General features: G+C 35.7%; 2 protein-coding genes and 2 long non-coding RNA genes across 6 annotated transcripts; 2 read left to right on the top strand and 2 right to left on the bottom strand.

Moving 5' to 3' along the window:
- Positions 1-4,361: 4,361 nt before the first annotated feature.
- LOC119002488 (ovostatin homolog 2-like) lies at positions 4,362-44,771 on the bottom strand. Its single transcript, XM_037068435.1, has 36 exons — positions 44,630-44,771; positions 44,129-44,312; positions 43,301-43,457; positions 42,004-42,056; positions 41,581-41,601; positions 40,996-41,164; positions 40,404-40,488; positions 36,390-36,507; positions 32,695-32,806; positions 32,128-32,237; positions 31,650-31,808; positions 30,756-30,983; positions 29,692-29,746; positions 29,050-29,195; positions 28,563-28,712; positions 26,397-26,567; positions 25,470-25,608; positions 22,684-22,777; positions 22,034-22,262; positions 21,540-21,669; positions 18,014-18,132; positions 17,300-17,351; positions 16,458-16,541; positions 15,323-15,499; positions 14,490-14,571; positions 13,719-13,875; positions 12,057-12,131; positions 11,012-11,177; positions 10,037-10,248; positions 8,915-9,124; positions 8,354-8,478; positions 7,199-7,289; positions 6,762-6,830; positions 5,947-6,049; positions 4,910-4,985; positions 4,362-4,480 (listed from the first exon to the last, which is right to left on the bottom strand). The coding sequence occupies exons 1-35, from the start codon at positions 44,692-44,694 to the stop codon at positions 4,933-4,935; spliced, it is 4,350 nt and encodes a 1,449-aa protein (XP_036924330.1). The 5' UTR covers positions 44,695-44,771; the 3' UTR covers positions 4,362-4,480; positions 4,910-4,932.
- A 9,799-nt stretch (positions 44,772-54,570) lies between these two features.
- On the bottom strand, positions 54,571-71,253 carry LOC119002356 (uncharacterized). The gene is made up of 3 exons (XR_005069728.1): positions 71,244-71,253; positions 67,578-67,586; positions 54,571-54,756 (listed from the first exon to the last, which is right to left on the bottom strand). It is a non-coding gene; the product is annotated as an uncharacterized LOC119002356 (long non-coding RNA).
- On the top strand, positions 59,305-64,917 carry LOC119002355 (uncharacterized). Its single transcript, XR_005069727.1, has 3 exons — positions 59,305-60,028; positions 63,600-63,765; positions 64,316-64,917. It is a non-coding gene; the product is annotated as an uncharacterized LOC119002355 (long non-coding RNA).
- A 2,820-nt stretch (positions 71,254-74,073) lies between the features above and the next one.
- LOC119002450 (killer cell lectin-like receptor subfamily F member 1) lies at positions 74,074-106,161 on the top strand. 3 transcript variants are annotated; one of them, XM_037068367.1, is made up of 8 exons: positions 74,074-74,281; positions 89,110-89,201; positions 90,087-90,185; positions 95,031-95,162; positions 99,319-99,473; positions 100,127-100,239; positions 102,519-102,694; positions 105,079-106,161. In XM_037068367.1, exons 1-7 carry the CDS (start codon positions 74,277-74,279, stop codon positions 102,682-102,684), a joined length of 762 nt encoding a protein of 253 aa, XP_036924262.1. In that variant the 5' UTR covers positions 74,074-74,276; the 3' UTR covers positions 102,685-102,694; positions 105,079-106,161. The 3 variants fall into 3 exon arrangements, with proteins under 3 accessions (XP_036924262.1, XP_036924260.1, XP_036924261.1); XM_037068365.1 differs by lacking the exon at positions 74,074-74,281 and having other exon boundaries at positions 89,047-89,201; XM_037068366.1 differs by lacking the exon at positions 74,074-74,281 and having other exon boundaries at positions 89,047-89,201; positions 102,552-102,694; positions 105,079-106,160.
- Positions 106,162-109,895: the final 3,734 nt, after the last annotated feature.

Raw genomic sequence — 109,895 nt, 5'->3', positions numbered from 1 at the left:
AAACCCACCAAAGTGTCCTGAATTTCATTTTCCAGAATCATTCACGGGGCATTTATTTAAACCCACATGAAGGAGGAGCTATCTTCTGTGAGAGTTTGCTTTTCACAACATTGTCCCTCTCTTCAGAATTTGTGGTTATTATTGTTTTAGCTGTTGTTTTTAGAATTCTTAATATTTGAGTTCTGACTTTTTCAACATTTTTCTATTCTGGTTAAGGAAAAAGTTAAGAATCAAAGTGAAGACAAGTGTGTATCTTTTGATTTTAAGAGTTTTCAGACAACTTTAATTGAACAATAAATATAAATAAATAAATAAATAAATAAATAAAGAGATTTTAGCCACGTGTGAATTTAAACCCTTGCTGCATTTGTTTCATTCTAAGACCTGGATTGCTGTGCCTTTCATCTCTCTCAGGTTGTGCCCGGCAATCTTTCTCTTTCTCTTTTAAAAAGTGTAATTGTTTGTTGGTTCTTCTTCCTCTTTTTGTTTTACTCCTTTGTTCCCCATTCCACCCCACTGGTACCATAGCTCTAATTCATCACGGGGAGGGGGAATTATTGCACGTTGAGTAAGAGATATATTCTTTGGTGAAATATACTTATTTAGAAGTCTCCAGTTTTCAGCAATTTTTTTCCCTCTTGCCAGGAAAATTTGTCCTTGCCTGTTAATTTTTGGAAAAGTTTTTACCAAACCATGAAATTCAAGAAGATAGTCAAATGTTACTGGGGATGGCAGCAAATGGAGGCAAAGAAACGGCAGGAGTGACTGATGTTCCTGAAGCTATTTCACCCAGTTTAGCTCTCTCTACAAGAGGTTTTGAAGGACATTTGGGCTGGGGTAAAAGGGTCTAGATGGAATGTGAGAGACAATGCATTTTGTTCTGGGCTTCTGGTTTTTATCTGAATCCATTTCAGGTTTCTAGCCTCTATCAATTAAGTCGGTCATGTGTATATATATTCCTGCATGCATCGGTCTTGATCTCTAATATCACTGACTAAGGAAAAAAATGACATTTGAGATTTTCCCCTTAGGGCTTTTTGTTCATGAAGAGTCACACTTGAGGTGACCAAGAGGTGAAAAAGAAATTTTTGCATTCTGAGAGTGACCAAGATGGAGTGAATGAGCCAAGAACAGAGAAGATAGTAAGGAAAACCCACCACGGTTCTAGAAAAGAGGCAAGGCCAACAGCAATTTGTGAGCCAGAGTCATCTCTGAAAATCTACATCTATTTTTGTCAGAAGAGGTGTCCTTGAAACAATTTTTCTCAACTTAGTAACACTGAAGAAGTAAAAGATAGTTAGTTGTAATACCTGAAATTTCCCAAAGTTCTGCTAACCAGAGAGTACACAAACATGACAATTTTTCAGTGATTTAAAAACAAACATTAAAGTAATACAATTTTCTAACTCTTAAAATAATAGGATTATTAGTAAATAAAATTAAAGGTATCTAATGAATATGCCCCTGCTCCATGAAAAAAGGGAAAGATATCTGAAAACGCTGCATGAAATAATTTTAAAAAATGAGGAGCTATGTGAATACTGTTTCCCTATCTGCCCCGTAGTCACGGAATCATTCTCACTTCCCAATACCCTTTTGTGTCTCTTTGCAATGTTTATGTGGCTTGATGAGCAACTGTGAGCTTAGGTTCAAACAAACATTGAACAACAGGAGCCACAAAGGATTCACCCTGCCCAAATTTGCTTTTTTTCTTCGTTATTCAGGTTTAAGTTTATTATTTTTTATGTTCCAATTTTTATTGTTTATTCTATTACAGTTGTCCCATTTTTTTCCCTTTTGCCCTGCTCCACCCAGCCCACCCTTCTCTCTCACAGTTAATCCCTTTCATGGGCCATTCCGTGGACCATTCATACACGTTCTTTGACTGATCCCTTCTCCTTCCTTCCACCGTTCCCTGCTTCTCACCTCCCCTCTGTAGCTGTTAGTCTGTCCTATGTTTCCACGTCTCTGGTTCTATTTTTCTCATTAGCTTATTTTGTTCGTTAGATTCTATTTGTAAGTGAGATCATATGGTATTTGTCATTTGCCCACTGTCTTCTTTCACTTAGCATAATAGCCTGCAGTTCCATTCATGCTGTCATGAAGGTGAGGAGCTCCTTCTTTCTTTCTGTTGTGTAGCATTCTGTTGTGTAAATGTACCACAGTTTTTTAATCCGCTTATCTGATAGACACTTGGGCTGTTTCTATCACTTGGTTATTATAAGTGATAAACTTATAGGAAAAGTTTCCTTTCTTTAGGAAAATATGCAAGACAAGTAAAACAACATTTTCAGGAACAATGCAGCAGAGGTCTCCCAGAATGTTTGGGAAAAAATTGGAACCAAAAATATTAACAAGTTTACAGAAAGTGAGAAGCAAAATATGTATATTATGGGAAAGAGAGAAAAGTCTTTAAGTGACGATGGAAGAAAAAATAAAAGAAAAGAAACAGACCAAATAAAAGAGAAAGAAGACAAAATTGATGAAATTAAATGAGGAGGTTAGAGAATGGGATTTTTAGAAGACAGTAAAAGGAATGCTAAGTATTTCAGATATTAATTAAACATGTATAAATTATTTCAAAATGGAAAACAGTGTGATTACTATGTAAGAACATGACAGATGGAGTGAATTTCCATTGTCCAAAGTACTTTTATGTGAAGAAGAAGAGGAACAAGTACCAGATGATGCTTTGATAACACAAGCTTCTTCCAAATCAGAACTATAAATACTCCATGAAATATTACATGGTGGTCTAATTTGCTAAAGACTTCTTCTTAAGTGCGCACACACACAATCATATCAAAGCTTGGTATTTTCTATGCAGTACTTCTAAACTGGAATGTACTTTATGACCAATTTTCTGTTAAAATTTGCACCAGGGCAATGACTGTTTTCTTTTGTCCAAAATACAGTGGAGAGAAATTTCAATGAAAAGGTTAAGTAAAAGAGCTGTATTATTCATCCACAGTCTTCAATTATTTGAAAGATATTTTGATCTTAGTTCCTTTTATCTCCAATATTCATTGTGGCATCATGAAATTTTGCAAATATAAACATTAAGTCCTTTCTCTGTGTCTTGAGGTATAGCAAGTAGTTGACTCTGCATACCCTCCTTGCTTGCTTATAATTTGAGGACAAATTTTATTATCTGAGCAGACTTACACTGAACACACGTCAGGTAAAACAAGAGCTAAGAACTAATTACTTACTTTGGCAAAAGAAAAGCTTCCTACTACGAGAGATTATTTATCACAAAGTAAATTTCCTTCATTGTTCTTGACCGTTTAGCAAAAATTGTACTAGAAGAGTCACATTTTCCTTGAGTTAAATACTTGAATAGATACAGAGATGGGGTGTTTTTCAAAAATATGAATACTGGTATCTTATCTACACATGTGATGCACCATATTTGGGTAAAATAAGAGAGTTAAGATGGCATGAGGATATTCTTAACACAGCAAAATAAACATTTGTAGCACCAGATGTAGACTTGAGCTTCACAGTTCATCTGTGATAAACCAGTGAATAAAGATTTATTAAGGGCCAATTGTAATTTAGGTATTATTTAAAGCATACACTGGCAAAGAGGTTACAAAAATAAATGTCTAACCATCTCTGAAGACACTATCTTTTAAATTTGTTGAATATTGATAGAGTCTAGGACACTCTTTTTCTAAATTTTTTTCACTCTAAAACCGGAAAATTTACTTTTGTTTTTTCCTGGTCTGTAGCAGTATCTCAGCAGAGTCAGAAGCTTGCATTAAAGTTAGTAGAGACACTGTTTTCATTTCCATAACTACTTCTTCCCAGTTTCTTCCTGTCTCCCTCTTCTCGATATTAATTCATTGCTGTAATAGTAGTGCCAAGCTAAACCGGAGGTAGACTTTGAGCATGGCTTTTCAGTAATAAGTGATAAGCTCAGAAAAATAAAATAATTTAAAAAAAGATAAAATGCCCTTGGATTAAATTCTCACTCATAAACATAAATCCAATAAATTTATCAGTTAATTTGTGATTCTGTAAGCAATCCCCTCCCATTCTCTGATAATCTTTTCCTGAAAAGACTCTGTGTTTTTGTTATTTTATGTTTTTTATTTTATTTTTCTGAGCTCACATGAAGTCTTGTTCAATTTAGTTTCTTTTTCTCCTCCTCCTCAACCCTGACTTTCTCTCTCTCTTTTTTTGGATATTGGGGCATTCCATGTATTCTGTATGTCGTAATGCCTAAAAACTTGAATTCAGAATTTATAACAATGAAGCAAATTATTTGCTATTGAATGAATTCCTATGTTTTCTAGGATGAAAGTTATGAGCTACTGGAAGAAAAGAAAGTCATAGACTCTGATGTGAAATCACAGCATTTAATGGATAATAAAGAAAATTTGAGAAGAAGTCACAGCAGGTTGTAGACTCTGCATGGTTTTCTTTCAGGTTTGATTCAGAAGAATATGTTTCTTCAAAGCAAATACCTTTCTACCTAGGATTTAAAACATCCATCCATTATTTATTTAAACGATAAATAAAAGTGGGAATGTATACATAAATATATAGGTATACAAACATATCTATATACACACATACACATTTAACATGTACATGAATATGTATAAATATATATATACATACATACATAATGACCTATCTACCAACTTATGAAACAAAAATGAGAGATTTTTAAAATGAGAGATTTTTAAAATGAACTAAGTATTGGCACATTCTTTGATGCTATTTTAAAGAAATTAATAAAATCTTAATGACTATCAGAATGCTCATCTTGTGCACATAGCCATATAAATCTCCTTAAATACCAGAGACTTCTCTGTGTTGTAGTCAATATTTCATCTTTAGGTTTAATTGTCTTACCAGATGTGTTTTCAATGGTCTATGATGTATGCAATTTCCTTACCTTTTTCTGGGTTTTGTCTTATCTCACAGGGAAACTGAAACACTGCTGATATTATAAGAAATAATGGCATACTCATCTGGAAAATAAAGAGAAAATTCATCCGAATTAGAGCTCCAACTTCTATAATCAGACAATTGTAGATATGTGAAGCTTATTCTTTTCAGTAATTTTGCAAGATAGTCAATTACTTCAGTTTTTTAAATAAAAAAATATGTTATTAAAATTTAAGTCACTTGATAAGGTAATATATTATAATAAATGACAGAGCCAGAATTAAAATACTTCTTGAAAAACTTTGTAGGACATTCAATAAGGAACTAATAGCATTAATAATCCAGGAAAATTTTTTATAGTATCTACAATATCTTAGTAATTGGTCTGGAACCTAATATGTTAACATTTCCTATAACATTTCAGAATAGCCCTTTTCAAGTTGAAGTTCATAAAGGTAGCATGAAATGGTAAGTCTTGCCATTAGCAACAACAAAAGGACCTGACACAGCATAGTTTGCATTTCGAGTTAAAGGGAAGCTCTTGNAGCCAGAATTAAAATACTTCTTGAAAAACTTTGTAGGACATTCAATAAGGAACTAATAGCATTAATAATCCAGGAAAATTTTTTATAGTATCTACAATATCTTAGTAATTGGTCTGGAACCTAATATGTTAACATTTCCTATAACATTTCAGAATAGCCCTTTTCAAGTTGAAGTTCATAAGGGTAGCATGAAATGGTAAGTCTTGCCATTAGCAACAACAAAAGGACCTGACACAGCATAGTTTGCATTTCGAGTTAAAGGGAAGTTCTTGCACATTATATCAGAAGGATTCTAGGTGTTGAAAAACTCTGATAACTGGAAACTGGCCCAGTCAAAAGACATATCATGAAGGAGCAAAAATTCAATATACAAAGTGGAACCATTTATTGTATAGTCTTTGTGGACTGAAGGCAATTTTGGAAAATTTTGTAGCTCAGGGAATCTTAGATATAGATAATCATGTTCAACAGCTTTAGGGCATGGTTGCGGCTTGCCTACCTTTTTCATAATAATTGTACACCATGACTGGAGCTGGCTGAATGTTGGATACAAGGTTGCTTTGCTCAACAGAGAAAGTGAAATTGTTTGCTGTTCCAGAAACCTATAAAGACACAAATTAGTAATACATCAGAGAAGATCTGGAAAAAAATCTCTGAGAAAATTATCTCCAGAACTTCATGATCTGTCCAACTAAATAGATTGAAACTAACAATATTGTACATCTTACATAAGGACTTAATCTTAAAAAATTAATCAGGTAAAATGAAACTGTACAAAAATTTTAGTTCTATTGCTTATATTGAGGTGCAAGAAATTTATCTGAAAGCAGTAATGTAGGCACTTAGGTGAGTGGCAATAATGTACACATAGAAAGGATGACTAGGAGGGGGGGTAGCTAGGCAGGGAGTGATGGGGGAAAATGGAGTCAACTGTACTCGAACAACAACAAATAAATAAATGAAAATGATGACGAAAACTCATGCTACCTTCATCAGAGTTCAAGTCAAACTACAAAAGATTTATAGAGCTACTCTGTGACCAAACTATGTGAGATGCAATGAGTAATGAAACACAGGGAAATTATGTCTCTAAACTTAAGAATTATCTAGTCAGACAGTCAAGGCATACATGAAATAACATTAGAGTTAGCCAGGAGAAGATAATCATGAGGATAGAAGACCACTGATAATCTTTAATGTCCAATATTGTTTGAGAAACCATGTCATGTGTATCTCTAAGGAATAGATTCATTCAGTTATCCTCAGAAGAAATAAAAAAAATCATGAAAGAAAAAACATTGTTGCTCAACTTACATTTTCCAAGTAGAAAAGAACATGGTCATTCTTGACTTCAGTCTTCATCACTTGGCCATTGTCTTCAAGCTTTGAAGGAATTGGCAGGGAAGGATAGGCAATTATATCAAAGAGTACTATTTCAGTACTGAATACTTTATAATTTTTATTTAACCAGTTGCCAGGAATCTAACTTATGGAATGTTTCCTTGTGCCACAATGTGTTCATAAGCACGAACAGGAACTTAAGAAACAGTTTACAGACTATGGGAAATAATGCCTGCTAATTGCCATAAGTTAAGGACACCATCCTTCAATGTTACAGTAAAAATGAAAACGTAAACTCTTGCATAAGTTAGCTTAAATGATGAATTCCATAATTTGGTTTTGCTAACCAGTTATTGCATCTACACACTATTGCTTTTTCTGTGCTGAAAGACCGGGTTTCTGTTATTTACCTTCTCAATGGATGGCGTTACTGGAGTAAATCCTGAAAGCATTTTTACATCAACAAGGACCATATTGGGGTTATTGCGCATCCCAGCATATCTGAAATTTAAAAACAAAACACTAGTTTAGACATCAGTTTAGAAAAGTGACTTACGGCAAGTACGGTGGGTACACATATGTTAATTAGCTGTACATCTGGAGGAAAGGCACAGCTGAAGAGAAAACACCTTTCTCAAATATCTCAGAATATGCACAATTGGAATGATAAAGGACAAGATGAAATAAAGTAACATAAGTTGGAGTAAATAATGAATGATCTGAACTTAATAATTTCTCCAAAACCTGCTTTTCAGATGACCTGAAGTCTCAAAGTCTGAACTTACAAACAAACCTTGTGCATGAGTGTTACACGTATCTCTGGCAGGTGGATTAAAATGTGCACAAAACCTAGAGGAAATCTTTGTTTAAAAAGCCAGATGTTGGTAGAGGTGTAGAGGAGACATGTCCTTAAGAGATATGCTAGGTTGTGTCCCTAACACTGGACAGGATAGTTGGGATGTGAAGTTAATTTAGTTCTTATTTTAGTTTTTGTGTCCATGAGACTATCATTTGGAAATCCTTAGAAAATCCTTCAAACTAATTTTTCTTAGTGTTTCTTCACATATTAACTAAGGTTAAAGCCCTTTGGCCTGTATATTTTATATTTTAACTTAAAAGAATCATTTTGCTTTTCTACCTGAAAAATAAAAATTTAAATTTTACTCTGTACAGTTATAGAATAAGCATTTGCAGATATTCTCCTCGAGACCGACCTGTGCATGTTTTTAGGTGGAAAAACAGTATCTCAACTAATATACTTCCATAAAAAAATGGAAACATTGCTGGGATATCAGTGTGGCAGAAGCTTGCAAATTATATTTGCATGTAGTACAAATTATACTTGTATAATTCCAGCTCTGATTTAGTTTAAGTACTAAATTGTGATTACTATGCAGAAAGCTATAAAGTGACTGTGCTATAGAAATTATACACTAACAGGTAAACTCACATCATAGGTACCATCATTCACATTTTGTTATTTTGCTATGGTTTAAAATAATTCTTTTTTAATATATATTACCTTTTCTCTAATGAGGAAGTTGATATTAAAATGGGATACTTACTTGATGGTTACTGTCAGGTCAAAAGTACTCTGAAATATATCTGTAGAGTTTTTCTTTACCATTTCCAAAGAAAGGAAAAATCCAGATTCCTTTTTAGGTAGTACCACATTATACCTAAGGGTAGCCTAGAAAAGATAGCAAGCCATTAAAAAAATCCATTCATTTATTGTGTAGTAAAAACTAAAGGACTTGTTGTTTCTCTTATTTTCATTATTAATGTACAGTATCTTACATTTCTCCTCATCAAGGAATAAGGCTAAATTTAATTGTTTAGTTTTCAAAATACACAAGAATCTTTAATAGCATCATTTAATAATAATATCAGAATACTTTCTAACAGTGACATTCCTCAAGAAACTTCTCAGTTACCTACTTATCCTTAAGAGTAAATACTTCTGCATAAAATAACTTGCATTTTCAGCCAATGAGTAGAACATATCAATGGAAGAATAATCATGGAATTATGAAAAATGGTAGCATAACACTTTACATATGATTGAACAGATAGTCTGATTTTTTAATGGCAAATATTGATCTCCCTCTCAGGTAGGTATCTATTACCTGGATAAATGCACAGCCATGCCCTTCCACATCTACTGTGTATTGTCCATATGCTTTTGTTAGCTCTGAACGTTGGACCAGTAAGCGGTTGTCATTATTAACTTGGAAAATCTCACTGGATTCTTCACTGCTAAAGGTGACAGTGTTTTGACCATTAGAGGATGTTAACTTCATATAGCGGGTTAAGGCCGAAAGACAGACAGCAGTGCCCTGCACAGAATGGGAGAGGCAACGAGATGAGCTGTTATGCTGCAGTATTTAAATCAGTCTGCAGAAATATTCCTAAACAGGTCAACAGAACACCAAGAAGTAATATCTTAAAGAATGGGAAAATATATGATTGTGCTGGTTGTTGCCATTTAAATTTATTTTCTTTTACTGATCTTAATCAGATTTTATTGTTCTAAAGGTTTATATAAAGTATAATCTGCTCTTGAAAGCAGTGCCAAATATTTTCTGATTTGATGTCTTATAACTAGCTGCCTTGGACAATGCTTATTTATACCCAACTGTCTTTGAAGATGGGAAGTCAGACTCTGAAGTGGCTGTTGGGAGAGTCACTAAGAAGGTTTTACTCTGAAATGAAGACAGTAAAAAGAAAGCAAATAAGGAAGTGAGGATTTTCTTCATGGGAGTAAAACTGCATTTCCTTGCATTTAAATGTTTTTTTTCCTGGTTAGAAATACATACATCATTGTTTCTTATACCTACTTCTTCTGTTATAAATTCATTTCATTTGCTTTTCCTAATGTGCAAACCACAAAAATATTTCTTGTTGACCATACTATCTAACTTATTATCAAGATTCTGGTGTTTATGACAACTTCTTCTAGACTTACATTCTATTTTTACTGTGTAAATGGAGGTATAAATCAAGGCATAAATTCCTTGAAAAGGGTCCTTATTTTATTCATCTGCAAATAGTGAATTCTAAATAGAGCTCCTGATATACAGAAACTGACCCATAAATAAATGTTAACTAAGTATAATAGGACTTATAACAGCAAATATCCTTTATCTCTGCAGGCATTTTCTATGGTTGTCTTTGCTGTCTAGAATGTTGTAGAATAGTCTCTTTTGCATTAAACCTATTGTTGTTAATATCAGACCCACACCAATCACCTGGGTGGAAGAGAAGCCTCCGTGGGAATTCATCTGTTGGGCAAGCCACTGCACAATCTTACTAGCGTAGGTGAGGTCAGGAGTTTTTTGGGAAATGATGGCCAACAGTACATAGCAAGTCTTCTCAGTCTCAGCAGAAGGTGCCCAAGGAATAAAGGATGGGGATGCTTCTGTCTGGGGTTTCTTAGCACTTTCCCAATATATCACATTATCTGAGAAAAAAATTCACACAGTCCCTATGAAGAGAACGGATTACACAGAAGAATAATGCAAACTTCATTCTTGACCTCTGTTATGGTCTGAAGGGCGTCTCTCAAAATTCATATGTTCAAGCTGTACTCCCCCAAATACAGCATTGACAGTTTTTGGAGATAGGGCCTTTGAAAGGGGGATTAAGTTAATAGAGGCCAATAGGGGCCTAATCCATTATGATCGATGAAATTTGGACACATGTGAGAGACACCAGGGACATGCACACACACATGCAATGTGACTATGGAGGGAGTGGATGGCCATCTACCAGGCCAGAATAAGGTCTCTGCAGAATCCACACCCGCTGATACCTTGATCTTGGAATTCTGTCTTCAAAAATCATGAAAAAATAAAAATGAACTTTGTTGTTTAAGCCATCTAGTCTGTGGCTTTTGTATGGCAACCTTAAACAAATACAGCTTTAAATAGCAACTTCCTAAAGCCAAAGTGGTATGTGGTTAAATTTTACAAGCAGTTTTCATTTTCTATAGTATGGTCACTAAACTTGATTTCTTTTAATTCGCTCACCTAAGGAGAAACTAGAGAAAAGAGAAAGCAGAAAACAGAAAATAGATAATGCTCTTAAAAGATAAAGGGCCATTCAGAAATTCCATCAGACAAGCAGAAATACACCAGTGAAGGGAGAGTTCCTATATGATGCTAAGTTTCATCATTTTATTCTCAAGGTCATCTCCGTTACCAAAAGTAAATAAGAATGCTTACTTATTTTTGTAGCAGATTGGTCCAGAATTTGGAGTAAGGATTTCACTTGCTTCTCTTTTCCAGCTAATGCAAAAGCATAAGCTAGCATTGCGTGATCATAGCCATTGCTAACACCATTTTCCAATGCATCCTCTAGGCAAAAAAGCCCATGCCGTACGGCAGGAAACTTGTCATGCAGAAAAACAACATATTTTAAAACGATACCTGAACACTTTATAAGCTTGCTGAATATTTAAACTAATCATTCTTTTACCATATATAATATGTCTTTGAAGTATACTTTACATACAAACCTACTCACATATATATATAAACATATGTATTATGCTTTATAAATATCAATAAAATTAATTTCAAATGGATTACTGGTATTTGAGAAATAAAATTTAAATAGTCTGAAAAATGCCAGTTTCTATTTCTGATCCGTCATATTTTAGTTAATAACAAACATTTCTTATATGTGGCAAAGAATACAAACTTATTTTTAGACTTAAGATACTTTATTCTAATACTAAAATATAAGCTTCCTAAAGATGATTTTTGAGATTTTTCTGAAGGTGATTTTTGAGATACGCAATGACTGCGAAATGTCCGAGTATCTTCTTTCAGGAACAGATTATGCAATCAGATAATCTGACCTCTGGATTGGGAGGCAGCCAAGAAGAACAACACGGAGGCTGAAATGTTTACACATTAAATTGGTTAGTGAAACATAATACTAGGTTTACGGTTAGACTTAGAGATAAGAGGCTTAATCTGAAATTCATAGCTGAACTTCAGAAGATCTGTAAATACCTGAAACGGTATGAAAAACTTCTGTATGTGCGCATGTGTGTGTATTTTCCCTAGGGAACACCCCCACAGTGTCCATCAAAGGTTTCTATGAATGAAGAATAGCTTGAGTAACATCAGCTTAAAGAGAGGTAATAAATGAAATGTTCTTCTGATGTTTCGCCCAGTGTGAGCATTTCAAATAACTCCTATTTTACATTCTATTTAATATGCATTCAAGTGACTGAAACCAAAAGATGGTGAGAACCCTTACTGTGAAACTCAGCCCAGCTTCCAGGAATGCTCCCACAACATATGCAGTGAGTGAAATGTCCTCTTCATCTTCTCCCTAACACACATGCACAAACACGATGAGTCACACAGGAGAGCAGTGCGCAAGAGAACAGCTGTTCTTCTCCAGCGAAAATGAAGTGTAAAAAGAAACACTGAAAGAATTACCATTACTCCTTAAAAACCACCTGAGTGTGCAATTTTAAAATTTAATTGTTAATAACCATACTATCTGAGCAAAAATCCATCAGAATTCAATGTAATAATGAAAAATGGCATAGAATTAATCTTAAGTATACTTAATGACATATAATTGTATTTATGTTGCCTGATGTTAAGTATGAATTCTAAGCAATTCATACAAAGAGTCATATTTTACTTTATTTGGTATTAATGTGAAAAAGCAAACAAAGACTTTCTCATGGGGTGGACCAGGAAGTTGTGAATATCCCTCAAAATCGCTGGGAAATTATCCTGGGAAGCAACAATGATCAGGGGTCTCGGATTCTTGTGGTGTAAGACTAGAAAAGCCTGTTACGTGGTTTGCAAACTGTGCATAGAAACATCATGGGGAACTTGAACATTAAACGAACCAGTATGCACATAAGAGATTCTGATTCAAAAAGTCAGGAATAAGAAATGAATTTTATAAGGAAATGAATGTTAATGACTCTGGCAAAACTGATGCAAATAATATTCTGACAGCATCTGCGATCTGCTGCCGTAGCATAAGCTTCTTCAGAAAAAAACATTTCTGAGGAGCTCAGTTATCAAGGTGTAAATAACTGCAGATTTGGGGTACTAAAATAAGATGTGGGACCAGCGCAAGTTTTTACTTTTTTCTTGCTTCTCCCACTCAATTTCAAATATGCACACACACACACAGGTATGGAAAAAGATTGGGTAAGATCAGACAAACTGACATAGTGACCAGTAATGAATCCAATAAAAAGAAATGTGGACGTGTTTTAAAAGCGGACATGAAAAATTCTGATTCTTCACATAACAACAGGTGCTATCAGGGGCTTCCTGCTATGAGAAATAGGTTTGAAATAATTTAAACACATTTTCCCACACTAGTAATGATGGAATGCCGAAAGTAAAATGGGAGGGAGGATGCCTAGTGAGTTAGCTACGTATGGACAGGGAAAAGGAAGGAGTGATTATTTCATCTGACCTGTGAGGTCTTCATGCTTTGACTTGAGAAGGTACTGGAAGAGAGCTTCATTGAAACGATGCAAATTACTAGATACTCTCCCTGAACTTTCCTGTCACCCATGAATAGGAATGATTACCTACTCAAGGCCCCCTCCATTAACATATCTTTTGGCTCCAAACTTACGAATGTTCTCTCTCAAAGCTCCTTGTCTCTCCCCATTCTCCTATTGCTAGTTTGTATCCTGAAGTAGATTGATTCTAAGAAAGGGCTAAAGACAGTAAGGCAAATAATAGATTCATGAGGAGTTATTTTTATCTAGCTGCAATGCTGTTGATTAACACACTGTAGGCCTGTAACTGCCACAAACACAGAAGGGGTAACATGCACACACACAAAAAATTTCAAGTTGCAGGTTAGTTAGGCCAGAAGTAGGGAGGGTAGGCAATACAAAAGTACAGGGAAAGGCTATTTCTGTTCATCTCTCACCTCCCAGGTATTGTTGAAAAGCTTGCCATTACTTCTAAAGCAGCCATTGCTTTCCTGTTTGCTTGAAAGCCAGATCAAGGTCTGTTGTTGAACTTGTTCATCAATGAAAACATATTTCTTCATTGCCTCGAATGTCTTAAAAGTAAGGGCACTGAGCCTGTAATGCATACCACCAGTTAGGCAAAAGTTAGATAAGAAAGAAATGACAATGTCTTAAAAGACATTATGGAGCTCTTAAAAGAGCTCCTCAAAAGATTCATCATCATTGTTTTAATTTGGCCAATGTTGACTATAGTTAATATTGATAGTGGCTCTTTCCTTTGGGTCAATAAAAGGTTTTGCACAGCAATATGTAAAAATTAGAGTAGGTAATTTTTAGACTGTTTATAAACAAAGTTTGCACTATGTAGTCCATTAGATTATCCACATGTGGCAAGAGATTGGGTGTAATTAGATGCTTTGGGTACTTCTAGTTTTACTCCCTGAATCTGCATGGGGTCTAAGAAATGCGGATTAAGTTGTGGCGTTTTCCATAGAGTCAAGAAGGCGTGGGAGTAGAGAGGGTATCATTTAATTTGCCATGAGACACTAGGTGTATTGTATTAGAACTGGAATAATCAAATATTTTAGTATTATCTGATTCACCTCTGTCAATTCACTTTGAAACCCACTTTTCTTTAAAATCCCCATTGAACTCAACTTCTCTCATTCTCCCATAAGCCCCCCTCCGATCAGCTCTACATTATTTCAAATAAAATGTTCATGCCTTACCATATGCTTCCTTCCTGATTTCTCTGCCAAAACATACTATATGAGCCATCCACATTTTTGAAAGACAACTGTTTTTGATAGCCTAAAATACAGCATTGTAGAAAATTGTTTTTTAATCAAAGAAAGAAGAAAAAGAATGGTGTAGCCTAAGCCTCGTGTTTTGGTGTTAGACAGATACGAATCACTAGATGACTATTTCAATGTATTTCTTAACCTGAGGTTCTCTATCTGCACTGAGAATAAAAATAATTTCGACATCATAGAGTTTTAATGACAAATAAGATATTACAATGTGACTGAGCCTAGTTTAATAACTGGCATGTACAATATTTCATTAAGGTTCTTTTGTTTCAGTGTTATCTTTCTGAAAAGAAAACCTAAAGAAATCATACCCCTGGACTTCTCCTTAACATCATATTTTACAAGGTTTATACATCTTTTTCCTACGTACAAATCCAATCACTTCATTGCAATGAAGCACAATTGAAAGATAAATACAGAAGTTGATAAATAAACCATTTCTAGCTACTGTGAACAGCAAGAACAAATAAGGTAGCTTGGCAAAATATTAGGCACTAAAAATCCTGAATTCATTATTGGAAATGTCACAGTTTTATATTGTGGCACTAAATGACTACACAGGTATTGAAGTCTAAAAAATTCTGAAAATACTAAAACCAAAAGCCAAATACGTAGTTCAAATGCAGAGCACCTCAGGGCAGATCTGCTTTTTGCCCAGGAGACTGCTTCATAATATCAAAGTTTTTGACATCTTGGGATTAGTAACAACTGGTTTTATCTACCATGGGCAGAAATTACTTAAACCTTCTTACCCATAGATAACAAAACGAGAGCCTTAGCTTTAACTTCCTCTGTCAATTGTTTAGTAGATTTCAGGTAGTCAAGGATATAGGTATCAGATGCTAGTAGAGCAATATTCTGCTCTTCATATCCACAGGGCATTTGGAGAAGATTCTCCAGATTCTGAATTGCAAGTCCTAGAATATCCCCTAAAAATAAGAAAAGCAGAAAGCTACTGTTACTTAAAGTTAGTATCTGAGTTGGCATTAATAACCGTAGTCTAAAGAGGCGTAGTAGAAGTAGAAAATATTTAAAATTGAGTCTAAAAGGTGGAAACAAAGAAAATTTTCTTGAAGGAATTTTAGAGGAGACAGACATGAAGGGTGGAATTAAAAGAGTTTCTGGTATGGGCCCTGGCTGGCATAGCTCAGTGGATTGAGCGCGAGCCTGCGAACCAGACGATCACGGTTCGATTCCCAGTCAGGGCACATGCCTGGGTTGCAGGCCGGTTCCTTGCAGGCTAACTACCAGCAGGGGACGCACAAAAGGCAACCATACATTGGTGTTTCTCTCCCTTGCTCCTTCCCCTCTAAAAATAAATAAGTAAATAAAATCTTTAAAAAATATATTTAAAAAAAAAAAGAGTTTCTGGTATGAAAAGTATTTCTGAAAAATCTCATGACCAGAGAAATGAAAGTTAAAAAAATGTGTTTGTTTCCTTTTTTGTTTCTTGAGAACCTGACCCTATGAATTACAAGCTGTATTCTATCCCTTTCCCCAAAAGTGTTGATGTTAATGATAGAGACATTTAAATTTTGAAAAACAAGTTTCTCCTATTACTGAGGAAATTTCCAGCATTTGTAACAAGCAAAGATTATTTTGACTCTCCAAAGGGGAATTTAATATTTCACAGTAGGACGATAATAGGACTCTTTGTTTTTCTAAACACCAGTTATCACCCAGGAGAACAAACGTTTCCCAGGGACACAGATTTGAAAACAGTGCTGTAACTCTTTAGATTCCTACATGGAAACAAGCTTAGAGAATAATCCTCAACAACAAGAAGTATAGAAAAATCTCTCCATCGTGTTATTTTAAGGAATGTTTAAAGACAACCTCAATCAAGGTTTTCCAATCAATGTGAAATGCGAAGTTTAATCAACTTACCCACAACAGTGAAAAAGGCCCCGGCTGATCCTTTTACCACGTTGCCTGGCAAATCCAAATCCACGGGCATGGAGGCTTTGGTGTCTGGAAAGAAAATAGCAATAACATAAATAATGTGGTGGCTTCTTTTTATAAGCAATAGCAGAAGACTTGTGGAACAAACGTACTACAAAATATATTTCATTATTTCATTTTACAAGTTGCTTGTTAGAAGAGGTAAATTGTGATTTTGATTAGTTTAGAATAATAACAATACATTTAGAAATGATATATGCATCTGTGTGTTAGATAATGGCTACTATTCTCCATTAGTTTAGTGCTTATACTACTGATGTATAAAAATGTCAGAAGCTATTGACTATGATGTATAAAAAGCACACACAATACATAAATCTTGGAGACATTTTTAGGCATTAAAATTATATTATCAGCTAGATAAAACAATACTGTGATGGCCACTTAGCAGGCAATTGAAGGGCAGTGATTATTTCATCCCAAGATACAAAAGCAAAGGTAACATTATCTGTAATTCAGGCATAGTCCCAATTTCCCACTCTCCAACAGTTTGTCATAATCACACAACAAAAGAACTAAAAAATGACAAGATAGGAAAAATAGGTTAAGGCAGACCAATGAGGGGGGTGAACTAAAAAAAGTGATAAAAGCCTGTAAGTACTATAGTTTTACTTGTTGTACTTTATGGCTAAAATTATACCATAATAGGGCATAAAATAAAGTAATCCTCCATTAGGTATTTTGAATAAATAGCTGAGGTACTCAGTATGACAAGCGTTGATAAATTTTCTTTAGGACTAAGTTGACCACCTATAAGATCCTCTTACCTTTTGTACAAATAAGAAAACTTTGAGTCATTTCTTTTTTAATACCTTCAGGCTGTCAAAGAGTAAACAAAAACAAATACAAAAATAATGAGTCTGGATCATCTTTCCATGAAAGAAAGGTAACAAGCATCATCTTACATAAGTATGACTGGGCATGTTTGTCCTGGGGAGAAGATCCATTCATTGTCTCCTTCTTTATATATCGGGAAGTTACCATACACCAACAACATCCATTGAAGGCCCCATGCTCCCATTGTTTGGACAAAGATAACATCAATGTCATCTCGGGACACTTTCAACTCCTCCAATACTGCCTAGTATCTCCAATATACGAAGTGTTCTGCAGAGTGGAACATGCCAACAGCTGAGGGTGACGGGAGCTACATAGGACTGTAGGACAGGTAAGTTTGTCTTGGATTTGAGTCACTTGAAAAGGGGGGAAAAAAGAAGAAGCAGACATAAAATATCATGAGTCAGAAGCAAACAAAAAGTCACCAAACCTGTTTTAAGTGATGTTTCACCATCCTGGGTCAGGTATTAGTTAAGAAAAGGATGAATTTTATTACTGTTTGAAATAATTTTAGATGCCCTGTCTTATATCAAAAGTAACTACGGTCAATTAAGTACTTGAAAGAGAATGCCTTTTAATGTTTAACCCATTCGATACGGTCTCTTTCTTACCTGGAGGAGCTTGATAGGTGTGTGGGTACATACCTCCACCAACAAACTTTTGACCACAGCATCTTCCCAGTTTAGATTCTGCTGCTCCATTGCTCCGTTTGGGCACTCACTAGTCTGTTTGGACTCAGCAACTACGGTGATATTCACTTTACCTGGGAAACATTTCCGAACATAAGTTAAAGTGATTATTGGCCAGTTCTGTAATGGGAAATAATAAATAGCCTGTAAACCACATTCTGAATTGGATGCACTGAATTTTATCATATTTATACTTAGACCAAAATATTTCCCTCATTCATCTGACTGGAAATAATTTGGTATATTCTGTTTTCACCTGTTTCAAGATTCCTCATGTTAAACAAATGACTCATTTACTTAATTAGAACATAAAAAATCTTAAAGAAAAATAATAGTTCTGTGATGCCAAGTGAGAGGATTACTTGATATTGCTTACAAGGTATGTATGACAATATAGGCACATAACATCAGATAACCCGGGCTTCTAACTTATCCCAAATAAAATAAACAAAAATAGTAAAATATGACAGTGTGGAAAGGGTACTGAATTTAAATCAAGTGCTAAAAAGGAATCTATTTTTTTATTCCCTGTGATATCATCATACATAAAATAAAACGAATCTTTCAATACTATGCTGAATAGAAATAGTTTTACAAGGAGAACATACAGACGGCTCAGAGACATATACAAGGATGCTCAGCATCTCTAGCAATCAGAGAGATGCAAACTAAAACCACCATGAGATACCACTTCACACTGGTGAAAATGGCCGTGATAAACAAATCATCAAACAACAAGTGTTGGAGAGGATGTGGAGAAAAGGGAACCCTAGTGGACTGCTGGTGGGAATGCAGACTGGTGCAGCCACTGTGGAAAACAGTATAAAATTTCCTAAGAAAACTGAAAATGGAACTGCCTTTGACCCAGTGATCCTAATGCTGAGATTATATCCTAAGAACTCTGAAACACCAATTCAAAGAACCTATGCACCCCAATGTCCACAGCAGCACAATTTACGATAGCCAAGAGTTGGAAGCAACCTAGGTGTCCATCAGTAAACGAATGGATCAAAAACTATGGTACATATACACAATGGAATTCTATGCAGCAGAAAGAAAGAAGGAGCTCCTACCCTTTGCAGCAGCATGGATGCTGCCTATATTTTCTTCTAGGATTTTTATGGTTTGGGGTCTAACATTTAAGTCTTTGATCCATTTTGAACTTATTCTTGCGTGTGATATAAGAAGGTGGTCTAGTTTCATCTCTCTGCACATATCTATCCAATTTTCCTATCACCATTTATTGATTAAACTGTCTTTAGCCTATTGTATGTGCTTGCTTTGTCTGTCAAATATTGACTATAACGGTATAGGTTTATTTCTGGGCTCTCTATTCTGTCCCATTGATCTATGTGTCTGTTTTTATGCTAGTACCAGGTTGTTTTGATTACTATGGACTTATTGTGTAGTTTGATACTAGGTAGCATGATTCACCAACTTTGTTCTTTCTCAAGAATGCTATTGTTATATGGGACAGAAAACTTTGTTGTTCCAAAAATTTTTTTGAAATATTTGTTCTAGTTAGATGAAATACATCATTGGAATCTTGAAGTGTTTTTTCTGCATCTATTGATATGATCCTGTGATTTTTATCTTTTATTCCTGGAACAAATCCTACCTGATCATGGTATATGATTTTTTAAAATGTATTGCTGTATTCAGTATACTACTATTTTGTTGAGGATTTTAGCATCTATGTTCATCAGAGACACTGGCTAATAATTTTCTTTTGACTTTAAAGTGTCTTTATCTGGTTCTTGAATTAGGATAATGCGGACCTTGTAAAATGAGCTTGGGACCCTTCCCTCCCCTTGAATTTTTTTGAAATAGTTTGAGAAGGAGAGGTGTTAGTCCTTCTCAGACTGTTTGGTAAAATTCATTTGTGAAGCCACCAGGTTCAGGACTTTTGTGTGTTGGGGGTTTTGATTACTGATTCAGTTTCACTAGGTGTAATCTGTCTATTCAGATTCTCTGCTTCTTCCTGATTTAGTTCTGAAATATTGTATGTTTCCAGGAATTTATCCATTTTGTCCAGGTTGTCAGTTTTTTGTCACATAGTTGTTCATTATATACTTTTTACAATCCTTTGTATTTCTTTGGTATCAGTTGTTATTTCTCTTCTTTCATATCTGATTTTATTTATTTGGGTCCTCTCTCTTTTTTTCTTGGTGAGTCTGGTTAAAGGTTTGCCAATCTTGTTTATCTTTTCAAAGAACAAGCTCTTGGATTCCTTGATCTTTTGTGTCATTTTTTAAGATTCTATTTGATTTATTTCTGCTCCGATTTTTATTATTTCCTTACTGCTCATTTTGGGCTTTGTTTGTTGTTCTTTTCAAGTTCCTTTAAGTGTAAAGTTATATTGTTTATTTGAGCTGCTGCTGCTTCTTCTTCTTCTTTTCCTTCTTCTTGGAGAATGGCCTATAATGCTATGGATTTCCCTCTTCAAATTGCTTTCACTATGTTTCATAAATTTTGGGTTATTGTATCCTCATTTTTATGTGTTTCAAGGTATCTTTTGATTTTTTCCTTGATTCTCATTATTAACTCATTCATTGCTTAATAATTAATTTCTGAAGACCTTGTGTAGTTAGAATAATGAGAAACTTAAAAATCTAATAGGAAAAGTAGTCTTAGACAGATAAATATTATGGTTGAACTAAAATGATCTCATAAAAATACTCTGTTGGTGATGGAAGGAGATTTGACTTTAGTGGTGAACACACAACACAATATATAGATGATATATTATAAAGTTGTATATCTGAAACCTATACACTTTTAGCCAATGTCACCCAATAAATTAAAAAAACAAAAATACAATAAATATGGGATATGAAATAAAGACAATTTTAATGACACTTCATTTTTTAATTTAGTGATAGTGACTATCATGCATGGAGCACGCCCATTTTTGTATTTTAGACTCTTTTTAACTTTTTCCCTTCCCTTATATTTTCAAGAAGTATGTATAAATATATATTTTTATATTGCAGGTAATATCTGCACTGAGATATGTTTCTCAATGTTTGATCTCCATCTAAGTGTTTTTTGGTATCTCATGATACATTTAATAAATTTGCAAATCCTGGCAAATTTATTGTGATTAAAAAGTAATTTTTGTATGGGTGAAACAGGTTCATTTTGATAGGTGAAGGAACAAGTGAGAATTAAATTGGTCAGCATTAATGAAAATAGGGCCTTCATTTGGGGTAATATATACAGTCTCGATAGTTCATACAAATTAGCATTTATGTTGTATTTTGATCACATTATGTTTTTATATAAATGAAGAATGGTTTTGCTTACACAAGCATTACTAACCAGAAGTTAGATTATAAAAATAATATTTTAATGAGAATTTTTTAAAAAGTAGAGTTAAGAATGTGATGAGGAAAATTGCATAGAGAATTTAAGGAAAATAGAGGCAATAAAAATGGGCTGGTTTTCCATGAGGGATTGGCATAGATAGATAGCTGCTTACCTAATTTCTTAGGTATAAGAGTCCAGACGTATGTTTTCCTCTCTCCAGCTTGAATAACATCACTGCCATTGTTTTTAGGGGTGCGGACATTTGCCTCAAAATTCTGAGATTCCTCCAATTGAACAGAAATCTAAAAAGAAAGTCATGGTAATGAGGGTGGCACTCCACATACTGTGCCGTTACTATTCCTCCTCCAATCTTGAGAAGAATCTGCTCTACCTAATATAAGTTAGCAGACATAAAAGATACCAAATGACTCCTCTCATGTAAAGATAAATATGGTAGAATGCATGTCATAAACTGATCTTCTCAGAGCAGCATTTAAATCATTGCTGTGAGTTAAAGCAATTGTTTTTGTTTGAGGATTATGGCAACAAGTCATTACTTTATAGTACAATTTCACATTTGAGAATGAAAATATGTCAATCTTCAAGGAAAATATTAAGGACTTTTTTTGCCCTTATTAGATTTTGTCACCAAAGGCAACAACTTACCTCTGCACACGTATTCAGGTAGCTGAAGACACTGACAATCACATCAGATTGTTCCTTTTGGACAACTGAAAAGGGGAGGGTCACTTCAACAAAGAAAGACTGCGAGGCTTTCAGAGTGGTTGTTGATGAAATGCCAAATCCAGAATCACCATTCACACAGAAGCCATTTATCTCCCATTCAGTTATAGTGTCAGGGATGATGAGTGAAAGATTTGCTGAACCTGAGGAACTACAAAGTCAGATTACTGGTAAAATCAATTTTTTTTTGTTTAAACCAGCAAACTAAATTCAGTCCAGAGCAAGCAGAAAAAAAATATTAACTGAAAGTTAAAAATGAGTTATATTGTTTAGATGGGCATTCGATAAAAGCCTTGAAATTTAACCTTAAAAAGACCACATTCGTTTACACACATTATTTTTTTTTAAAGTAAGGTACGTTAGTTACATCTGTCTGCATGAAATTAATGAGAAACAATGCCGGAGAAAAATTAAAATAAAACATGTGGTCAGCACACACAAATGAGTGTTATATTGCATATTTTTACAAATATGGTACTGCTTTATACACCCAGAAATAAAGTTTAAATAAACAATAACAAATATAAAATAGAAATAAAGACACATTGGATAGAAAACTATTGAAAGCTCACTTGACACTGATGAGATCCCATATCCATGTCTCTGGAAAGTTTGTTCTTATTGTTTCTGTTACAGCCCGTTCTACAAAGTCAGACTCCTCCATGACTTCACCAGGTAAAAGAAAAAAGAGATGCTTTACTTTGGAAGAATAGAAATACCTGTTTCAATGACACAGACCTATAAGCTATGCCTCTAAATACATACGCTTAGTGTGAAGCACTATAAGAAATTGCTCCTAGTGCTCATTGCCAATAAATGTATATCTCAACCTAGGCATCAGCATTTTGATGCTCAAATCTCTCCCAACGAACAAATAGTCAGCTTGCATTGTTCCTCCACAGCTAAGTTTAGAAAAAGTGATGTCTATTCACTGAATTGAGTTTCTCATTTAATATCCTGGTGTCAGCCAGAAACCAGTCTGGTGCCTGCTGAGTCCATTATGCTAACAGGACCTTCACTAAAGCTTTTAACGACATTAATATTGCTGATTCTAAAGAACACCTTTTTCTTGCTTGGCCTCTAGGCTATCTGACATTCTTAATCACTATATCCTTTCCAAGAGTCGCTATTATTAACTTCTAAAATACCAGCTCCTTCTAGTTGTCTTCTCACCTCTTTGCCATTCTCTTTTGAGGACATAATCTCCTCATCCTTGACTTGTTCCTGAGAGCTCTGTTTCAGGTCCTCTTTTTCGTACTGTGCTCTGTTTCTGCATTCATATCCTTGGACATGGCTTTATTACAATACTTATGCTGAGGTTTCCTAATCAGTGTCTCCCATCTGGACCTCTCTTCTGAGCTCCATGCTGTACATACAGTACCCTTGTGCAATTTTTTGGATGCTTTACAGGCATTTAAAATTAATTGTTCAAAAAGTTAACTAATTATATCTTTTCCTGCTGGTCTCCATATTTTCCATCTCCATGATAGGTACCAGAATCTACCCACTTACCCAAATTGGAAAATTAAAAATTGCTCCTGACTTCCCTATCCACATCCTGCATTTCATATCATAACCAAATGAAAATAGATTTTTTATTAGTAGTCCAAGCATCATTGTTTCTCAAGTCAATTGCTAGCTTTTATAACATTTCATACAGTCTTAGACGGTACAAGTCCTAATCCCTTTTTCCAAAGAGCAGCGATATCTTTTGAAAACATATATTAGATCATCTACTTAAAACTTGTCAGTAGCGAATTACTGCATTAGAATAAATTCTGAATTCTCTAAATGTCTCACAAGGTCTTCATGAGCTGTCCATTTATCTTTTTTGCTTTAGCTCTCTTTACTCTTGCCTTTGAACTAGACCTTCTGCCATTCTGAAATGCTTTAACTCTCTACCTTATTTTCCATAGTACCTTTCCCTCTCGAAATGCCCTTCTATCACTTTCTGTTGTGTATTACCATTCACATTTCAGGTCTAAGTATAAATACAACTTTTTCCAGAAGAACATAATAAGCCCTTGAGAAATTTAGGTCTTTTCTATCGATCTTATTTCCATGTAATGTACTCTCGTCAGCTTTCTGAAATTATGTTTCACTGTAAGGCTTCCCTGATAAACTAAACATTCCAGGAGAGCAGAGATTAAGCCATTGCATTTACACTACACAACTAAATCCCTGACCTCAATAAATTTTCCTTGAGTGAATAAATAAATGAATAACTGAAGAAAATGAAGGACTTTGGGTTTCAGTGCATTTTAATTAAAGATATTAAAAAGTTTAGATGTGTCTGACAAGCTCAAAATATGGTTTGATCTAGTAGCAGGAAAGTTGATAGTGTCAACTTCTTGACCAGGATTTCAAAGTGGTTTCAACTTCTGGACCCTTGAACTCATGGAATCCACCCTTGCAGAAAGTTGTGAGGCCTTTCTTTTTTCTCAAATGGTGTTTCTTTTTTTTTTTTAAATATTTTTATTTATTTATCTTTAGAGAGGAAGGGAAGGAGAGAAGGAGAGAAATATCAATGTATGGTTGCCTCTCGTGAGTCCCCTACTGGGAACTGGCCTGCAACCCAGGCATGTGCCCTGACTGGGAATCGAACCGCGATCGTGTGGTTCACAGGCCTGCGCTCAATCCACTGAGCTACACCAGCCAGGGCTTCTCAAATGGTGTTTCTGATACCCATCTTCAGGATCAGACCCACTTAAGTTGCTAGACGAATCTCAATGGTAGGTCAGAAGAATTTAAGGGGTGTTATTCAAGTGTATTCAGATTTGAAATATAGTTTTGATTTGGGTTAAATTCTAATGACCTGTTTCATTTTGCTTCCATGATGAAATTTCTGTATTGGAAATCTACCTAATTACTTTACTCATTGAAGACTGAATGCGTTTTGCGCTTACAGTTCTTCCAGTAGGAAATAGTTCTTCCTATCTGAATACACTGCTCTGGTGCCAGCTGTGTGGCTGTCTGGAAATCAACATATTCTCTGCCTTGAGCTCTGTGAACTATGGTCTATACATAATAAGGGCATAAGGGTCACCTAAAGACACCGTATTCTCCTGTATTATACTCACTTAGAATGACTGTCCTTCCATATCACAATATATAACCTGCTCATATATACTTCTGATTTAGGTTCTACAAATCAAAATAAACTTCCTTTTCTATCTGAAGCCAATTCTTCCTTTTAGCCCAAACCATTCCCATTCTGCTTTATTCTGCTTTACTCTGCAGGATGTTTAGTTGTAACTAAAAACATGGCATAATTTACATGTAAAATTCCTATTTTTTATAGTTTTATCTCAACTACACCTTCGGCCATTTCCCAAACACAAAATTCTAGATGACTCACATGCACTTTCACTTGGGTCACTGTACATTGGCGAATATCCTCTCTCTGGATACAATGGCCTAGGGAATGGTCCCCACTCCATTGAACATATTTCTGGTTTCCGATAGTGGAGATTGGTAAAGACTTTCAGACCCATGGCCTTCAAAGAAACAAACAACAAAAGAAAAGTTGTGCATTCCTTTCATGCAAGACCTAAAGAAGGTCTATTATCTACATTATAATGATAAATATACACGTTTCCTCTGCTAACAAAGGTCTGGGATTTTAGAAGTCTAACCACCTGTATTTGATGTATTGAAAAATTTTAATTTGGAGGAAAAATAATAATTAGTCTGATTTATCTAGCACTCATTATGTCCTAACATTTTGCAAAATATTTTATGTCATTGTCCATTTAAATCTAAGGAAAAATACTATTGAAAAGGGCACTATAACTATCCTAATTAACATCAAACACACATATAATCTCTCACACATACACAATGTACAGTTTGCAGTTTGGAGAGCTGGAACTGAAATAAAAATCTATGTAATTCCATGCCCCTTTTCTTCCATACCCATGACTTCAACTATAAGGAACTTTCATGGAGGTCTCAGCATATCTAATTGACAGCCCTGGTTTGGATGGAGCCCTGACTATATCACAGCTTCTTGATTCAACTCCTTCTGTATAAGATTTATTACAATAAATTGAAGACTGTCTCATTACTTTAAACATGGGGCTTTATAATTTCAGCCACCACTTAATTTATTTTCAACAAATATTAATATCTCCTAAGACAATTTCTGAGTGCTCTTTAAGCAAATTACTGATACCTATCTCAAATAATAGGAAAACTATATAAATAATAAAATATAGACATACATTATGAGTACTAAAATTAAAATTGAGATAAGATAAATTTAAAAAAATTTAACGGCTCTTACCCTGACAATATCATAGGTGTCTCCATCCCCACTGGTGCTCATAGGTGTATAATACAAACCATTGTAAAACATATCCTTCTGAGGAATGCAAGGGTCTGGCTTGCCATCATCAAGGTTGAGACCATGATAGAAATAACCATGAAGTTCTATATTTGGAAGCAGGTTGTACACCTATGAGAAAAATCACATGGCTCTCAATGATGTTAAGCACTCCCTTTATTTTTACAAAATTGGTGAATTTGTGCTGTAATCATTTATTGTTTTTTTTTTTTAAGTAAAGCTATAACACTGAATCCGACATTTTGTATCAACTCATTCTTCCAGAAGAGGAAAACTTTGGTTTAGGTGGTCAATAATATGTTTAAATTTTTTTCAGCTTTGGTGCGGGTGCAGATATCACATAAGAAAGAGAGGCCTGAAGATCCATGGCTTAAGCCAAGGCCTCGTGCACAGATAATTCATTGCAATTTTGATGCTAGAACTCCCAAATCTTGAGAAAAATTGTAGCTGCCTGATTCTAAATCTTCTTGCACATCACTTTAAAGAAAACATGATAACAAAGAGAAGAAGTAGTAAAATTCATGACTTGTGTTTTTGACATTACTAGGGTAGAGATAATACCGTGACCTTCTAATTACTTGATTGTAGAGAAATAACACCAAATTCTAACAGAGCTTCTACTGTTGCTAAAGAGTCGAGGGCACAGGAAGCTGGAGAGGAAGGCTTAAGAGACGACCTGAAAAAGAGTAGCCTAGAGAAATTAGAGGAAATAAACACAAAACCAAATTCAGATAAGAGAATGTACATTAAACATCAAAAAATGAGTCATAATCCTCAGACTCAACAGGAAACAGGAAAAGGCCCTGAAATGAATGGGCCTGAAAGTGGCAATTCCGAAAAACGTGGCTGATGGGAAATCATCAGATCATTCAAGGAGGTATGGTGACTCTTGGGAACAGGGCGCTTTTTCTACAACACATGGATGCTATAGACATCATGTGGTTGCCTTCTCAAAATTCCTATGTCAAAATCCTAATGCCCAGTGTGATGGTATTAGGTGGTGGGACCTTAAGGAGATGATTATGTTATGAGGGCAGAACCCTCAAGAATGAGATTAATGCCCTTATAAAACATGCCTGAGAAAGTTCCCTGTTTCTTCCACCAGGGCAGAAGCCTGCAATCAGGAGATACTCTGATTGTGCAGGCATGCTGATCTCGGGCTTTTGGCCTCCAGAACTGGGAGAAATAAATTTCTGTTATTTATAAGCTACGCAGTACCTGGTAGCCCAAATGTTACAGAGGGCAAATGGATTAAGACAATAGGTATAATTTTAATAATAAAATTTAAAATTTATTAAATTATTCGACAAAATTATTAGTTTTAAATATGATCATAAATTTCAAAAACAATCAAAACTAAAATGGACTGATAGTTACAGAGAACAAACTGATATTTGCCAGAGGGAAGGGGTGTTGGGGTACTGGGTGGAAAAGGTAAAGGGACTAAAAAGGGATTGGTAGCTGTAAAATGGTCATTGGTGTGTAAAGTACAGCTTAAGAAATGCAGTCAATAATACTGTAGTAACTATGCATGGTGCCAGGTGGGTACTGGAAATAAGAGAGGTCCACTTTGTAAAGCATGTGGTCATGTGAGCACTGTGTTGTACACCTGACACTAAAACTAAATAATATTCAATGTAAAGTGCAATTGAAAAATAAACTTAAAAAATTTCCATATTTACGTGTACTTGTATTAAAAGAAAGGGAAGTATTCAACTGTTACTAACTGGAAAAAACTTGGTGTGAAATTCTAGGATTGCAGGTTTGAAGATGAATTCATAGATAATAACTTCAGACTGTATCTAAGCATATCTTTCAACACAGAGATTTAACTCTAGGTTTCCACACACATATAATTATATCTATGGTGTTTTTCAAAATCACATTGTTGTATGATCCCTAATCTGCTATAATTATCTACAGAATTCTGCATTGTTATGAGTGCTGGGTCAGCCAAGAGAGATAAGTATATAATCCATGAAAGAACAAAGGAAGAGAATATTCGATATTTTCACCATGTTCCATCTCAAAAATATCATCTAACGGGTTTGATTTGTAGGAGTCCAGGTAAAAATGGGGGGGGGATATAGAAATCAGAGAGCTTACACTTTCAGCTGATAGCTCTTGCTCTGGTTTTAGTAGAAGAATACTTTTATCCACAGCCCGGAGTGCGCAGAAGGAGTCAGGGGCAGCTTGAAGATACAGGCTAGTTCTGGAGCCAGGGAGTCCCTGCTCCTCAGAGAACTTTATGCTAACCTGAAGGAGAGGAGGAGAAGGAATGAGAGTCCGATAACTTCATATAAATGCTCAATCTCTTCCAAATAAATATTTATAGATTTCTGTACTCATCTCTCTCTCCTGGCTACTGTCACCCTTAACTCTCTTTGCAGGGCCATTCTCCCATCATCTCAGGACTGGCATTGTGGTCAAAAGTTATTCATTCTGTTTGCTGGTTTTAATGATTAGTTACAAAACACTTATTATGAGAAGTGTTTATTATGAATACCATGTGAAGTTTATGGTACTGAGATGACAGGGAGAAAACTGCTCACCCCTTTCACTAGGGACCAGCAAGAAGCAGAAGAAACATCACCTTGTTCTTAAAGCACTTGTCGACCTGGAATTTGACAGTGTCGGCCACAATTTCCCCGCTGGGGTGAAGGGTGTAGACAAGCATGACAGCTCTGGGAGCCAGATCCGCGCTGATGTTGATAGGGAAGGAGAAGTTTCCATTCCAGGCTGTGTAAACAGGAGATGTCATCAACAGATGCAACGCCAAAAGTTTCCTGGCTCGCTGGGTCCACTTAGATAAAAGAGAATGGCGTATGATAGAAAAAGCAAATTGGGCTTCATTTTAAATGCAAATGAATCAACTAATGGTAACTATATATATGGTAATTAACTAATATAATAATTAACTAATGGTAACTATATATGTTCATATATATAAATAGGAACATTGCATAATTTAGGCAATAACAATATTTGGGTTTGGGGCATCATTTTTCTATCATGTATTGACGAGCTGGCAATAATAGAAACAGGTTGAAATCTCCTTCATCCAAATATTTAGTAAGTTACCTAGGGCCACGCTAAATATTGCCTTCCATTCACAAATCATAATGTTAAGGGCTCTTCTAACCTAACCTCTTGACTCTATTCCTATGACATTTTCTTAAAAATAAGGAAAAATGAAGGTAGACTACATATTAAAAAATAAATGCATTGCATAAACCTTTGTTTCTGATTTCCTTTTGTCCGCTGAGGAGGATAGCTCCTTTTGCCATCATCTGTGCAGACAAAAGAAAACACGTATGTGAAACTGTATTATTTAAAATATCGTATCATTATTAAATAATTAAAACGTAGTGATAATTCTATTCTGCCAGATAGGATATTTTCCATGAACAAATATTAAAAACGGACTCTGCACAACTGGAAAAGAACAGAGAAAGTTACTACAATCGATCGTGACTCTATTCGGTGCTGGACACTTGTTGAAAAGTAGTACGCAATACCCTGTGTAAGGGGGTGCACAAAACTCTGAAATTGCTTAGGCTGCCTGGCTTTGAGGTAAGCCGAGTCATTTCACTCCCTTGCCTCTGTTCTCATATTTGCAAAATGGAGCCATCCAGAATGTGGGAGAATGAGTTCATTCATGTAAAGCCCTCATAACACTGCCTGACGCAGAATACCTTGGAGATGTCTTACTATTTTTAATTAGTATTAAATCAGTAAGCTCAGGAAATATACAGCTCAGGAAACTAAGGCTTAGAGAGTTTAAACAATCTGTCCAATATCAACTAGATTGCATGAAAACAAGCAGAGGGTGGAGGATTTTAATCAGAAGTCTCAATTTCCAAGTCTGTAACTCTCCACCTTTCAATATGCCTTTTACAGACAAAGTGAATAAATATGGGGCAGAACCAAAACGGTTAATTTCTTTTCTTGTTTATCAAAATCAGCCTTCTACTTTAGTCTCTGGGATCTGTGTAATATTTTACTCTCACAAAGGGATGTAAGTATTTACTTTACGTGAGCTATAATTAAATACTTAAAATAGCAGACTCTGAAGAGTAAGTTTTCTGACCTTTGGGAAACTGAAATTGCCTTGGATCTTTTATGTGTTTGTTTGTTTGTTTATCTGTTTCTATGTTCGTTTTCAATGGTTCCAACAGCATTCACCAGCAAAGCGAGACTAGCCTACCTGGACAGGCATGCAGGAGTGATGCGGAAGCTCTAAACTGTGCTGTGCTAAATAGGCAGACAAGATCCAAGGATCCACCAGCTGAGACTTACCAAATAAAAGAAGTTTATGTTTGAATTGTCCCCATAGGCGTCACTGTTCAGGGAGTAATGCACACTAACGACCTTTTGTTGATTGCATCTAAGCGGCCTTGGTTCGGGAACAATCTTCAGGAAGCTGTTGGTTCGGGAGTAGAAGCGTGGGACTGAGATGCGGGCGTCCATGTACTCAGGCATCAACCAGCCAGGACCATAGCAGTTCTTGGGGTGAATATGTGTGGCCTGATAAGATAAAAGAAAATAAAGGATCTTAGAGATAAAAAGACCTTTCAAGGACGGTAATTATTACAGAATGGAAGGCTTCTTATGCATTCAAAGGAGGTAGAAAACTTAGCTTCTGGCTTCCAGCTAAACATTATCGGAAGTTAAAATGTTAAAGCAGTCTCCTCTTTTTGTGTACAAAACATGACCATAATTGTCTGTCTATTCCATTAAGCCTACAATGAATTGTTTATTTTTACTTTGTAATTGATGTCACAGAATAGCTTTAGGTCTTGTTTCCTTTCAGCTACATCTAAACACTGATAAGTCATTCAATTGTAAAATTCTGTTTAAGAATCAGAAAAAGAGAAATGATAGTATCAAAACTCCTAATCTATGCATAAAATGAGCAAGGAAGTCAAAGCATTTTAATGAGCTATTTCTAGTTTCACAGACGAAAATAGATTGTTAGAGAATTTATAACAACGATAATAGGCTGTTATTACCTCATCCTCTTAAATAAGTATTCTCACGTATTATCTGATGAACAAGCAATTATATAAAACACTCTAATTTTAAAACTGCTGAAATGCATTCTCAATAAAAGTTATCTTGTAAGACATTCCTAACGTTCAGAATTCCTAACGTTTGACTCCTCCGTGGGACTGCATCTCTTTAATGGCTTACTTTCAGGTAGAACTCGGGCTCAAAGATATCTGAAGTGTCGATGAATAGCTGAGCTTCCCCATTCTCGTCTGTGGTGTAATCTCCTATCCATTTGTCATTGAGCTCCAATTGCAATAACTTGTTCACCATTGGGACATTATTGGGACCAGAAAATTTAAGCTGTATAGAAAAAAAAGCATTGAATTTCAAAATTTGAAATGTCACATTTCTACTGAGAAGGAATTATCTGTTCACAAATGTAGTAATTTATTTGTAAGTTTCTTAAATTCTAACACACAGATCTTCTATAAATAAACAGATACAATAGAAATAATTTTATATTTCACTTTCTTTTAGCCTAGGACTTTTTCTAGTATAACAGATGCAGTCATGTCACAAATGTATTATGACAGTAGGAAAAATGTCCAGAAAATTTTGAAGGGCAATCTATCATCCAAGAAAATGAAATGAGAACATATACTTTTCTACTCAAACCTACTGTGCCAAAGTAAGGAATTCCTCTCCTATAGAAAGGGTCCATGTTCTCAAAGTTCACACTCCCAAGAAATTCAGTGATAGGAATAGAAGCCTTTTCACTGATCTGCACACCTGTAAGGAATGAAAACCAGTGTCAAAGAAGGTGCATCATTTGATGTCCAATCTTGTAAATTTCTCACTATAACTCTGACACTTGGAAATGTTCCTAGTTGTATTAAACCAGAGGTTGACAAACATCTCCAAAGGATCTGATAGTTACTACTCTAAGCTTTTGAACCACATGGTCTCTCTCACAACTTCTCAACTTTGTTGTTTTCTTAAGCAAGGTAAACTAATGCAGTCCTGTTCCAAGTTGAGTGCGGCATTTACGTGACAATTTTATTTTAAATATTATTAGCAAAATCTTATTCAAAAGCAATCCTCAAACTGATCTATTAGCAAATGTACTTCACTTTACTATATTGAGCACTGATTGATCTGTAGTTGGTGAGTATCACTAAACTATGAATTTCTCCCCACTCAGCTGCATGTGTATCTCCTCGGGTTGCCCATAAAACATGACCATTACCTGTCCCAATTTCTGTAGCAGTTACGGTGATATGAAATAACATGAAAAATCCAGAATGGTAGAGTTGAAAGACTCTTGTATTTACAATTTGAGAAACACAACCATTTGTCAACTGAAAAATAAAGAGAAGGTCCAATGAAAAAGTTAGGGATTCAAGAGTCTTTAAAGATTATGTTTTTTTGGCACAGGTATATATCTCCCTTCACACCCCATGGCTCAATCTCACACACTTGTTGAAACAACCACAGAATTACAGAAGATTGAGGGAAGAGAGTTCTCATCAGAAAATAAAGTAAAGAGACATTGTATATTTTACAGACTTCAAGGATATTCTCCTAGAAACACTGTAGGTGAAAACAAATTAAAATATAAACATAGAACTGAGTGATATTTTAAAAGTAAATTAAAATCATCCTGAGAGGCACTAATAACAGATGGAATAGAATCAATTCTCAAATGTATAACACCAAAACACAGTTTAATGTCAAGTAGGCATTACAAACAAGGAAAAAATGTATAGATAATCTTTCCTTGGTGACATCAGTAATTAGAGAAATATAGATTTAGTTATGTTTAAAATAAAAATATTTATTAACTTCAAATTTAAACTATTAGAAGGCTATAGCAATCTCTTTGATTCTGAAAACTTCCCCATGAGCTAGATATTGTGGTCACCTCCGGTAAGTATATGCGTAAATAAACTGAAGCATGGGTAGGTTATAAAATCTGCCCCAGGTCACCCAGAAGGTTTTAGAACCAGTCAATCATTCCAATTGCAGAGTATGTCCTCCTCTGAACCATCAACTATCATATCAACAACAACAGAAAAGGCAATTTTACTATTTATCTAATGACAATTATCTGATAATAGAATCAAATTAAAAAGAAATGATAAAAATACTCAAAAGGAACTTACCTGTTTTGAAATTAAGAAAAGAATAGTTTCCACTAATACCAAGTCAAACAGAAAATGTAAGGTAAATCAGCATGAATGTAGTGTCAAGGAAAAAGTGCTTCGTATCAAAATTGACCGTGTTTAGTTATGGATGAGGACAACGTAGAGCACTACATTTTCAACAAAAAGAACCAACTGACATTTTTAAAACCCAGCAAGATAAACTAAACTTTTATGAAAAAGAATTAATAAAAACCTGAAATAAATTATTTGGGAACACAAAAGTAATATTAGAAAGAAAATAATAGAAGGTCAGAGTAAGACCAATAAAATAGATACACGTTTTAGGAGCATGATTTAAAATAAAGAGAACAAAATTAAATAAGATTAGGCACTAACACAAATTATTCATCTGGAAAAAAGCTAAATTTCTTATTTCAGAGCACAATAAAAAACTATGTTGATTAGTGAAAATTTTAAAATATTAAGAGTATACTTAGCTATATACATAGCATAGTGGTAGATGAAACCATTTTCTGAAGCTGAGAACCCAGAAACATTAAGAACTTTGGTATTTCAAAGACACCATAATCAAAGTCAGTATTTAAAGAACAGACTAGAAAAACAGTTTGCTTAGAGGGTAAAGGACAATATTTAAAATGGAAGTTTATTTTTCACAGAAATAAGAAAAGCAAGAATAATTGAGTTCTCAAAAACAAATACAAACTGATAAAAATATAAAAATATGCTCAAACTCACTATCAATGCATATTTTAAAAAATAAACATGTCTATAAAAATGACAAAAATTTAAGCAATATATATATATATATATATATATATATATACATATATATATATATATAAATGGAGACATTTTTAACTGGATAAACGATTCAATTAGAAATGGACAGGGTCTATTTTTGTCTTCCTCGTGTTGAGTCATTTGTGTTCCTTATACATTTAGGAGATCAACCCCCCCGTCCAGAGGTATCATTGGCAAATATATTTTCCCATATGGTTGGTTCCCTTTCCATTTTGCTGATGTCCTCCCTAGCTGTGCAGAAGCTTTTTAATTTGATGCAGTCCCTTCTGCTCATTCCTTCCTCTATATCCCCTGCCTGAGGACATATCACAGTGAAAAATATTGCTTCTTCAAGGAACACATAGAGAGAGCCCAGAGACATGTGATAGAATGCTCAACATCACTGGCTGTCAGAGAGATGGAAATTGGAACTACAATGAGATACCACTTCATACAAGTCAGAATGGCCATTGTGAACAAATCAGCAAACAACAAGTACTGGTGAGGATGTGGGGATAAGGGAACCTTATGTAGATTGTTATGGCCACTGTGGAAAGCAGTATGGAATTTCCTCAAAGAACTAGAGATGGACATGCCTTTTGATCCAGTGATTCCACTATTGGGTGTATAACCTAAGAACCCCGAAACACCAATTCAAAAGAACCTCTGTACCCCAATGTTCACGGCAGCGCTGTTTGTAGTGGCCAGGTGCTGGACCCAGCCTAAGTGCCCATCAGTACATGAGTGGATTAAAAAACTGTGGTACATTTACACAATGGAATACTATGCAGCAGAAAGTAAGAAGGAGCTCCTACACTTCGAGACAGCATGGATGGAACTGGAGAGCATTATGTTAAGTGAAATAAGCCAGGCAGCAAAAGACAAGTACCGTATGATCTCACTTATAAGTGAAACCTCCTAATCAACAAAACAAACAAGCAAGCAAAATATAATCAGATATGTTGAAATTAAGAACAAACCGACAGTGACCAGAGGGGAAGGATGCTGAGGGATGGGGGAGGGGGATAACAGGAGGAAAGAAGGGGAAGGTTCTAGTCAAGAAACATGTATAAAATGCCCATGGACAGCAAGGTAGGGATTGACTGTGGGAGCAGGGAAGGGTGTGGGGCAGGAATAGAGCAACAGGGGAAAAATTGGGACAGATGAATTGTACCACAATAAAAAAAGATAAGTTTTTGTCCATCTTTACCAAATATTGATATTTACTTAAAGGTTGTGCATCAAATTTGGTGAGTAACTTCAGGACAATCAGATTTATAACATAAACTGTGCAGTATATAAGAATTTCACTTTTGGAGTCCAAAGATGATCTTCAGAGAGATGGGCAGGGTTTTTCACCTAAGGTTACAATGCTACAGACTGAGAAAGCTAATGGTGGCTTCCAAAGTAAGCTTTATCGGATTGACTCAGACAATGATTTGTCAACTTTTGGAAAGGAAAAGAGAAAAATGAGTTAAGTTCCTGTGACTGAGTTAAACTTCATGATAATAGATTTTCCTTACTTGTATTAATAATAAATGTTGTAGTCCAAAAAAGTGAACTTTAAACCTAAAGTAATAAATGTAGATACTCGGAATGCAGAGAAGTTTGCAAATGACCTTTTTTTTTATAAGGATAATTCTAGATTCCATGGGGAATGTGATAAGAGATACATTTATGTAAAGGGTAACTAATGATTCCCCAAAGAAAGATCGGGAAGGCCACCTAGACAGGATACAAAACAGGGGAGCCAATAAGAGCTTTCAACTCTAAAAATTTATTCATCTATAGGTGGGCAACAATTGACATAGCCCAGGGATAAGAGACTATTGTTACACATTGTATTTTCCTCCTCATTATTTACCTTATCTAACTGCAACCTCCATCATAGACAAAATTTAAATAGTGTTATATCCCTTTTATAAGTGAAATCAAAGAAGAAGAAGAATAAAAATGAACAAGACCTTTTTTAAAAAATAAAGATTATGATCTGTACCTGTACAATAAATTGCTCACATATTTCATTGTTGTCTTTCTCACAATTCCAAGAAGAAAAATATTTTCTGCACACCCGGATTTGGGCTCTCCCTTGCACAGGCTGGCCAAAGGTGTACCTGGCAAGAGAAGGTGCATTGGTAATTATAGATGAACAGAATCATGGTAATATTTTATGGCCTTCTTCAGAATTTGTATGTGAAATCTCTAACCTATAAGTACCCCAATGATTCCATTAGGAATCCTTACCTGCTGGTGATATCGTCCCCACAGAATGAACAGATTTGGTATTTGATCAGTTAGCAGAATTCAATTGCTTTTTGAAAATCAAATTCAAGGTAACGTAGACTCTAAAATTTCAGTGACTATGGTTTAACGGTTGAATTGAGCTGTTAAAATTGTATTTTAATCTCATAAAAAATAAAATTTTTTGCAACACTTTTTACTTTAGCAAAAATATATGTGTAAAATAAATATGCTTTGATCAAAAGTACAGTGACTTTATGAGGTGGGGTTAAATAAATATTTCATTTTTTCTAACATACAAAAATACAAGTTTTTAAAAATTTTAATCAAAGGCAAATACAATTGATTCGAGGAATTTTTGTTGTTGTTAGTTGAGGATTTGGTCCACTAAGATTCAGGAAAACAGATAACAGATGTGAAATTAGTATATAGCAAAACTTGATATAATTAAATTATCAATTATACTTTCTTCTAATTGACGGACACTGGTATATATCAACGAAACAAATAAGCAAGCAAAATATAATCAGAATCATTGAAATTAAGAACAAACTAACAGTGACCAGAGGGGAAGAACAGTGAGGAATGGGGGAGGGGATAACAGGGGGAAAGAAGGGGAAGGTTCTGGTCAAGAAACATGTATATAACGCCCCTGGACATGGACAGCAGGGTAGAGATTGACTGTGGGAGCAGGGGAGGGGGTGAGGCAGGGGTAGAGCAACAGTGTTTACGTACATTATTGTATTTATTTTTCTTGGTGACTCTGAGATGTGGGTAGGTAGTTATATTATTCCATTTTACAGGTTAGTAAATGGAAGTCAAGTAACTCATTTCTCCACATTGTAATTGATGGAATTAGAATTTAAACTTAGATCTTCCTCACTCCAAGTCCATGTTCTTTCCATTCCACTAATTCATTTCTCTCTATATATAAAAATTCTTAATATTTCTAAGATTTTGATTCAACCCAAATCATTCAACTCCTCTGTCAGCTCTAAATATCAATTACACATGAAAGAGACATAAGACTAAGTTATACCTGAAATACCTTATTTCATCTTACTGTCTTTTATACATAAAATAAAAATTTTATTGTAGTATTATCTATAGGTTAACACATGCCTGTGAAATATGTAGCTTAAATTTTCACGTAGGTCAAAATAACCATTCTCTTTTTGTTTTTGACTTAAAAACTTTTGTTAAGCTTTATTTAGTTCAGTTAAATTCAGTTAATTAATATGTCTACCTGTCAGCAAGTTTTCTTCTTTCTTAAAAGTGTAAGTCATCTCTGAAGTTGTTTGCTAAAATAATCTAATTTGTCGTTAGATTAGATTAGAGCAGATCCCTGCTCCAAGATAAGTCCCGGGGAACACTGAACAAACAGGGCACAGGCACAGTGTCATACAACTTGAAGTAGGCAACTGATTGATTCACTGGTGTAATTCCTATACATACCATTTCTGTCCGTCATATTTTCTCTTTTTTTAATGTGTTTTTTTTAAGATTTTATTTATTGATTTCTACACAGAGTGGAAGGGAGGGAGAAAGACAGGGAGAGAAACATCAATGTGTGGTTGCCTCTTGCACTCTCCACACTGGGGAACCTGGCCTGCAACCCAGGCATGTGCCCTGCCTGGGAATCGAACCAGCGACCCTCTGCTTCGCAGTCTGGGTCGCTCAATCCACTGAGCCACACAAGCCAGGGCTGCCCATCATATTCTCATAGCCTGCCCAGAAATAACCTCGTAGCACACACAGCTCCTGTCTCAATCGCCTCATCCTATTGCAGGATATTATTGATACGTGTTGATATATATTGCTGATATGGAAACACTATTTAATATCAAATTGAAATAGAATATAACATTAAAGGAGTTTCAATAAGTCCCAATTCCATATCAGTATTTAGCTTAACAAGTCTTTTATGAAGGTGGTGCTTCCTAAATATTTTGGTTTTTCCGATATGTGTTTTTAGCATACCATTGGGCAGATAAAATATAGATGTTAATCCCATGGACAATCCTGGCTTTATGTATGATTTTCAAGTGAAGCCAGCTTAGGATCTTGGATTTCTTCAAACTTATCTTGGTTATCCTATTATTTTTTTAAAACAGATAATCTACAATCTCTCAGATATTACATTTATTAAATTCTGACATATGTTCAGCTACTCTTCTTGAAACTCAAAAAAATATTATGATTATTTTCCTACAGTCCAAAGAACATTTTAAATACTATAAAAAAGCTATAAGTGTTTTTCAATACTCGTTGTGGCATTTGTGAGCACTACCCCATCTGTTCATCAGATAGCCCTTTACCCAGTGTACTGTGTCTTTGATATACTACTGAAAATATCAAAGGCAATTAATTTGTATTAATCAATTAAACAGTGTTTAAAAATGGGGCAAATATTAGTATTTCTAATGGCTTACATAAGTTACAACAGAGGTTTTGATTAGGAGAGTAGTTCTGGAGTCAAATAGTATAGATCTAAATCCAAATTCTGTCATCAAATAGTTATTGTTAAGTTATTTTAACTCTATGTGTCTTATTAATGTTAAGTATTGTTAAGTTATTTTAATACTCTGTGTCTTATTATCTGTCTCTATAAAATGAAAGTGATAATAGCTATCTCATAGCATTGTGGTGAGAATATAATAAATGCACACTTAGCACAGTATTTGGCACTCAATAAATATTTGCTATTTTAAATTATTTTCTAGAAAGTTGAATGGGAGGGAGGCAGGGAGCACGGGGCTCCCTGCCTCCCTCCCATTCAAGATCATTGATTAAGAATATACAATTGGATCAAGATTGTATATTGGATCAATCTTAATCAAGATCATTGATTAAGAATATACAATTGGAAATTACAAACTATTGAAAAATAAAACAGAGAAAGTGATAAAAAAAAGTTGAGAAAAGGTGTCACACTTTTTAAGAAGGTGAATTGCATTAGAAATCATTTCCCAAAAAGAAAATAAATATTTCTCAAGTCATATAAGAATTTTTTTACATTAAGAGTATCCAAATGAATTCAGCTAAATTGATAAAATGCCTTCTTTTTCCCAAGACATTTGCAAAAATTTCTTTTCTTTTCTCTTTTGATAATGAAAACACCCAAGACGATGAAGGTTCATAGGCAGATAGTTCAGCACCAGCCCCTGGAGTTGTACCTTGCAGGAACATGCTTGGTGAGCAACGTGACAATCAAAAGACTAAAAGAATATTACACATTTTGTTTGGGTAATTCCAATTCTGGAAATCTTTCTTAAGTAATTTTTAAATCAAAAACTACTTCTTACAGACTTACACACAAAGTCACATACTATATTATTATTTATTACCAGAAAAACAAAATGGAACAGCTTACATGTTGTAGAATAAAAGAATGGTTAAGTAAATTTGGAGTGCATATAGAGACATTTGTGTAGGAAGGAACTGGAATTCATGGAAAGACTGGTATACTATAGGGATATGTTTTCTTAATTATAGTGGGTAGAAAATTATGATTGCAATCGTGGAAACTTCATAAAAGTTTAGAGAAAAATAAATCCCAGTATTAATCATGTCAGTAGAATTAATATATAGGTAATTTCTTACGTTTCTCTTTGTATTTTGAAAATATCTTACAATGACAACTCATTTCTTGTCTAATAATTTTAACTTAAGCATATAAATAACTAAAGTTGCATTGTTAATTTCATTTCTCATTCTCTCTGAACCTTGTATTGACCTGTGGAGTGAAATCTCTTGAATAAGTACTTACTTAGCACATGCATCCACTGGGAATTCTTCATCGGAAATAGCTACTGTTTGTGGTACACTGACCTTTACTTCAAATTTAGGCAACACTGGAAATAAAGGGAAAGATAGTTCAAACCCCACAATCACTGGAGAGCAAAACATCACAATTATGAAACTAAGTATGCTTCTGTGCACAATATTTTCCTCCATATACACCTGTATAAACCACCCTTCAGTTGCCTCAAATTCTGTGCAGCACTGGTAAGCGATGGTGTCTCATTAATGACTATTCCCCTTTCCTTTCTCTTCTTTATTCCATAACTTTTATTCATAACTTTCCATTTTACTTGTTGTAATCCTTTAGATTTTTCCTGGAAGATTGTGTGGATTCTATAAAATGAGATATTTCTTAGGAAGAACGGACAGGGGCCAGAAACAGGATGCTGGCGAGAAGTGAGCAGCAAGAAAGATGACAAAGCAGGAAAGGCCAAGAAAGGAAGGAGGCAGAACACTAAATCCAGCTTCGCCGACGATTCCTAACTCTAACATAAAAGTTACTCTGTTGGGTCCTTTGAAATCTTTGTGTACGTAGAACAACTATAAGTATGGGATACCATATCTATCCACAGTAAATTGGTGCATCAGCGTCTTTCCTGATGTCCTTTTCACAACAATGGAATAATCGCCAAACATTGGTTCCGAAATCAGTTGAAATGAGAGTTGGGTAATATTTTGAAAAGACGTCACATTTTTCCATTGAAAAATCCCATTGTTTTGAGGATCCTAGAAAACAAAGAAGATTATAAAAACAGAAGCCATACGAGAGTATTATCGTTTTCTTCATGTGGGTACTTTGTGTGGTTAAGTGAAGTAAAGAAAGTTCTAACATTCTATTGAACTGAAACCTCGAATTGTAAAAACAACACCATTTCCTTAGATGCTCAGATTCAATCTTATAGTGTACCCCTCTTAAGTCCAAAAGAGAGAAAAAGCATAATTCTAATTCTAAAACCTGTTACTGCATTTGTCACAAAGCTTTGACTAAAAGTGACAGTCCTCTATGTAGATCTTCATCTAAGGTGTTGCATTGTGTATGTAAAGATTTATCTGAATTTATTACTATGAATAATGAAAATTAGACACAAATCACTATTTATCTGAGTATTTAAACTGATGGGAGTGAAAAACCAATCTCTTACCTGAAGTGTGATTAAAGGATACTGAAAGAGAGAAAAATGCAAGTTAATATTGTAACAGTGCATTGCTTTTTGGCCACATATTTGCATTTATAAAAACTATTTGAAGTAATTTAAGTATTGAGACTTAGCTCTCACTTTCCCAGAGGGCAGAGTTTCTACTGCTACAGGTAAACCCAGGTTTTACCATTAACATGCAACCCATGCATTCCCTATGTCATGAAAAGTCTTAAAGAAGTATAAATTAAGTCATGATGAAGAAAAATTTTAAGTGTGAGATCTACCCATCAAACTACACCTGTATAGTTCTCCATGTTACATCTATTTTCATGCTTATGGAAAGCTTCCTGACAACACTTTATATTGCAATAAATTTATTTAATTTGATTACATTTTAATTATGCCATTAGAAATGATTGAACTCACCAAATCCTCAACAGGTTTAAAATTAGTATTCAGTGTCACAATGCGAACTTGAACTAAAAGAAAACAGAGAGGGGGACCATTTTTTTCTTATTATTTCTCTCCCAAGTATTCTCGCTTACAAATAGACGTGGAAATTAACTGCTTTGCTATGACAGAATACTGTCCTCCTTCCTCCCCTAGCTCTGATTTGATCCTTTGAGATTGGAATTTCGTCTGGAAAGATGTCTTATTGCATATTTGTGATTCCTCATGTTGAGGATGCTGGTTGTCACCAAAGCTGATGCTGGCTGCCGCCACCACTGGGACTGGTGGCAGAGTTACTCACAGAAGGACAGAGGTAAAATATTCACAGCCGGAGCTCGACATAATTTTTCTGGAAAAATGGACTGATGCTGGTAAACATTACAGCATACTACTTTTAGCAGAATTCTAGAAAACCATTCTAGCTATTTTTGTGCACATACCTGTCATCATAGACCTTTAATAAGTCCAGAGAGAGAATATAATACAGTAAAAATCTCACCATATAATTCTGTTTTAATCAATTAATTTTGTTTCAATAAATCAAAACATATATAACATTAAAATACAATGTATAGATGCTCTCATTTAACCCTCTACAAATGAGAAAACTAAAAATCTCTTACTTCAGAATTTGATTGACAGAAGCCAATCATTTATTAAAAGAGGCAAGACAATAAAACACCTTTCTGAACTCTTGTTTGGTGTTTGTTTCTGCTACCTTCTGTCTAAAAAATAAAGAAAATCGTAGGGTTCTGCTTTGGTTTTCAGATTTGTGATTACTTCTACTGATACGAAGAATAATAATAGTAATAAATTGTCATTTATGGAGTCTTTATTATGTGCTAGGTACTGTTTTACACTGACTATTCTCACAATATTCGTATAAGGGAGATACTTCAATTGTCTTCATTTACAGATAAAAACACTGCATCTACATAGAGATTTAACTAGCTTACCCAACTAGCAAATTATGGAGCAATAATTCAAGCCAAATAATTTTGCTCCACATCCCGTGGTATGTAAACCCATCACTAAAATTTGTACAAAATAATAGCGGCCTGCAAAATTTTAAGAAGCAGAGCATTCAAGTTACTGGATTTGGAGGGAATTATTTTATAATTGACTCAGTCAACCAGTAAAAAGTCTAGAAATATATAATCCCATAACATTAAGAATAAATGTAAGACTAAAATTCCTGTGTTTGGATTGCTCTAAATTTGAAGACTGTGTTCCCAAAGTCAATGGTACAAAGAAAACATGAATATTGACTCACCCTTCTCTCCAGGTTTGTAGATGGGTTTGTCTGTCTGCACAAAGGTAACCGTCTCTTCCAAAATGAGTGCTACAGACCTCCTCTCAAAGATTTTAACAGTGTCTCCCTCAGCCAGCAATGTCACAAAGGCTAACTGTTTAGAGGACTTTTGAGAAACCTGTTTATGTCAGAGAATAGAGATCAGGACAACTATTTTTAGGTATTAAGAATGTGAGCAGTGAATGCCTTTGTTTAGTTTCTCAGCCGGAGGGAGCCTTATAAGCCCCCAAGGCTCATCTCTCTGTGAGAGCCTCGGCGATTACTTGTTACAATTTCTTTATCTGGCATGAGGAAAGTTTCTAATAAAGTTTTTGTGTCTTCTTCCTATTTTTCTGTTGAACTAAGTTCCAATTATGCTGCGCTACATTCTGTTTTCTCATATTTTTAAACAGTTCTCTCAAAAAAGCAGTAATTATGTCCTATAATTGCCCCTATAATAGAAAAATGATAATACTTCACACTTTATGCCTATGTTAATTTTCGTTTAATTTTTTGCCTCTCAGAAATTCTAATTTTATTCCCTAACTTCCATAATTCATTTGAAATCAAAGTTGGTTATTCTTTTTTTGAAAAAAAATTATTTTAATTGTTGTTCAAGTACAGTTTTCTGTCTTTTACTCCCATCTCAGCTCCCCTCAGAGCTCCCCACCTCCCTTCCATTTCCACCCCCTAGTTTTTGTCCCCTTGTCCTTTATCCTTGTTCCTCTAAAAGTTTGTTGTTCTAATAATTTTAAATAATAATTTCATCTTCCCGCCTAAAGTTCTGAAATAGTCAATTCAGTACCTCACCTTGAAATCTGCACAGGCATAGAAGTTCTCCTCATCTACATACTGGTCAAAAAGAGTGGTATTGACTTCATCATACTCTAAGATAATACTCAAGGATACAGACTCATTAAGATTTAAAAGGTGGAGACAGGCCTTTTCTGTAGAGTGACTCTGAATCACGGAGGAGACCCATAGAATATATTGCCTATGCAAAGAAAGCAACCAACATTCTGAACAAGTACAAGAGAAATACAAAATATGCATAAAAAGTAATGTTAGCTTATTAAAATAGTCCTGAAACATATACACAGTTCTCATTATGTTACACTCTGAGTATGCAGAGAAAGAGATATATCTTAAGAAAAATATTTCAATTCCCTTCATACACTTGTTTAAAATTTATAAAGCAAACCAGCACTCAGTCTCAGAAGTGGTAAAATACCAAATTTTAACACAGAACATAATTAATAGGGTCACTTTGCTAGTACTTTAATATGAATAAAGAGCATAATATCCCCTTACGGTTCTGAAGCCACAGCAACAGTAAACTGAAGCCAAAAGGTGCTCAGAAAAATGATGGGCAACATTTTATCCCAATGCCTGAACAATAAAGAACTCAAAATAAATATTCTTTCTGTCTCTTTGTCTCTTATTAGAAGTCAGCTGGCTCAACTCTCCACTGTCTTTCTGTCCTACTCTGCGTCTGTCTGTATGGTGTTGCTTTTATAGCCACATAATGAGAGACCAATCACTTTCTTGGGGCAAACATGAGAACCATCAATCACACTTAAATCACCTTTCCCATTATTGCTCCAGTGTTGTTACTTGCTACAGGACTTCCTTCCTAAATTAACTGATGCTGCTCTGTTTTTGGAATTAACATCACAGGTGGACAGGAAGAAAGAGAAACAAAGAAAACAGTGTGTGACGCTTAGGAGCTCATTAATTTAATTTAGTACCTCACTCACAGGGCTGCCACATTTTTTTTTTAGGAATCAGCACTTGAAAGAAAACTGCCCCTCCGAAGAGCTATGGCCATTCCAGTGCCAAAAAGGTCAATTTTCCAGGCTTCTGAGATAAGTGCCATATCTGATGTTGCTAGAATCCAGATGCAAACAAGTATCTCAATACTGGCTCATTTTACAAATAATTAAAATTGATAAGTAATTTCATAATATAGAATACAACATTTAAAATGTTGATACGCATTCAACATTTACTATAATTTTTTTTTCATTTCCAGGGCCTTTGTCCTTTTTTAAATTGATGTTTAAGTACAGTTGTCTCCATTTTCCCCCCGGACTCCCCCCAACCCCAGTCATCCTCACCTCCCACCCTTGATCCTACCCCCTTTTGGCTTTGTCCATGTCTTTTATACATGTTCCTTGATAACCTAGTATAATTTTCTTATAAGGTTTTTCTTTAAAAAAAAACAATATTCAGTATCCTTTTATACTTTAAGTATAAGAAGAAAGGAAAGAAAATGTGATTAAGTATGTGTGCATACATACACAGATACTAGTCACTCTTGGAAAAAGCAATTTATCATAATTTTGATCGCAAAACATTTCTATAACGTAAATGAGCCGTACCAAAGAAAATGGCAACCTCTTGACAGTCTCCAGTGTGACAATTCTCCCATTTACTGTGCTTTGTTTAACATTCTTTCTATTTCAAATGGAGATAGAGTTAATGCCTCTGGCTTGAGAAATATTACATTGGGTAACAAAAGACATAAATTTGTGCCAGTTTTAGAAAGAGGATTGCAACACTGGGTCGGCAAATGCAAAGGAAAAGAGCAACGCAGCTAATTCTAACAGAGGAAGGAGGTAATGGAAAGTGAAACAGAGGCAACTCTGAGATCTGGGGAATGGGACAAGGGTTCCTTGTTGGCCACATTTCACATTTCAAGGCAGAACTGTGTTCGTGACCACTCTGACCATATTTTCCTTTCAGCTGAATTAAAATATTGCCCCTTTCCTGTACCTGTTTAGGGGTCTTGTGTTTTCAACTGCCGACCGGCCCTACCAGTTTTAAAATTTACTTTCTTTCCATTTCATCATTGAACTGTTAGTCTCTCTTTTTGACCATGACCTTTCTGTAAGTCCCTTAACCTTGTCGTTAGAACCACTCTCCACACTCCGCTATCCCTGCTCATAAGATAAATTAAATCACTAGCCTCCAAAACAATCAAAGCTCACAACTTTCATTCATCAGCATTCAAGACAAGCAGCACTACAGCGCAGATTGTTTGTAAATCGAGGCAACCGATTCTTTCCTCCCAATGCTGACAAATCTAAAGCAATAAAACTTCTTTAAAATAGTTATATTTTTACAAATGTGATTTTTTTCTGAGTAAATGACTCAATTTACCTAATCTGATTAACATGGTCCTGAGGTGAATGGGCTCATATTTCAGAAAATTCAGATATGAATCCAACAAGATATATTGAATACTTGCTATTTATTAGCAATAGTGGTAGCTTCTAAAGACAACACGATGAATAAGACACAGTTTCATCTGGGAGAGAAGGGAAGAAAAGAAGAGGGACAGGGAAGGAGGAAGACTGGGAAGTGGGGAAGAGAGGGAGAATGGCCATAAAGCAAGGGGAAGCTGTTAAGAGAGAGGGTGTTTGTTGAGTGCTTAATAAACACCAGGCAATGTGCTAGACACTCATATCGACAGTATCTCATTTCATCTTCAGAAAATACAATTTTAAATTCATTATTTATTCAAATTTTATAGATAAGAAAAATACAGTATCAGAAAAAGTGATTAATTTTCATAGAGTTCCCCAGATGATAAGTGATTGGGAAGACTATCTTTTAACAATTATAAATTAAGTGAGATTGAAGGATATGTTCACAAGTAATAATACAATGGGACATGGATTAATGTACTATGGTCCTAAATGCTCAGTATGTTTCTACTGAACAAAGGGATATATAGTAGAAAACAGATGTTACATCATCATCACTTACCAGACTCAATACTTTTTAGGTTTTTGGTGTTTCCTGCTATGGAAATACTTTTCTTTAACACATTCATATAGTACCTATTTATTGATTACTTACTATCTGCTGGAATTATTGTAGATATTTGTAGTGAAGAGGTGAATGTAAGTTTTTGGAGTTATTCTATCAATAAAAATAGAAACTTAAAACAGATTGCACAATTAATTATTTCACTCCAGTTAAGGCAAAGATTACAGAGGAAAATGAACCATAGGGCATCATGAGAATGTTCACTGGGGAGGATTTAACATTGGACCGGGTTGTGATGGTAAACAGATGAGTAAGACCACTTATTTTCTTAGATTAGTTCACTGTCCACTCAGCAAAATAGGTAAACATAAATTGCAGTGCCATGTGGTACAAAGACTATTCTACTGAAACTATGAGCAATGCTGAATGGAATCACATTAAAAAGACATATGGGGAAATTAGAAAAGAATTTAATAAGGGGATTATGAGTTGGAACTACTAACTTGATTATGATTTTTTCAGATAGAGTGGAAACTAAGAAAAATTTACTGCAGTTACAGCTTTTAAAGAAAATTATGATTATAAGTAAATAAAATCATATTTTTAAATGTTTTTAAAGTAGTAGGTTTAGTTTTGGTGAAGAAAAGAGTGTGGTATGAAATGACATTAAATAAGCCCACAGATAAAGGGTTGTAATTGGCTTGTAAAAAGTGTTCCTCTTGCATTAGAAGTTTGAATGCTATTTTGAAGGGTAATGAATATAATGATTCTGTACTTCATAGAAAACAGAAATGAGTGAGAGTAAAATAGTTGTTAAAGAAGTATGAGTCTGCTCAAAGCCTGTCCTAGGTTACTGAGGCGAGAGCTTGAACAATGGCAGTGTTAGACAACATGTCTGTACTCACATTGTTAGAACTTGAGGCAGTTATGATATGGGGATGAAAGAGAGAGAAAGACTGACACGGATCATGAATGCTGCTGCAATTAGAAAAGAGAGGGAAGACAAAGTGAACGTAGAGATGAAGTGATGATTTACACGTGGCATGTTAAGTGGGAGGTTACTGCCCTACAGCAGAGATGTGATACCCAGCAGACAGTTCAAATAATGAATCTGGTGCTCTGAAAAAAGTTGAAGATGTGGGGAGAGATTTTGGAATCATCACACCATATACATAATCTTTGATATCACAGATATTGCTAAACTTACACAGAGAACCATTGACAAATGGAAAGAAGATAGCCAAAGGTGGGAGAAAGACTTGTGAACATCTGGCTGGCTGCTCGGCTACTCAAGCACGGTGCTCCTCATCAGACATGGGACACCATTGGTTTATTTTCCCAGCACCGCTGAGCTGATTTTGAGACAACGCCTTGAAATGTTACTTTTTAATTTAATCTGTATGTATTTTTTTTCCATTATCATTAATTCCCACATACCCATTTCTGTGCCAGCAATCACCACACTCTTGTCCATGTCCATAGGTTCTTTTTCATTTTTGCGCAGTCCCTCAACTCTTAACCTCCCCCTGCCTTAGCTGTTATCCTGCTCTCCATCTATGAGTCTGTCCCCATTTTCCTTGTTAGTTCAGTTTGTCCATTAGATTCCACGTATGAGTGAAACCATATGGTATTCGTCTTTCTCTGACTGGCTTATTTCATTTAGCACAATGTTCTCTAGGTCTATCCATACTACTGCAAAGGGTAAAATTTTCTTTTCTTTATGGCTGAGTAGTATTCCATTGTGTAGATGTCCCATAGTTGTCTGATTCATCTATCGATGGACACTTGGGCTACTTTCTTGTCTTGGTTATTATGAGTACCACTGCAATGAACATAGGGGTGCTCATATTCTTTTGAATTAGTGCTTTGGGTTCTTTCAGATATATTCCCAGTAGTGGGATTGTGGGGTCAAAAGGCAGATCTATTTTTAATTTTTGGAAGTATCTCCATACTGTTTTCCACAGTGGGTGCACCAATCTGCATTCTCACTAACTGTACAAAGGGTTCCTGTTTCTCTACAACCTTGCCAGCACTTGTTATTTGCTGATTTATTGATGATAGCCATTCTGACAGGTGTGAGATAGTACCTCATTGTGGTTTTAACTTACATTTCTCTGATGATTGTGACATTAGCATCCTTTCATATGTCTATTGGAAATGTTATTTAGGCTTTGTATATTTTACAAATTCTTGAAACAACAAGGGAATATTTTCCTAATTTTCCCAACTGCATAAATAATGATAGCTCATTTTAAGTGTCAGAAATTTAAAATCTATTTCACAGTTCCTAAGAATATCTTGAACTTCTAGTTCACCTTCATGAAATGTTTAAGCAAACACTACAAATAAGAGTGTTGCCCAAGACCAGTTACATATACACTCTCAACTACATTGTCAGACAAACTAAACTATTCAGTTTCTGATTTTGCAATCCATTAACAGGGAAGTCACCTTTTCCTTACAAAGGAACAACGTGCTTGGCAAGTGAAATTGCCCTTATTGCTCTCAGATGTTTATCTCCTGCAACAATGATTAACTGTTATTAGAATCCCTAAGAAATTTCTAATACCCATCTGCAGATGAGTAACACCCCCCCCCCAAAAAAAAAGGAATGGGGGAGAAACAGATGGGTAATAATGGACAAAAGAATACTTATGATGTGACTGGCTTTCTAGAATCACTTGTTTTTCAAGTGGGTAAAGTTCAACACTGTTAAGAATAGAATTTTACCCTAGGCCACTCAGGGTCAGTTTTTATCATTCCTTTTGCCTAAGTGTTCACCACCAATCTTAAATACTATTGCTTCACTTAAACAGAAGACAGACAAAGAGATAAAAATCAAATGGAGTCTTACCAAATGTTACCAGCAATATGGTACTTCAGACATCTTGAGTTTTATAATTTTTTCTTTACTAGAGAAAATATTGAAAGCTTGGGATGAATGCTGGATAAGGTAGGAAAAGGATGTGTAATAATGATAAAAATGTAATGTAGTATTCATAATTATGTAACCCATTATCGAAACCAACATCTCCCTGGATATTTCCATTACAATCCTTGGAGAAACATGGCCTTGAAAATACTTGGACTTCAGCTAATGTTATCCATTCAATACAGACTTATTCATTGGCTTAACAATATTTTGTTAATTGTTTTAGATTTTGTGATTGAGTAGAAATAAAAATTAATATATGTAGTTTATTTTCTTCATGAATATGGTAATATAGCTGGTGAGATAAGCAAAAAATAAACTCCAGGTGGTGTAAATGCAATAACAGAGAAAGATACACTTTAGAAAGGTTTCTACCTGGAGAATGGCGGAATGAAAGAGGATCGTACCAAGAAGATGTCACTTGATGACCTTCAAGGTTTTAATTATGTTATTATCTAAAACTCAGAGGCCCTAATCAAAAGTTGTACTCCATGCCTAGGACTATTATTACACTGTAATTTGAATAGGCTGAATGATGCAACAATAAATGAAACCTGGAAGAGGTTATTAAGCTATGAGGCAAAAAAATGTGTTTAATTTGGAATTTGGACATCTGGGACACAGAGATGGAGTTGGTTTCTGTTCACAGCCACATCTATAAAACATATGATTTTCTCTTTCTCCCCAGAAAAGAAGGAGGTCAAAGGTAGCCCATCCAGGACTCTATATTCTCCAAAGCAGTGGAATTCTCCCTCCTTCTGTCATCGACTCCTAGGTTGATAAAACAGGCTAAGATGGCACTTTTTGAAGAACAAGGGAGGTACTGTAGGTTGTAGCCTTATTTCCTCACATGTTTTTTCTTACGTGCTAAATGAAGAGATAGTAACAAAAAAGTGAAGTAACCTTAACTGAGTGGGTATGGCCTGCTTCCCTGTGGCCATCTGAGCAAGCCTCAAACAATCTGGAGTAGCCCTGCTGGTGTGGACATGTAGCTCACTGGGATTACACTTTTAATAGTTAAAAGAATATTTTTATATGTGACTCTCACCATATTATGTAATGTGAGTTTACATACGATTTTTTCCTGCCACTTCCTGGATCACAGCAGTGCAGTGATGATGCATTTAATGGAAAGATGTGGTGTTGCTATGGCCTGAGCTGTATTTTCAAAAGTACTTTCTCACAGCTTCGTTTGCCTGAGGCCAATCCACATTTCCTCCTAACTCCAACTTCGTGCCTCTGTTGATAAATATCCAGTGTGTTCATCTGAATGGCTGTTCTGACACTCTTGGAACAAGATATGACATAATTCAATAATCTGGCTCAGTTGCCATTCTATAATGAATCCATTCAGAAGTGAGCATGACCTTTCAGGGATACCTCCAGGGCATGTCACCAAATCGCTAACTGTGGAGCTTATCATTTCCCTTTTGTTTTGGACTCCGTCCAATGCCTACTACCTAACTATTGCTTTAAAAGGCCTCCAGGTAATTAATTCAGTAAAGAAATGAAAAGCAGGATAATTTGTTTAAAAGAGTTTGTTATTTATTTAACAAATAATTACCAACACTCACTATCTGCCAAACCTTAAAAAAGGCACTAGGAATCCAACAGTTAATTAACAAGGTGTGTGTGAGTCCCACTCCAAGAGATTTTACAACCTAACGGGGTAGCCATTTTCAAAAGCAGTTACACCGTAGTGTGGTGCCCTGATAGGAGCAGCACAAGGTGCAAGGTGAGCACATAGAGTGGTGCCTATCACAGCCCTGACCAGCAGGCACGCTACCTCCTTGAAAGTGTGATAACATTGTTGGAGTAAATAGTAGGTCACAGATGCGGGTAAAAAATGCACCAAAACTTAGAAATAAGAAAGAGTTCGTCAAGGAGAAGGATTCGGAGTGGCCAAAGAAGCTAGAATACAGAACAAGAGATTAGGATGCAGTGAAGCTTGAGGCCGAAAGCAAAGTGCCAGCTCAAGAGGCCATTTTGTTTGATTTTGTCCAAGTGGCAACCGTGATCCATTAAAGTGTTTTCAGTGTGGAGAGACAGAAACAGTTCTTTGATTGGGAATTGGATTCCAGAAAGTTCTGAGACGGGTAGTATGCAAATTAGCAAACTAAAATATTCAGAACGTTAAGAATGAACTTGAGTATTTACATTTATCAATCTATCCAGCATCTACACAGAATGTGAGGTTCCCATTTTTCCTTTTTGAGGAAAGGTTGGTGAGTTGTTTCAGATATCTGATTAGGCAGCAATGGACTTACACCTGGAGAAAATGTTTATCAGAGAAAAAGATTTAAAGGGAAATATTAGGAAAGTGACATTTATTAAACTTCCACTACATGCCAGATGCTGAGACAAGTACTTTCATGAACATTTTCTACTGCAAATTTACCTTAGAAAAAGAGAGGTAATGAGAAATGCACTGGATTAAATGGTAAACAACTCAGACCCATTTGGCTTCAAATATAGGTCAAGTCCCTAGTAGGAGTCAGAATCCCAGCAAACAAGGCAGTGTTGTCCTTTCTAAGAAACATTGCCCTGAAATGCAGTTAAACTGCTTTCTTGTCAACACAGGAATTTCTTTATTCCTTTGATCTCCTAGATCAGGGTTTATCAATATTGGCATTGTTGACATTTGGGGCTGGATAATTCTTTGTTGGGGGACTACCCTGTGCATCGTAGGGTGTTTAGCAGAACCCTTAACCTCTACTCAAGATATCAGTAGCACATTCCCCAGTTGTGATGACCAAATATATCTCCCGACATTGCCAAATGTCCTGGGGGTGGGGGGGACTTATTCCCAGTTGAGAACAAGAGCAATCTTTCTCATCGATGATGTGAGAATATCTGAGAATAAGATATTGGTATGGGCAAAGTTTGCTTTAATCTTTGGGGAAATAAGGAAGCCAGACAACAAATTCAGTTCTTCATTTTGAGTTTATCTTCTTCCTCCCTTTGTGTTTGGTATCAAATGTCCTTTTCTTTTCCATAGAGTAATGGTAGAAATAAATAAGTAAATAAATGATTGTATTTTTAGTTTTTAATTCCTTACTTGGCACAATTAAAAATCAACCATCTTTTGTCAATTTTTCTAATTTTTATTTTTGTGTTTTATTGTTTTTCAATTATAGTTGTCCCCATTTCCCCCCATTACTCTCCTTTGTCCTACCCACCCCCACCTCCCACATTCAATCCTCCCCATCACTGTCTTTGTCTCTGGGTCCTTTATACATGTTCCATTTGTGTTATTTTATTCATCTATGAAATATCAAATGTCTTCTATAGAGAAAATTTAATGACTACCTCATTAAAAGGAAAATATTCTTACAGCATCTGGGAAGACTACATCTGGGTTAGTTCTGACTAAATAGGACAGTTTGTTTAGAACCCTGTATGTTTCATGTTATGCCCCTTCTGAAGAAACTCCTGTCACTTTTAAGTTTATTCTGATAAGAATGAAAGTGTCAACTAATCTGGGCATATTTGTTTTAATATAAAGTGAGTATATACCAGAAAATTCTTCAAGGCCAAAAGGAAAGTGTCTTTAGTAGTAGAATTTCAGGTACAAGCAATTGAGAAGCGATGAAGGGTATGGAGTCTAGCTTTAATTATATTAATTTTGCTGCCGAAATTAGTCCTCTAAAGTGACATAGTTTCCATAGACATTTACACCTGCATGCTGAGAAAGAAAAATGAATGAAACAATGTTTTAATAACAGTTCATTGGTTTGCAGGTTACAAGTGCTCTTTTTCAGTTTTCAGTGGAGATTTGAGACAATACTCATAAAGCGTAACACTTTTTTAAGACGCTAATATGTTCCAGAGCATTACAGAAGATGGGATAATATAATTCTTCTGTGTGAAGTAAGGGCAGTGACTGGGTTTCCAACTCCTGTGGGTCAATCTATTCCCCAAGATCTATGCTATTGCAGAACTTTTGACAAAGTACCAAAACACTGTTTCTGGCTAGTCTGTAACATCACATGTTTCCATGTCCCTGAGGCTTCTGTTTGGTCACTTACTCTTCCCTTTCTACTTCTTTCATACAAAGACCTGTATTCCCTGCATTGCCAACATGCAAAGTTGCCGTATGCGCACAACAGAATACCTGGATCAGAGAGAACTGACATTATGCTGAGAGCTCTCCTGAAATCCCCTCACAGCCCTGGAGTGATTTCACAAGTTTAGTCTGAACAAGCTTCAAAGTAACAGTAACTGGGCAAATGTATGAAAAGAAAAAAAATCTCATCTTCCAGTTGGATGTAGATAAGAACCAAAGCAGGTCAATTTACTTTATTCAATCTTATTTAATAATAAATTCATAGAGCACTTTGAATTTTCTACCACCGATGCTGTAAATATTCTATTGGCACTAATTTTAATACATATTCTGTGAATAAAATTTTGATGAACTTTTTCAATGAGAATTCTAGAATTCACTGTTTGTTAATTTGATGTTTGGTGTTTCTAGGTCAGTGTTTTCTAATTGAGTTTTCTAAGTCACAGTGCACAGATTTCTTTGGCTAAATTTTTTTTTTTAAAGGAGCAACAATTAGATTTATTTACATGTGCCAGGAAATATGTCATGTGCATCGATATAAAAATCATGTTATCATTTTAGTGTGGAATTCTTCAGAAGCACCAGCTAGGTCAGCTTTGGAAATTGAATGCATTGACTGAATGGATGCCACAAATGGCAAAATACTAGAAAGCATCGAGACCTACTCTTGTTTGGCTAAATTTTTTATGTTTACTTTCATCTATGTTGCTGTGTCTTTTTAAAAAGTATATTTTCATGAGAATTATAAGAGAAGTTATTTATTTGTATGGTACAAATTTCAAAGTGAATATTGGTGAATTAGTTCATCGATACTTCATGAATCATCACTGACAACTACCATCCAGAGACACTTGAAGCCAGAATAATGTTCAGTATTTTTTTGTTTGTACAAACTGACCTCAGTCTGGATGGTGTAAACCCTTTCTACTGAAATCGTGGGCCCTAGATCAGCAGTTTTGACTGCTTGTTAGAAATTCAGCATCATCTCCCCTCCCAGATCTGTTGAATCAGAATCTGCATTTTACCAATATTCTTAGGAAATTTGTGCACATAAAAAAAGACCAGATTAATAATTAAGCCATTTGTCCTTTCCTTCTAGTTTACCACTGCTTAGCCAAACAACCTACTTCAGATTTCTAGACTTTGTTCCCTTTATAAAACAAGCATTAAGAACAAGATACTCTCTAAATTTACCTTAAGTTCTAAAACTCATTGCCAAATGTGTAGCACTTTTAAATATATTTCAAGAAGTCAAATACACTCTAAATGTTTTGTTCTTTTAAAATGAAGTTATTTAAGAAATAATTTGACTTTTTTGAAAATAATGAAAGTTTGAAATAATTTGAAATTATTTCTGTATGAAATGCTTCACCAAACACTTAATGCAGTTCAAATATTTTATATAATTTAACCTTTCCTTACCTTAATATGTATGCTTGCCATTCTTTTCTCTCTTCAGACCTGTATGTTTTAAGTTATTCATAGCATTATTGTCTTTTAACGATATGAGGTGGTTGCATATATTATGTGTGACAATGTTCGAACAAAAGGGCACTAGGCACATTGCATGAGAAACACTCTAAGCTTTGCATCTAGTTCAGTTGGCTGAAACATTTCAAATTATTATTAGTATTTTTATCTTCGATGGTTGTGCTGTAGAATATGTATATTTTGCTTGAGAGAAGAAATGGGTATTTCTATTGAATATGTTCACTCAGCCAATGTGTATTGTGCTCTGTCTTCTCTATAAACAGAAACTGTTGTTCACCAGGATTTTCTGGGGAAGCGCACAATGCCCGAAGTGTAGTGGGCATGCAGGATGTATGTCTAGATTGATGTAGGAAATAAATAAAAATTTTATTGATTTAAAACTTTTAGAGAAAGTAGGTCTGTTCAGTTAAGGAGACTTAGCCATGCCCTCTTGGTACTCGACTGTTCCTATCAATTCTCACTTTAGTATTCCTTGGAATTACAAAGAGGTATGTACATGTGTTCCAAGATACTCTTTGGAAAACTTATATTAAAACCAGCTTCCTTCATTACACACCTAGAACCCGGAAATGCCAGAATTTCTTCTCTTCCTCTCATGAGGTGAAGAGGAATCCTGAAAACTTTAAGTATGATGTATACGCTCCAAGACCTTCTCATGGAATGTTCTTTCCATAAATCTTTATGGTTCACACCCTCATCAGCTTTAAGTCTTTCTCAAATGTTAACTATTCACCCTGGAGAACTTGTCTCCCTATGTCATTCACCTGGTGTACAAGGGGTTGATGACATTGACTGCTGACCCTCCCCGGGGGCACCAAGATCTTTCTCGTTGAGGATGACCTTACTGACTAGTAAGTAGGTCACCACTGAGGGCCCGGAGGGGACTCCATAGACCAGAGCCCTGTTGGGCATGAAACTCCTTCTAGGGAAAGACTTTTGGGCCTCTCTGCCCAAGGACTGCTTCCTGCCCAAGGACTACTTCTGGCCCAAGGACTACTTCTGGCCCAAGGACTGCTTTCTGCCCAAAGACTGCTTCCTGCCCAAGTTCCACCAAAATGTGGATGCCAAAGATGAGATCTGGGTCTACATGATCCAGAGGAACTGGACAACCCAATCAGAAATCCAACACGTGTTGCTGACTACCCAATGCCTGCTTATCTACCCTAACCTTGAGTCTGCCCTTCACCAGGGAGTAGTCGTCTGCATTGGAAAACTGCTGGGAGTGCCTCTCCCCAAGGTATGGCTGAACTCCGGGATCCACGAGGACCTGTGGGGAAGGAAGCCTCCTCCACCCTCCCCATGGCCCCTCAGTGCCTGGGAGGAGCTGAGGGCACCATGGGCAAGAAGCATGCTGGCAAGCACAATAAGAAGGTGGGGACCAAGAAAAAGATGTGAGGCAACGCTGTAGTGGCCATACTGGGCTCCTTTCCTTTCCCACCTGAACCTGACCAGACCCCTAACTCTGTGTCTAAGTTATTTAATTATGGCTGGAGTGGAAGAGGGTGTAGAAGCACGGGGGCCTGGATTTGTTTCTCTAAATAAAGTTGGAAAAGCAAACATAAAGGTGAGGTTTTGTCTTCCCTCATTAATTTAAATTGCATTGTTTGGGTGTGTGCCCTGTTCTTTGCTTTATTTTTCTAAAGGCATTTATTCCCCTTAAGACAAAGTATATATACTAATAATATATATGTATATGATATTTATAATATATTAGTATACATTGAAATATATTAAATGTGTGTTAAATATAAAATACATAACATTAATTTCCCACTAAAATGAGGGCAAAGATTTGTATTCCTAACACCTAATATGGTACAAATGTGTGTTCAATTAATATTTAGTAAGCGAATAAATTCAGGGGTTCATCTTGTACTTTCCCTGCCTCAGCCCCAGAATTCCCATGTCTTGTCTCAGTGGTTTTGCTTTTTAGAATTTTCATAACTTCTTGATTGTTTGTATTTCTATAACAATGTTAGAATCATCTTATTTCCAGGGTAAAAGACAATCTGTTGTCATTTTTATTGAGGTGCATTAAAGAAAAGTGATATCTTTATAAAATATTTAGTTTTCCCATTTAATACATTCCCACATGTTTCTTCTTTCAATTCTCTTTTGTGCCCTTCAGAGATATTTTAATGCCTTCTTCACACAATTTTTAATACTTTGAGTTTATTCTGAGTTATTTTATTTTATTATTAAAATGGCATTTTCTATCATATATAAGGGATATATTTAATTAATTTTTCATATGAGGACTATTGGTAGCTGAATATTTATTTCATATTTTAATAACTCGTTTTATAGAAACATTTCAAATGATTGTTTTCAGTTTTTCAAGAGTACAATAATATTGTCTGCAAATAATGAGAGTTTTAGATGCATACTATTTACTTTCATTTAGGAAAAAAATAGTTCATATTGTAATTGCAGAGGAGAAAATTCAGATTTCAATGGTGTACATGAATTGGCCCATTCCATTCATTCATGAATTCTTCATATTTATTGAGTTTCTGCTATATGCCAGGCACTGGGAATTAGTATTTTAAAAGCAAAGAAAAGAAAGAAGCTGGGTTTTGTTCATGCCTTAGGGAAAAATGCATTATTCATTTTATTCATTGGAAATTAAGATTTGTTAGTATTAACTGACTAGAAAAGGAAGAAAATTCTGTAGTATAAATTCCTGAAGGAACATTGTTTCTTATTTTTTGATGTGTAATATATTTAATAGATTTAATGTTGAACAGCTTGCCACATTCCATAAATGCCTCCGTGAGCACAGACATTAGAAAGGGATTCGCTGCATCTAAACTGATAATAAAATATGTATTAAACCAGATTAAGTAGCTACAGTTTAAGTTATCTTTTTAACATGAAAAAATAAGATATGTAAAACATGACTAACAATTATATTGGTAAAATGAAAATGTGTGTAGTTTCACATATCTGTGCAAATTTGTTAGGAAATATTGCTAGCTATAAGGTATTATAGAGAGCTGGAATATATTATGTTTAAAGTGTGGGCTGTGGAATCTGACAGGGTTCAAATCTACGCTCTGTTAAATAACAAAATTCAACCGAGTAGATTTGAACATCTAACTAGTTTTATTAAGCCATTCATGAATTTGGCAGCAAATAGAAGGGCACTGGAAAGCATTGTACAGCAGGGAAAGTTTTAGAGGAAGAAGAATGTGGGAGGGAATCCATTAGCAAAAAGAAAACAAAGGATTTAGACCAGGAAGTCTTCTTTTGGGTGGAGGGGTGGGCAAGCCAGGGGTTCCATCATGCAGATTGCCTCTTTTTCTTCAGGGCAATGGAGCGGGCCGGAGTAACAGTTTATCTCATTGGTGTTAAGTAGAAAATTCCAGACTGGTTAATTTAAGGGTATATTTCTGCGAAAGGTTGAAACTGTAACGAAATCAGGTATTAGATCTAGGTTTGGTATTGTAACAGTGTAGTCAGGCCAGATGCTGGGCAGTGGGAAAAACCAATGAGCTGGGTGGGGAACCTGACAAAGAGGCAGCACTCCCCTGGAGCGTCAGAAGCGCCCAGGCAGCAGATTAAAACTGCCTGAGGCAGGTGGAGTCCGCCTGAGGCAACTGTAAACAAAACAAGCCAGCCTGCTCCCTGGCAACCTAGCAGTGTGGCAGGGACCTAGTGGGGGAGGGACTATGGGAGAAGGCTGTTGACCAGGGCAGAAGAAAATATCTTGTGTGGCACCTGGGCAGCTAGTGACTGAGCTAGAGTGAATTTGTGCTGAGGTTGCTTGTGCCTGAGAAGGTCAAAATACACGTATATGGTGGAGGTCAGCAAGCTGCATCAGGGGCTGGACGCCCCACCCTGGGGCCAAGACCCTGTGTGCCTGTGCGCAGCTGGGAAATGTCTGTTCCCTTCTGCAAAATGGTGGCTGGAACAGCGACAAAGACAGTTGTGACAAACGTGACTGACATTGGCTCACATTGGCTGAAAAGCTGGACACTCCCACAGCAATGGGATTCTGGAAGGGGACTTTAAAACAGAACACACGCAAAAACCTCTCTGTCTCTCTTGCCTTGTGCGCCCGGTTAGGGTGTGCTTGCGGAGTGCCCACAGGGCTGGGAGGTGCTGGGCCCACTTGGAGCTTAGGCCTCGCACAATGGGAAGCCTATTCACAGAGGTGGAATCCCATGCTGGGAGGTGTGCCTCGCTGGGCACCAGCTCTTGGGATACTACAACACTGTGCAACACACAGCACGGGTCATGAACTGCTTCCCTTCTCTTGGCCTGACAGCAGCACGTGGAGGCTGGGAGCAACACAGGAAAGCAGGAGCTGGGACTGTTCCTCCGCCCTGGGGGTGCAGGCCGCCTCGGGCGCCAGGGTACCATGGATGAAGCCTCGGCTGCATGACCCTCTGGAGTGATCTGGCAGCACAATCCAGACCCAGGAGAGAGAGAAAGAGAGAACTGGGTGAGGCCATGGCGACGCTAAAACCCGCAAGGGTGCACCAGAGAGAGAGAAAGCCTGAGGGTGGAGACCCGTTTGTGTAGCCGTCTTGAGCTTCAGAGGAAAGATAAGCAATAATGGGAAACTTCTGGGAGTGGATTTAGATTTCAGTCTCTCTGGGAACATGGGAATTTCGGTGCTTTGCAGAAGAGGTTGGTTAGGAGCTGGGATGATCTCAGGTCCCCCAAATTGGGTACCCTGTTAATAAAAACCTCTTTTGTTCCCCTCAAAGCTTTGTGTTATGCTTGTACATGGCAGCAAATGGCTGGACCCCAAGCCTCCGGGTTATACAGTTCCATGGATTTTTGGCACAAGTGACACACTTTTGAGCCTGTGGCTTCTTTTTAACAGCTCTTGCATTTACAGACCGATTGATATCGGATATGTTGAAACCTCCTGAAAACTATTTTCTCATCTTTAAAATGAAAAAAAAAAACAGTACCAAACTACAGTTTTTATGAGGATGACACGTGTTTTACAAGGATTAAAAATGTTTAGAACAATCCTTGGCACTTAGTAAAAAATAAATGTTAAGACATGGTGAAATAGGCATTGGGAGTAAGTGGAGTGAAATTCTTTGATCTAGCATCGCATTTGCTTTTGTAGAATATGGCCTTTGTAAAGTACATAATGTCCACAATTCTCCCCATGTTTATACAGTTTATCTCTTTGGTTAGATTATATTCCAAGCCACAGAGAGAATCAATTAGTTGGTTCCAAAGCAGTGATTTGCATTGTTCCAGGAAAAAGGATCAGTTGTTTGCTATGTGTTGGACTCTGCCCAATTGGCCTGGAACTGTGCAAAATTAGTACAACAATATTTGATTAATATAGTCCAACACAAACATGGGGAAATGTCTTCCCTATCAACTCCATCCATCCAGACTAAAAAGAAAATCCAAATATAACTGAGCTCTTACAAAAATCAGGCATTTTCATTTATAAACTTAAGATTGTATAAATAAGACAGCACTTGTTTGGGATTAGAAAAATATTCTAAAGTCAACAAATCACTAAGGTCTTTGTTGAAAGCCTTTAAAGATCTGAATGGTGTATGTTTCCTCTTGTTCATTGACCTGTGATATTTTCAAGGTATTATAAAAAGGTAGAGAGAGGAACTACTAACCTATTATTTCACATCAAACAATGAGAGGTAAATGCAATATTTTTATTGTAATTTTTTTTTAATTCTAGAAAGCCCTGAACAAAAATGATACACTTGAAAGCATGGCCTGCTTTTGAAAAAATAGCACAGCAATACAAATTAATCCCTTTTAGAGCCAAACTTCTGGCGGCCCAGCTAAGCAAGTCACTGCATTATGGGTGAACTCATTTACTTTTTCAAAGTTTCATATTATTATATCAATAACATTGAGAACATCACATGTGATTTTACTGCACATCTGTCACACATTTTCAAATATATTTCAATCCATTTTCCTCCCTTCTTTCTTTTTATGTACGGTGGTTGTGTTCTTTCTGCGTTTAAGGACAGTTCTTCCATGACTTGTATTTTAGATCTCATTCTGTCCATGTCTTTGACCTTATTTTTAAACAATTGGTCCATGTCTGAAACAAATTAGCATTTTGAATTACTTAGTTTTTGCCTCATCATATGTGTAGGAATACCTAGTCTTGATAATGCCTTTGCAAGATGCAATTGAACCAAAAAATGTCAGTTAAATTTGGTGAAAGTATTTCCTTTTCCAATATTTAAGTCAAATCACGTTTACTCTCTCCTATATTGCAATACTCAAGGCTATTGATTTTAGCCTACTTAATGAATAGTATTAAGATTAAATTAAGGCTGGTGAGACTGAGCATTAAGAGGTGACCTTGTATGGAGTCAGTGTAACCGATGAAAGTCAAGATTATAAATAAGTAAAGGGTGTCTTTTTGAAGTTGTGGAGAACTGGCACTCTTTGCTTTTATACTCACATAGCTTTAGAATAACACAAATTTTCTAGTTAGAACTTGCTTTCGTTTTTCAAGCCCCACTTCATATAACAAAGTCTACACTCAACAAAATCCTGTAACAAAAGCGAATGGGTTATAAACAAGTTTGCCCTACTGCAGAACTTGTGGGACTTCTTTCAGTTTCTCAAGTAGAAAGGTCTTTCTCACAACGAGGCTTTTACCCATGAGTTTTAAAGTACTTTCATAGTGTGTCTGGATTTAAAATATAAATATATTATTGTAGGCCAATATTATCTCTTACTGGAAAAAATTCTTTTGACAAGCCTGTTAGCACTTAAGAACACCAATATTTACAAATCTCAGAGGACTAGGTACTTTACTATGCTTTGGCCCTAGGAATGGCCTCTCCTATTCTTTTCAGATTACATTAAATTAAAAAAATATTGGAGAGAGTCAGATGTATTCCAAGGACCCACCAAAATGCTTGAAGCACAAAGATGAATATGAAATGATTCTAGCTTAGATTAGCTTGAAAATATGTGCCATTGTGCTCCTTGTAAGTGCAGTTATATAATTTTCATGTATTATTCTTGCAATTCTCATTATGCAGAATGGGGCAAAAGTAGGTTTATGATTGTGAGTGTGCAAAATACAGAGTATTAGTGTATAAAACCCTTGTATTATTATGTATTAATTATTGCATTATTTTCCATACAAACAACTGTAAGCCTTCTTTTACCCCACCCTGCATAATTGAAGTTCAGATCTCTAAGCACAGTGCTGGCTTAACAGATATTATTTTAATCAGAATGAATTATATATTAAGTAAAGATCTCCAAACTTTTTCTTGTTCACATGTTCCTCAGCCCAAGTCAACAAATGGTAACCCCCCTGAATGAACTACATCTAGAAGTGATCCATCTGCTGCATTGTGGTTCAAGGGCAGGTTCTATAAGATCCTACCGCACTCAGTGTGTATTAGGAAATCTTTATTTTTTTGAGAGCTTTTATGTGTTACACCAGAAGGATGGACATGGGAGTCCCCACATGGCCAGATAACAGCTTCCAATTCAGTGGAATTCTTCATTATATTAATAAAAATACATTTCTTTCCTGGGTTTGTGCAATAGCTGTTGCCAGATCCACACTTTGACTCCCAGAGTGATATATTTCTATCTCTGGAAGAAGGAAGAATAGGCACTTCAATATAACTTATTCTCAGACCTCCTTGCAACAATCCCCCATAATGTTTTGTTCTAAATTTATAATCATCCTGCAACAAATTTGTTAAGGCTGATAAAATGGTGTGGTTTTTTATCTCAGGCCATAAAATGGCTGTTTAAAAATACTTTGGTAATTACCCAAAATATGGCTTTCATTTCCAAAGAAATAAGTGAGAGAACTCAATTTCTGGATTACCTTGATGCCAGGGAGCAGATAAGTGATGTAGTTTCAACCCATCACATGCATTGTTGTGAGACCTGACATCAGAAGTGAGGGAAATAAGGAGGCAGTGGAGGAAAGTGTGAGTATGAGTAGCAATTTCTAGTTCCTTGAGGATAAGATAAGCAGAACACTTTTCTACTTCTAGTTCAGTGTGTTTATTCCACAATTCTAGGAGTCAAAGGTGGGGGTTCTGATCATCACTAGTCACACCAATCATAACCACACAATGGGGAACTGAGTAAACAACCAGGAGATGGATCTGGGTTCCCTGAGGTCTACAATGAAGCCACGTGACATCAAAATTCCAGTTCTTGATCGTCATAATCCTTTTCTCTCAGGTATTATTAGCATGATAGTATATAATATTTTGTAAAATATTTTTATATCTTTCTTTCCAAGATCTCATGTGCTTTATAAAGTGTTCAGGTTGTATATCTTTGGAAAAGCTAGGAGGAAGATCATAGGCAAGGATTTTCTATACAACTGAGGTAGAAACCAATGAAAATTATGTAAATATTTGTGGATAAAAATACAGCTATCCATATCACACATTGGTGGAAAAGATAAATAGTCTCTTCACCATTAATGAAGCACCTAATGAGAGTAAGCATTCGGGGACCACATTTCTACTGCTTAATATGTGGTACTGGGCTGAATACTTCTAAAAGTTCTAGGAAAATTAAAAAGAAATGGCAAGCCTAGAATGCTAACCCTTCTCATCCAGACTTCTGTAACAGAACTGATTCCTAAATTCTGGATGGATGTAATCAATCATCTTCCCTCCTATGCATTCAGAGATGTACTACGTATGCACTATCCTTGAAAATACTGAGAAAACAGTCATGTAAGTCCTTCTCTGTGGGACTTAACTCTCTCATTATAGTCCAGGTGAGAAAGGTTGCTCTTCTGTTTTGGCTGAAGATATGCATTGAAGACAGATGTCACCAAGATGGCAGCATAGGAGGCTCCTAGAATTCCCCCTCCCTGTAGATGCAGCAAGAATACAGCTACACGTGGATCAGTTCTCTCTGACAGCAATCCAGAAACTACTTGAGTAACTCCTACATATAGAAATTTATCAGCATGCATAAACACAGTGATTAAAATAAACAATTAAACTTTTTGGGTTCAATGCTTATAGAAAAGCATGAATTTATATATATGGTAATTAATATGATTTGCCTGTTCATTAAGGACATTTTCACATTTTTATTAAGACAGTAAATTCAGTAAATACAGACACTGCTCTATATTATAACTACACTATTATTATTTAGTTATACATTTAGACATGGTTCCATTTAGGAAACTCTGTTTCTGTAATTGCTTCCAATCTGTCTCCTTGCTTCTGACTTTGTCCTCTGTAGCTGTTTGTCCACACAGAAACCAAACTGATTCCTGAAACTAAAATGTAGACACATCACCGGCTTGCTTTCTTTTAAACCCATAATGACTTCCCCTTTCCCAAAGAAGAAAAGCCCACGTCCTCACAATGGGCTGTTATCTCCTTATCTTGGCTGTGCCTTCATTTACGCAGCTCCAGGCATTTTTACCTTCTTGCTGTTCCTAGAACATACTGGCCATACTTTTGTTTTTCACAGGCTTTTTCCTTCTTTCTGGGTCTTCTCTCTTTCACTGTGATCATCTGTTTTCTAATTTATCTCCTTCATCTATTGGCTATTTCTCTCACCCCCTTTAAGCCATTGCTCATTACGTATGTCTGAGTTTGGCTCTCTTACTTGATAGCCTACACCACAACCATTGCTCATATTCTTCACACTTTCTTACTTTTTTCCTTCTTTAGGATTTATTACCCTTTACAGAATTTACTTTTATTGTTTAGTGCTAATCTGACCATTAGAAAATATAAACAAAATTTACATTATAAATGTAAACATTAGAAAATGTAAACATTGGCAGGCATTGTAGGTCAATTAGTATTTCTTCCATGAATAATTAACCCTGAACTTTAATGTACCATAAGTATAGATTAATAAGTATCTAAAGAAATGTTCTAAAATATATGTAAAACATAAAGAAATGAAGCTTTGCCATACAGCACTATTTTTGCTGGGTTCACTTGACTAAAGATTCAGTAAGCTCTAACAGGCTATTATACAAATAATAGGGCATATTTATGAGATACATAAAAAAATACGTCCTTTATTTAAAAAAACCAAATTACAGGGTTAAATATTTTGTCATTATTTTATAAATTATTAAACATTTAAAACAAAAAACTCAGTACCTGGAAGAAAGGAAATCACTTTTCTAAACAATTCTTGAATTGAAAAGAATTTCAAAGAGTAACTACAGAGTATTTATAATAAATGACATTAACAACATTGCATATCTAAATGTAAGAGATGTGGCCAAAGTCCTCTTCAGTCATGCATTCAAGTCCTCACCAGTTCATTCATATCCTGGACCATGACCATTGCCATATGCCTCTCTCCACCGTGTTCTGCTTTTCAACCACGTTTCAGCTTTCTTAGAAACCATTAGCATGTTTTTTAGTAAGGCTTCCTCTGTGGCGGGCAGAGCTGACCGCTAGAGACCTCTGGTGGAAAAATGCGAAGATAACGAGAAGAGTGTCAGCACGGTGTGCTTTGAGCTAAACTGGGAAGAAGTTGCACACTTTTCTGTTGCCCTTCAGTGCTGTTTTTTCAGTGTTCTCCTCCCCGTTTCTAGTACCCGCTCTGAAACTCTGATGCTCCTGTCCTGCCTCTGTAGTCCTCTACGTGGCCCACCCTTTTCAGCAATATCTCATGTATCGAGATTTTCTCCATCACTAGCCAGTTCACCCAAACTCACTTGGGATTTCACGAACAAAATAAACAAAGAGCCCTGGCTGGTGTAGCTCAGTGGATTAAGTGCAGGCCGGTGAACCAGAGGATCTCGGTTCGATTCCCAGTCAGGGCACATGCCTGGGTTGCAGGCCAGTTCCCAGCAGGGGATACACTAGAGGCAACCATACATTGATATTTCTCTCTTTCCCTCCTTCCCTTCCCCTCTAAAGATAAATAAAATCTTTAAAAAGACAAAATAGAAACAGACTCATAGATACATGGAACAGACTGACAGCTGTCAGAGGGGAGAGGGGTTGTGGGGGGCTGGGTGAAATAGGTGAACGGATTAAGCAAAAAACAACAACAACAAAACCAGCCCTCCTAAACACAGACAACACTATGGTGATTACCAGAGGGAAAGGAGGGTGGTGAAGACAGGGAGCAAACGATAGAGTTAGGGATAAATGGTGATAGCAAAAGATTTCAATTGGGTGATGAGCACACAATACAATATACAGACGATGTATTGCGGAATTGCACACTTGAAACCTATATAATTTTATTAACCAGCGTCACAACCAATACGTTCAATAAAATTAAAAGAAAACAAAACAGACTCACTTGTCTTGTGCTCTTTTCCCTAAGAGCATACCTCTCTGTCAAGAGTAAAGCAATCAATAGTTTTAAGCAAACTGATTTAACTCCTACAGTTGATCTAAAGCACAGTCTAGAAAAGGAATCCCTTTGGGTTCAGGGTTGCACTGCCGTGACTGCAATCATCAGCCATTTTTCTGCTCCTTTTACAGCACATCCTCTTTAAGAAAGGTGTTTTATAATTCCCCTCTTCGCTTTCTTGCTGTTATCTCTTGAAGCCATTTGTGAGTCTTTTTTTTTTCCTACCACTTCATCAAAACTGCTTCTGCCAGAGTCTACAATGACCTGCGTTTCGTCCAAATCCGACGCCAGTGTCTCTGCCTCCCTTGCCCAGCGGCAGGCAGCCTGGCCCCCCACTTCTGGGTGGTGATGTGGAGGATGTGGGACCAGGCCCTGAGCTCCAGGCGGGGGAATGGTTCGGGGAATGGTTCGGGGAAGGCGGGGGTGGGGGGGTAAAGCCTCGCAGCTCCCAGTGAGCTCCTGGGAAACTCCGCCCCCGCCCACTCGGCCAGGGAGATGCTGGCGTGCTGGTACAGAAACTGTCAGTGCCTTCCCTCTCCAAGTCTCAGTTTGAGACGCTGAAAGGGGCCCGTGGGCAGAGAAGCCACAAGAGAGCGCGGCCCTGTAATGTGAGACGATGGAATGCTAATTCCTGGAAGGACAGACTGTCCCCGCCCACTGTTCCTCGCCTCCCCACCCCTTCCCACCTTGTGCCCCTGCTCACCTGCTGCCTGCCGCCTCTGCAGAGAATAAAACCCATGCACTGTGGACCACTTCCTCCCGCTGAGACCAAACATGAGGGTGGGCAAAAAGTAGGTTTACAGTTGTTTGTTGCCAGCCGTCATTATTTACACTTTCTTGTAGTTTGCTTGCTATCATCAAGTGTAAACTTAACTTTTGCTTATTCCCTCCAAGTTGTTTTTTTCTCCTTGACTGTTCTGTAGAGTCCTCCACTTTCATCACGCAGCAGTAAGAAACATGACAAAGACATTCATCTCTCTACAGGGAGTATTAACAAATCTACTGTTCTGCAGGCAGTACACCTGTATGGTATACTGGACTTGTTGATATTCCTACGTGTACTCTATTATTAAATCCTTCAAGCTACACAGTTGATCTGTAGCTAGTTGTCAAGAATCTCATTATCTCTAAGCCAAATAACCCATTTGGGATGTTGGAAGTGCGAGAAGGTACTTTAAAAGTATATTTTGGATTAAAAAGAGCCCTATGCCTATAATAGAGAAAACTGAAAGGAGTAATCAGTTTAAGAAAACCCCAAAGCCCTGTATCTGGGTGGGTTGTGGTAGCACTGGCTCGGCCAAGAATGGGCAGCTTTGTCATTCTTCAATTCGGATGAGTTACCTTAAATAAAAGCAATCTGCTCTTCTGCAACCCTCCCCAGGGTTGCTCTTTCTCACGTGCACACAGAGTGTGACATGATTAGCAGTGGTCTTGCCTCAGCCTTTCAGAGTTCACAGGGGTGGATGGAATTAAATTCCCTCCAGTCATAACTGTCAAGACAGCTTCAAACCATGAGCCCCGCTGGGGCTCACTTGAGATAAATGCATCAAAAGGCCACACCTCAAAGTTCAAGAGGGAGAGGATTGACTGTCACATTTCGGCCTCTTAGGGCTGGGAGGAGCCCTCTGACTTTGCTCACCCACCAGGTAAGTGGTTTTGCTAAGAGCACCGGCAGGCAGGCCCCCACCCGGGTGCTTCCACAGTGTAAGAACCAAGCTGCTTGGTGGAAATCCTTGACTCATTTCCTTTGTGACCCTGGGCAAGCTACTCAGCTTCTTTTTGTACTTCAATTTTAAAATGAGGGGTCGGGGAAGGAGGGGGTATAGTTGTTATCTAAAGTCAGTTTTCTTTTACTCTGAAGCTTGTCTGAAGCATCGAAGCCTCTATAACTAAAGGTCAGAGTTTGTGCTTCATTGAAGAGAGACCGCCTCAGAACCTTCACAGTAGAAGGACAACACCAGGCACCTCAAGCTTCCTAGCTCTGAAGAATAGACTCCTGGGCACAGACTTCAGTGGCTTTGCTTGGACAGTGCTCCAGGGTGCTGCTCAGGATTTCTGGAACTCTGTTTATTTGAGAAATGGACAATTTCATGAAACCACTAACCCGAGACCTAGTGGAATAAGAATTGCTAACATAAATGAAGTAACTGATAAACTGCACTGTGTTTACTGTGGATGTTGTTTTAATGTTTGATTTTTTTGAGATGTAAGGAAGCCCTTTGTAAGCTGTCTATAACTTATTAACTAATATATCCTTTAGTAAATTGAAATGAATTATTTAAAAATGATATCTGACTTTTACTGTCTGCCTTCTCCCCAAATTCAGAGCATATTCTTATTTTTCATGGTGATGTAGTTATTGCAACTGTTAAAAAAAAAGAGAGAAAGAAGAGAAAACTCATACTGATAGTGATAGTTCATGTGTCCCTGTTACATGCAGTGCATGTGAGTTCGGTTAACACACCCTGTAGTTGAGGAATCAACCTCAGGATTCAACAGAACCTCTTTATAATCTGGGACCAAAATAATAGCATGTAATAGACATTAGCAAGGAGTCTTGCCAAATATTACAAAACCTAGGTATTCTAAAGGAGAAAGAAAATAAAGGGTTTTTTGTTTTTTCCAGAAGAGTCAAGAAAAAAGTAGGAACAGTCTGCAAGTCAGTGCCCCTTTAATAATTCTAGTAGGTAAGTCTTGTCTGACTTTCATGTGGTTCAATGTGCTTTCCAAACTGTGTATTTCAAACTGCCGTCAGATCCACCTAAGAAGCCTAAGAAGATGTAATTTCCATCACCTCCAATTCTAGAGTTTCAGAGTGCCCACAAGAAATCAGCTACACCCAAAGGAAACCAGATTTTATTATTAATTGGGGTGACACTGATTAATAAAGTTACATTGGTTTCATGTGTACAATTGTATGCCACGTCATTTGCGTATTGCATTGTGTGGTTATCACACAAAGTCACATCTCCTTCTGTCAATGTATACTTGACCCCCTTTACCCTTTACTAACCCCTTACTCTCTTTTCCCTCGGGTAACCATCATACTGTTGTCTGGGTCTATGAGTTTTTATTTGTTTGTCTCCTTGTTTTCAGTTTTATATCCCACATATGAGTGGACTCATACGGTTCTTGACTTTTTCTGTGATTCACTTCACTTAGCGTGACATTCTATGGAGTATGCATGGTGAGAACAGGTTGCAAATTGTTAGAGCTCCTCCACAGCCTTAGAGAATTAATCTTTGAGAAAGCCAGAGCAAAAAGCACCATCTCCACCTTCTAAAAAACTTCCCACATCAAAGTGATGAGTATAGTCACGCAAATGCTCTGTAGTCAGTAGGAGCTGTTGGTGCAAACAGCACTCAGAAGCAAACTGCTGCAAAGCTACCCAACCCAGGTGCTTCTCTTCGCTCTGGGGTCCACAGTCAAGAACAGTGTGTTCTGCCCCCACACTGATAGGTGAGACTTCTGTCTCTCATGGCCCAGAAATTACTGATGTGGCCATTGTTGACTTCCCTGCTGACTGTTTTGATTGCCTTGCATATTCTACCTTGGTTACCTTGACAAAAGGATAAATTAGCTTATATAACTAGGTGAACATAAATCTGATACACTGATGTTACTTGGAAATCAGAAATGTTTATAAGTTGTGTTAAATATTAATGAGTTATGTTATGCTACAAGCAGAATCTAGAAAACTAGTGATATCAAAATGTGTTTAGTTTAACCCTGATTTTTAACTTTTTGTATGTAAGACAGCTTGTATTTTTAATCTAGTTATGAAATTAATGTTAAGTTAATGGGAAGCTAGTATTATTTTAATATTTTGTAAACATGTGGTTTTTACATCTTCAGAACTTAAATTGCACAAGGAGAATTTCAAATAAATATTTTATGTATACATAAATTTCCTGTGAAAATGTTGCTGTATTGTGACAGTTATTTCACAATTGACATGTAGAGAGGTGTAAGTGTATGACCATTTGAAAAAATTGAAGACTATTGGGAGTTCCAGATGTTTGGTCTTAATTATAGTAAAATGATAAAATAAAATCATTATATAAATTTACAGCTGAGTTCCAGCAAATATCACAAATCCAGGCATTAAGAAGAATAAAGAGAATAAAGAGTTTTATACAAAACTTATTAGCATCTCAATTGACATAATTTTATTTTATCATTTACTAGAATTAAAGCCACAATTTCTGGAACATATAGATACATTAACCCAGAGCTATTAAGAGAAACAAAACCTAATTTGCTAGTTTATAATTTTAGTGTCTTTGATTATTAATCTATTAGGCTGAATAATATCTTACATATTGAATTGTTATTTATATTTCCTGTTTTACAGTAATTTCCTGATGGTTTTTCCCATAAATCTATTGAGGTATTGATGTTTTTTCCTATTTAATTTGTGACTGTTATTTAGAAATCTTGTCTTGTGATATAGAATGGGGATGCTAATGTGGAAGAATATAACATTGAGATTAAAGAAAGATCCTTTTGTAACTCAGAAAAAATTCCTTTCAACCAAGCATAAACCTTTGCAAGGAATATCATGGGGCAGCGATACACAAAAGCATGATTCGCTTGGGCATTCAGATTGGCTGGAAGGAGTCTTAGCAAATGATAGGTAGCTGTTGCCACAGCCAGAGTTCTTTCATAGCCCGTGTAAGTTCTTTATATGATGGGTGTATTAATTATTTGCAAGAGTCACTGAAAATGTTTCAATATTTATTATTTTATTTTAAAGTTTAGCTATTTTTATCTATAGAGTTAGATATATTGAGGTTAAATAAGCCATTTTCCCATTATATGATTTTCAATATATTTTTTTTTTGCTTACAAGGACACAGTATTGGTATTCTTAGAAAGTTCCCTTTAGAGTTATGAACACACATGTATTTTCTTCATTGAGACTTTATTTTGGTGTATAGTATAAAATGCAATATATTTTTTAGAACATTGTCATCATTTGGCTCAACATGTTTATTGAATAATGTGTTTATTTCCCATTGATTTATTTTGCCATCTTTAAAACAGATCTAATACTTTTGCATAAAATGTATATTTATAGATTACTTATTTTGTTTCATTTATTTGTCTCTTATGTCAGATTCACACAGAAAAAAATGTTTAAGTTTTAGAACATGTTTAATATGTGAGAGAATACTCAATCCACTATGAATTATCATCGATTTTTTTGCAGTTTATTTTCTTTATCTTATCTGAACACTTCATGTTTAATATATTTTCAAGTTTAGAGAGTTAACTGAAGTAACATTTTTTGACTTTTATATATATATATTTTTTTTCTTTGTGTTTCTTCATGGAACATTATTTTTCTTCTACCCAAAGGAATGTGTTCAACAAATGCATGTCCTTATCTTTCTTCATTCTTTTTTAAAAATATTTTTTATTTACTTATCTTTAGAGAGCAAGGGAAGGAGAGAGGAAGGGAAACATCAATGTATGGTTGCTTCTCGTGCATCCCCTGCTGGGAACTGGCCTGCAACCCAGGCNGAAAGTTCCCTTTAGAGTTATGAACACACATGTATTTTCTTCATTGAGACTTTATTTTGGTGTATAGTATAAAATGCAATATATTTTTTAGAACATTGTCATCATTTGGCTCAACATGTTTATTGAATAATGTGTTTATTTCCCATTGATTTATTTTGCCATCTTTAAAACAGATCTAATACTTTTGCATAAAATATATATTTATAGATTACTTATTTTGTTTCATTTATTTGTCTCTTATGTCAGATTCACACAGAAAAAAATGTTTAAGTTTTAGAACATGTTTAATATGTGAGAGAATACTCAATCCACTATGAATTATCATCGATTTTTTTGCTGTTTATTTTCTTTATCTTATCTGAACACTTCATGTTTAATATATTTTCAAGTTCAGAGAGTTAACTGAAGTAAACATTTTTTGACTTATATATATATATATTTTTTTTTTCTTTGTGTTTCTTCATGGAACATTATTTTTCTTCTACCCAAAGGAATGTGTTCAACAAATGCACGTCTTTCTCTTTTTTCATTCTTAAATGAAGGTACATCCTGCTATGAGACCAGATACTATAAAATCTGGAAGGATATCCCTCAGTTTTCTGGACATCTTCATGAAAGAGTCTGCAACTTTTAGAATACCTGTCTCTCGTATGACGCTGGAGAGCAGTTCAGTCATACAGTGATACTACAATTTCTAGCACTTGGCAGGTGGACAAATGCTGCTACTCTTCTCCATGAGTAGCTCTAGGAGGCTTCCTGAGGCCCCTAGAAGACCATGAAGTGTGTTTTCACTCCAGAGAAGGAGACATGCAGGGCAGATGGGCCCAAACCTGTGTCACCACTGTGGCAGGACTCATTAGAGTCCTGTGGCAGGACTCTAAGAATGGTGAGTTTGTTTTCTTTTGCTCAAATCAATAGTGATGCAAAGGGGCTTTTTGCTGAACTCTGCTTTCTGGCCCTCTAGGTGGAGGTATGGGCTATCTTCCACCCTCAGCTGGGAGCATTCAAGGCCAACTTATTCTCTCTGTAGAGTTGTGGTGCAGCCAGTATGCAAAGGTTGATGGAATCCTCATGTCAAGTAGGGGCTCTTCACTGGCCTCATGCACTGTTTTTGATATCATTTCCTAAATTAGGGTAACGTTTTTCACCTGTGCAGTTTCACCCTCGGTTTTCTAGGTTCATTTTAAGGGCTGTTACTAGAAGTGTTCAAAAGCTGCATTTTAGTTCTGTCTCAGATCTCTACTGTCCTAGCTCAGCTGTGAAAACTCCTATTGGTTGTTAAGGGATCTGTCTAATTCTGTCCCTTCAGTTGCTATAGTTGTAGAAATTTCTTTTATATTCTGACATTTATTTTAAAATTTAATTTGTGCTACCATTCTGGTCTTTCTACAAGTCATATATATATTACAGTGTATTTTAACAAGAGGCTAGAAAAAAATTAGTTGTCACTGGAATTTTTTTGTTATTTTTAGACATATGCTGTTATTTGCCTTAAAGGTACCTATATAATCTCAGCAAAAGACTAAAAAATGAAGATACTTTCACCATTGTTCCTCTATTTTCAGGTTCTCTGTAAACAGTTATCATACCCCGTATTGCTTCACCTGGTTTATAACCTGTACACGGCTTGCAAACACGCACACTGAAGAGAGCTATTGTTTGTAACTGCCTAAAATGTTTTGAGTTATATATGGTTCATTGTTTGAAAAAATAGAATTCCTTTTGTTCAACATCTAGAAGACAGTTATCTTTATTCTAGGCTAGCACTGTCGGATCAATTTAAGAAACAATGAAATTATTCTATGTCAGCAGACTGGAAATTGTAGCCATTAGCCAGGTGTGGTTATTGAGCACCTGGAATGTGGTTAGTTCTTTTAAATTATTTAATTACAATCAATTAAAATTTAAGTCCCGTGGGATTGGTGGTTAATATATTGGATAGCAGCTCTAGGTGTGGTTGGGATTTGGGCAATGAAGCATTTAGAGAAGAATTTTTCACCATCGGGACAATTTCTTTGTCAGGAGTAGAGTAACAAAATCAACAAATATTTCTGAAGAGGCTCTTAGGTTACCTTTTGTGAGAAAGTGGTGCATGTACTGATCATGGTGTGCTTATTTGTTGTGCTTACCCAAATTAGCACCTGAATAAGAACTGGTGTCCAAGGGCTGCGCTTGTGGTCAGTCAGAAGATACTACGTTAGAGAAGTAGTAGACAGACAGGGAAAGAATAGAGCCTCAACAAAAACTTTAATTAGGAAAAAACTATAATAGGAAATGTAACTGATTACAAGATGGGTGTTGGAGATTAACAGGAAAACGTAGGCCTTGCTTGGCCGTTATCAGCTGTGTAGTATTGGCGGGTTACACAGACTCTCTGAGAGCTGTTTATTTTGCTACTGAAGTAGGGATAGTAATAATACTTCTATAACTTTTTAGGATATGTGGTAAAATGGCTGGGATAAAATAAACACTTTGTAAGTGTTAACTCTTCATATAATTAACTCCTCCCTACATGTCCAAAGCATAAAATTATACAAATTTAGAAATATGTCAATATTGTAAAAGAGCACACCTGATACACAGAAAAAATTACTTTAATGATGGATAAGTAAATAGATCTTTATCTCCCAAATCCACAAGAAAGAAAAACAGTGCATGTTCATTTACAGATGCTTGTGAACATAAATTGGTACCACTGGGAGGCAGCATAATACATCCAACAGGACTTTGGTACAGAAACATTGGGGGAAAGTCTTACCTGTATTATTCAACAATTCTGTGACTTAGAACAAATCCTGTAGTGATTTCAAGTTCAGTATGAAGTGGAAATAATGACGCTTGTCTTGCCTACGTAACATTAGAACTGTGAGAGTCACAAGAACTGTGTTAAAGCATCTTTAATGTATTACACAGAAGGTCCTCGTTCTCCAATCTTTTATTCACAAAATCACTGCAGATATGAGGTTGTATGAGAGAATACTAAATGTTAAAAGCAAGAAAGCAAAGTTATTCACTGATGAACTGACACATAAAATTGGCTTACAGGCACCTTCCCTTCCCACCTGGGAAGGGATTAGCCTCTATCTGTGTCATGACATCAAGGACACTGTATGCTGCTTTTTTTACCAGCTGTTAGATGCTAAAAGTTGATAATGTAGTGTAAATATAATGTACTATGCAAATCAAAATTGCTTTCAAAATATTTAGGATTTTGTGAGAGCCATGAAAGTAATAGAGATTGTTTAAATCACAAGCAAAGTGCCTAACAAATGAAAAAACATCAGAGCTGCACAAGTTAACGACTTACATGGGGAAGATCCATGGGACACTAAGGAGATTGACAGCTGAAGCAAAGGAGAATGAATTAGAGGATGAGGTATTAAGAAAGACTCTTGGTAGAACTAAAATCTGTATTCTCTTTTAAATGATGTTAGATGACAATGTTACAAAACTCAACACGAGGTACAGTTATTATATGATACATTTATTTTTCAAAATATTTTTCCTTATTTTTCATGATAAAGCCTACTTAACTCCTCTTCCCCACTACTTTCTATGAAATGTTGGTTTTTCTTTCAGATTAATTTATATAAGTGGCCTTTTTCTGGTACCAATTATACTTGTACATTGAGGGCCTCCAGTATATATTAAGGTGACTTATTTAGGAAATAATAAATTCAAATTTGGAAATTGCTAAAATAATTTCACATGATTAGGTACATGCGAATTTCACATGATTAGGTACATGTGAAGGTACAAAAAATAAGTTTTTTCTGCCTTGTGTCTATGTATCAACTGTGCTTTCTCCCATGTTTACCACTATTCTGCATATATAGTTAACAGCAAAAATATTAATAATAATGTTAAAAATAAAATTTTAAAAATATGTGTTCCAAATATAAAAATGTTCAATGATAACAAAAGTCAGGAAAATTATAATTAAATTCAGAATAAGTGTGTACGTAGTGACTTTCTTCTTTTACACAACATTATGTTTGGGAGACTTAATTCGTTCTCACACGTACTTACGTAGACCATTAATTTTAATTATGATGATAACAATCCATTTTCTATTGAATGACTATTTGATACATTTCTTGTTGCTTGGGGCTTTAATGAAAACAGCTACAATGAACATTCTTTTCATATACCCTGGTGAATATAATCACAAGTCCTTCACTAGTTTCTGGAGAATAAAGACCTAAGAATAGATTTTCTTATTTTTAGGGGATGCTTATCTTCTACTTTATTATGTAATGCTACACTGTTTCGCAAAATAGTTGTGCACTTTCAGCCGTGATGGCTCATTGTTGCTGTTGCTTCGCAGTCTTTTGTATATTTGGTGATGTGAGAATGTGCTAAATTTTGCCAGTCTAAAGGCTTATATCTCTTGGTGGTTAAAATTCACATTTCTTTCTCTAATTATATATGAGAATGACTGCTTTTCCACATATGTACTAGTTATTTGAATATCATTTTGTTATGAAAATCTTTTCAAGTTTCTTTTGCCCATTTTTGCTTGTGAGTGGCCTATGCCCTGTGTTTTATTGATGTTTTTTAAAGAATAATGGGAGCGAGTCCATAATTCTTTGTAAGTGTTGCGAATATTTTTTTCTCATCTTGCACCTATGTTCAGCAGGGATCCTGGCCTGTAGTTTTCTCTTCTTATAGTGTTGTTAGATGGCTTCGATACCAGGGTAATGCCAACCTTATAAAACAAGTTTGGGTGTATTCCTCCCTCTTCAATTTTTTGGAATAGTTTGAGAAGAAATGATTGTTCTTTAAATATTTGGCAGAACACCCTGGTGCACAACATCTACTGCATAGTCCTTGGTGAGTGCTGTGGGCACCCACAGAGCTTGCAAGACCTGTTGGGGTCCTCAGGGGCGTCTCCAGGTCCAATAACTAGGAACCAGGGCAAGCAGTAGTTGTGGCTGGAGCCAATGCAGTGCACACATTTGGTTTCAGGGAACATCTGCATGTCCCTGTGCAATGGCACGAGCCAGCTGCAGATACATATGTGGTGGTGGGGGCCAGGGCCAGTAGCAAGAGCTGGAGCAAGCTGTACGTGCGCTGGCAGTTATGGAAGCACTGGCTGTTGGCATGCACTACTGAATTTTAACATGGGTGCACAGCAGTGGAGGCCAGTGTTGAAATTCAGGCTGGGGGCATCCCAATACTTGGCTGAAGAAGTTAGGGACAGTTGATTCCTGGGGTTCAGGTCAGAGACAGTAGCCAGAGTTAGATCCAGGCCCACGAGTAGCTGTGAGGCCTTGGGAGTCAGGGCAGTGGTGTTCAGGCACACAGCTGGAGGAGCTGGCCCCATGTGTGCATACATGGGTGGGAAGCAGCTGTGGGCATCTAGGCTGGTGATGGCTGCCTGTTGGTCCTGATCTTTGGCAGGGTCAGAGATGGGTTGAGGGAGCTGGGGTGGACTCAGGAGGCAAGAGTCTGTGAGCATGAACACCTGTGGGACAAAAACCAGTGAAATCTGCAGTGGGTTTGTGGAGGCTGAGCTGGCCCTTTTTTTTTTTTTCAGTGGTGAAAGCTACTCCATGTCCTGCCCCAATTGGGAAGTGTAGTTACTTCTGCTGTGTGCCCGATACTAGTAGCCCTCGCATGTCTTCCTTTTAATAATTCTCGGTTTAGCTGGTGAAACCAACTTAGGGTGAAACCAAAGGTGGCTGCTCACTCCACACTTTGTTTGCCAGAGAGGGGAACTCTTTCTGGCTGGGGAGTTCCCTCTTCATGCTGCATAATGCTGGCCTGGAGGATGGGATGATGAAACCAAAGGAAGCTGTTCTTCCCTTTTTATGTAGTCATTCTAAATTCCCCCCCACACCACTGTTTTACTGAAATTTCTTAGGTGGACTCCAGATCTCCCCCAGTGCTATTTCCATTAATAGAGAGCTGTCTAATTGCTGATCTTGGTGGACGATCTGAGGTTGGGATCTCTTTTCCCACCATTTTGGTGACCAGGTCTCTAATTCCTTACCCTCTATGAGTTTAGAGTCATTTCCAGCTTTTAGAAGCTACTGCAGTCCTTGGCTTTGGTCCATCTATCTGTCTTTAATGCCAGAAAATGTTGGGTTGGATTCTTTGAATCCTTTTCACATTCCATCTGTTCTGACATCCTCTTTCACTTCCAACAACTCGAGTGATCAGATTAGGCCCACCCAGGTGATTTACGGTAATCTCTATGTCCAGGCCCTTAACTCAATCATACCTGGAAGGTCCTTTTTACAACAGAAAATAACGTATCTACCAGTTCTAAGAATTTAGGAATGATGCTTACATCATTCAAGGTCCATTATTTGGACTATTCCAACAGGCGTTTTTAATGTCTCTCGTTCAACTTTTAGTATTTTCCCTCTTTAGTTTTTGCAGATGTGTTTTTATTTATTCTTATAAACTTTATATATTTAACATTATATGTGTTGAAAGTGATTTGCCCACATTTTAAAAATCGGTAAATTCTTTAAACTATTTTTTTCTACCACAGTGTTTCCCCTGCAATCCCTCTGATGCCCTGCAGCAGATTTAGGAACACTTTTTCATGTTTCAGTCATGTTTAATTCATGCCACAACAGGACTCCCATTTCTGAAAGTGTGTATTTTAGCCTCTCTGGCTCTATTACTTCTTGCATATTTCTTGCTTTTTTTACAAAATGTAAACAGTATTTTGCTCTGGAGTATTAACTATATATTTTAAAACTTTTAAGAAGATTTTATTTATTTATTTTTAGAGAAGGGAAGGGAGGGAGAAAGAGAGAGAGAAACATCCATGTGCGGTTGCCTCTCATGTGGCCCCCACTGGGGACCTGGCCTGCAACCCAGGCAGGTGCCCTGACTGGGAATCGAGCTGGCAACCCTTTGGTTCACAGCCTGTGCTCAATCCACTGAGCTACAACAGCCAGGGCTGGAGTATTAACTATATTTAATGAGTGGCCTAAATTAGGCTGTGAAAACAAAGACTCATTTGTAGATAAATAAGTTATATAGGAAGCTTATTAAGCTATAACGGTCTTACTTTGGATATGTGGTCATGTGGTAGGCAGTTAGATAGTCATGAGCAGAGTAGGAACATAGGCCAGGTGCAGTGGGTCACCATCAAGAGAGCCTTGGGTGCCTGGCAAGGAGCAAGACTACAAACTCTTGAAGGACCACTGCATTAAGTATTAACCCCTGGAGATGACCTCTAGTCCTCAGCTGTGTTTCTGTTCCAGGCCAAGAAAAGCAACAAAACCAGACCAAGTCAGGCCATGGCTGACATTAGGACCAGCTGCATTAAGTGATGACCCCCTACCCTAGTGCCAACCAATCAGTAGCGGCCACCACCCTGAGGGGCTACACCTGGAAAGCTGATGAATATTCTGTTGGGATACTCCCCTGAGACTTCAGATAAAACCCATAAGGACAGAGGGTTTACTGTGGCTCTTTCTCTGGAGCATGCCAGTGCGTTTTTCTATCCCTTTTTCTCCATCAGGGTATGACTCTTTCTGGAAAATGCCTGCAACTTTTCCCCTTTTCTTCCTCCAGTTTTTTCTGCATTTTTCTTTACCTGTCTTAGTCCTAAGCTCCAAGGGCACTTCTTTTTTTCTCGGTAACGGATTTCCTGAGCCCACATAGCCTAGCTGGATCACCTTTCCTACATCTGTGACTTTCTATATAAACTTTGTGTTATAATTTGAGTCTTGGCTCTGAATTCTTTCCCAGCCAGAACTCAAGTAGAAAGAAGGCTGCTGAACCAAACTTCTTACTCTGCTGGTTAAATTTGGCACTGATTTTGCTGCTAACTGTAGCATAATTTTACTAGGTAAGAATTGGGAATTTTAGTAAATAATTTTAATATTTGGCAATTCGTATCAGTGTATCAAAGCAGTACTGAAATATATTTAAGTGATTTATTGTAGTTGTTCAGTTCTTGACTTACACTATTATTTAAGTTCATTAGAATGTGATGGCATTTATTAGAATAAACAAGTCCTTAGTATAAAATATTTTAAGATATTTAAGCAGCATATACCTTTTTTTAAGAGTACAGGAAATAATGGCAACAGAATTTGCTTGAACTTACTCCTACCAATAGTTTTTTAGTACAGGTGTAATTATAAATGTTCTTACTGAAAGGAAGAACCACTGCAGAGAATACGAAGTTAAGGACAATTCAAAAAATGATTTGCACACTCTAGTCTTGCTATTTATAACTTATTTTGGTAACAAGTAGGTTTCTATTAGATTCCATTCAAATTTTAAAACTTTGTCACCCATGCTGCTTTTCCTTTTCCAAATACAGGAAAATGAACAACTTAACAGTGAAGACTTGGTAGGGTGTTGGGTAGTTTTACCACCAGGGAAGCCAACTTGGGGATTTTTTTAGTGTTGCTTGTGGCTTGGAAATTTGATTTGAAAACATTTGAAAAATGCTTTAAAACAAGAACTAATTTTTTTATAGCCTCTGTGGCTGAGATAATACCTGGCACATAATAGATACTGATTAAATATTGTAAGTATTTTTGGAATAAATAAAAAGCTATATTTTTCTATGTGAAAATCTTAAAGTTTTATTATTATCTTTCCTGAGTTCTTATACATCTGTTTATGAGACACAATCCTAAAAATATTTTAATTTTTTTAGCTCATGGTTTATTCTCAATTGTGTTAACTTTTCATCAGCACAAAAAAAGAGAAAATTTTTATAGCATATGATGAGTTGCAGTGACTGAATCCTGTATGAGCTTATGGCTAACCCCTGATTTTCTCTGATAATGAAGTTAAAATAAAATTGGGTTACAGGAGATGTTATCTCGCTTTTCATTGAAATTGTACTTGAAAATTCTGACTAGTTTTTCTTTTCTATAACACTCTGGAATTTGATTTTTTGACTCAGAACTAGTATTGTTTCAAAAAATGGCCATGTAAATATCTTTCATAGGATCAAAGAAATTGTGTACTAGTGACCAAAAAAACACAACTAGTATTATTTGTACTTTCTCAGAAAAATATAAATTAATACTTCAATTGTTCATTTCTGACCTGAGACTTAGAGACCCATAGTTTGTTTTCTTAAAACATTTAAGACATTGCTGAAATGTGTGTCAAAATATATCAAGAATTTGAATGAGCATTTTTAGTAAAGAAAAAAGTGCATATATTTCTGTCTCATTCTATATATTTCCATGAGGAAATAGCTAGAATAGTTATTTAATAACTAGAATAGATCAATAACTAAAAATACATTATTTTTATCTCTGTGATGTAAACTGGTATTCATCAAAGAAAAATAGGTAGCAGATATTTTTAATAAGCTTGTGAGAGAAAAGGCATTTCATTATTTCAATGGACTTCAAAGGAATTAAAACAATTTTAATATATAAACAGTTAACTACAGGAGAATTCCCATAAGACTGTCAATTTCTCAAAACAAACTTTGCAGGCTAGAAGGGATTGGCAAGAAGTATTCAAAGTCACGAAAAGCAGGGATCTACAGCCAAGATCGCTCTACCTAGCAAAGATATTTAGAATTGAAGGGCAAATAAAGAGCTTTCTAGATAAGAAAAAAATAAGGGAGTTCATCATCACCAAACCATTATTATATGAAATGTTAAAGGGACCTATTTAAGCAAAAGATCAAACATATCAACAACTAAATGGCAACAAACACATATCTATCAACAATTGAATCTAAAAAACAAACTAAGCCAACAAGAAGAACAGAGAGAGAATCATGGATACTGAGAGCATTTTGATGGCTGCTAGAAGGGAGGGGTTATGGAGGAATGGGTGAGAGATGAGAGGATTTAGAAGTACAAATAGAATAGCCATGGGGATGTGAAGTACAGTATAGGAGATGGAGTAGCCAAAGAACCTACACACGACCCATGGACATACATGAACAATCTTTGGGGATCACCCGAGGGAGCCGGGGATGCTGGGTGGAAGAGGGGAAAGGGGGAAAATCGGGACAACTGTAATAGCATAATCAATAAAATGTAGTTAAAAACAGTTATCAAACTCTCCCATAATCTGATTAAATTTTTTAAACAATGAAATACCGTGAATAAATGAGTGGAACATAATAATCACAGTGTTGAAACAGTAGTATGATGAATTTTTCATGTCTCAAGTCACAGGCAAACTACCACAGGGAGGTGCCACTGGAGCTTTCCCTCTCTGGACATTCTAGTGTCTAATAAAAGTTTAGTGAGTCTCTTGATGCATTGACATTGGTTCACCTCATCTTTAATTGATCTGGGTTCCCATTCTATTACTTCTACATAAACCACCAATAACAAATTCTGATTTATTCTTCAGAGCTAAAAAGTTTCTCTAAACATTTGGGTTATATATACTTGCACTCTATAAGTCTCATGTTTTAGTCTCAAGAGCAGCGGGTTGATCTCTTCTTTATTTGTTTTTCCTCCTCTATGCAGTTGGTTTTCCTCATTACAAATGGAGACATATCTCTCCCACACTGCTATGACCTCAAAAAGCATATGTTAATAGTTTTGTCTGGGTATTAGAAATTTATTTTATAATCTTTTAAAATTTTCAGAGTGATGGTGCTTTCCGATTTTTAAATGTAAATAAAATTTCACTTTCTTTCAGCTAGGATGGAACAAGAGGAAGTAGATTTGCCCACCTATTAAAAATATACATAATTGTATTTTTGACAGCAAACATGGTTGACTAAAATTTGTTTTGCATTATTAGCACTTTTGAAATGTTTTTTGAATGTCACACTTATTAATGGTAATGTTATGTTGATGAAGTTATTTCCTACAATAACTATAAAATTGGGGGATCATTAAAGTGTTTTTGTTCAGAGATGAATCTTAAACACTCGTTGACTTGATGGCTTATTTTTCAGTGTGTCCTAGATGAGATGCCCTCATTGTGGTGATATAAAAATGTTTTATATTATCTGACAGAAAGAAAATTCTATTTTGTCTAACATGATTGAGACTCAATCCTCCACTTACAATTTTTATTTGTCAAATTCTTGGAAGAATTTTTCATAGAGTAGGTTTTATAGTCTCTACATTTCAAATCTTTTCTATTCATTTTTTACTTGCATCTAGTTCTGGGTTCTATAGCATTCAGTCATATCACTACATAACATGTGGTCTTGTACCTTTGTGCCATGATACAAGGTAAGTCAATACTGTGTAGGTTAAGAGTATTTCTAGAAGCCATACCTTCACCAGGAAGGCTTACAAGAACTTAAGTATATTTATAAATAACAGCAAATTGCATACATTCATGGCATTTCACTAAGTTGAAAATTCATGCCACCTCAGCTTCCCCTTTAGAAAAGCAACAACAACAAAAAAATGGTCTCCACTCTTTCAACAGTAATGGAAGGAAATGTGGTATGACGGAAAGGTAGTCAGAGCAGAAAGAGAGAGCATTCTTAATTCTGTACAATTATAATATATTAGGTTTACAAAATTTGCAAAAACACACAACTATGTAGACACATTGTGAAGGTTCATCTAGTACCTTACAAGGGAGCCAGGTAAGAGAGGAGTTTGAAGATTCAACTTCAACAGTTTCAAAGTAGATCCACCACTAGACACATTCCCATGTGTTTCAGAGAATGAGTGGTGAATGAATGAATGTTTGTTTTGTTTTTTGTACATGTGTAAGCCCAGGCTGGCAGCTGAGATGACAGAACTCACCAAATGAGTGAGAGAGACCCTCAGGAGCTCTCTTCCTCATTTGTATTCTAGGTTATCAGGTAGGCCTCAGAGCCCTGTGCAGAACTGAGTGCAACTTCAAGAGTGATCTGACGCATGCTAGGCAGGCAAAGTAGAAAAGTCACTTTGCTCATTCCAGAACATTTGTCACTGTTAATCTAAACTCAAGTGGTTTTGTTGTGTGTGTGTGTGTGTGTTTCTTCTCAATTACTATAAATTCTATTGCAATAAGGTTGTTATCATATTTGTTTAGGCCACTATCTTTTTTTCTTCACTGATTTGCTATATCTGCCCTCTATTTACTCTGACTCCCCTCCAGTCCCTAGGAGAGTAATCTCTTCAAGGAAACATACTGATAAAAAATTTTTAATTCCAAAATTTTCTCTTTTTCATATCACTTCTTGGGATGATATACCTGTCTCCCAACCAGTCAGTTTGCTACTTCATATTTATTCACATTTTGGTCTGAATTTTTATTTTGCATGCAAACATTCAAACAAAGGAGGCAAACACAGGACACATGTGATAAAATTTTAGGTAAACCACAAACTTCAAAATATGCCCAAGAAATGCCATAACCACTGCGGAGAGGAAATAGGGGCCAGCAAAGAGAAAGACTGTGGTTGTCCTTTCACGGCTGCTTTTCTCTGATGTACAATAAAAAAAAACTAGTTAGACATCTGCACGCAACTCTGGGCGGAGTGAACCAAGTGCGTCTAGAATTCAAAGCATAGAATAATGTGTGTCCTATACCAAGAATTTAAAAAAACTTTTATCTCTCTATATTTTTTCTATTGTCAGAGTAGAAATATCTTTTCTTAATTCTTTGCTTAATATCTTTGCAATAATATCTTTGCTTCAGAGACAATATTTTATAAAGCATTTTATGAAGCCAGCAGTTAATATGGAAAACAGAGAAGGACATTAAAAGAAAGTAAAAACACAGGTCAGTTATCTTTCATGAATATGCAAACAAAATCCTCAACTAATCAGGAGCAAATTAAATTAAAAAATGTACAAAAGAAGTATACAGCATGACCAAGTAGGCTTTATTTCAGGTATAAAGAGCAGGCTCAACATTCAAAAAATCAAGAAATGTAGCCTGTTATGTCAACAAGTTTAAGAAGTACAAGCATATGGTCATGTTGACTGACAGGAAAAAAATGTGACAAAGTTCAACACCCACTAATGATAAACACTGATGAAACAAATGGGAATTTCCTCAACTTGATAAAGGATGATTACAAAACAAAAACTACTGCTAACATCATATATCATGGCGAGAGATGAGATACTTCCCCTTTTAGGATCACGAACAAGGCAAGGATATCCACTCTCACAACTTTATACAACATTGTATTGGGTGTTCTAGCTCATGCAAGAAGACAAGAACAAAAAACAACAGGAACACAGATTGGAGAAGAAGAAACAAAACTATTTTTTCACCAGATGATATGATTGTCTAGTTAGACAACCCCCCAAAACCAAAATTAAAATAATTGGAAATAAGTGTATATAGAAAATTTGTAGGGTACAAGGTTAATATATAAAAATCAATTGCATTGGTATACACCGGCAATAAACAACTAAAATTTAACATTTAAAATATCACAATAGCACAAAAAATAAAAATAAGTGTAAATATATCAAAATATATAAAGAATCTGATTTAAAAAATTATAAAACTGATAAAATACAAAAAATAAAAAATTAGATCAGTGGAGAGATATTTTATGTTTATAGATTGAAAAATTCATTATTGCAAGATGTTAATTCTTTCCAAGTTCATCTATAGACTGCAATCCCAAACAAACTTCCTCAGACTATTTTGCAAGTACTGAAACTGGTTCTAAAACTATAGAAAGTCAAAAGATCAAGAACAGTTTTCTCATACTGAAGAAGAACAAAGTTGGAGGACTCACTACCTGATTTTAAGACTCACTTTAAACCTAACGTAATCAAGATAGCATGATATTGGTGAAGAAATAGACACATAGATCAATAGAACAAAATGGAGATCTGAGAAGTAGAGCAGTTTTAATATAGTCGACTCATTTTTGAGAAAGACACAAAGGCAATTCAGTAAAGAAAGGATATATGCTATATATCTCTGTCTATCTATCTATCTATCTATCTATCTATACATACCCACAAATGGTGCTGGAATATATACATATATATATTCTGGAATTTATACATATATATGCTAGAATATATATATGTGTGTGTGTGTGTGTGTGTGTGTGTGCACACACAGAGAGAAACCATGCTGAAATAATTGAATGTCTATATGTCAAAAAAGAAAAAGGAACCTTGACATACATAAGCTTTACACTTTCAACAAAAAGTAATTCAAAAACAATCATAGAACAAAATATAAAAACAAAACTCTGAAACTTCTATAAAAAAAACAGAGGTATGTCTGCATAACCTTGATTGGGTGAAGAATTTTTTTATTCAATACCAAAAGTACTATCCATTAAGTAAAATAAATTAGACTTTATTTAAATTGAAAAATTCTACTCTAATCACAACACTTTTAAAAGGATAAAAAGACACGGCAAAAACTAGTAAAAAGTCTTTGCAAAACATATCTGATAAAAGGACTTGTATTCAAAATATACTAAGTACTCAATGCTTAACAGTAAGAAAACAAACAAGTCAATAGGAAATTTGGCAAAAGATCTTAAAATATACTGCTTTCAGGAAAATATACAGATGGACATTTAGCATAGGAAGAGGTGCTCAACATTACCTGTCATAGGGAAATGAAAATTAAAACATGGAACTACAACCAGACACCCATCAGAATGCCGAAATCTGAGCCCTTAAACTGAGAATACCGATTGCTGGTGGGGTTGGGGAGCAACAGTCACTCTCACTTGCGGCTGATGGAAATGCAAAATGGTGCAGCTACTTCGAAAGGCAATTCTGCAGTTTCTTACAAAACTAAACATGCTGTACCATACAATCCAGCAACTACCCACTTATTTACCTAATTGATTTTAAAACTTCCATGCACACAAAAGCCTGCACATGAACCTTTAGAGTAGAATGATTCATAATTTACCTCAGCTGGAAGCAGCCAAGACATCCTTCAACAGATGAATGGATGAGAAAACTGTAGTACGTACATATAATGGAAACAGCCGAAAAAGGAATAATCTATAAATCTTAAATGCATATTCCATAGTGTAAAAAACAGTCTGAAGAGACTACTTTCTTTCTAATTCACTTACATGGTATCTGGATGAGGCAGAAATGTAGAGAAGATTTGGGAGCAAGGTTGAAAAGGGATGCAAAGTGGATTTTATTAGGGCAGTGAACCTATTCTGTACAATACTGTGATGGTGGATTCATGACGTTAAGCTGGGAACCTTAAACTTGTAGAACATTATGGCAGAAAAACTGAACCTTAACATACAGTAATAATTTTGGAGGCTGTGAGCCCCCAGTGTGGAATGAAAAACTTCCAGAAAAATCTGGACATATAGTAAATGTATGAAATAGCCTCACTGAAAGGTGTGGGGGTAAAGTTCGCTGATCCTAAGCAACTTTAGAAAATGAGACGTTTTAACTTGTAAGACTAATGACAAAAGGAAGTGTACATAGACACTGCAGATGATAAAGTAATTCTCCATAAGGTATGGATGAGAAAACAATTCTGAACCACTAAATATGCACACTTGAAATGAACAATTAAGTAAATGAATAGTGATGGTAGTAGATTTGTTTCTCACTCTTGGTGTGGGAAGTCATAGAAATGCAAGGGGGAGGCTAGTATGATCCACATTGTAATGGACAGGGGTGAGCAAAAGTAGGTTTATGGTTGTTCCTTTGGAAAAAGCCATGCAGGCTAAGTTGCCAGCCACCATTGCCTAAAAGATAAATCACACATACAACTGTAAGCCTTCTTTTGCCCATCTGTGTATTGGAGTTGGAGAGATTAATAGGCACTCATTAATCCAACTGAAGGCATTTCCAATGGCTAAAGTTGGAACAATGGGAGCAATATACCAGTAATAAATAAAAGAGTACTGAATTGTAACTCAAAAAGTAAAATAAATATGAATGAATTTTTAGTGATATAAATGATCAAATAAATAAATGAGAAAATAGAAATATTCCCTCAAAATAATTTAAAATAATTATGTAGATACTCTGACTTCAAAGAGGTAGAGCATAACTCTTACCTTCTTAAACGTGGGCTGCACATCTTGGCTTCCTACCAAAGAGTACAATATAGAAACTGGACAAGAGTAACTTTACAGTTGATAACCTTGATGAACACTACCATAGCCAAGTGACTGAAGTTAACATCCGATAAGCAGTGATAAGCCATGTTGATATTATGTACCCTTCATAAGATGTGATAAAAATGGCAACTTATCTCTGTAGTCTTCATTGAAAACTTATAACCTGTGCAATGATGAGAAAAACATTAGACTACCCTACCATAATTTGAGAACAGTACACAAAATATCTGACCAAGATTCCTCAACAATTTCAAAAACCATTAAAAAACAAGAAAAAAGTAAGAAACTGTCACAGCCATGATTTTCCTAACAAGACCTGAGGGCTATTATGTGAAAAGAATGGAAGTTTTGACTAGAAAAAAGCATGAGGTAAAAACTAAGAAAAAGGGATTAATTAAAAAGTGAATAAGAATTGAATAGACTTTAATAATAAGCTAACAGTGTTGATTTATTAATTTTGACAAATGTATTATACTAATGTAACAAAATAATGAGGGTGTTGCATATGTGGAAACTCTCCATGTTATCTTCACAATTTTTCTATAAATCAAAACTATGCTAACAGAAAACATTTATTTAGAGAATGAGATCCTTCATTCTTTAACCATATCCTTTGTGGTTTTACAGCTAGCGTTAGGGTTTGTGTCAGTGCCACAGTTCTTGCACACAAACGCTGCTTTTGATTAGGTGATGTCGCTCTTTCCATTGAATTCAAATATGGATTATTCTATTTATAGGACTTGTGGACTAGAGGAAAGCACCGAGAGACCCATGGCTCAGAGGCCAAAGAAACATCCCTGTCATTGCCAACACAAGTGGACGTGCAAAGGTAAGAATCTATAATCTTTCATTAGACCACAGATTATAAAGCTAGAATTTTTTGTGGGTCTTTGAATCCTAGGTTTTTAATGAGAACTTTTAAGAGTTTGAAGTAAAGTCTATTTTTCAAAAAATTTGTTATCTTATTTCGAAATAACATGTTTATGCAGATGTCTGTGCACCAGGTTATGTGGCTTTCTACCTCTGTAACCCTCCCATCTAGCACAGTTCCTGGCTGTAGCTCTGCTTTTATAGACACTATTAAACAAAATGTAATAGATCAAGGTTTACTTAACTTGTGTTGAAGATTGTAAAAGTGTTACGATGATTTGTCTTATTGACGCAAAGTACATAATTGTAAAGATTAGCATTTGAGTTTTGTTTCATGTATACAATGCAACTTTTATTTCAAATGTTTGGAAAGAGGGTTACAATATTCAATCTTGCTTATGGTTTTCCGTTAGATACTCGTTTTTACTATTATTCAATTATTTTAGTACAACTTGCATTTTATCTTCTTGAGCTTCAATCCCATGGAATATTATCTGTATAATTTAGTAAAAATGTAAATGAAGGTAAAGTGACAAATTTTAGTTGAAATGTTTTGACTAACCAACTTATGAGTTTATATGGGCCCACTTGTTGAATAAATGGTAGTTTTGGAACAGAAGTGTTAACATAAGGAGGACTTTAATTAAATAAAACACATTGACCCTTACTTTAGAATCAAGAAATCTCTTTAACGATAATTAAGTATATGTTCATGTTGAGGTAATTTAATCAGAGATTGTAGATTTCTTCCCTATCATCAGGCAATGAACTTACATTTCTATGACACATTTTCAATTTCATTTTAAATACGTAAATATTTCAGAGAGAAAAATTATCATTACAGCTTACTCTGAGTGTCCAAAGTGGCATCAGACTGCTCTGAGACTGGTCAGCATCGCACTGGTCATACTCACTGCTGCAGTGATAGGACTAGCTATTTGGGGTAAGTAAGTTAACAGTTATATTCAAGTATGTAGAGGAATGTATTTCCTTGGAGTTTACCTTTATTTCTCTAACAATGTCAGATAATTTTCACATTTGCCTGATGATTTCTTTCATTGGTATTTCAATCACATTGGTAGTAAATGACACAGTTGATGATTTCATTAATAATTAGTAGATTTTCCCTATAGAAAGGAGGCAATAAACTCATTTATAAAATCTATTTTGCTCATAACTTTAATTATTTGGTACATAGCATGGGCTTGGCAGACAATTGTATGAAATGAAGTTTTAAATCTTGGTAAAATTGCTTAGTTTTATGAAAGTTAATTGGCTCTTTTAATAAAATCTTTGATTTCAAAAGTGACTACATATTTTGAAGTTTTGACAAAATTTATCAGATTCTTGAAAATTGAAGGCCAAGAAAAATTAAAGATTTATTCCTGCAAAGGTCATTCCTAGAACACCCAGTGCTAGTGATAAAAAAGACTGTGTATGGGGTCTCATAGCACACTTACTACACAAAGTCATCTACCAAAACTGGGGGTCATAGCAGATCACCCTGATACATAGAAACAAACACACAGAGGCAGCCAAAGTGGGGAGACAAAGAAACATGCTCCAAATGAAAGAACCAGAGAAATCCCCAGAAAAAGAGCTAAATGGAAGCAAGAAATTTACCAGACACAGAGTTCAAAAGAATGGTTATAAGGATGCTCAGAGAACTTAGTGAGAACCAAAAGCAGAAGATTGATTCAGTGAGTTGGAAAACAAGGTGGGAAAAAACACCAATCAGAGCAGCAAAAGGAAAAAATAATTTTAGAAAGTGAGAATAGTTTAAGGGATATTTTGGACAATGTGAAGTGAACCAACATTCACATCTTAATGGTACAAGAAGGAGAAGATTGTGAAGCAAAGAAAGGATTGAGAACCTATTTGAAAAAATAATGACCAAAAACTTCTGTAACCTGATGAAGGATAACACACAAGTCCTGGAAGCACAAAGAGTTCCAAACAAGATGAATTAAAAGAGGCCTACACAAAGCCACATCATAATTCAAATGGTAAAGGTTAAAGACAAAGATAGAATCTTAAAAGCCATGAGAGAAAGACAGCTAGTTACCTACAAGGGAACTCAGACTGTCATTTGATTTCTCAACAGAAACATTCAGACCAGAAAGGATTGACATGAACTATTTGAAGTGATGAAAAGCAAGGACCTACAATTAAGATAACTTTACCCAGCATGGATACCATTTAAAATTGAAGGACAAGTAAAGAGCTGTCCAGACCAAAAGAAAAAAAAAGCTAAAGGAGTTTGTTATTACCAAACCAGTATTACAAAAATATTAAAGGCTCTCTTTTAAGAAGAATAAGAAAATACATAAAAACATACTTAAAAGAATAAAATGACAATAAATACGTACCTATTAATAATTACTTTACATGCAAATGGCTTAAATGCTACAACCAAAAGACAGGGTAGCTAAATAGATGAGAAACAAGGCCTGTCTGTTTACCTACAGTCTATAAGAAACTCACCTCACAATGAAAGATACACACAGATTAAAAGTAAAGAGATGGAAAAAGATATATCATGCAAATGGAAATAAAAAAAGAAAAGGCGGGGAAGTAACTTTATCTCACAAAATAAACTTTAAAACAAATGTTATAGCAAGAGACAAAGAAGGACACTGCATAATGGTAAAGGGAGCAGTCCAACAAGAGGATATAACCCTTGTAAACATGTATGCACCCTATGTACAAGCACCTAAATATATAAAGCAAATACTGAGTGGGCATAAAAGGAGAGATTGGCAGTAATACAGTCATAGTAGGGGATTTTAAAAAAAGATTTTATTTATTTATCTTTATAGGGGAAGGGAAGGAGAGAGGGAGAGAAATACCAATGTATGGCTGCCTCTCGTGAGTCCCCTGCTGGGAACTGGCCTGCAACCCAGGCATGTGCCCTGACTGGGAATTGAACCATGATCGTGTGGTTCGTAGGCCCATACTCAATCCACTGAGCTACACCAGCCAGGGCATAGTACAGGATTTTAACACTCCATTGGCATCAATGGATACATCTTCCAGACAAAATATCAACAAAGAAAGAATGACCTTAAACGATATACTAGATCAGATGGATTTAACTGATATCTTTAGAGCATTTCACCCGAAGCAGCACAACATACATTCTTTTCAAGTGCACATGCAATATTTTCTAGAATAGACCATGTGTTAGGACACAAAACAAATCTCAATAAATTTAAGAAGATCAAATTACATTAACCAGCTTCTCTGACCATAATAATATAAATCATTAGAAAGAAAATCATTAGTTAGAAATGAATCACAAAAAATGAAAACCATGCAAAAATTAAGGCTAAATAACTTGTTAGTAATCAATGAATGGGTTAACAATCATATCAAAGAAAAAATCAAAAGATACCTTGAAAAAAGAAAAGGACAACACAACCACCAAAATCTATGGGACTGAACAAAAGCAGTCCTAAGAAGGAAATATATAACATTTCTACCTTAAGAAATAAGAAATATCTCAAATAAACACCTACACTTCAAGGAACTAGAAAAAGAACAACAAACAGAGCTCAAAGTGAGTAGAAGAAAGGAAATAATAAAGATCGGAGAAGAAATAAATGAATTAGAGTCTAAAAAGCAATACAAAATACCAATTAAATCAGAGCTAGTTCTTTGAAAAAATCACAAACCATCAGAAAGATGCAAATTAAAAGCACAATGAGATACCACTTCACACTGGTCGGAATGGCCATGATAAACAAGTCAACAGACAACAAGTGTTGGAGAGGATGTGGAGAAAGGGAACCCTAGTGCACTGCTGGTGGGAATGCAGACTGGTGCAGCCACTGTGGAAAACAGTATGGAGTTTACTTAAAAAAATAAAAATGGAACTGCCTTTTGACCCTGTGATTCCACTGCTGGGATTAAACCCTAAGATTCCTGAGACACCAATTCCAAAGAATCTATGCACCCCAATGTTCATAACAGCATTGTTTAAAATAGCCAAGTGCTGGAAACAGCCTAAGTGCCCATCAGTAAATGAGTGGATCAGAAAACAATGGTATATTTACATGATGGAATACTATACAGCAGAAAAGAACAATGAACTTCTACTCTAATGACAGCATGGATGTAACTGGAGAACATTATGCCAAGTAAAAAAAGCCAGGTGGTGAAAGACAAATACCATATGATCTCACCCATAAGTGGAACCTAATCAACACAACAAACAAGCAAACAAAATATGACCAAAGATAGGAAATAAAGGACACACTGACAGTCACCTGAGGGGAGGAGGATAATGGGGCTTAGAAGAGGAAGGGTCATTAAGGAACATGTATGAAAGACCCATGGACAAAGACAATGAGGGTAGGGGAAAATTGAATGTGGGAGGTAAGGGTAGGGAGGTGGGGGAGAGTAATGGGAGAAGTGAGGACAGCTGTAATTGCACAACAATAAAAAATAATAAAATAATAGTGTCTAATATATTAAAATAAAATAAAGCAATATTACAATAAGATATCACCTCACAAAAAACAAATGGTGAGGATGTGGAGAAAAGGGAACCTTCAAGCTTCGTTGGTGGGAATGCAGATTGGTGCAGGCACAGGGGAAAAAAGTGTGGAGTTACCTCAAAAAAATTAAAAATAAAACTGTCTTATGACCCAGTGATTCCACTTCTGGAAACATATCCAAAGAAATGCAAAACACTAATTCAAATAAATATGTGCACCCTTATGTTAATTGCATTGTTTCTTACAACAGTCAAGATTTGGAAGCAGTCCAAGTATCTATCAGTGAATGAGTGGATAAAAAAACTGTGGTACATTCGCACAATGGAATACTACTCGCTGTGAAAAAAAGGAAATCTTAGATTTTGTGACAGCATGAATGGACCTGGAGAGCATTATGCTAAGTGAAATAAGTTAGTCAGTAAAAGAGAAATACCACGCAATCTCACTTATATGTGGAATCTAAAGAACAAAGCAAACTAACAAACAATAGAAACGTCCTCATAGATATAGAGAACAGACTCAAAGCTGTCAGAAGGGAGTGGATAGCAGGGCTGTGCAAAGAAGATGAAGGGAATTGAGCCACAGTATGGTGATTATCAGAAGGAAAGGGAAGTGGGAGAGGTAGAAGAGGGTAAAGGGGGAATAAATGGTGGTGGAAGGAGACTTGACTTGGGATGGTGGACACACAGTACAATATTCAGATGGAGTATTATAGAATTGTACATCTGAAACCTATATAATTTTATTAGCCAATGTTACTGCAATAAATTCAACAAAAAGATCTATGTCCAAAATGAACTCTAGTTCAATAAGCCCTGTAGATAATTATACCTGTTATTGATTCTATTTGTTGTGAGCTTCTACGTGTTAGGATATAAGAAAAATACTTTATACACATTATTGTTTAGCCTTAGAACAACTCCAAGAGTGTTAAGCATTCCCCCCTTTCATATATGACAAAACTGGAAACAGACAACCTTCATAACTAGTTCAAGATCACAAAGAATTCTAACCTATACTAATAAACAGATGCAATTTTAAATATACTTTAATTTTACTTAGATGATTTGTTTAATTGTTTGTTTCTGATTACTCTTTTGCAAGTGGAAATCTATTTCTAAATTGTCCCTGCTTTGTCAAATTAGAAGATTGGAATGTTAGTAAAAAGGCTTCTCTTCAACCAGCCATGTGCATTCACTTGTAATTTCATTTTAATAGATAATTAAAAGGCAGAGTCTTATAAAATTGCAGAAATCTAATTAGCATTACTCCTTCTCTTTATTTCTTAGTAAGTCAGCTACGCATACATTCTGTCAGTGATAACCACTGCGTGGAGATGTTTGATAGTGATAACGAAACCAGAGCTTGCAATTGTATGAATATTCTTCCCGGAAAGCAGCCCAGGGATACAAACTCCTCAAGTAAGTGATTTTATATCGTTCTACTGTAGTGAAGCAAAAACTTGCCTTCTACCCTCTAAAGTTTAGTACTTGGGGGATGATGAAGTAAACTGACGGAAAAACAACAGGAAAAAAACGTTTATTTACACGCACACCAGAACTAACAAAAGAAGTAGTTCAACATTCTTGAAGTTAAAGGCTTATATGCCTAACTTATTTTAGGTAAGGAATGACTTCCATGGGGAAATCTTTTTTTTTTGAAAAGTCAAATGTTTTATTTTAGAACAAAGTGGAGAAAGAAAGTTTATGATAGTGTTTGTTCATGCAGGTGAAAGTAGTCTTTCCATTCTCCTTCATGAACATGATATTCCCCTCACAGAGGGACTCATGGTAGGTTTCCTCTCAGTATTTTTCCTGGGAATAAATCACCCCAGAGACAAAATGTATGGCAGCCTCATTTCTCAGAATTTTCTGCCAGGTGAAAGTAGCTCTAAAGAGCACTTCCTGAATCTCAAATATCTTCAGCTTAGAATAATACTTATATGAAAATGAAATACCTTTTGTCTGATGTATTCAGACCCCTTTCAGTATTTTGAAGACAGTTTTCTTATTTCACTTCTCACCTCCAATCCTGCTTCTTGTTAATCTGTTCGGGTTCACTGCTTAGACGATGCTTACTGCTGATTTGCTCACCTTACCACCGCTAAAACTCTTCTCAAATACCTCTGTCTCCAGGAACCAATTGGCTGCCACTTCAAGTTTTGTGAGTCCCTTGCTAGATAACAAACCTATCACTGGCTATCTCTTTCCATTTTTCAAAATTTAATTAATTTATTTGACTTTATATACTTATTAGGCATATATAAAATACTTGGTTTACTGACAAGACAGCAAGAAATTTAGAAAAAATTTCTGCCTTTAAGAATGTTATGATCAATGTGTGAGATTGTAAAGACAGAGTCAAATCGCACTGCCATAGGCAGTTTTAAGCTGATGAAATCTTTCCTAGCAGAAGAGTAGCTTCTTACATGAGGCATTAGGATCTCTAAAGGCAAGGTGAGTACAGGAAGTGAAGTAAGGTTTAATGATGATATGATAATAATGACTATAATTACTTGATGACACTTGATGAGTGTAGAGTCATATTCCTGGAATATGTATTTGATGGAAAGCAATCTAGATAGCATCGTATTAAATCAAACTCACAAATACATTGAGGGTTAGCATGTAATAGCTGCATGAAAATTTAAAATGAAATCAGTTTTTTAGGAAATTGTGCTAGGGACTTAGATGATTTGGTGGGAAACTTCGAGGTGCTTTGGCCTACAGTAGTTTTGCTGGTGTGATTGTCCTCTACTCTGCCACTCAAAGATGTACTAGTGTTTTAAACTTATTTTTATCCACTAGATGCCACTTCTGTATGATAGTGATTACTGCTTTTGTACTCATTACTTGTTTTAATGTGCAATTAAGATGTTAATTAATTTTTAAAATTATAATGTCAAAAGATCGAGTTGTAACGCATTTGGGGATCCCTAATAAAGGGAGGGGTTTTTAATTTACTGACACTCTGTAGATCTCTATTCACTTCGTGCTGCAGCCATCAGCATCTTCCTAAATTGCAGATCAGCGGCCAGGGCATTCCTGTAGTCAGAACTCTGCAGTGATTTTCTATGGTCCTTAGAATAAAGTCTAAGCTTTACCATATTCTACAATGTCCTCTGAGTCTTGATTCCTACAATAGCAGTCTAATTTTTCACAATACAAAGCTCTCCTTTGTCCTCGTCTCCAGCAAAGCAAACCTCTACGAAGTAGTATGAGGCAGTATACTCTGCCAACTTTAAGTCATTAATCATGCTGATCAAGTCCATGTTTTTTGAATATTTATTTCTCCATTTCGTCTTCTTACCCTCTGAACCCTTGTAACATACACACACATACGCACATAGTTCAGGTTGTACATGCTAATAAAATATGATAAAATCATCGTTGGTGCTTTGTATTTCTTATGTAATAGGGAAGTTAAATGCAAAATCATATATATTGGATATTCGTGGTTTTTACTCTGTAAACTGCCTGTTCGCCGTCTTTGCCTCCCTTTAAAATAAAAAATTAAGGTGCTCATTTTTTCTTATTTATAAGTGTTTATTGTAGAATAAAAGTTAACATTTTCTCACAATTTACAATTAACTTGGAAGTAAAAAACCTACCACAAACCATAAACTTTAGCACAGGTTAAATACAAAGGATTATACTAAAATATATTTCTACTCCTTATGTTAAATTTGGACAATTAATAAATGCATTCTCACTAAATACTGAAGGCCATAGAATGATAGAATGCACTATGAAAATATAACGGATGTTTATGTTTTTGATTGCATTTTTCCCTTAAGACTTAATTCTTCAACTCTTTAATAGGTAAACAAAGTGCTTTCTTATTCTGCTAATTCCCATATTCCTCCCCATACATTAGATTTCTAGGCTCCCCTCAACCACTGGGGGGACTCCCTTTGATGGGAGTCCCAGTGCTATGGAACACAAAAATTATTTGTTGACCATTTGCATCATCTTACATTTGGCATGTCAATAAGAGTCCCCTATACCGTAAATAAATATAATTTCAATATATTAATTTATTTTTCTTTTTACTGTAATGGCAGAAACCTAGGCTTCTTTATTGCTGTGAGTATGAGACTTTTAGGCAGATAAAGAGTGGAATGAATAATTCATGTTTTATTGTAGATGCAAAATGCTACCATTGCAAAGGGCATATCACAGTAAACCTCTGAATAAGCACGAGAGCTCAGTCATTTATTTCCATCAATAATATGATACTGAACTTCAGTAAAAATAAAGTTTTTCTCCAGCTTTGGTCTCAGGTGTACTGTTGGATATTTTTCCAGGTAAATATAGATAAAGCCTATTTTATTAATATGCTATTTCAATGACCACTTTTTTGTCATTACTTATGAAATGAAATCCCTTGGAGAGAGTGTTGTAAAGAATTAGGATACTTTAATGATTCAAAAGAGAAACTTAAAGTGTAATATTTTCTTGAAATAATCTAATTTCTCATACTGTCTCATAAATAGCTCCCACAGTCTGTAGTGGGAAAAGCTAACTTTTATATAGAGTATCTTATAGCATGTATTTTCATGTTCATCTCATTTAATGTAAGCATATCAGATAAGTTTTTATACAAATTTATTAATATTTTCAAAATGATAAGCAATATTTGCCCTGGCTGGTGTAGCTCAGTGGATTGAGTGAGGGCCTGCAAACCACACGATCTCGGTTCAATTCCCAGTCAGGGCACATGCCTGGGTTGCAGGCCGGTTCCCAGCAGGGGACACATGAGAGGCAACCATACACTGATATTTCTCTCCTTCTCTCCTTCCCTTCCTCTCTAAAGATAAATAAATTTTAAAAATGATATGCAATATTTAAGACATATAAAAATTTAAATAGAATACAATCAATACTTATGTACCTCCTACTGAGTTTAAAATATAAAAAGAATCATTAGTTCAGTTGAAACCTATGTGAACTTGTTTCTGATATAGGTTTATTTTAATTATTTCAAGTTTCTCCTTTATACAGAGATAAGTCTATTGGTCATTGAGGCATGTGGACACTGTAGTCATGTTGAAGAATTTGTTTTACAAAGCTGCTAATACACGTGTTAAGAAATACATTCTTTTGCAGTAAAAAAGGACTCCGAAAATGAATGTTTTTCACAGCAGTTTGCTTCTGATGCCATTCAAGCTCTTTGTTTTATTTTAAATTTCCCTATTATTAGTTACATGACTTTTAGTAAATCACTTAACTTTTAGTTTCCTAGTTTGTACTTAAGCTTAACCTTGGTATCTTTATTTACAAATGAGGAACATAGAGTTAATAATTTCATAGATTTCCTAAGTTTCTTACAAGAAAAAATTATATATATTCATGTACTAAATTATTATGTAGTAATTACTTAGTAAATAATAACAATAATTACTTACTGCATTTATCTCTTCTATAAGTGGAGGGGGAGTTTCTTAAAGATGGAATAAAATATTTACTTTAAAGGAAATAGTTTATAAAATTAGTGCAAAAATTGTTTTGTTTTTTGTTTTTTTTTGATGTTCAAACCTTGTTCTGATTCCTACTTCTATACATATTGTCATTTCAGGAAACCCTAGACTAAACTTGTGCCCTAATGGTTGGGTGCAGGAAAAAGGGAAAAGTTACAACTTTTTTTACACTTTTAAATCATGGATCGATAGCCAAAAATCCTGTTTAAAAATGAAATCACATCTTCTGATGATCCAAGACAAGGCTGAACTGGTAAGAGCTAATTTTTAGCCCTTCCAAAACTGGAAGAAATGGGTGTATTTTATAATCCAAGAATTATAGTACTAATAATTGAATTATTGAATTCCTGCTGTATGGCAGGAACTATGGTAAGCATATTATAAACGTTATATAACTTAGTGGTTACAATAACCTTATGACTTGCATGGTATTTTCCCCATTTTCATAAGAAGAATCTGCAGAACTTGACAGGTTGTACAAACTTGTCTGTGTCATTAAGTAAACGGCAAAACTAGGTTATCCATGGTATCCTTTCACATTATCTCTTGGTGAGAAAGATAGGAGCTCTCTCAGGTCTCATCAAAAGCATTACAGATATTCAGAAATATCCTTCATATCTTGGGCAGGAAATGTAGGGCTTTCATTTCATTTGTGTGGCATTTTGCCATAGGCATCAGTTTTCTGTAAGACTGCACATTGGTAGACAAAGCAATCTGTGTGTAGTTGCTGCTGCTTTAGACGGGCTTATTCCTTCCTTGTTTTTGCTTTACACCTTCTTTGTAGTCTTCTTAAGATTTTCCTAATTAGGGAGATAAATATCAAAACCTTTTAAAGTCTGGAAAGAACCAAAGGGTCTATTTCAGTAGATATAACCCAGTTAAGTTCCTCTGGAACCCCTTTTACAGGATTTCATACAAAACAGTATACAGGATGGAATCTACTTTTGGATTGGATTAAACATTACACATCCACAAAAGACTTGGACCTGGCTGGATGGAACCCCATTAAACCCACAACTGTGAGTGTCTGACCTTTGAGTACCACTGGGAAAATATAAGATCCCAGCAGCCAATTGTTTGTGGGAGCCTCCTGAAACTCTAGATGGGCGATTGGTCCTCATAATTTGTAGATGTTGATCTTTGTTAATGTGTGTGTAGAAAATTTTTCCTAGAAAAATGAAGGTACCGAAGTTAATTTATTTTCATATTTGGATTTTTTAGTCTACCTATAATATTTGAGGTATAAATAGAAAATTATACTCAATAAAAACTTTCTAAACTTAAATTATTACAAAATATTTCTTAAATTTCATAAAATAATCTATTTTGATTAACAGAAGAATTCTGATAATTAAGAAATACTACAGAATAACCTCCATGCAAACTTGCTTAGAATTACTAATTTGTAATCTAGTTTTTAAAATTAAGAATATTTTAGTTTTTTAGATCCCTTGTGTTTTATTTGTTTAAGAGACACAATGTCAGTTTAAACATCATGGAAAATCAGAATTAAAACAGGAATTTTTCTTCTTTCATGTTAAGGGTGAAAGATTTGAGCATATCTGTATGTATACACATAAACAGATATTCTCTTGTTGAGGTAGGTGTCTATGTGAGTTTAAAAATTTAGAAGAGGAGAGGTTTTCTCCCACGTTCTTCACTTTCTTTCCCCCAAGAAAAGCCGGGGTTACTGTCACCGGCTTTTAGCCTGTGAAGTCTAGATGTGCCGAAGAATACTCTTTCTCGGGATCTCTTGTAGACGCAAGGAGACTCATTATACACAAATAATGAGGGAAGATTTCTGGAATGTGTGACATTTGGGATTTAGGTCTGGATGATGAAAATGTCAATAGTTCGATATATTCTACAGAAAGCTGGTTTAATATTTTTGAAAACCATGTATACTTGTAGATGTGTTATATTTCTAAATCTTTATAATAAATATGATATTGTATGCTATAGAATTGATTATCAAGGGCTGGGAATATAAGACAGAAAACTGTACTTGAACAAGAGTTACATAAAAAAATTAAAAAAAGAGAATTGATTATCATTAACTTGTTGCAGATATTCAAAAAGCTTGAATCAGGAATTTTGGGAGTAACAAAATGAATTTTTCTTCAAAAGTGGGAAGATTGGCCTCAGGAATGCTTGGGCTGCTTTTCTATAGAATGGGTGGCTTATAAACAACAGAAAGTTTTTTTATTGATGTTTGAATACAGTTGTCTTCATTTTCCCACCACCACTTTCCCCGCCCTACCCACACCCATCTCCCACCCTCAATTCCACTTCCTCTTGTCTCTGCCCCTGGGTCCCTCATACTTGCTCATTTACTTCCCTTTCCCTTTTTCCTGTTATTTTGCTCTCCCCTCCCCTCTGGTTACTATCAGTTGTTGTTGATTTTAATGTATCTGGCTATATTTTGCTTGCCAGTTTGTTTTTAAACAGCAGGAATGGATTTCTCACAGTTCTAGCTAGGGGGATTCTAAGGTTGAGGTGCCACCGTGGTCACGTGTCAATGAGGGCCCTCTTCCTGGCTTGTAGCTGGAGTCTTCTCCCTATATATTCAGTAGTGGAAGGGCCCAGGAATCTCTCCAGTGCCTCTCTGATAAGGAACAAATCCTATTCATGAGGGGTTCACCCTCATGACCTAGTCACCCCCAAAGCCCCACTTTCTGATATTATCACATTGGGTATTAGGACTTTAAAATATAAATTTGAGAGGGGGGGTAGCACGGAGGGTGGGATGGGATGGGAGTAATAGACATAAAACTGTACTTGAAAAATAATTAAATAAATTAAAAAAGAAAAGAAAAGAAAAGAAAAAAATATAAATTTGAGGGGAGGGAACACATACATTTAAACCATAGCACACAGCTTGAGAAACAACTTTGAATTCATCTTATATATGATAAAGTGAAGAGTCTTCCTCCAAATTTTACAAAATATATTGGCATACTCATTATAGCCAGTGTGTATCCTCTTAAAGGCCCTACTTCCTAATGCCATTGTTTTTAGGGACTAAAACAGTTAGACCATAGCAGTCTTTTAAGATCTTTATTTTTATATAATTACATGGCATTGGGAAACCAGTGTTTCTTATTCATATTCTCATTCCATGCAGTATTTCTAGTTACAACTGATTATTTTTGGTTACAATGTCTTCATTAAATAAATGATTGCTTAATGTACGCTCTTTGTCTGAATATTACACTGCCTTAGATTTCCAGGTTGGAGAGTAGTACATTCTTTCTAAGAAGAGAGAAAATGCATACAATATTCATCTTTGTGTTTTCAGCAGTGTGAAGACAGGTCTCCTCTTCCTCTACAGATTTCAAGTCACAGGCAAGTCTGAAGACAATGTCTGTGCTGCGATAACAAAGAAGGGCGTTTTTTCTGAAAAATGTCACACTCAAGGTTTTTGGATTTGTCAAGACGTGATTTCTTCAGATGATGACCTCTAAATTGACCCAGGTATTTCTCCCATTAACAAAAAATTTCACAAATATTCCTTACGCATTTATGTAGAAACCCTTCATTTCTACAACAAATATATGATAATTCTGATGACAGTGCTGTAGATTTGTGTCACTATAAATCCAGGCAATCATCCTCAATTGATTCACATTATATTTTGATAGTCATCTCTCATTTATGATAGTAACTATCTCAGAGAGAAACTATCCTTTTATCTACTCAATAATTCTCTCCTTAAGCCTCTCAACCACCATTTACAGAGGAGCTTTTTTTAATGTTGTTTTTAAAAGAGAAGATATTAAATGATATATTCCTATACTTTATACCATTGAGTTTACACATTTGTCTACATCTTACTACTTTTTCCTCTTCTTATATCTCCAAAAAAAGTGGTATCTCTCTTTCTGTCTAAATCAAATTTCCAAGTCTATAGCCAGGGTTACATCTCTTAATTATTCTAGGAACTCCCTTTCTTGACTATCTGCTCTCTTACCCCTCCCTTCTTATAGTTCCTTTTATATCAGCAACTAAACATTCAAGAGAGCAACAAGAAAAATTTCCCTCAACCACATGTGGCTTCTAGTTTCTGTCCATTTTTTCCCACCTTGGGGAAAACATCAACATTGTTGGTTTTTCCCTTTTTCTCTTTCTGTCTAAGACTTCAAGTTCTTTTTTAAAAAAATTGTTGTTCAAGTACAGTTTTCTGCCATTTCCCTCCACCCCTCCACACCACCCAGCTCTCCCTGCCTCCTTCCCTGCCTCCCTCCCCCATTTCCACCCCCTCTTGTTGCTGTCCGTATGTCCTTTATAATTGTTCCTATAATCCCTTCCCCTTTCCCCCCCATTATTGCCTCCTCTCTCCCTTCTGATCATTGTCAGCCTGTTCTTAATTTCAATGTCTTTGGGCAGTGCCTTTGCCCATCAGTAAATGAATGGATCAAAAAACTATGGTACATGTACACAATGGAATTCTATGCAGCAGAAAGAGAGAAGGAGCTCCTTCCCTTTGCGACAGTGTGGATGGGACTGGAGAGCATTATGCTAAGTGAAATAAGACAGGCGATGAAAGACAAATACCATATGATCTTACCATTAACAGGAATCTAATAAAATGAATGAGCAAGCAAAGTATAGCTAAAACTTTAAGTTCTAAAATTTGTTCTGCTTTTCCTGCAATTTCACTAAAGTGTTCTCACATTGTCACCAATGACTTTCTTCTGGCTAATTACAAGAACATTTTAGCATTCATTTTAACTATCAAATTTGCTCATTACTGACCTATCCTTTCTTCTAGAAATATTTTCTTTTTTAAAGATTTTATTTATTTATTTATCTTTAGAGGGGAAGGAGAGGGAGAGAAACATCAATGTATGGTTGCCTTTCGTGTGTCCCCTGCTGGGAGTTGGCCTGCAGGGAACTGGCCTGCAACTCAGGCATGTGCCCTGGCTGGGAATCGAACCGCGATCCTCTGGTTCGCAGGCCTGTGCTCAATCCACTGAGCTACACCAGCCAGGGCCTAGAAATATTTTCTAACTTCAGCATTGGTCACATGAAGTGTTCTTGAGCTGCTATCTACTTTTCCAGACATTCCTTCTTGCTCTTTTCTGCCATGTCTCTTTCCTCTTCTGATCTCTTAAGTACTGTTGTTTTTCAGAGTTCTGTGTGGGTTCTCTATCATACAAAATTCTTGGCTAAACTTGTCCACTCTATAATTTTAATTGCCACTGATTTACTGATAATTCCCAAATGCTTATTTCTAGCCTAAACCTTATTACAGTGGATTGCCCATTGGGCATCTCTATTTGGACAGCTCAAGGCTCCTCAATCTTCACATGTTAGAAATTAAACTCACTAACTTAATGACAGAAACATGTCTATACTAGTCTAAGCCAGGGTCCTTAGAGTCAGCCATGACTTCTACTTTTTCACTCTCAGTATTCAAACACTAATTTAAGTCCTGTCAATATTACTACACTGAAATTCATTTACGTATCTTCATACCTACCCTATCATCTGGATTACTGAGTCAATCTTTTTGTTTGCTTCTAGTTTTGTCTGCCAAAATAAATTCTTTGTATTGTGACATAGCAACTCTCTAAACCTTGTATCAAACCACACTGTTCACTACCTAATTGCTTTCAGTGCCATGTCATTGCTTAAACCTTTTTCAACTCCTACCAGACCCTTTGTATCTTGGCTCCTCTTCATTTCTTCCTCATTTCCATGTGTATAAGGATGCAGACATACTAATTTTTGTTCAGTCCCTCAAATGCATGATGCTGTCTCAGGCCTCTAATCTAATCAGATATTGTTTGCCTCAGCTTAACAAACTTTTTTTTTTCTGTGTTACTCGCCTTTTTAAATTCTTGCTTATTTTTCAGGTGACCTAGTTAAATGTCATTTGGAGGAATATACTTTTTTGACCATTCTCCACTCCAGACAAAATTTGGTAAATATTTTCATAGCTCCCTGTACTTATCTAATCTTAACATCGATCAATAGTACCCTCTTTTTTGGCCATTGTTTCCCTAACTGATTTTTAATGCACTGTAAGCTATACAAGGTCAATAATCATTATTATTGTTTAGAACAATGATGTATAAAGGATGATAAATAAGTACCTTTTATATTAATATATATTTGTAACATATTCTATGAGTTTCCCAGCCCACGTTTTACTAGTTTTGCCAATCTTTCCCCAGTGTAGACAAGCATAACTTGCATATAGAGAAACAATCCACTCTATTTTCTTAAGTAAAGGTCAGTGTTAGGTTTATATGCACGAATTAATACAATTTTCCTTGCTTGCTGTTGGTGTTTGTTTTTAACCTAGAACTTACATTGAGACTTGGAGTAGAGACATGACTACATTAATGTTTGTTAATAAAATATAAGTTTATCAATGGGACACCTATTTTAAAGTCCTCAATCCCCTAAGAGTAAAACTTAAGGATATACCTGAATTTTAAAAATATATTTATTTCAAATACTTTTGTTTGGACAGAAGTAATTATAGTTTATAAGAAATGAAATAGAAAACCTTCAACTCAAAAAAATTAAAGACAGGGAACATGAAACCATGTTTATTTAGTATATGTCCTATTTCATTAGTGTGACAACTTAAGCAACGTGGGAAAAATGATTGGAGAGCAGTTACAATTGAAGGAGGGAGAGGAAATAATGGAAAATTAAGAGATCTCTAATATTCAAAGCTAAGTTATCAATGTTCTTTGAAACACTGTGCATAGAAGAGACTATGAGTTATCAGAGGGAAGGGAAGTTGGGGGTCTGGGTGAAAAAAAGTGAAAGGATTAAGCCAAGAAATATTTTTGTGATACATAGACCCAGACAATAGTACGGTGATAGCCAGAGGCAAAGTAGGGTGAAGGGGGGTGGAAGTGGGCAAAGTGGGAGATCAATGGGGTTGGAAAGACTTTAGTTTGGGCAATGAGCACAAAATGTCGTGAGCAGATGATGTTTTATTGAGTTGTCCCCTTAAAACTTGTATGGTTTTGTGAACTATCCAGTGTCACCTCAATAAATTCAATAAAAAGTATTTTAATAATGAAATATTAAAACATTTAAAGACAATTTAAACAATTTGGCTTCATTTTTTCTCTTTTCTTCTTATGTGAGGATTATTCATAACATATTTCCCGTTAAATTCTCAAAATTGAGTAGCAATAGAGAAATGTTTTACTTGTGAACTTCTGATGTGAGAATTCTAAAAACTACTGTGAATTTAATTAACCATGCTTAAAAGTCTTAATACAAGTCAAAGCTTGCCTTATTATTTCCACTATATATCTATGTGTGTATTTTTGAGAGATCATCTCAAAAGTATTTTGAGTTATTTTTAGATCATCTAGTCCTCCAAGTTAATATTACCTTTTGACTACAGATTGATTCTAGTTGTTGGGAGGGAATCAGTTTAAATAATGTAAATTAGGAGATTCTTAGTGGAAAAAGTTTCAGGAATAAATGGGACAATGATAATTTATGGCACTTGCAAATTTTTACCTTTAGACTTCTTTTGGAATGTGTATGTTTATGTGTTTGTGTGCTTGTTTGAAATTGGGGAAAATTATGGTTTTACTAGGTAAGGGCTCCAATGAGGCTACTTCCAACTTCCCACTCAGACCCCCACTATAGTTGAATGTTACATCTCCCCCCCCCGCCCCTTCGAAAAGAAAAACAGCTCAGATTCCTTTGCTCCTAAAGATCTGACATTAGGTAGATTTGAAGTGTAACAATAGGAAAAGAAGAAGTTGCAGCTGCACACTTGCCACTTCCTATTCATTTCTCACTGATACTATATTAACACAGTCGGGTGCACCTTATTCAATGATGCCCTTCATAGTGGTGGTTTGTTCATTTCAAGAGTAGCCAGTTTAGTGGGGTGAGCGTATTTGAACACCCATGGCTAAGGAATTTGAAGTTTCATACTACTTTTCTTGTTTACTTTCTTAAAACAGGAAGTTACTTTATTTATTTGTTTGTTTTGAACACAGGAAGTCTTAATGTTGAATTTCTTAGAAACATTACGTAACAATTTCTGAAACCAATTTAATACATAAATTGCCGCATAAGATCCATTGACTAAAATATGTTGTAATACATCTTTCCAGTACCTTTTGAAATAATAGTTTTTAAAATTAAATTTAAAATCTTAGCCATTTACTTCATAAACAGAAATTTCATTCAGGAATATATTCTTTGCTGAAAATAATTTACAAAAATCTTGTTTGGTACTAATAACTTTTATGTGTTCGAACACTTCATTACATGTTTTTCTTCAATGTAAGAAAATTGACTGCTAAAGTATACTTACAGTTCTAAACACAGTTTACTCATCATATTTAGACAGGTATTAATTTAACATCATGTCATTAACAACATGCATTCGATAGCAAAACTGTGTTTCCCTATTTGAAAGACCATTGTGCTGAATCTCATGTGTGAAATGCCTGAAGCCTCCTGGAAATGTCGTAACACAGTACCATGTACCAGGGGAGCACAGGGTTTAGTTTGCATTGAAATTAACATATGGATTAATATTTTTGTTATTAAGAGAAATAGCATTTGTACAATGATTAGGTGTTGGTCTAAGATTTGGTGTGAGTTCCAGATTAAAGTTAAGTTTGCGGTAGAGTTACTTGAACACCCTTGAACTTACTGTGTGGTATGAGATTAAAATCAATAAAACAAATGAGCAAAATAGAAACAGAGACATGAAAATAAAGAACACACTGACAGTGATCAGAGTGGGCAGAGGGGGGTAAGGGGCCAAAGAAGGGGAGGGGGCAAGTCAGGAACTTGAATAGAAGACTCCTGGGCATGGACAGCCGGGTGGGGATTGACTGTTAGCAGAGCAGAGAACAGCAACAGGGAAAATAGTGGGGTAACTATAACTGAAGAACTATAATAAAATAAAATAGGTAGAGAAAAAATAAAGAATATGGTGCTAACTATAAAAGAAAGGATACTGTGCCAAACATAGTGTGTGAAATGCTGGTAGCTTTTCAGAAATATTATTATAGTACCATTTACTGGGGATATTGTGGTTGGCAAATGGCTCTTTTAGAAACTATTCATTTCACCTGGCTGGTGTGGCTCAGTGGACTGAGTGCTGGCCTGTGAAGCGAGGGGTCGTTGGTTCCATTCCCAGTCAGGGCACGTGCCTGGGTTGCAGGCCAGTTCCCCAGTATAGGGGGCGTGCTAGAGGCTACCACACATGAATGTTCCTTCTCTTTTTCCCTCCCTTCCCCTCTAGAAATAAATAAATAAAATGTTTAAACTACAAATCATTTTAAAAAAATAAAAAATTCATTCCAAACATGCACAAACTGAATCAAGTTTTTTTTAAAATAATTTTTTAAATTTAATTCTTGTTCAAGTACAGCTTTCTATCTTATATTCCCAACCCTGCCCGCCCCCCGCCCCATGCTCCCCGCCTCCCTCACATTTCCGCCCCCCACCCTTAGTTATTGTCCATGTGTCCTTTATACTTGTTCATGTGAGTCCATCCCCTTTTCCCCTACAATTCTCTCCCCTCTCCCCTCTGGACCCTGTCAGCACGTTCTGTATTTGAGTGTCATTGGTCATATTTTGCTTGCTTGTTTGTTTTGTTTAGATTCCTGTTAATGGTGATATCATATGGTATTTGTCTTTCACCACTTGGCTTATTTCGCTCAGCATAATGCTTTCCAGTTCCATCCATGATGTTGCAAAGGGTAGTAGTTCCTTCTTCCTCTCTGCAGCACAGAATTCCATTGTGTAATAAAGTTTTGAACTCTATTTGCAAGTGAGTACTTAAAAATCTTAATGCTTAGCCTCTTTTAACTTCTTTACTATTTTGCGGGATCCCTTTCTATTGTTATCATTATTTTTCCACCAAATGTCTTCATTAATTCTCCAAAAATAGTTTGATTAATTTCCAAAAACTAAAAACAAACAAATCATTTTTATTTTAATAGTGAAAATGCATGTTGAGTGATATGGCAGCTCATTGGGATGGTGGTGAGCCTGAGATACATGTTAGGTGTTGCTTTGGTCCAAAGCAAAAGCAGAACTCCAAAAAGATAAATAAATCAATAAACCCTTAACAGTAAATTGTTCATAAATACTAAATTATCAATGTGGGAATATATGTCCATAGATATCATATATCAGTTGATTTGCATTCTCACTTCTAAGTAAGCATCTCTTAAGTCAAATGAATTATTATATACTTAGTCTCAAAAAATAATAAGATTATATTCATAAATATCTTTTTCCCCATTTATACTTTATACTTTATACTTTTTTTCCCCATTTTAAAAACATTTTAGCTTTCCTACTAATCACTGTAAAAATTAATATGTTACTTTTAGATTTCATTTACATTTAATAGTATATATCCATACATATACAATTATTTTTTAACTTAAGGGCATATATATTGTACTTGAGAGTACAACAAAAATTTTATTCAAGTAGAAAAATGTTTTAACTCTTAAAATTATCTTTCTAGAATTTTAGAGATATGCATTTCTAGTCATGATTATCCATTAAGCCCCAAGAGAGGTATGAGTATATTTGTAATTTTATTTAAAAACAAAACCAAAATATCCATTCGTTTTTAAAGTAACAACTTTATTTTAGTATCAGTTAAGAAGCTTGAGGAGAACACTTTAAAATTTTTGTCATTAAGTATGAA

The sequence above is a fragment of the Sturnira hondurensis genome, unplaced genomic scaffold (assembly GCF_014824575.4).
Source record: "Sturnira hondurensis isolate 20B ecotype Veracruz unplaced genomic scaffold, ASM1482457v3 Scaffold0017436, whole genome shotgun sequence".
Classification (NCBI taxonomy): domain Eukaryota; kingdom Metazoa; phylum Chordata; class Mammalia; order Chiroptera; family Phyllostomidae; genus Sturnira; species Sturnira hondurensis.
The sequence above is the reverse complement of the archived record's forward strand: the minus strand, read 5'-3'. Positions and strand labels throughout refer to the sequence as shown.

Bases quoted from the DNA above. Each gene is read 5' to 3' on its own strand.
- LOC119002488 (XM_037068435.1), bottom strand. From the start codon at position 44,694: ATGTTGCCCATCATTTTTCTGAGCACCTTTTGGCTTCAGTTTACTGTT. The intron at 18,133-21,539 runs GTAAGCAGCTAT...AATGTTTCCCAG, and splicing joins TCTTATACCTAAGAAATTAG to GTAAAGTGAATATCACCGTA. The intron at 4,986-5,946 runs GTAGGCAAGCCG...TTTATTTTCCAG, and splicing joins GTACAATTATTATGAAAAAG to ATGAGTATGCCATTATTTCT.
- LOC119002450 (XM_037068365.1), top strand. From the start codon at position 89,063: ATGTCGCTCTTTCCATTGAATTCAAATATGGATTATTCTATTTATAGG. The intron at 90,186-95,030 runs GTAAGTAAGTTA...TTTATTTCTTAG, and splicing joins GATAGGACTAGCTATTTGGG to TAAGTCAGCTACGCATACAT. The intron at 100,240-102,518 runs GTGAGTGTCTGA...TTGTGTTTTCAG, and splicing joins ACCCCATTAAACCCACAACT to CAGTGTGAAGACAGGTCTCC.